The 142,551-nt window shown below is 45.2% G+C and overlaps 7 protein-coding genes and 2 pseudogenes across 13 annotated transcripts in view; 4 read left to right on the top strand and 5 right to left on the bottom strand.

Moving 5' to 3' along the window:
- The first annotated feature begins 28,422 nt into the window (after window positions 1–28,422).
- On the top strand, window positions 28,423–34,970 carry LOC144104099 (leucine-rich repeat-containing protein 57-like). The gene is made up of 5 exons (XM_077636905.1): window positions 28,423–28,651; window positions 28,852–28,987; window positions 30,120–30,388; window positions 30,870–31,055; window positions 32,690–34,970. The coding sequence occupies exons 1-5, from the start codon at window positions 28,487–28,489 to the stop codon at window positions 32,729–32,731; spliced, it is 798 nt and encodes a 265-aa protein (XP_077493031.1). The 5' UTR covers window positions 28,423–28,486; the 3' UTR covers window positions 32,732–34,970.
- Window positions 33,837–77,807, bottom strand: frtz (WD repeat-containing and planar cell polarity effector protein fritz). Of its 2 annotated transcripts, none has more exons than XM_077636903.1 (27): window positions 77,676–77,807; window positions 77,403–77,477; window positions 77,260–77,304; window positions 77,096–77,140; window positions 76,947–77,017; window positions 76,410–76,469; window positions 76,112–76,232; window positions 75,326–75,525; window positions 73,982–74,082; window positions 73,363–73,425; window positions 73,112–73,211; window positions 72,256–72,292; window positions 72,107–72,177; window positions 70,922–70,972; window positions 69,184–69,255; window positions 67,696–67,787; window positions 56,074–56,178; window positions 52,741–52,846; window positions 51,648–51,762; window positions 50,058–50,181; window positions 47,458–47,521; window positions 45,753–45,855; window positions 44,731–44,879; window positions 43,702–44,033; window positions 39,944–40,017; window positions 37,444–37,469; window positions 33,837–35,451 (listed from the first exon to the last, which is right to left on the bottom strand). In XM_077636903.1, exons 2-27 carry the CDS (start codon window positions 77,461–77,463, stop codon window positions 35,410–35,412), a joined length of 2,430 nt encoding a protein of 809 aa, XP_077493029.1. In that variant the 5' UTR covers window positions 77,464–77,477; window positions 77,676–77,807; the 3' UTR covers window positions 33,837–35,409. The 2 variants fall into 2 exon arrangements, with proteins under 2 accessions (XP_077493029.1, XP_077493030.1); XM_077636904.1 differs by having other exon boundaries at window positions 35,024–35,448.
- Window positions 56,381–61,611, top strand: LOC144105117 (uncharacterized; annotated as a pseudogene).
- LOC144104100 (uncharacterized) lies at window positions 63,737–64,640 on the bottom strand. Of its 2 annotated transcripts, none has more exons than XM_077636906.1 (3): window positions 64,467–64,640; window positions 64,238–64,405; window positions 63,737–63,981 (listed from the first exon to the last, which is right to left on the bottom strand). In XM_077636906.1, the coding sequence occupies exons 1-3, from the start codon at window positions 64,499–64,501 to the stop codon at window positions 63,813–63,815; spliced, it is 372 nt and encodes a 123-aa protein (XP_077493032.1). In that variant the 5' UTR covers window positions 64,502–64,640; the 3' UTR covers window positions 63,737–63,812. The 2 variants fall into 2 exon arrangements, with proteins under 2 accessions (XP_077493032.1, XP_077493033.1); XM_077636907.1 differs by lacking the exon at window positions 63,737–63,981 and adding an exon at window positions 63,988–64,140.
- Window positions 77,808–78,035: 228 nt separating the features above from the next.
- On the top strand, window positions 78,036–88,357 carry LOC144104097 (selenoprotein N-like; annotated as a pseudogene). The gene is made up of 7 exons (XR_013308433.1): window positions 78,036–78,540; window positions 80,843–81,183; window positions 81,885–82,036; window positions 82,901–83,091; window positions 84,247–84,456; window positions 86,360–86,535; window positions 87,309–88,357. The product of XR_013308433.1 is annotated as a selenoprotein N-like (transcript).
- Window positions 88,358–94,304: 5,947 nt separating this feature from the next.
- LOC144104095 (UPF0415 protein C7orf25 homolog) lies at window positions 94,305–100,910 on the bottom strand. Of its 2 annotated transcripts, none has more exons than XM_077636898.1 (4): window positions 100,686–100,910; window positions 98,923–99,226; window positions 97,418–97,714; window positions 94,305–96,154 (listed from the first exon to the last, which is right to left on the bottom strand). In XM_077636898.1, the coding sequence occupies exons 2-4, from the start codon at window positions 99,208–99,210 to the stop codon at window positions 95,525–95,527; spliced, it is 1,215 nt and encodes a 404-aa protein (XP_077493024.1). In that variant the 5' UTR covers window positions 99,211–99,226; window positions 100,686–100,910; the 3' UTR covers window positions 94,305–95,524. The 2 variants fall into 2 exon arrangements, with proteins under 2 accessions (XP_077493024.1, XP_077493025.1); XM_077636899.1 differs by having other exon boundaries at window positions 100,649–100,904.
- Window positions 100,911–101,120: 210 nt separating this feature from the next.
- Window positions 101,121–110,785, top strand: LOC144104096 (zinc finger protein-like 1 homolog). Of its 3 annotated transcripts, none has more exons than XM_077636901.1 (6): window positions 101,121–101,408; window positions 101,677–101,788; window positions 103,652–103,863; window positions 106,491–106,695; window positions 107,437–107,563; window positions 109,977–110,785. In XM_077636901.1, the coding sequence occupies exons 1-6, from the start codon at window positions 101,307–101,309 to the stop codon at window positions 110,194–110,196; spliced, it is 978 nt and encodes a 325-aa protein (XP_077493027.1). In that variant the 5' UTR covers window positions 101,121–101,306; the 3' UTR covers window positions 110,197–110,785. The 3 variants fall into 3 exon arrangements, with proteins under 3 accessions (XP_077493027.1, XP_077493028.1, XP_077493026.1); XM_077636902.1 differs by having other exon boundaries at window positions 101,123–101,408; window positions 103,652–103,857; XM_077636900.1 differs by having other exon boundaries at window positions 101,123–101,408; window positions 103,652–103,902.
- Window positions 110,786–113,341: 2,556 nt separating this feature from the next.
- Window positions 113,342–137,842, bottom strand: LOC144104094 (putative E3 ubiquitin-protein ligase UBR7). Its single transcript, XM_077636897.1, has 12 exons — window positions 137,636–137,842; window positions 135,659–135,792; window positions 131,759–131,822; window positions 130,934–131,029; window positions 129,704–129,757; window positions 123,710–123,809; window positions 123,479–123,592; window positions 120,869–120,955; window positions 120,609–120,802; window positions 118,478–118,646; window positions 116,407–116,468; window positions 113,342–113,749 (listed from the first exon to the last, which is right to left on the bottom strand). The coding sequence occupies exons 1-12, from the start codon at window positions 137,828–137,830 to the stop codon at window positions 113,657–113,659; spliced, it is 1,362 nt and encodes a 453-aa protein (XP_077493023.1). The 5' UTR covers window positions 137,831–137,842; the 3' UTR covers window positions 113,342–113,656.
- A 1,322-nt stretch (window positions 137,843–139,164) lies between these two features.
- Window positions 139,165–142,551, bottom strand: part of kud (oligosaccharyltransferase subunit 5 kud) — a 5,276-nt gene continuing 1,889 nt past the window's right edge. Inside the window, exons 3-4 of the mRNA XM_077636896.1 lie at window positions 141,790–141,942; window positions 139,165–139,323 (exon numbers count right to left, since the gene is read on the bottom strand). Of these exons, the coding sequence (XP_077493022.1) occupies window positions 141,816–141,942 (127 nt within the window). The 3' untranslated portion in view covers window positions 139,165–139,323; window positions 141,790–141,815. The remainder of the gene's footprint in view (window positions 139,324–141,789; window positions 141,943–142,551) is intronic.

Genomic DNA, 142,551 nt, shown 5'->3' with positions numbered 1-142,551 from the left:
GACTGCACGTAACATATCTGCGGGGTATGAAAACGAGACCAGGCAGCACTAAAAAAGGTGGAAGGTTGACTAAGAAATATTATACTGGAAGCGTGAAGAGGTGAGTCGCACAATTTTAAAAATGTTTGAACTGTTAAAAGGCGAAACCTAGCTGATAACGATGGCATTCGCGCCTCAAGGTGCAGAACAGCATTGGCGACATATTTTGGAAGCCCAAGACAAAGGCCCAACGCCTCACGCTCCAACAGCACAAGAGGGCGAAGTTTATAGGCAGGAGCTCCCGAGAATAAAACACACCCGAACTCCAAAATTGGGCAGACGTACATTTTATAAATCATCAGAAGTGTATGCCTTCTCATGCCTGAGCTAGCACTACAAAGCCTACGCAGGATACCAATGGCCCGAACTCCTTTTGCAGAAAGTTGCTCAATGTGTGGCCGCCAGGAAAGAGTAGAGTCGTATATTACTCCGAGATACTTCACCGTCTGAACTTGAGGTATTATGTTATTTCTATAGACCAGGCAGATATTTACAGGAACAGAAACTGGAAATACTAACAATGCGCATTTCTTCACATTAAGGGACAGATGAATTCTTCCTAACCAGTTGTCAAGAACATTGAGGTAATTTTTCAGGGTTCGATAAAGAGTGTGAATGTCACCTGCTGTTGCAAAAAATGCAATATCGTCGGCGTACACATAAGTGTTCACATTTTGAATGCATGGAATTGAGCTTAGAAAAATGTTAAAAAGAACAGGTGAGAAAACTGATCCTTGCGGTACACCTCTTGTCTGTGGAAATCTCCTTGAGGAAACACCATTTTGGCAGCAGTAAAATTCTCTATTTTTCAAAAAAGCATAAATCCAGGCTACAAAATAGCATGGGAAGTTCAGTTCCTGTAATCTTAGTAATAAAGTCGAGTGCTCAACGCTGTCGTATGCTTTACTGACATCCAAAGTGACAAGCTCCGCAAACTGTTTTCTATTGCGAGCTAATTTAATACGACTCTCTAGGTCAGTATGAGCACACCAAATTGAACAACCCGGCCTGAAACCAGTTTGACATGGATTCAATACAGCATTTTCTGAAATGAATGACATGACACGGCTGAGAAGGACCCTTTCCACCAATTTCACTAGGTTCGATGTTAACGAAATAGGGCGTATATTGTCTAAAGTTAAGCCCTCCCCTTGCTTTTTAAGCAGTGGAACTATTTCAGCAAGACGGCACTCATGCGGTATCCAAGGACCTTTAATAGAATGGTTAACTAGAGCCAACAGGTCTGCAGGAGATTCATTGAACAAAATTTTGATCATAGATGAAGTGACCTTATCGGGGCCAGGAGCCGCTGGGGATAAGCGCAGAACAATTTGCGAGAGCTCAGGCATAGAGACCTCAGTGAAATCACTTGGGGTGCATGTAAATATAGTAGGAGAAGGTAAGGCAGATGTAAAGCGAAGCTCTAGGCCACACGCAATATCCTCTAAGGCCTTTGCGATGTCAGCAGGGGACTGAACGAGGGATTCAATGTTGGCAGCCGGTGGAATCACCTTGTTGCGCCTCATGAAATTAAACAAAGCTCGTTTATTTCCTGATTGTGAAAGAAAATCGTAATGATTTGTATTATGCTCCTCCTTTGCACGGGCGACGGTGCGCTTAAATGTTGCTGCAACATACTTATAATCCAACCAATTTTTTGGGCATTGATTGATGAGAAGTTTCTTCCAAGCTGCTTTCCGTCGTCTATATGCACGCGTACACTCAGCATTCCACCAACTGTTCGCGATTGCACCCTTTGTTCTCTTAACCAAAAATTCAGACATTTGCCTTCCATGGTCCAGTACTGAACATAGATGTGCAGCCTTGCTTTCGGCACTTGTCGGAACGCAAGTGTCTGAAGTGATTTGGAGGGCTGATTTTAGCGTGTCTTTAAAGCAACTGTAATTTATTAACGTGCCCTGATGTCGCTCAGGAAGAGTTAATTTACACGCCAACTTGAAATTAATCGGTAGATGATCACTGTTTGTTGCATTGTCAACAGGCGCCCAAGACATAACAGAGACTCCTGGGAAGGAAAAAGTTAAATCCAAGGCAGAGCGGTATTGGCTCCGAACATACGTAGGCAATCCGGAATTGTTGCAAATCAAGTTGTTGTCAGAAGCCCAATCAAATAGTCTAGAACCAAAGCTGTCTGTTTTAAACCCCCAAGCCACATGGTGCGAATTGAAGTCTCCAAGTAATAGAACCTGAGATCGGCTACTAGACATGAGTGAGTCAAGGGGCCGAATGTCACGCACACCAGACGGGAAATATGCATTAGCTACCGTAAAGGGCTGGTGACCTGGGACGCTGAGGTCAACCGCAAGGATTTCACATTCATTGTCCGCATATTGGAAAGAAATGCATGCCCTGTGGCAAAACTTTGTAGAGATGAGCACTAACAACCCTCCCCCTCGTGATGACCGGTCAACCCGGAAAGGACGGTAATTCTTGAGATTATAATTGAAATTTGAAGTTAGCCATGTTTCCTGTAAAGCAACTAAATCTGGTAGAAGCTGATTGCATAGGCAATTTAAATCTGTTGAAGCTGAGAATATAGATCGACAATTCCACTGCAGTACACTTAAGAACCCTATCTTGGCGGGAGTGCCGCAGCCACGACTGCCTTTTCTAGAATCCTGGTCTTAGCATTTTGACTTGCGTTACTTTTCTTTGTCTTTGACTGGGGGCAAGATGGGCCTGCAATATTCAGAGGAGACCCACTTCGTTTCTGGGCGCGGAGATCAGACTCCATATCCATACAGTCTATAGAGGATGTCCATAACGCTGGTCGAAGGAGAGGCCTGAGAGGTATTTTGTTGCTCACATTGTTTTGGCCCTGTGGAGCGGAATCGATTACTACAGAAGGAGGGGTAGCTTCCGAAGCCAAAGAAGACAAGAGCGGAGCGGTGGACGCCTGCAGAAGATTGGTCATCTGTGCAGCTATGACCTGCGAAATGCACGCGGACACGGTTTCCATAATGCGATCCATTGCATTTGCCACAGCTTTCTCAACTGCCGCTGTAATAGCCTGGGACCAACTAGAATCCATTATTGGTGGGCACTTGGCGGCCACACTAGAGTAGCCTGAGGCTCTCTCCTTGACTGCGGCAAAAGCCTCTCTCCGCGTGCATCTGCGCTTGTCTATAACCTCGAGCACCTGAACTTCTAGTGCTCGTGCAGGACAGTCAGGTGAATCAGCAGGGTGAGCACCGCTACACAAACAAAATTTCTCTTGCTGTTCGGGACATTCCTCGCTGCAATGACGTTCCCCACAGGCACAGCAGCGTAAGGCCGATTTGCAGGCTTTGCCGCTGTGGCCAAATCGCCAGCAGTTTTGACACTGAACGGGCCGAGAATTAAAGGCATCTACTCGAAAAACCAATGGCCACACCTTAATCTCTGACGGGCAAAATATTCCTGCAAATGTGGCAATGACGGACTCCGTAGGAATTTTTACTCCGTCAACCATCCTGCTGCATCGATGGACAGCAATCACTCCTGCAGGCGAGAGGTTCTCAAGCGTTTCCGCAGGGCTCAATCGAGAGTCGACCCCTCGGACCAAGCCCTTGGAACATGCTAGATGAGGCGGAATGAATGCGCTCACCGGGTGACTGGCGAAGGTCGTACACTTTAGGTCTTCAATACAGTCTTTATCCGGCGACCTGCACAAAATACCACCCCTGCCGAACTGCCGGACATCGGTAATGTGCATAAAGTGCTTCGATGTGGACTGAAGGGCCGCCTGCACTGCCTCGGGGTTGTTCAGTCGGATAGCGCCTCCATCGAAAGGCACTAAAGCGATCGGAATGCTCGAAACACCACTGCGGAAAAAGAGATCAATGGGGAGCTGATCTTGAGGAAGAGATGCCGACCAAGGGGAAAACCCCTGGCCGGGAGAAGAAGTAGGCATTAAGATCTCGTCCCTCGCCCGATCACCCCAGAACAGGAGCAAGCAGGAACAGACAAAAAGAAGGAGAATTTAGGAAGCTAGCGCAACACAGCCAGGTACTTAGCCACTGCCCCGAAGCCTGGGTTGCTGGGCCACGTCACCCAAGGAAAGGGCAGCCATGTAGGAGGAGGGTAGGGGAAGCCCTTCAAGGCTCCTTCGAGTCAAACCTCTTCGTCCTCGCTTCTCCTCACTGCGCGCCTGCCGGCCGCCCGCAGTAGCAGACCCTGCTGTGGAATCCAACCTGCGGTGTCCTCAAGACCGATAACGGAATCAGCAATCCCGTCTAGACTTGGCACTTCGTGCAGCTCACGATGCAATGCACTGTTGTGCTCGCGCTTCCTTCCTGCTGTGGAGTTCGGCAAAGTTGGGCATGGGGAGGATTCCCCGAATACCACCGCGAGGGTGGGTGAGCCCTCTGGGGGAGACGTGGCTGCAGGAATGCCGGAAGCAGCGACGACCATAAGCGTATTCGTTCCGGTCCTCAGACGACGAAGTGCGGTATCAGTGTGGTCCCCTTCGGTCACGCTGGGGTTAAACAATTGTCCGAGTGCCGCACCTTCGACAGAGCTTCCGCGTTCCGGTCGCCAGTACAAGATCTTTCAACCCCTGCTGGGAGACAGCCTGCATTCCTGTGCCATGCAGGCGCCTTCCGGGTCAACATGGGCGCGGTCCGGACACACGTGCGCGCCCACCTGGAGGCCGCGTGGACGACAACGTGACCGGGTCCTGTTCCCTTTCCCTCGACCGAGCTGCGAAGAAGCATCAGGACCGCCCTGCCGTGGGTGGTACCATCAGTGTCATCGTGTGATTGGACATCATTCTTCGAACTGTATTCCCCAGCTAGGGATCTGGGGAATACGAAGAGTATTTAAGGAGCTGCTGGTTTGGTACCAGAAGAGAACCCCCTTCTTGAGAGATACCAGAGACTCCTGACTACTAAGCTCTCTTTACTGTGAAGTACTCTCAGTTGCCCGTACTTGTGCATTATATAAATAGTGCTTGTATAAAGTTTTCCAAGTTTTCATCCTCCGATCGTCCTCGTCTCTTCTCCGGCCCAGTCACGCTACCTGAATGCCAACAACTGGTGGCAGCGGTGGGATGCTGCTACCTGAATTCCAACAGCACCAAATGCGTCGTCAGCAAGACCCCACAGTGCGAGAAGCCGAAACCGCAGCAAACAGGATGGTGCGTGAAGACACTGCGGTCTCGCATCACCGTCAGACCCGCAGAGTGCACGCCACGCCACATGAAGAAAAGGGGGCACCGCTGGCAAATGGAACCCGAGAAATCCACGATCGCGATTCGCAAGAAATTCATGAACATCGCGTTTCCCTTACAAAAAATGTCTATAGACGGTCTATGGACTTCTTACAGACTATATTGCCTTCCTATAGATTTATTTTTGTCCATTCATATTGTATAGACTGTGTATAGAAAAAAGTCTACTAAAAGTGTATGGCCAAAAATCTATAGATTGCCTATGGGATTTGTATAGCCTATATACTGTTCTCTACGGTTTGTTCATAGTCTATAGACTTTATAGACAGAACTCAATGGACAGTCTATAGACTGCGTAAAGAAATTTTTGTGTGTGCTGGTTGCAGTTGCTGCGAGTACGCATGTTCATTTGGGGTTCCACAACGTGCAGACCACGTTAGCATCGGCTTTTCTATCAACGCTGTAAGAGGCATTTCACCTAGCAAACATCACATGTCCCAGTTGTGCACTAAAGGAACTAATTAACGCATTACATTGTCGTAACCACGCCATCAGTTTTATTTACTTAACAATACATTCTGGAGGCATCACAGAAGCATGACGACATTCGTAAGACACCCGGAGAATGAAATGGCATGCATATATCGACTAGGCTCTATATGAAACTCGATTCCTAAAACGTGCAGCTCAAAAATACGCCAAAAGCATATGTTGTTATTTTCAATAAAGTTTCGGCTTTGATGCGGGCTTTGCAAAGTTCCTACAAAATTTCTCTTGATTAATGCAAACAGCCGAGAACACAGATTATGCTCGTTCGTTTAACCACGCACATAGCCACAAACATGGGCTGCACAACTTGCTTTCCAATCTGCAGCGCTGAATTCTGGGCCAGAAAACATAGCCTCGAGGCCACACATAAGGTGCGGTTTCCGTGACTGACATTAAAAAGACTACAGGCAAATCACCTGCGAAACACGAAAATTCTCAATTCCTCACAGAGGTGATTAACTGCCGTTAACTCGGGTAAGGCAGCAATAAAACTTACATTTGAATTCATACTTCGCAGAATTTCAACTCATATGCGTTAGGAGCTGCGCCAATATGTCCGATCGCAGACGTTCGAAGACTGTCCATCACAGAAGGAAAGCTGATTTTAGGCGTCTGCATCTATCGGTCGAATAAAACGGTTATTCTGCAATTAAGCAGAAGTCCAGGCAAAAAGGAATCAAAATACACGGGTGTATCCTTACACACCACCTTGGGAAAAAAGACAAACACTAAAGGAACGTATTATATAGCTGGAGCTGAAAATCCGCAAGTTTCAGGAAAGCCAAAAGTTTTCCACAATAATCACAACAGAACCATCAATGGCATGGGAGGCCTCTCTGAAGATCAGTAAACTGGCCCGGCATTTCTGTGGCGCTAGCGAAGTGCTTCAAGTGGGTGAAAAAGCTGGCATTCAGGACCTGGCACGATTCCCTGAAGTTGTCCATGTCTATGTCGTACAGCAGGGCACAGCGGTTGGTGCTGTTGACCTGGGACGCCATGACGCCATGCGAGAAGATACTGAAGAGGCTCCGGTGGTCGTGGAAAACGTAGAGCGGAGCAGGCGAAGATGGACTGCCCGGAACCGAAAACTTGGCGAGTATCAGGCACGAATCCGACATGGCAGCCACACACCTCCTGCCTCCGCTGCATATCTCCCGCATAGACGTCAAGCCGCTGCGACCGGTGCCCGACAATGACACGTTGGAGAAGCCGTAGATGTACGGAACGAACCCCGCGCGGTGTGCGCCTAGTGCCAGCCAAGGCGCAAGACTGTAGCCAGTGCATATCTTCTGCTCGTAAAGTCCAGCCCGAAAATTCGCGATTAGGCGTAGCACCCGAGTCGCGATATCAGAGCAGATAGTTCTCCTGCTTGCGACCGGCTGCAGGAGGTGCGTTTCCAGAAAAATCCACTCCACTCGGTTTATTAGGTGTCGGACGATGGGTCCGGCAACCGTGGCTTCTGCTGGCAGCATGATGGCGATGTCACCAGTCCTGCCCACGACGCGGTAAGCCTGCCTAATGGCGTCGACCATCGATGACAACGTAGCAGTATCATCAGGGCGTCCACAGCTGGGCCCAGGTTGGGCCCAATGGATGGCGACGCCGTTTAAGCCATGGCCCCAAATGATCCGCATTAGGCTGCTGACGAAGCGCGCCATTGCACCCGGGTCAACGCCGAGCCTGGAGAAATGCGCACTCTCCTGGGGATAGCCGCCGACAGTGGCCAAGACCGGTGTGCGGCTTAGGCCGAGGCTATTTAGCAGTTCCCTCAGGCGGTACAGGCCTATGGTGGTGTCGAAACTTTCGACGCGACTGCGTACCTCCCCGCCAGCGACTCCCACCGACCAGTAGATGATTCCCCCGCAGTAATGCAGGGGCATTTCGAAGGGAGTTAGGTCCGGTCGGTTCGCAAGTCCCAGCCGTGATGAGTTGAAAAGGCAGAAGATCTTGCGTGTCCGCGCAGGGAGGTCGCGCTTGATATAGCCGGAGCTCGGGAGCGTGAAGTTGGTGTTGACGCTTACAGGCCTCAGGCAGTGAGGCGGGACTCCCTGAAACGGGTCAGGGGTGCTTCCACTGGACGTTGGCAAAGGACCAGTGTATAAGGTGCTGGTCGCTGACACTGTCTTGGCGTTTGTGACTTGAGAGAAGTGCGCTCCTCTTGTTCCCATGTAAGATAGAATGAAGAGACCTACAGGTAGTGTGAGCGTCCCCACAGTGACTCCGCAGAGCGCCCACACCTGCAGGAAAGTCACGCTTCCACCTTGTTGATCCCTCGCTTCCTCTTCCTCCTCGCTGTCCGGTCCTGGAGGCGAGAACACTACCGGACTCTGTCCTTGATTCGCTAGAGGGCCTGGTATGCGTGCTGCACGTCCCGGAGAGCGTCTCGGAGAAAAAACGATCACCCCTGGGGCTCCTAGATACCCCGGTACGCCAGGAAAACCAGTGTAGCGCTGGGCCGCTGGAGACCGGGTGTTGGAGGCCGCCATTGGTCTGTTCCCGAGGGTGCTACCGAACTCGCCACCGCCTTGCCTGGTGGGAGGAACCGTCTGAGCTCTAGAAGGCGGCACCTTGTCGGGAATATGTCGGTTCATAGGTTTCTCCGCGTTCTTTCCAGGGCTCTTGTCTGGGGTCCTTCCACTCTCGGCGAAGCCCTCTACTGGACTCACGCGGAGAGTACCGGCGACGCCTTCCTCTGCTCCAGCTGTGGTTGGTCTGCCTCCAGCAGATGGCGCTGGCAGGTTCTTGGTGAGGTGGAACATGGATCTTACGGCTCTAGTCCGGTCCTGGTCCGCGACATCCTCAACCTTGTCCCTTGGCATGGTGCCCGCCAGCGAGTTGTTGTCCGTTGGCGCTGGTTCTTGACGAGTACGAGGCATCTGCGACATCCCAGGCCTTACAGTTGTATGGGTTGTGCCAACAGCGGTCTTTCCTTCTTGTAATTCTCCGTCGCCTCGGAAAATCGTAGGGGTGAGTAGTCGAGATCCAGGTGGGCTCATATTGTCGGCTGGAGACAAGACGGCACTGCGAAAACCTTTAGTAGGTTTTTCAGTTCCCATGACCACACTGAGGGTGAAGGAACCTGGAAGAATGGTTGGCACGTACCGGAGAGTTCCAAGCTGAGACGACAACTCACGAAGGGTTAGCGTAAGGCTGTCTTCGAACGTCTGAACGCAGGAAGGTTGAGAAACTTCTTCCTCTTTGGAACGCGCAGCGCGTGTCCAGGAAGCACTCGAGCTGGGGTAAAACGAAAATAAAAGCAAAAATAAAGGAATAGCAGGCAGACTGGAGAAATGAAATGAAAGGGGCGAGGGGACAGGCAGAAAATATAGAGGGGAGAGAGGTACAATATACAATTACTCTAATCACACTCTAAGATACGTACAGCTCGGGTGCGTGTGATGGGTAGTCAATTCACAATTAGTTAACCTTGATATACAGCCCCCTAGTTTTTAGAACTCGGTACTCTGTGCATCCAGGGTAGTCAATTCGCAATTAGTCAACCCTGGATGACCACACTACCGAGTTCTAAAAACAAGGAGGCTGTATACTCTCACTGAAATCGCAGCTTTTATATGCTCGAAAAGGACAAGTGAAAATGCGGCTGTCACCACAACCGACCGTTTACGAGAGCGAATTGCGATGACAAGAAAACGGTTTCTGCGAGTACATGTCTGGAGTAGGGCCACGCGGTTAGTCACTGGAAAATGGTGATCACTGAGTGTTTTTCATTATATGACGCCATAAGTTTGAATTGAGAGTCGCGGGAAAAAATATTTCCTCCTTAAAAATTTAATCTGCTCAGAAATAAACGCGTCATCAGCTGCCAAACAAACACAAACAAAGCAAAGAAAGACCCAGAAAACGAATTTTAACTGACACCTAAAGTTTAATTTAGTCGACGGCAGTCTCAGTTTAAAGCAAAGAAGAATAGCTTTACAAACGACGACCGCAGACTACGAATGACGGGGAGTGCGCTGTTTACAAGTAACTTCATTAATGGACGCACCCATTTCAGCAAGGATTTTTTTAGGGAAAGTAAATGGCGCATTATCTGTCTCACATATCGGCCTACACCTGAACCACGCCGTAAAGGAAAGGATAAAGGAGGGAGTGAAAGAAGAAAGGAAGAAATAGGTGCCGTAGTGGAAGGCTCCGGAATTATTTCGACCACCTGGGTATCTTTAACCTGCACTGACATCGCACAGCACACAGGCGTCTAGAATTTCGCCTCCATCGAAATTCAACCGCCACGGCCGGGGTCGAAACCGCGTCCTTCGGTCCAGCAGCAAGGCAAGGGATAAAGGACGGAGTGAAAGAGCAAAGGAAGAAAGGGCTGCCGTAGTGGAGGGATCCGGAATAATTTCGACCATCTGGGGATCTATAACCTGCACTGACATCGCGCAGCACACGAGCGCCTTAGCCTTTCGACTCCATCGAAACACAGCCGCCGCGGTCGGGTTCGAACCCGGGAACGCTGGGTCAGTAGCCGAGCGCCCTAAACCCCTCAGCCACCGCGGCTGGGTGCAGCAAGGAGGAACGCACGCGTAACGGAGGCAGTAATAAAATGTTCTTCCACCGTAATGTCTGCTCACTGTCTTATACGCCCGGATTAACTCGTCGTCGAAGAAAGTGGTGCGTTCGTTAATAAAGTTTTTGTGCACTTTAAAGCGAGACAGGTGCATGGAAATTTATAATCATTCCTCTCCTGGGGTGTGCCTCATAGGACGCGCTGTTACTGTGGCATGTAAAATCTACGGGCCACTGAGCAGAACTGACTGATCAGTTTACCATTCATCCACTAACGGCAGAAGTGTCTACAGCGAAAGCTGTAAGTGGCCCAACTTCCGGCACCGTGGTCTGGTGGTCGTCGACGACGTCCGCAGAAAGCAGGAGTGAGAGATAAGGCACTCGTTGGGGACTGGACGCGTGTGGGAGGAGGGTAGGGGAAGGCGATGCCCATAAGCCGGCTCAAGGCTCCTTCGAGTCAAACCTAGCTTCGCCTTTGCTTCGCCTCACTCCGTGCCTGGCGGCCGCCCGCGGTAGCAGGCCCTGCTGTAGAATCCTACCTGCGGTATTCTCAAGACCGATAAAGAAATCGGCAATCCCGTCTAGACTTGGCACTTCATGCAGCGCATGATGCAATGCACCCAATGTGTCGTCACCAAGACCGCGCAGTGCGTGAAGCCGAAACCGCAGCAAAAAGGATGTTGCGTGAAGACACTGTGGTCTCGCATCACCATCAGACCCGCAAAGTGCGCGCCACGCCACCTGAAGAAAAGGGGGCACCGCAGGAAAATGGAAGCCGAAGCATCCCCGATCGCGCTTCGTAATAAATTCATGAGCATCGCGTTTCCCTACAAAAACTGTCTATAGACGGTCTATGGACTTGTTACAGACTCTATTGCCGTCCTATAGATTTATTTTTGTTCATTCATACACTATAGACTGTCTATAGACAAAAGTCTACTGAACGTGTTTGGCCATCAATCTATAGATCGCCTATATGATTTGTATAGCCTATATACCATTATCTAGTGATTGTCCATAGAACGTTTATAGACTTTATAGACAGAAGTCAAAGGACAGTCTATGGACCGCGCAAAGAAATCTGTCTGTGGGTTGGTTGCAGTTGCTGCGATTACGCATATTCATTTGGGGTCTTGCAGCGTGCTGACAGCGTTAGCATCGGCTTTTCTATCAACTCTGTAAGAGGCATTTCACCTTGCAAACTTCACATGTGCCGGTTGTACACTAAAGGAAACTAACGGATTACATGCAGATATTAAGACAAGGTTCTATAAACAGTACGGATTCCCAAACTTGGACCTCAAAAACACGCCAGAAGCATATGTTGTTATTTTCAATAAAGTTTCGGCTTTGATGCGGGCTTTGCAAAGTTCCTACAAAATTTCTCTTGATTCATGCAAACATCCGAGAACACAGATTATGCTCGTTGGCTTAACCACGCACATAGCCACTACCATGGGCTGCACAACTTGCTTTCCAATCTGCAGCGCTAAATTCTGGGCCAGAAAACATAGCCTCGAGGCCACACATCTCTAAAACAACGAACACAAGGCGCCGTTTACGTGACTGACATTAAAAGGACTACAGGCAAATAAGCCTGCGAAAGCACGAAAATTCTCAATTCCTCACAGAGGTGATTAACTGCCGTTCCATCGGGTAAGGCAGCAATAAAACCTACATTTGAATTCATACTTCGCAGAATTACAACCCATGCGTTTGGAGCTGCGCCAAGATGTCCAATCGCAGACGTTCGAAAACTGTCCATCACAGAAGGAAAGCTGATTTTAGGCATCTACAGCTATCGGTCGAATAAAACAGTTATTGTGCAATTAAGCAGAAGTCCAGGCAAAAAGGATTACAGATACGCGGGTGGATCCTTACACACCACCTTGGAAAAAAAAGACAAACACTAAAGGAACGTACTATATAGCTGGAGCTGAAAATCTGCAAATTACAGGAAAGTCAGAAAGTTTTCTGCAATGTTCACAGAAGACCCATCAATGGCATGGCAGGCCGCTCTGAAGATCAGTAAACCGGCCCGGCATTTCTGTGGCTCTAGCGAAGTGCTTCAAATGGGTGAAAAAGCTGGCATTCAGGTCCTGGCACGATTCCCTGAAGTTGTCCATGTCTATGTCGTACAGCAGGGCACAGCGGTTGGTGCTGTTGACCTGGGACGCCAAGAACCATGCGAGAAGATACTGAAGAGGCTCCGGTGGTCGTGGAAAACGTAGAGCGGAGCAGGCGAAGATGGACTGCCCGGAACCGAGAACTTGGCGAGTATCAGGCACGAATCCGACAAGGCAGCCACACACCTCCTGCCTCCGCTGCGTATCTCCCGCATAGACGTCAAGCCGCTGCGACCGGTGCCCGACAATGACACGTTGGAGAAGCCGTAGATGTACGGAACGAACCCCGCGCGGTGCGCGCCTAGTGCCAGCCAAGGCGCAAGACTGTAGCCAGTGCATATCTTCTGCTCGTTACGTCCGGCTCGAAAATCCGCGATTAGGCGTAGCACCCCCCCGCCGCGGTGGCTCAGTGGTTAGGGCGCTCGACTACTGATCCGGAGTTACCGGGTTCGAACCCGACCGCGGCGGCTGCGTTTTTATGGAGGAAAAACGCTAAGGCGCCCGTGTGCTGTGCGATGTCAGTGCACGTTAAAGATCCCCAGGTGGTCGAAATTATTCCGGAGCCCTCCACTACGGACCTATTTGTTTCTCTCTTCTTTCACTCCCTCCTTTATCCCTTCCCTTACGGCGCGGTTCAGGTGTCCAACGATATATGAGACAGATACTGCGCCATTTCCTTTCCCCAAAAACCAATTATTATTATATAGCACCCGAGTCGCGATATCAGAGCAGGCAGTTCTCCTGCTCGCGACCGGCTGCAGGAGGTGCGTTTACAGAAAAATCCACTCCACTCGGTCTATTAGGTGTCGGATAATGGATCCGGCCACTGTGGCTTCTGCCGGCAGCATGATGGTGATGTCACCACTCGCGCTCCTGCCCACGACGCGGTAAGCCTGCCTGATGGCGTCGACCATCGAGGACAGCGTAGCAGTATCACGACGGCGCCCACAGCCGGGATCAGGTTGGACCCAATGGATGGCGAAGCCGTTTAAACCATGGCCCCAAATGATCCGCATTAGGCTGCTGACGAAGCGCGCCATTGCACCCGGGTCTGCGCCGAGCCTGGAGAAATGTGCACTCTCCTGGGGATAGCCGCCGACAGTGACCAAGACCGGTGTGCGGATTAGGCCGAGGCTTTTTAGCAGTTCCTTTAAACGGTACAGGCCGATGGTGGTGTCGAAACTTTCGACGCGACTGCGTACTTCACTGCCAGCCACTCCCACCGACCAGTAGACTATTCCCCTGCAGTAATGCAGGGGCATTTCGTAGGGAGTTAGGTCCGGTCGGTTCGCAAGTCCCAGCCGTGATGAGTTGAAAAGGCAGATCTCGCGTGTCCGCGCAGGGATGTCGCGCTTGATATAGCCGGAGCTCCGGAGCGTGAAGTTGGTGTTGACGCTTACAGGCCTCAGGCAGTGAGACGGGACTCCCTGAAACCGGTCAGGGGTGCTTCCACTTGACGTTGGCAAAGGACCAGTGTATAAGGTGCTGGTCGCTGACACTGTCGGCGTTTGTGACTTGAGAGAAGTGAGCTCCTCTTGTTCCCATGTAAGATAGAATGAAGAGACCTACAGGCAGTGTGAGCGTCGCCACAGTGACTCCGCAGAGCACCCACACCTGCAGGAAAGTCACGCTCCCACCTTGTTGATCCCTCGTTTCCTCTTCTTCCTCGCTGTCCGGTCCTGGAGGCGAGAACACTGCCGGGCTCTGTCCTTGATTCGCTAGAGTGTCTGCTATGCGTGCTGCACGCCCCGGAGAGCGTCTCGGAGAAAACACGATCACCCCTGGCGCTCCTATGTACGCCCGCATGCCAGAAAAACCAGTGTAGCGCTGGGCCGCTGGAGACCGGGTGTTGGAGGCCGCCATTGGTCTGTTCCCGCGTGGGCTACCGAACTCGCCACCGCCTTGCCTTTTGGGAGGAACCGTCTGAGCTCTAGAAGGCGGCACCTTGTCGGGAATATGTCGGTTCGTAAGTTTCTCCGCGTTCTTTCCAGGGCTCTTGTCTGGGGTCCTTCCACTCCCGGCGAAGCCCTCTACTGGACCCACGCGGAGAGTACCGGCGACGCCTTCCTCTGTTCCAGCTGTGGTTGGCCTGCATCCAGCAGATGGCGCTGGCAGGTTCTTGGTCAGGTGGAACATGGATCTTACGGCTCTAGTCCGGTCTTGGTCTGCGACATCCTCAACCTTGTCCCTTGGCATGGTGCCCGCCAGCGAGTTGTTGTCCGTTGGCGCTGGTTCTTGACGAGTACGAGGCATCTGCGACATCCCAGGCCTTACAGTTGTATGGGCTGCGCCAACAGCGGTCTTTCTTCCTCGCAATTCTCCGTCGCCTCGGAAAATCGTAGGGGTGAGTAGTCGGGATCCAGGTGGGCTCATATTGTCGGCTGGAGACAAGACGGCACTGCGAAAACCTTTCGTAAGTTTTTCATTTCCCATGACCACACTGAGGGTGAAGGAACCTGGAAGAATGGTTGGCACGTACTGGAGAGTTCCAATCTGAGACGGCAATTCGCGTAGGGTTAGCGTAAGGCTGTCTTCGAACGTCTGAATGCCGGAAGGTTGAGAAACTTCTTCCTCTTTGGAACGCGCAACGCGTGCCCAGGAAGTCCGTTGCAGAGGGCGCTTGTATCTTTGTATTTATACAAATGTAATCAGGGAGCAAATTACTCATTGGCATCTCCTAAAGCGCAGCCATACGCTACACTCCACGTTCGGGGATTCCCCTAAAACATGTGGCCATATAAACCCGTAATTTATCCTTTTTTTTACCTTTCAGTTTGCTTTATTAGGGCAAAACATCATTTGCGTCCACCCGTCGTAAAAGGTCTGACCACCACATCAACATCGTGATCATTATGTCTCTGAGTGATGTTATCCTTTGTAAGTTGAGCCGGGCGTCGTAAGCCGCCATGCTGGTGGTCTACGAAGCAACGTTAACCCTTTAAAGCATTTTGTACACAGCTTCGTACAATGGAAACTTGCAGCCTTTTCTCGCAGCGTTCTGCACCTAGTAGTTACTCCTTTCGAGCGAATTTAACGTCCTTCTTATCACAGATATACGATGCTTTCTTGGGCCGACTAGCCAACGAAGCATAGGTATGCGGGCCAATATTGGGAATAGACGGCTTCACATTGGCCCTGTGTAGGACCGGTCCTTGCCAATACATTTCCAATATTGGGCTTATTAGCTGTACCCGCCGCGGTGGCTCATTGGTTAGAGCGCTCGGCTACTGATCCGGAGTTCCCGGGTTCGAACCCGACCGCGGCGGCTGCGTTTTTATGGAGGAAAAACGCTGAGGCGCCTGTGTGCTGTGCGATGTCAGTGCACGTTAAAGATCCCCAGGTGGTCGAAATTATTCCGGAGCCCTCCACTACGGCACCTCTTTCTTCTTTCACTCCCTCGCTTATCCCTTCCCTTACGGCGCGGTTCAGGCGTCCAACGATATATGAGACAGATACTGCGCCCTTTCCTTTCCCTCAAAAAAACCATTATTATTATTAGCTGTACTGCTGGCGAATATTTCTCAAAACGATGAGCAGGCACCGTGTCCGCTAATTTTGTGTAGACGCATTTTGCCACAAGTAATAACACGACTTTAAACGCGATAGCGTTAAGGAGCCCGTGTTGCAGAAAAGATCGTGTCGTCGTCGGCGTCCGTTGTCGGCGTTGACGTCACTGGGCGTCAGCGAAAAATTCACACATCCCCAGAGAAATAACTAGGTGGCAGGTGGGCCATCTAGGTTACGTGACCTTGTGACGTCCTCACAACCAGCCCACCATGGTAGGTAGCTGTTAAATTAATTTTTGATCGCTACAGCTCTGCAAGAGCAACCTGGGTATCACAAGCCCTACCGGTGGCAGAACCTGTCTGTCTGTCTGTTGCTGTCAGGAAGAAAGAAAGAAAGCGCACAGGTCTGCCCACTGGCTCAAGCCGAGCCACAATCGCTACCACGTGTAGATAGGAGAGTTGAAAGATGGGATAGAAAGGATAGTAAAGACGCGCTAAAGACAAGGCCCATCCCGGAGGTAGTGCAATACCGGGCCAACCGGGGGCGGGAGTGAAGCATCCTTCAAACTCTCCGCCACATTTCCAAATATAAGTCCAACTTGGACCCGTAACAGATACTCTACGGGTCCGAACAATGGCAGAACCTGCATCGCTTAGCCGCTGCACCACTGCGCCAGGAGTGGTATGAGGACTCCCGGGAATATATGAATGCTAAGTAGAGAATGGCCTATAATGCATATGTGGGTATTAACCCATTACCGCTATCGCGTCATGCCCTTACAGGGCAAGTTAAGAGGTTTTAGAATTTGAGGAGTTTAAAGGGGTCGAATGTGTGAAACTTGCAGGTAAGGCATGCTTAGTAGTTTCGTGCTAGGATTTGAAATGGTGACGTAATCGCACAATAAAGCCGCATCGCCGTTCAGGCTTCTCTGCAGTGCGCTGCGGCGGGCAGAGGCCGCAATGATGACGTCACGTACTGCGTTTCCAGCTAAGAAACTGTTGTTTCAAGCAAGGAAAGCGACGCCGCCGAAGGCGAAGCCCGCGAAGCATTGTTTGGCGCTGTTGTAAAACACGCAGCAGCTAGGAAAAATCCAGTCATTCAGATTTTAGGCATTTTTTATTTACACTTTGTATTAAGTACTCCACACGCCTGTAAGAATAAACCGCTGGTATTTTCCGCTGGGAAACTAACAAATTGTCTTTCTAGGTCTGAATTCACTATGCAGACGGGGACCCTTCGCGGTGGCTCAGTGGTCATGGTGCTCGTCTGCTGACCAGAAAGAGGCGAGTTCGATCACGGCCGTGGCGGTCCCATTTCGATGGAGGCGAAGTACTAGTGGTCCGTGTGTTGTGCATTGTCAGTGCACAAGAACCCCAGGTGGTCGAAACTATCCGGAGCCCTCTACTACGGCGTCCCTCATAGCCTGAGTCGCTTTGGGACGTTAAGCTCCATAAAAGCAAGGAACCAAGCTGTGCAGGCGGAAAAATATGTTTTCAATTAAAACAAACAATGGCCTTCCATGGAGCTAAGTGCTAGATACTAAATAAGGTATCAGCAACGCAGACACAAGATGTGTTTGGCACGGGAGAGCGCCGCTCTTAAACCAGTCTTCCGAATGTCTTGTCTCCTTATTTATTTCCACTCGGCTTTTTAATGCGACACCAATAGAAGCCCCATGGGATCAAAATGCGGCGTCGGTCATAAATTTCGCCCATTGGCCGAAGGAAAGTGACGCCACCGGACTGCAGCACTCCCCATTGGCTGAAGGAAAGTGCCATCGCCAGACTGCAGCGCTCCCATTGGCTGGAGGAAAGTGACGTCACTTATGGTAAAGGCATCAACAGCTGCTAGTGCTGTCGTGCTGCAAACACGTAATGGAATTAGACGTCCAATTTTTTAACGCGATAGCATTACAGTTCTCGTCCCACCTAAATTTCGCTGATATCCGTGATGCTGATACCCCTAATTGGTCTAAATAGTGTTGGCGTCACAGGTATCGTGTGAGCACCAAGGACCAATCACAGCGCTTCGTCAAATTCGAAAATCCATCACCACCGGAGGTGCTGGGAGGCACCACTGCTGGAGAAAGCAAGCGTAGCATGGGTCGTCAGGGTGGCAGGTGGGTGGGTGGCGTAATAAATAAATAAATTGTAAGGCGAGTGTTTATTGAAAGGAGCTCGGAAGACGGGAGCAGCGGCGAAAACAGTCCGATGGCTTCCAGGTCGGGCACAGACATTCGTGGCGATAGCAATACGGCTGAAGCGCAGAGCTATCTTCTTCTTTGTCATGGGTCATCTGCTTTGTCTTAGCAATCTTCTTCTTCACAAAATAAATAAAACATTTAACAGCCGCGGGTGGGATCTGAACCACTGTACAAGAATGGCTACTCAGTATAGCTCTACGCCATCGCCGCAGCCGAACATCCGGCGTGTTTAACTGCTAGGGTGTCGCGCTGTGGCCTAGATATCGTCGTCTTCATCATCTTCCATCCGTACGCAAGTCAGTCCAAAACCAAGGGCACGTGGGAACCTGCACGAGCAAGCCAAAGTTCGAACGCGTGGCCGCATTGGACGGTACAATAGCAAAGGCGCCGTGGCCGCCCGCGTCAGTTGTTACCGCTCATGGTTGAATATGGACTTGCGTCCGAGAGCTCCAGCCACAAGTGCTTGAAATGGATCCAGAACACCCCTCTATCACATTGCACTCTTAATGTTACTTAAGCATCCCCATAATGTTTTGTCCTCTGTTCATGAAATGATACCAACAAATGTGCGTGCGCCACCGCCCTGACTATATACATGCAAAGAATTTGCCATCACATTGTTAAAGGTCAGATTAACTTCGAGGCTGAAAGCTGTCAGTGCATTATTTCATCGCCTAAGCCCTCATCGGGCCACTGGAGATAGCTCTGCAAAATCCTCAAGTCGGAATTTTAGAGACAGGTGAGACGTTTGAAGGGCAGGCTGCAATCCAGCGCTTGTTCGTGTGAACCACATCTTGTTTTATGTTCAGGAGTAGCTTCTGCAGTGTAGCTGAATCTGCGGGATGGAAGTTTTTCAGGGTGTTGTTCCCTAGTTGCTTCTCTTTTTTCGGGCATTGGGTTTGGAATGGGAGTATTTTATACAGAAGATATATTCTAAAGGAGAATATGAAGCAGTTGCATCAGGCTGGAGTGCCGTCACTGATCTCACGTCCAGCATACTTAGAGCAAGCGCCGTTGACACGTGTTCTGACTATGAAGAAACTGTACATCACCTATACCTATAGAGCCTATACATCAACGACATTGCCTTGATAAACCCATGGACACAACAAAATTTGTAATATACGCCGATGACACTATCGTCTTTGTCACTGCATCCACTACTCAACAGGTGTCCGAAGATGCTAACTTCATATTAAAAAAAGTTGCATGAATGGAGCATAAACAACCCATTAATGATAAATGCAGAGAAGAAAAAACCAATTCTGTTTAGGACTAAAACTAAGGCTGTACAATCTGTACCAGAATTGTTTCTAGGTAACACAAACATACCCTACGTAAATGATATCAAATCTCTCGAAGTAACCTTAAATGAATACCTTTCCTGAGACACTCATATCCATCAACTAAAAGTCAAGCTCTCTAAAGCATGCGGAGTTCTAAACAAGTTAGACACGTCTTGCCTCAGAATGTAAAACTAATAATATATAACTCAATTTTAACTAGTCATGTAACCTACGCTCATTTGGCATGGGAACCACAACAGATGTGAATATCAATAACATACAAATGCTGCAAAAGAAAGTCCTTCGAATTATAACTAACCTTTCATATGACTCGCATGCTACACATCTATGCGCTGAACTCAAAATTGTGCCAGCGAAACGGATGTATGAATACATGCTCGTGCTTCAGTATATAAAAGAAAGACACACACCACAATGCTACAAGGCATTGCAACCCTGAGACCTAATACAAAAACAAAACCGCTTCGCCACATCCCCCCCCCCCTCGTACATTCCGCCCAGCCGTACGTATTATGGACAGCAAAGGATCGAACAACAGCTACCGTATATTCTGAACAAAACGCTCTCCTTAAACATCCCCATTTCCTTACAACTACAAAATGTAAGCTGCAGTGCCTCGCATAACTTTTCCTTTTGATGTCAAATTAATTTCATGCAGTTGGTTGTGTTTTTCCTTAACTCTTGTATTTTTGTGACTACAGCTTTTCTTGCAGTTTGTGCTTCTGCATGCCACTTCACATCAAAAAAATTTTTCCGTTAGAAAACGAGTGTTTAAAGGTGACTGGCTACATGCTCTGTATAGCTATATGATAAAATTCCTTGTTCATTCTGTATGTCTTTAACTGTTTTTTTTTCTCTCGAATTGGTGAGTTTCTGTTCAGTGTAACAAAATGCGGCACCGCTGTCGCCGCCATTGTCTGTAACGGGGGCGCGGTTCCCGTCAAGCCGACGATTTTTGTTGGCTTTTTGCCGCGCTCCTAGCACTATGATGTGGTGCTGAATTAATTGAATTGAAATTGAATTTAAATCGAAATTGTATAACGCTGGAACGCCGTCACTTACCACACGTCAAGCAATCTCTCAGTTCACAGTAAATGCATTAACCACGCCGTGAGGGAAGAAATGAAAAGAGACTGAAAGAAGAGAGAGGCAGCTAGAGGTGCCGTGCTGGAAGGCTCCAAATGATGATGGTTATGGTGGCGATGTAAACTTACTTATTGACTTCAGAGCGCTTTGAGTGTGATGCCGCTAGTCCGGGACTCCATTGGTCATCGCTGAGCATGTTAGCCCCGTACTGCTCTAGAGGAGGGTTTGGAATAGTGTCTAAGATTGGGTTGAATTGGCATGACCACACCACAAGGTAATGGTTAGCTGCCTCCCCTCTTAATAACACTCGGGAGGGAGGGGGGGATAGTTTTGCTCGATACTACTGGTCTAATCAAGCTGGGGATTTGAACGTGTTAGTCTGTACCATGGACCAACCAGTCAACAGCGCCTCAATCAAAGCCTTGAAACCCACTAACGCAGAAGAGGCCGCCATCGCCCTGGCAGTTGCTACCAATCCCCAAGTAGTCATTCTCAAAGACTCTCAATGACTCTCAATATGCCTGCAGCAGGTGCTCATCCGGGGTCCAATCTTTCCCCGTGGCCACGCGCTTCTTAGGAAGCATCCACCCGAACAAACCACTGTTAGCCGGTTCCTGGGTCTCCAGGAAATATCTGCAGGTAATGGTGCCGCTCATAACCAACTGAACGCTTTTCCCCCGGGCGACCACACCGACCACAAACTCTGGCGACCTTGTCATGTGCCCCATGAAATCATACTCCGAAGGCCCCGGAATAATTTCGACAACCTGAATGCCTTTAATGCGCAACGACATCGGATAGTACACGCGCGCCTTGCCTTTCACCTTTTTTTTCTTTTTTTAAGTAGTTTTTCATCTGCCTCCTCCCATCATCATCGTCCCCCATCGTGACCTTCTTTTATCTCCTCTTCCCGTCCCCCAGAGCAGAGTAGCAGGCCAGATATTTATTTTTCAGGCCAACCTCTCTGCCTTTCTTATCAATAAACCCTCTCTCTCTTGCCTTTCACCGGCAAAGTCGGTAGGTATCCCTAAGAACTCTTGTCTGATCCCTCTAAAGAAGCTTGGGATAAGCTAAGGTCCAGCGATGAGCCTGACATTCAGTCCAAGGCCGTCGAAAAGACCGGAGTCGCCAAAGGTCTCCACTGCCTGCTGCAAGCTATAGCTAACTTGTCTTAATCCCCTACGCTTATGTGCAATAAAGTTTTGTCAGCCTCAGCCTGCACTGAAATGCGGCCGCTACGCCCGTGCTTAAACCCGCGTCCCAGTCTCAGCAGCCGAACCACCGAGCCACCGCGGCGGGTTACGTCCGTAGAGAGAAGTGCCAGGAAAGGCAGTCGTTGGGGAGAGGGCGCTTATAAGAGGAGGGGAAGACTACGCCCATGCGTCGGCGTAAGGCTCCTGCGATCGCAAATCGCTTCGTCTTTCCAATCGGCTCTGCACTCTGTAACGCGTCTTCCATCCCACTGCACACTGTGTCATCTTTCCGATGACTAGAAGTAATCTTGGCAAGATGTCGAGCCCGTCTTTAAGACGCCCTAAGTGAATCTTCAGACAATTTATAAAAGTTTAGAAACTGTCTTGGCAAGACATCTAATAAATGGCTTGCAAGATATTTCTAGACACCTTTCAGACCTTCTGTAAATGTCCTCTAGCGCAGCTAATGCTCCACCTATTTGAGCTGCAAGATGTTTTTAGAGGACGTTTCGTAGCTGAATCAAGATAACTTCTAGACACCCGCAAAAGTTCGTCAGTCTTTTTGTAACCGTCTCGATAAACAGTCTTACAGACATGTCAGCTGGCCTCTGTGTTAGTTACTAAACGTTTATAAAATGTTTTGATATCTTGTCAGCTGCTTGCAAAACAATTTTTAAACATCTTGATACATCTTGCAGCTATCTTCTAGCTCAGCTAGTGCTTCAACAAAATATATCGTCTCAACAGGCCAAGTTTTCCTATGTACTGCTTAATAAAGGCCTCCACAGTCATCCTTGCAAGCACACGTAATATCAAAGAATACAAACCCTGCACTCACTTTATACAACCAGGAAACCTTCGCTCGTCCTTCTAAACCGCAATTTAATGCGCTCTGCAATGTCCATGGGGAGAACCGCCGATCTACAATGTTACTGAAGGTATTTTCGTGTCAATTTATTCTTGGTGCATTAGTCTGGTTTAAGGGTGACGTTCTGTTAGTTGCAAGCCTTGGTTCATACCAGAGAAAAATAATAAACTCAGAAATGAAAGCTATTTTATGTGCACGCACACGCATTCTACATAAACACCGTCAAGTAGAAACGTCTTGTAGATGTCTGAAAGATGTCTCAGTGTTTACTAAAAAATCCCTCTTATATCTTTGTGCCTTTGGGACTTACCGTGTACAGTGAGCGACCAGGCAGTATGCTTTCGGGGACAGCCCAAAGTGGGTTGTTGAGACTTCCGGTTGTCATACATGTTTCCTGTTGTAGACTCTCGTTTAAGCCCCTGTAGACCTCTAGAATTTGTCTCATACATATACAAGACGTCTTGCAAAAAGTCTTGTAGCTCAAAAAGCGGGAGCATTAGCTTAGCTAACAGGTGTCTACAAAATGTTTGAGATGTCTAGAAATGCCTTGTAATCATCTGCAAGATGTCTTGCACATCTTGTCAAGACGTCTTGTAAACATTCAATAACTATTGCCAGGGTCAGTTGAGACGCCTTAAGACGGCTCTGTCATCTTGGCAAGACGCATTATATCTGTCAAGTAGATGTATTGGTGCTTTGTGGGTAGGGAGTTTGTTGTCACGCATATAGCACAGGAATCTGAATAGCATGTCCGGGGCAATAAAATACTCCTGCCCTAGACACCTATGCATGCATATACATGTTGGTAACATGTGAACTTTTTCTGTTATTCTTCTGATGTCCATGCTTCTCTCTAGGCATTTCCTGTTTAAACGTAAATATTGCACTGCAGTTGCATATAGCTCAAGCCGTAAACCGTGTTGTGAGGAAGCCCTACAGTCGTCTGAAGCAGAATGCCTTGAAAACAACTTTCTTAAGCGTATTAGTAAGCGTCTTGCGCAGCTGCTGAAGGCGTAAAAATCCTTCCTAAGACAGCTTCCAGACATCTTGGCTAGATGTCTTTTAGACAAGTATCTAACAGTGTCTCGTAGATATCTTTTGTAGTGCAAGATATCTGTGACCATTACAGACGTTCCAATACATCTGCAAAATAGTCTGTGCTCAGTGGACATGGCGAAAGGTGGCTCCTGATCCACGCTTTGGGGCGTGCCCAAGACCTCTTTGTGCTCCACAGGATGCTATGCCGACAGGCGTCGGAATCAAGACCCCGCAATGCGTGAAGCCGAAACCCCACCAAGGAAGATGCGGCTTGATGACAATGCGGTCTCGCCTCCGAGTCAAAACCGCAAAGTGCGTGTCACACGGTCCGAAGCAAGGGGGCGTCGTAGGCAAATGGAAGCCAAATAAGCCACGAACGCGTTTCATAAGAAATTCCTGGACAGCCCGTTAGGTTACACTTGCTCTTCTTCAAACCACTCACCAACTCTTGAAAAAAAGCACTCTGTAAAACGAGAAAAAAATATATTTCTGAGAGTTTTGCTTACGTGTGTTTCTATGGGTCGCGATCCCGTTCCGTCCCCCAGCCGGAAGTCACTTCCATGCGTAGGCGTTTTGAAAATACACCTCCTCCGAAATGACGCTTCATACTTTCAGAACCTGTTCTAGGTTGAATTTGGTAGTTCTTGAGGAAGAGACGACATCATAGATGCACACTGAAATCAGAAAACTGCCTTGAAAACTTATGCTTCCGCGTATTACTGCGGGCACTATATATACCTACTTTTCACCCCAGTCGGATCCGCCTGCCGCGAACCCCCCACTTCGTTTCTAAACACGGTGTTGGTCTATACCGGAGAGATTAGAAATTTCACCAGGCACACTTAAAGAGCATCAGAATGATCTGGAGAAAGCCCACACAACGTCAAATGATATTTTTTTTTTTTGAAAATGGTACCAAAATTGTGTGGAGGAAAAACGCTAAGGCGCCCGTGTGCTGTGCGATGTCAGTGCACGTTAAAGATCCCCAGGTGGTCGAAATTATTCCGGAGCCCTCCACTACGGCACCTCTTCTTCCTTTCTTCTTTCACTCCCTCCTTTATCCCTTCCCTTACGGCGCGGTTCAGGTGTCCAACGATATATGAGACAGATACTGCGCCATTTCCTTTCCACCTAAAAAGCAATTAAAAACCAATTACCAAAATTGTCGTTTAGTGCTGGTGTTGCCATCTGTCGGAAAACCAAAAAAGCTGGACTCATCATGAGCCCAAAATGATAGTCTGCTGATGACGAGCCTGGCTTGTCCAAGTCCGCTAGGTGGTTAACCAAATTTACTTCAGATCACTGCGACAAACTGTGAAGGCTATAAAAGCCGCCTTTGCCCAAAATGGTTTATTGTGAACAAGGGGACCGTGCTGAACCCGACAGCCAATAGTTTGACTTCGGTCAATGAGCGTTATATGACTTTTTCTTCAAAACAGTGTTTTGCGTACAAGCGTACAAGTCCAATCGAAAAAAAAAATCAAGCTTCGTGGCCGTATCCTTCCACACTGGCTCGAAAAACAAAGAGGTCAGCGCTACAGGTACGTATGATCGCTGCAGCAAACGACCACGCGAATTAGAAAATAAGACAGTAAATATTCTCCAGCGTTCACTGCAGTGAAACGTTATATTCGTATCAGCAGACCTATTAACGGCATCGCGGGCCTTTCGAAAGATAACTGGCCCAGCCGGGCCTTTCCGTGGCGTCAGCGAAATGCGTCAAGTGGGCGAAAAGGCTAGCGTTCAAGACCGGGCATGGTGTCCTGAAGTTGTCCATGTCTATGTCGTACAGCAGGGCACATCGGTTGGTGCTGTTGACCTGGGACGCCGGGAGGCCATGAGAGAAGATTCTGAACAGGGTCCCTTGGTCGTGGAAAATATAGAGCGGAGCCGGAGCAGATGGAGAGCCAGGAGAAGACACCTTGGCCAGTATCAGGCACAAGCTCGACGTGGCCACGACACACGTCCTGCCTCCGCTGCACACCTCCCGCATAGACGTCAAGCCGCTGCGACCGGCGTCCGGCGATGTCACGTTGCGAAAGATGTAGGGAACGTTTCCCCCTCTATACGTCCCGATCGCGTGCCACGGGGCGAGACTGTAGCCAGTGCATATCTTGCGCTCGTTGGGCCCGGCGTGGAGACGAGCGATTAGGCCTACCATCCGGCTCGCGGCTTCAGAGCAGGCAGTCGTGGCACCCAAGAACGGCTGCATAAAGTGCGTCTCCAGAAAAAACCACTCCACTCGGTTTGCTAGGAGTCCGACAACGGGTGCAGCGACAGTGTCTTCTGCCGGCAGCATAATGGCGATGTCACCACTCGCGCTCCTGCCCACGACGCGGTAAGCCTGCCTAATGGCGTCCACCATCGAGGACAACGTAGCAGTATCACCAGGGCGTCCACAGCCGGGCTCAGGTTGGACCCAATGGATGGCGACGCCGTTTAAACCATGGCCCCAAATGATACGCATTAGGCTGCTGACGAAGCGCGCCATTGCACCCGGGTCAGCGCCGAGCCTGGAGAAATGCGCACTCTCCTGGGGATAGCCGCCGACAGTGACCAGGACTGGTATGCGGATTAGGCCGAGGCTTTTTAGCAGTTGCTTTAGACGGTACAGGCCGACGGTGGTGTCCAAACTTTCGACGCGACTGCGTACCTCCCCGCCAGCCACTCCCACTGACCAGTAGACGATTCCCCCGCAGTAATGCAGGGGCATTTCGTAGGGAGTTAGGTCCGGTCGGTTCGCAAGTCCCAGCCGTGACGAGTTGAAAAGGCAGAAGATCTTGCGTGTCCGCGCAGGGAGGTCGCGCTTGATATAGCCGGAGCTCGGGAGCGTGAAGTTGGTGTTGACGCTTACAGGCCTTAGGCAGTGAGACGGGACACCCTGAAACGGGTCAAGAGTGCTTCCAGTTGACGTTGGTAAAGAACCAGTGTATAAGGTGCTGGTCGCTGACACTGTTTTGGTGTTTGTGACTGGGGAGAAGTGCGCTCCGCTTGTTCCCACGTAAGATAGAATGAAGAGACCTACGGGCAGCGTAAGCGTCGCCACAGTGACGCCGCACAGCGCCCACACCTGCTCGAAGGTCACCCTGTCACCCTGCTGCTGGTTCCTCGCGTTCTCTTCCTCATCGCTGTCCGGTCCTGGAGGCGAAAATACTGCCGTGCTCTGCTCTTGATTTGGTAGAGGTGCCGGTATGCGTGCTGCACGTCCCGGAGAGCGTCTCGGAGAAAAAACGATCACCCCTGGGGCTCCTATGTACGCCCGCACGCCAGGAAATCCAGTGTAGCGCTGGGCCGCTGGAGACCGGGTGTTGGAGGCCGCCATAGGTCTGTTCCCGGGGAGATCGCCGAACCCGCCACTACTTTGCCGGGCGAGACGGACCGCCTGAAGTCGAGAAGGCAGCACCTCGTTGGGAATAATCCGGTCGGTAGGAGTGTATGCATGCTTTCCTGGACTCTTCCATGAACTTCTCGAACTCCTTTCAGGAACCTGCCCTGGGCTCCTTCCGCTTTTGTCACGGCTCTCAACTGGACTCACGCGGGGTGTACCGGCAACTCCTTTGTTTGCTCCTGCGATGGCAGGGCGTCCTCGAGGTAACGGCGTTAACAGGTTCTTGCGCGGATGCACCGTAGATCTTTCGTCTCTACCCTGGTCGTATTCCGGGACATCCTTAGCCTCGACCAGCGGTTCGGTTCCCGATGGTGAGTGTTGTTCCGTTCGCGCTGGTTCTTGACGAGGACGAGGTGGCACCTGCAGTATCACAGGCCTTTTTGCTTTCTGGGCGGTGTGATCACCGGCCTCTTCCTCGGGTGAGTTCTCGTCGCCTCGGAAAATCGTCGGAGTGAGCAGTAGAGAGCTAGGTGTGCTTGATTCGTCAGCCGGAGACAAGGCGACACTGCGAAACCGTCTCGTTGGTCTTTCACTTGCCATGATCGCACTATGCGTGAGAAGACCTGGACGAATGGTTAGCACGCAAGGGGGTTTCAAAGCAGCGGTGACAACTGGCGTAGAGTTGACGTACGCGGCTGTCTTCGAACGTCTGAGCGCTCGCAGGATCTTGATCTTCTTCTTTAGAACGCGCGATGCGTGGCCAGGTCGTTGTCACTGCAGAGGGCGCTTGCAGCTTTGTACTTTAACGAAGCTGTAATTTAACTTTTCTTGATTTCAATTTTTGGTTCTGGTTAACATCCCTGCCTTTCCCTCCTCCTCTTTATCTATCACTTTTTTTTTGCTTTATTAGGCCTAAACGTTGTTTGCGTCCACTCGTAAAAAATGTGACCACAACCACATAAAATTGATTGAACCGAGCGTCATAGGCTGGTCATGCTGGAAGTCTGCGCAACATTGGTAACTCTTGCCAACGTTGGTGCTTTAATTCTGGTATCCTGAAGAAGGCACCACCGAACATATCGACGCAGGTACAGAAGACAGTTGACATGAACGAGCGCTGCGTCATGTTGCTGATGTCTCGTCGTCTCATCATTTATTCCCACCACGCGTTTTCCACAAAAGCGTTACAACACAGCACAACTATAAGACATGTAGCAATCATGCACTTACTTGATTTGTGTTGTTACTCTGGGCTGATACTTAATAACGTGCATCAATACAACCTCGGATCTTGACAGCTATGAAATCTTCCTTATCTTTTTGACACGCAAAAGATAGGAGAGGCTCGGTAAGCGCAGCGATGTTCACCTGCAATTATTACTATTCCTGAACAAAACGCAGTGTATGCGAAACTGAAACTGAAATTTTCTTGCTTTACGGCTTCGCTTGTCTTCTGGTTGGCTTTCTGGCTTCTCGCAGCTCGCAGCGCTCCGGTAGCTCCGGGGAGCGCTAAGCGCGCAGTCGACACGGTGCGCTTACAAACTTATGTTTAGCTTTATTGTATCTCAAATTAATCGCTCCACCCAACTCCACAGGAACGGGCAAATTTTCGCCCTCGCGTATAATCAAATGGGCAACTCGATAAAGCCCCACATTCAAAATGCTGGCAAGACGGGCGTTTGTACGCTTTCCAACAGCAATCTCAAAGAGGTGAGCGACATCCTGCTACGTTTTACCAGCACGGCAGTAGTAGTAGTAGCCCCGTTTACTCGCACCAGTAAACGCCGTGTTCGATCGTGTTTTGGTTAGCCGACTTCTTAGTTTTTAGACTTTTAAGACCCACACATGCAGCGTTACTTGATGAAAAAACGTACCGTTGTTCAACTGGTTGTCCCTCTCCTGTCATCCAGTTTCCGAAGGAGCTGTCCGTGATCGAAGGCGTACTTCGAACGCTAGACCTCTCGGGGAACAAGCTAACATCGCTTCCAGCGTCCATAAGCAGGTTTGAGCAGCTGAAGCACCTGACGCTCGCAAACAACCGCATCGGTAAGTGCAACGGCTCGAGACTACACCTTCACGTCTGGGTGTGTCATCCGTTCCACAGGGCCATGGAATTGCAGCCTGGCGTGATACTCGCAGTAAAAAAAGCATTAAATGGCAAGGGTTGAAAGGTGCGGTGCCATGGGCCAGTTAAACGATACGTCATGCGCGAAAGCCGTTCCGAAGTCGGGACCTGTACGCCTTGGGGAATTTGTGAAACCAAGCCAAGCTTGCTTATCATACAAACCGGATAGTTTTTTCTGCATCGCTGTTTTGACGCCCGGTAAATTAGAAACCATCCTTACGTCACCGTCATATATCTGTCGGAACTATTGGTGGCCGGAACGGTAGCTTCACGTAGGCGTGGCAGGGATGCTTAATCCCACCATGTCATAATTATGTTGTGCATCAAGGGACTGCTTGCCTTGATCGGCCTCGTGAACTCCAGCAGTGGTGTTGCGCAGTGAAGAGCCGTGCATGCAGTGTATTTCATAACTGGTTGAGCAGATGCACGAGGTAGCATTTCATGAGGCATGGTTTCTTGAAGGCAAGAATCACCAGTGCGACTTTCTGTGAAGACGCGCTGTGGTTTTAGATCACCTGGGATTCACAGCATGCTTGTGCCCAACATAAAGGAGATTGCTTTGGTTCTCATTACTGTGCTATATTCCGCGTTCCAAATCTGAAAAGGCGCCGAGCAGGAAGCCAGTGGTTCAGGGTTTATGCGCTAGGACATCCAACATGTCTGTACTCCTCTGTAGCGAAAGCAGGGAAGCATGCCACATGTGAAGTTAGCCACTCACAGGGTTCCTCGTCACATATTGAATGCCTCTGGTATGGAAAGCAGAGGCTGTTTACCTTGGAAAAATGGTGTGGTCTGGCACCAAAATCACTTCCTTACTCGAACAGGAACAAACTGGACAGAGCAAGAGCCATACTGCAGCGTAGAACGCTGCCATCTTGCACAGGTGTTGTTCTATGGGGAGCCAGTCTACTTTTTTTTTGAATGATTGAATGAACTTTATTTCCTCGTCATAGCGAGTGGAGACTGGGACTAAAGGTACTATACTAAAGGTACTTGACATATTTACCAGTCTACCGAGAGTAAGACTCGTTTTTGCAATTTTTTTTCTTGCAGCCTTCCTTCCAGACTCCCTTTGCAAGCTGAAGAAGCTTGAAACACTGAACCTGGCAAGCAACAACCTTGCACGGCTTCCGGACACACTGTGCCAGTTGAGCAACCTTCGCAATATCAACCTTAGTGACAACCGGATCTCCACGTTCCCACAATGCTTCTGTGGCCTGAAGCACGTGGATGTGCTTGACCTCTCGCGCAACCGGATATCGGAGGTGCCGGATTATGTTGGTGAACTGCACGCCACAGAGCTTAACCTGAACCAGAACCAGGTGCGTGTGCAGCATTACTTGTGCAAGTTGAAAAATCCTTGTCACGATGATGATGAAAATATTCATTGTAGTACATAAAGGGTGAGGAAGAGCGGGGTGGTGTCCTTAGTCCAATACTCCATTGGTGTAAGCTGCTGCCCTTTCTCTTTCGATAAGCCGATGTTGACATCCTTCGTCCGAGCCAGACTGTGCCGCCTCCTACCACTCCTGCATTGACCGAGTTATAATATCAATGACTTGGTATTTTTTGCAAACCCATACCGTATGGTACAGGTCTACCTTCTCTCTACAAAATTTGCATTTTGATTCGATGGAATCTGGGTTTATGGCACGTATTACGTAAGGCCTGTTTAACGTCTCACTCTGTAGTCCAGGTCCACCTGGTCTGTAGTCCTGGTAACCTCGAACCAGACAAGCTTGAACAGTTGCATTTGGTTCAACGATTTCGCCGCATACCAATCAAGTTCTTCTATCTATGCAGATCTCGATGGTCTCTGAAAGCCTGGCCAACTGCCCCCGGCTCAAGGTCTTGCGGCTCGAAGAGAACTGCCTGCAAATCAACTCCATTCCTGCACAGCTGCTCAGGCACTCCAATGTCTCCTTGCTGGCGGTTGAGGGCAACCTCTTCGAGCTGAAGGACTTGCAGGAGAAGGAAGGCTATGACGCAGTGCGTTGCTTTTCCTTCAACTTCATCAGAACACTGCCACTCGTGTTGTGCTGACTTGCTCTTCCTTTTGCTGCAGATGTGCAGCAGTGCAGAATGCTTCATTTTGGTTTTATTATATAATGCACACAGACATACAGTAGAGCGCATTAACGGGACAGCGTTAGCGAGCTCATGTCGCAGAAAATCTGGCGTTCGGCATCTTTGATTGTGAGCGAAAAATCCCCAGAGAAGCAACCTACAAGGGAGGTGTGGGCCAGTTAGGTCACGTGACCTTGCGGCATCATCACAAGCGACCCACCGGATTGTGAACAAACTGTCCACCGTGGCAGATGGCAGTTATTAAGCATTTGCCATCGTAGGGCAGTGACACATCGCTTAACCGCTGCACCAGGAGTGGTATTAGGACTCCCAGGTATCCATGAATGTTAAGTAGAGAACGGCCAATTCTGCATATATGGGCATTAACCCATTAGCTATCACTTGATACTTTTAATGCGGAGCATAAATGTCCCCTCCGATTTTTTTTTGCAGTGAACATACTAGAAGCATTTTACATCTGAGCCATAGCATACGCCATTTTGAGGTTGTAGTATGTACGTCTTTTGGACACACAAGAAGATTTTTTCGCCCACACGGAAATGCGCTTTGAAAGCCCAGCCCCTCGCTACGGGGTGAATTTGTCACTGCTGCATTTTTCAGCACGTTACTGGGCTTTTATCTTGCCAGTAACTAAATGGATGGACAATAGATTTGCTCTATTTTTATTTCATTGAATATTCTGCAGCTCCCAGGCCTAAGAGATATGCCGGTTTGCTGGAAAATACAGTTCATGCTGTAAGAACTGGATGGTGCCACTACGGCTGGAGTTGTCACGTGTGTATTTGGATAAGGTGACCTAGAAGTGCTGGCATGGTATACGTATACCATCCTGCAGAATACTCACACTTAGTGTACATAAGTCAGCATACCCTATTCTAAAAGCCCTCGATTTGTTCCAAGAACTTTATGGACTGAATAATGAATGTTGCATAACCTTTTGTGCTAAGTGGCCAGTAATACAGCTGTGTAACAGTAATTGTTGCCTTTATTGTGACAATTAGGACTGTATGGAGAATAGATATGCAGTTCGAACAAGTTGAGATTGCGTGAATGAGGGCACAAAGGTTAGAGGCATTGCATCTAATACTCAAAGCTGGCAATGACAGTTAAGCTTTACACACATTCAAAGAAAGCCTCGAAAGGACTTCGACATGCAAGGACAAGGTCATTGAAATGGTTGCCACGAAAGAGCTAGACAACATTTTGAAGCATGTATTGGGTCATTTGAACTTGTGAAAAACAGTGACGCGAGTACACTGCACGTAGTTGCTAAGGGAACAGAGATCAAATGCTGAACTCATTATCTAATAGTATTCTTATATAATAATTGTATGTAATCTAATCTTATTACCACAGGTCTGGTAATGTAAGTAATAATCTAATATTATGATCTAGCAGAATCTACTTTTCATTGACTTTTCAGAAAATTTCAGGCAAGGGTTTTCAAAAAATTCACCTTAGTAACTAGAGTGCCAAATAGGGAGAGTTTTTTCACCGCAGCATTCTCACAGCAGCTTATGCTTCCTTTCTTTCAGTACATGGAACGGTATACAGCTACCAAGAAGAAGATGTTCTGAACTACCGAGAGCCCCCCAAGCTTCACTTTTGCCCAAAGGACGAGCATCTGATCAATTCTGCTGCGCCTTCGTCAAGGAAGGCATTGCTGGGATGGGATGCAGTGTAAAGAAAATTTATGTTGCTTCATGGTATGGTATTCATTCCAGATAGGCGAAAGAGAAATGTGTACCCAAGAACTAAGAAGTGCGAAGCAGTGTATAGTCTAAAATCAAAACACAGCTCAGCATTGTGTAGGCACTGTCACGGCCTTGAAAAACTAATCGCCTTATAAGCTCGTGTTGAGTCCATATTTATTAAGTGCTCGTTATTGTATATACTATGGTATAGTATGTAAATACTACTATGGCATCTCGATGGTGAATCGCTTTAAGCACTTTTCGGATGGTCTAGTTGAAGATTTCAAGAGATCGTTGTCAACCCGAGATAATGGCGGTCTCTTTTTGTCTGCCGCTACTGAGACTTTTACACTTTCTGAGCTTCTGTGCCATTGCCACCAGTCACTATAAAGAGCGAGTAACGCACAACTACAGCACATGTTCTCTGGCATAAACGCAGTGTAGCACCAGTGCAGTTTGTCACCTATTGTATGTGTATGTGAGGCATATATCAGCGCTGTGCAGAGCTACTTCACAAGAATCGACAGACTCTCCTTCTGTGCCTCTTTCTGAACCTCTTTATTCATATTTTCATGCCTGCCTGAAACAGATTTACGACCATATAAAAAAAGTACTTATTCATTAGTGTCAAGTGTATGCTAATGGGCAATTACTTATATTGCAACCTTCTCCACCCTGGGAGATTCCCCTATATAGAATCAATTGTGATGATCATGCGTCAGACTTAACCTCTGAATATATATTGTTGGAGATGCTAAATTTCTACCTTAGCAGTGATGTTCCGTGCCCTAGCCGAAAATTCTCTCTGACCCGAACATCCCTAATTCAGGTCCTTTTTTCCCTGCAGAAACTTGAAAACTCCGGCAATTTGGTAAAAGTCAGACAATTTCGGTTCATGAAATTCCCTGAATGAAACGATGTAAAAATTTTTTTTACACCAAATTTTACCCCTTAAATCCCATGAAAAAAAAAAAAAGGAAACCTCCCCAAATAGAACATCACTGTGCTTTAGACAGCACCGCTCTGGTTTGGCAGTCTGAATAAATCATCTGTTGGTGGCTTCCTAACTGCATGTACTAGCTTCCCTACTCGGTGGATGACAGTTAAGCTGAACATGCCATATTTTCTCTCCTCCTCTGACAGAAGAGAATTCGGTTGCTGCCAAGTGGTTTGCAGAAAAAAAAAAAAAAGACAGACTTCAAAGAGATTTTGCCCGGTCAAGAGTAACTTGCTCGCTCAGGGTCATTCTACACATAGTAGATGAATGTTCGTAAGCAGCCATCGTTGCCAAGCAATTGCATTTCAAACACTGTAAACATAAGCACTCCATGCACAGTTGCAAGACTCTGTAGAGCACATTTCAGCACATGTGAAAGTTTTGTTTCTCGGAGTCAGTTGTGTGAAGGATATTCTCTAGGGTGTTGTAATGAAGTCAGCATGCAGTGTGCAAGATGAATTATAGGTCTCACCGTTCAAAAAGCAACAAGGTTCGCCACATTTACACTTTTGGCCTTAAGCTTGTACTAATTTTACTTCCCCTGCTAAACTAGACTTGGCAGTCCCAGAAACTCTACGGCTTGCTGTCTGCAGGCAGTGCACATGCCTTTGCTGCATCAAGTGCAAAGTGTTTATTTTCCTCGCAAAAGTCCCGTGATAATTGCAGTTATGGAACAATGCCTTTGTGGTGTCCGCTCAGGAAAAGATGTGTGCTGTGCAATGTCTGGGCGCATTAAAGAACTCCAGGTGGCTGAAATTATTAATCCCCACAAAACAAATCACAATTTTCGCATTAAGACCCGCTCTCCAAGCAACAGCTTACTTAACACGTTCATTGAGGCAAGGAATTTCAAAGCCCTACACACTGTGCATCATGGCATGGCCACCCTTAAATTTTCTTGGGTGCAGCATGACCAACCTAATGAGCCACTGGCAAAACCAACTTCTTCGAGCCACCAACAGATGACATAGTGACCTCGCAAGTTCTTGAAAACTTGGACCTACACAACGGCTTCATTGCGTGAATCAGTAGCATGGCCGCACAGCTTACATACATGGCGTCACCCACTGGTGACCCATGGTACGGCGAACGTGTCAGCCTGCAGTGGTTTTCGTCAAAAAGATACGATCAGCGAATTTCGCCAAAGCTACATCTCATCCCAAAGGCACAGCACGGTCGAGGACTCCTAAATACAGGGTGTTCCAAATGATCTTTATATAACTTTGATCACGTATTCAGAAATGGGGACATGTAGGAAGTACACAATTGTTCTTTGCATTCTGCCTCTACCAATATGTGACCCTTATGGCAGGCTAGCCTCAGCAGCATAATGCCACAGCCACTGAGCCATTTGCAGCAAGTAGCAGTTCTTATCGGCGAACAACCAAACAGCTGCCTCCTGTACCCGTGTGACACCTCTGGCAATGATGACACTCTGCAACTCCCGGTGTACATTTTGGGCGCACATCGCCTGGTCGAGAATAAATATGCATATTTCCACAGAAAGCCTGCTTCTGCGTTAGTTCTTTGGCTGGCGTTGTCGGGTGTCTCATTTTGCCTGCCCTCAGACAACTCCGAAGTGGATGCACTGGATGGCCTGACCCTGCTGAAAAGTAGCAGAGACATTGCACAGCAGTGAAGACATTCGCATTCACGGCATCTCACCAACATGCAGCACTGTTTGAAGCACAAATAAAGGGCGGCAAGTCACCACATTGAAACATTAACCGTTCCTGATGGTGTTCGCCACTGTCCATGCAGACCTAAATAAGTTAGTTTCACGCTGCATAATAGCAATTAAGGGAGAAATTGCTCATTAGCATCAACCTAAGCAAATCCATACAAAGAAAAAGCTGTACAGATTTCTCGGAAATTTCGCAGGTCAAGAAAAGTTTGCCCCTGTCCACGATTATTTTTCTTCAACCGCAAAGCTTCTGAGAAAGCTGTACTATAATTTTCATCTGCAGCTATATGGCTGCACTCGGGTGATGCGTAATAACATTTATAACTGAAATCTACTGTGCCTTGGGGCATTCCCGTAAGTACAAGGGAATAACACCAACTGCTAATTTTCTGCGGGCATGTACACAATTGTGCAAAGCACAACAGCTGAAAGCTAAAAATCTACAATAGTTATTTCAAATAAGCAAGCACTGAAAAGACAAGTTTCTTTTGGAAGATGAATGGGACTCTAGAAACCCCATATAAAATATTTTGTGTCATAATATCTATAAGCACGAATATGGAGAGGGATATGCTGCTAAGCTGTTTTCAGAACTGCTATTTGCAGAATTGGCTAGCGAAAAAAAAATGGCTGGCGTTCAACGTGGCTTGAACTTAGTTATACAAGCAAAAGCTCTTTTAAGCATGGTCTTCACTGTCCCAAATCAAATGTCAAGGTCAGGTACCCAATGGTCAGTCATATGATCATGGGGTTGTACTACCATAGCTTGGGCCATACCATCACACAGTTCGGTTTGACCTTGTGAGGCATTGAAGGTCATTGTCGATGAGGTGCCCACTGTCACAGATCAAATGTCAAGGTCAGGTACCCACTCGTAATATAACCACATGGCCACACTACCATAGCTTGGGCCATACCACCATGCAGTTAAGTTCGGTTTGACCTTGTAAGGCATTGAAGGTCATTGTCGATGTGGTGCCCACTGTCTCAAATCAAATGTCAAGGTCAGGTAACCAATGGTCATAGTCATATGATCACGTGGTCATACTAACATAGCTTAGGCCACACCACCATGCAGTTAAGTTCGGTTTGACTTTGTGAGGCATTGAAGGTCATTGTCTCATCCACATCAAAACCTGAAGTTGTACCCTGAGGAGTAGAGCTCTAACTCTAAAAAAAATGAAGCGTTGCAGCTGTTACATTAAGAGTGCTGAATTCACATGAAGCAAAGAAATCGCTGCTAGGTGCAGCACGCCACCGAAAAAAAAAACTGCAAGCTTTCTGTGCGCACAACATGGAGTCCAACGGTTAAGGGGACACTGCAAAAACTCCGTGCAATTATTGTTTGCGGCAAAAAGTTATTTGCTGGCTCTTCATCGGTATGGTGACATTTGTCCGACAGCAATTTACGCATTTATTAACGCGAAAGCATTAAAGGCCTCGTTACGCAGAAAATCCAGCGTCAGTATTGTGAGCAATAAATAGGGTGCCGTAAGGTGGCCCAGGCAGTTACCTTCGGAGCTATGCATAGCATAGCCTCTGAGATCCATGCCCAAAGATCACTGTTGATGGATGCAGTTTACTTGTGAAATTGGCCAGTGATGACAACAGCTGTATTTCATTTTTTTGGTTCTTTTCTAGCTTATAAGGTCTCCGTTTTTTGGTAAGAGTGGCCTCTTTGTGATTAGAACTCAGTACTCTGCTGATACAGGCCAACCCTAAAATATCCTCAGTGTTGCTTTAGTACATCCAACATGTCATAGACTTGCTTCATGCAATTACATTTGGAAGCTGCTGGATGAAGGCTGGATGGATTCAATAAAATCTTTGTGGAATAAACATTCCTGTGCAAGGCTTCAATACAGGTCTGAAACGAGTCTGAATTTCTTAACACTAGATGGTAAAAGCACTTACCAGCAGCTCTTCAGCAGACCCATCTCCTGAAAAGATTGCACACGTGCGTCAGAAAACGAAAACATCAAAGGTGACGAAATACTGCAGCATTAATCCAACCCAATTGTTTCCCGTTTGCTAACTCAAATTCATTTCCTGCTGTCATTACTGCAGTTACTCATGCAGTGAGCACACTTTTCCATCAAAATGGTTCGTGCTAAATTAGGATGTGTATTTACTGCACAGGGAACGTGCTGACTAAGACGATCCCACTGACTTTTTGTATTCATTGCATGTGCACATTTCTTATGAAGGTTTGCATATTTATTTGTTTTATTTCTAGATTATATTTTCATTGCAGATCTTGTAAATATTGAAAATTTGTGTGTGTGAGTCAGACGCTATGAATAATTTATTCTGTGTGTGTTTCGTTTTGCTTACTGTCGCCTTGTAAGAGGGGGCCACGGGCTTCGGTCGAGGAGCCGTTTCTTCGGGCAGCTTTTACCCACAGTCCCCTCCATCTCTTTGACGAAAATAAACTATTTGATTTCATTTAATTTGATTATGCAAGTGGGCTTGTTAGTGAGTAAATACAGCATGCATGCAACAGCCATTTCAATTGATTGCGAAGTTTGTCGACTTAGATTCTAAGTTGGGCAGCTCAAACATTCACTACGCAAAGTTATGCATTTAAGCCAAGGCAGAACACTTTCAAAACAGCATGCCGTTTTTGTGATCCCCCTGGCAGGAAGTGTCTGTTGATACCCTGGCAGCTCCAGTTGTTTCAAGAGTTCAAATCTCCCATTTCCCTCGACTTGTATATCCAGGAGACAAGCAAACTAGATGCCAACCATCACCTTGGCTCAATACAGGCCGTACCTCAACACTCAACCAGAATTAAGCAAAGTATGACAACAGCCATGACACGCAATTAAGGCCCCTAATTTTCTGAAGCGATAACTTTAAATTCTGCAGGAATAGAGAACAAAGGAGCTGCAATATTCTGCGGGAAGCCTCCCACACTTTAACGCATTCTGCCTCTCGAGCAGGAGCAGCTGCCATGCCACAGCTTCTTGCCTCGCAGCTTCAGAGTTTCATGTTTCACAGTACTGTGCTCATTCACCCTTTTCTTAGTGCACTAGGACTAAATCCTCCAATCTCAGATTTCGCCGATGTTTATCTGTCTGAAGTCTCTGCCACGGTGGGCAGGTTGCCACCTGCCAGTAGGCTTTATGACTAACTGAGCACAATACTTTATGGCAAAACACTCTACGGCCGCGAGTGAGTTTCGAACCCACAGTGGCACGAACAGATCAGCGTCACTGGTCACTGCATTAGACCACTACACCATGGCAGCGCAGCCAAACATCCCACGTGTTTAACTGCCAGTTTCTCAAGCTGTGCTTTGGATCTCATCACCTTCGTTGACTTCCATCCGTGTGAAATGAAAACAGGACACACTTTCTTAAACCGAGCCTTGAACCAAAACCGCAGTGAAAACTGAAGTGCGATCGCACCTAATTTACATTTGACCTAACATGCTTAATCGTCCGTTATTTTTTTTTCCCTACTTCTCACAGCTCTTTCACTGCCTTGCATTTGCCCGAACTGCCTTCTTGCCACGTCTCTATCTCGCCAGTGAGAGCCACGCACTTCACCTCGATGGCAAGGATCATCGAGAAGTTTGTTTTTCCTCGCATCTCACAAGCGCTGTGGGTAAACTAGCGTCAGTATCTCAACGCAGAGTGAAAAAACATTCTCACTATATTCGTAGTTTGGCTCCAAATATAATGCGAGCTGTTTTCAAAACAAAATAATTTATGAAAAAAAAAACGCACCTTCGCTATTACGGTAATACTGCTTTCGATGGGCGCCAGTATCATGTCCTCGCCCCATAGAAGCGTGCAGCCATACTGTTGTCAAGAGCCGCAACTTTTGAAGCACTAGCTTGCTTGAGCGAATCAGAGAGCAAGCATATCAGGACATTGGCAGAGATTCATCCTCTACCAGGTTGTACGTTCCAAGAGAATTCAGACGATAAAATTAAGCACACTCCCTTCACTCCTGCTGATGTCCACGAACACAAAATAATAAAAAAAGAATGTGGCTACTAACACACAATTCCGTGAAGAGTGCTAAAATCCGCGATTTTTCTCAAAATCACGAAAGCTAGGGCCTTTGCACAAGGTACATTAATAAATTTTTCATATAATAAAATAGAAGAAAAGCACAGTCAATTCAATAACCTAACTCGAAGGGTTCAAAAGTTTGTTCAAATTATGCAAAGTTTAAATTAAGGCAAGCCATTTAAGTGCACTTGATGTCGTGGCCTGAAATGCCACTTCGAATAAACTAGCGACTGGAATGTATCGACGACTTCACTGCAGCAGTCACTGTAAAGTGTTTCCCTGCATGCAGTTAGCCAAAAGCTAAGATTCAAATGCGAAGTATACACTGCAAGTCTGTTAACCAATGAGAGTACAATTTCTTATGGTGCATTTAGCACATTGTTCGTACATACCATCATATGAAGACTGGCTAGCAGCAGCCACAGGTGCGCCTCCTGTTGGCGACTGGGGCACGGCTCTGTGAAGGCTGTTTATAAAACAAGAATGGGGGGGGGGGGGGGGGGGGGGACAGACCTAGAGTATCCAGTTACTCTAGCGGCACCACGTGCTTTGCTGCATACCACGATCACAGACATGAATCAATCTGAAGCATTTAAACGGTCACTGAGGACTGCTCTGTCGAATATTTGTTCTCAGCAATATTTGACAGTTAGGCTTTTTGTGGCTCTGTTGACGTTTTTTCAATGCAAAAAATGCATTTACTGGTGAGAAAACTTTAGAGTCAAAGTTGAAAATTGGCTTTTGGGGAAAGGAAATGGCACAATCTCTGTCTCACATCTCAGCACACCTGAACTGTGCCCTGCCCTATTAGAGAAGGGATAAAGGAGGGACTGAGAAAAGAAAGGAGAAAGAGGTGCCATAGTGGAGGGCTCCGGAATAATTTTGACCACCTGGGGATCTTTAACCTGTACTGACATCATCACAAAGCACATGGGCGCCTTTGCGTTTCCCCTCCATGAAAATGCGGCCGTCGGGTTCGAACCCGTGTACTCTGGATCAGTAGCCCGGTGCCCTAACCACCTAGCCACCGCGGCGGGTATTGATTCAAAGTAGCAAAAAAAAAAATTGAGTCAAAGTTGCAACATTATTTTTTACATCCGCTCTGATTCAAACTTGTGATGTTAAAGATGCCATCAACACCGCAGGGGACTCCTGGATCTCTTGACGGGAATAGCTGAGTTGTATAGTTTAGCCTCAAAAATCCACAAACAAAAAAGTGCTTGATATCATTAAAATATGGTTGTGAAAGCAGTCTGTGGCAGCGACAGCTATAGTTAATTTTTCGTCATTTTCCAGCTTATAAAGGCTGCGTTTTCAGTTAATGTAGCATATAGGCCGACTTCATTTGTTCCATTATATTAAAACAGTGTGAAAAAAAGTAGACGTAAACAATAAAAGTGCTGTCTACTTTTGTACTTTATGCCTTTGTTTTTTTCATGCAGTTTAGTAATGCAACCAAACCAACTTGCCAAACTTCTTGTTCTGAATTCTAAATCAAGGGCATATGAGCTTGCGACGAAGCTCTAGTGACGTTTCTTTCTATTCATTGTTCTTTCCAGATGTGAGCTTTGCAAACCTAGCTGCAATTCTTTCCATCACCAAAGACAATATCCAATGCCAATGTATTCCAACGAAGCCGAACGTCTACAGAAAAAAAAACCCCCAAGAGTCACTACAACTTATGCATTCAATTCCAGAACTACATTTCCTTCAAATGAGATTACTTTAGACGTTTATAACAGTATGGTTGTTTGTAAGGCAAGTAAGCATCTACCTTTCGGCCCTCAATCATTTCACAAACCTTAGTTGTGAGTTTTTACTGCGAAAAGCAACTATGGCCAAGAAGAGAAAGAGTGAAAGGAGAGAACACGAAACAGAAAACAGAGATTGCAGTTTATTTGCAAAAAGACAGAGAAGATGACGAAGCAAGTGCAGGACAGCACATACATTGACAGACCAAGTGCAATGAACAGAAAACACAAAAAAAGAAAAAAGAAATCAAGGAGGGACATTTGGCAACATCATAAATCATGAAAGACTACGCATAACACCACATTTACTCGCGTATGGGTCGAAGAGTTTTTCTTTTTCTTTTTTTCAGAATTGTGCCTTCCAAACTTGGGGGTCGACCATTACATTAATCACAGCCAGGGCGAGGTGTCAACTTAGCTACAAACTCAGAACAAAAAAGAAGGGAGAACTACCCAATGACATAATGCCGAAAGCCTTGAATTCTGGCCACCTTCAAGCTTTAACAAGTTATTGGTGTTGTTGCCGCCTTAACTGCACAACAGTTTCATGTACACTTTCTTTTTCAAAAGAGCCAAGCAAAAGATTCTGAGATGAGACCAATAAGAAGATAAGAACGACTGCGCCATCATCACGGCGACCACATGCTCTATAGAGGGATCATCGTAAAACCGAAACTTCTCTCAATTGCTCAGCCATGTTGCAAGTCAGGTCTCTCGAAAATGGACTACTGTTCTCAGCAGCATTTAAGAGAGACCCCATCTTATGCCTGAAGGCATCACAAAATATAGGGAGAGCGCACAAGTTTTGATGTCACCAGAAAGTGCGTCAGATATTGGCAAAAGCAGCGCTAGAAATTCTCTGGCTATGAGTTTGTCATCGCACCATCTCAGCTGCTTTAAATGATGCACTGTCCTGGTCTCTTTAATTGCATAATGGCAGCTCAGAGCTTCCATTAGTCGATCAATACGACATTCAAACTATTTTTCTTTCACAGTTCCCGATGTCAGGGGGCCAATTTATAGGGCCTGTCGACCAATACGCCAGTAAATACAGTAGGAAGAAGGCATTGAAAGAGGAAAGCAAGAAGAAAAAGAAAACAAAATGTCAGAACAAAGAGCCAAGGAAAGAGCACAGGAAAGCAGAATAAGTTTACAGAATAATAAATTCATAACTTTTTGTTGCGATATCTACATTACGGTAGCATTCAGAGCCTTTGACGTGGCGGCGCCGTGGCGATGGCGGCGCCGCCACCCTGTGGCTGCGCCGCCACGCTGTCACGTGGTTGGTCACGTGATGCGGAGTAGCTGCCGGCGGCGCGGCGCCGTGGCTGATCATGTGGTTGTTCACGTGACCAAGTTCCACTCGGCCAGCTGTAGGTATCGCGTCACTCCAGGTTCAACCAGAGCTAAACCATCGCCAATTTGTTTGAAACAGCTTGCAAAAAGCCTTTGTGACCCTTGCTACAAATGACGACCCTTACAATTTCTTATGCAGCAGTTTTTAGTTTTTAAATGCATTCTTCAACCTTAATGGCGCCTTCAGCAGCAGGTAGGGCTAGCTAATTTTCACTTATGTACCGGGACAAGTTCACTCAAATGATCCAACTCCCATGTTAATCAAATGCAGGCATTTTTGGACTTAGAGATGGACTTCACAATCTCCGTACAGTTCCTACAATGGTTCTCAAGTATGCGTAAAATGTTTGCAATGCAATAGCATTTAGATATCTATATATATCAGCAGGTATCTCTCGGCAAAATCAATTGATGTGGACAGCTGTCCTCCCTGGCCTCCAGCATCACATATTTTGTCCACAGCAGCACACAAGATAGGAATATATCACTGAGTGTGTGCCTGCAAAGTGACTAGTAGTCAATGGCGATAAATGTGTCACATCGTTAAAAACCAAATCCGTAAACTCCGCATATGTTTGTTGTAAATGCAAAATGCTATGTAAGGTTGCAAATATGTCTTTGAAATGATAAAAATTGCACAGGCTGTAAGAAAGCCTCTAAATGCTTCACAAATACACTATAAAACTGATAAATGACTGTCACAACTCTGAAGAGCCCTGTCACACTCAAGTCTTTAGTCCAATTTTTTTTATCATGCAGTCATGAAGGCAGATCCAGTATGATGCTTGCATACAACTACAGCCATAATAGACTAGCACTCTCATGCTGGATGACCACAACACCCAACCAACAACAGAATGAAGTTACATCCAAGCAACTTTGCCGATTTGGCCAACCATGGAAACTGGACACATTACCCCATTGCATCATGCCCATATAAAAATGGCTAAACTGTCACTCTCGTCATGAGGCTACACATCCTCTGATGCTTCCTACGCCGATACATTGCTGCAAAGAACACCGCCACTGCAGAAGCTACCCACTTGAAAGCCTCAGCTCCGACGGAATTCAGGTCCACCGGTGCTCTCCTTGGATCTGCTGGCTGGATCCTCGGAATGGGCCGAATCACAGATTGCTGCATCGTAGCTGATGCCAATGTCTGTGGGACCAATGGGTTGACAATGGGCACCGTAACCCGCACACCTTCCGACGTGCACTCGTAATCATCACTCAGGTCAATGAGATCTTCTTCTGCACCCGGAATTACAGGTACTGCTCGTGGAGGCGGCCACTGGTAGCCGCTGGTGCTGGCACCGCTGGTTATGGAGCCACCTGGCATGGGTGTTCGCAGATTTGCTGCCTGGCCTTGCGGAGGCTGAAGAATGAAGTGGCGTTAAAGAAGAAATGGTTAACGGACAATGAATTGTAACGTCGCAAAGAAACACCGTGGCTTTTGAACCATGCCGTAGAACAAGACTCCAGTTTAATTTCATATGCCTAGCTTTCTTTAACTGATTGATAACTGCTATTGCATTTAATAGTTAGGAAGCTTCTTTCACAGAGCTCTTTCTATAAGGTACAAACGGTCAAACGTTAAAATACAGTTACCACTGCCACAGGCTGTTTTCACAGATAAACTGCCATCATCAGGAACTTTTTCCGTACATGGACCTCCGAGGCTAGACCATGCTGCCATTCAATTCAAGCCGAGGATCACAGAGTCCCGAATACTCCTGCATCACCGCCATCATCATGAGTTAGAAGTGAGTGGAGAGGAACAATATTGTACATTCAGCAGAAAATTTCTCGCCAAAAGAATTTCATCAAAGCCATAAAAAGTGAAAAAGATGAATTTTGTAAAGACCACAGATTGACGGAGTTGCCTCCAGTGCCTTAAACATGTAGCAAAATTTCAGTACTTCAGTGCATGCACGCTCCATCAAAATGCAGCAGCCGCAGCTGGAATTAAATGCATGATCGCACCCAACACCACTGTGCTATCAGAGTGGGTGTTGTCGAAACAAAAAAAAAGTTCTCCCATCAAATAACCCCATGCCTGCATGTGCACATACCAATCTGAAGCAGCCTGGTTCAGAACTGCCAGCTGCGCCTGAAGTGGGCTTTGCAGATGTAGCCGAGGCTGCCAGGTGACATCGAGCTCCATCATCACTCGAGCAACAGTCATCGGTCAGTTCACTCGATGAATCGAAGTCATTTGAATCTACAAAAAGCGACAAAAAGTGATCAACAGCTGCTCTGAAAAGGTCGCTCCACTGCCTTAACCAACCATTATCGAGTGGCAATGACAACTCCCAGCATTTATATACCCAGGTGGTACAGAGTCATTTACACTGCTCAAGTCACATGCGAGACATACTACAAACCTCACGGAAAACTGCTCATACACCTACTGCTGTTCAGTGACAAGAATATGTCACAAATGGCCACAATAACTATGCAGCTCAGGCTAAAAGATAATGTTTCAATTGCACGATCTATTACATGAAAAGCTGAGACAAAAAGTATAAAATAAGGCCTCAATTACCCAAATTGAAAAAGGTCTCAAGTTCTTGTGATGTGCATGTCACCAACAGTCACAATGTTGCATGCTTTTATGGAGCAAAGTAAAAGCACTAAAATCTCAGTAAAACTACACACAGTTTCAAACTTTCAGTCTTTATGGGCAAAAATAATACTCTGCCACGATATATCTGCTTCCAAAAACCCAAATAAGCTATCCCCTTAACAGGCAGTTAAAACTGGTAACTATTTCATTCAGTGTTTCTGTCTCCCCAGATTAAAACAACTGACTAACCTCTCACTTTTTGTTGCCACAAGCCCAAGTAAACTCAAACCATGGCCTAAACTGAATTCTTATAAAAATGCAGCCCACATAGATGGAGGACAAAGAAAGAAACGGACTGCTTCTGCTTCTTCCTTTGTGGCCCGCCTGTTCTGCTTTTCTAAACACAATACCAACTAGCTCAACTATCCATACTACTAAGCTGACCTCAACATAGAGAAGCAAAAGAGATCCTATACCTAAACAACAAAATACTAACAAACAGAAGAAAACCAATTTCACAGCACGTACCACAATCTGACAGCACCCGGTTTGGTTTCAGGGCATTGGCTCGTCGCAGGGCTACTTCCACAAGACCTGTTTCCCCTTTCTTCTTGGCAATGTTGTGCAGATCCTGAGAGATATCACTGAGAGAGTTAAAACAATGCAGAGGCACCTTCAAGTGCGAAATAAACGTACTATACATGCTTCATGGGAACTCTACAGAAGCAGCTTGCTGACATACATTCCCGGAAACAGCGTTTTTCCAGCAGCCATGTCGCACGTGTGCAGTCTTGGTGCAAAGTTTGGCCCGCACAAGTTTCCTGATTCACCTTTTTTTTACACTTCTTACATTTTTTTATGCCACACCACAAGAAGCGTATTAAGATGCTCTACTGTACTTTACCTAACTGCTTAAAAACCAGTACAAAGAAAAAAACAAAGGCTAGAAAATTGGTGACAATTGTATGTATGATTAAACATGCCTATTGCATTAGGTAAGCGCACCATTTAACTTCTAGCGTTTGGTGCAAGGCCTTCACCTTTTGCACGCACTTGGGGTCTCTTAATTAATTGAGCCATTCCACAACAGGCAGCATATGCTCGAACCTGCCATTAAACACCATAAAATCCCCTCTGATTTTTCGTATTTGCTTTTGCTGCTTCATAAGGACTCTGATGGATAGCATTATGCTGCCATGATTCTATTGCTCTGAATTCTCTACTTTGATACTGGTCCGGTGCATCGGACAAAAAAACTAATCATAAACATATGTAGCATCTACATGGCATTAGAACACTTGTCATCCTCCTGATAACATTAGTTTGCAGTCTGCCCCTGCTGGAGCATCCGTATTAGAGCCAGATTAGCACTAGACTCGAAACACGAATAGACTTATATGGGATTAAAACCCGAGTCCTCTAACACTCCCTTTTTTACTTCTTTCTATTTAGAATGCAAACTGCACATCGGGAGACTTTGGCAATGTGCGGGCCGGGCACCGCAGCTCAGTGCACATGGTGCATAACACGCGATTAGCGATCGCGACTTTGGTGATGCGCAGGTTGCGCTTAGTGCATGAGGGCGCGATCGCGGCTCGCACATTCGTATCATCCGTAGAGGCGAGGAAGGGAGTTCGGAACATCCGAAATTCCACACACCGTACACAATGCACTCTGGCCGGGGAATTTTGCTCATTCGTATCAACCGTGGTCGTATCCTCGAGATTCTACTGTATTTTGGCTCTAATATGAAATACCACCTAGCCCCAGTCTTTGCTCTTTTGACTTGAATGCCCATAACTGCATTCTTTTATGGCTTACAAACTATCTGAGTTTAGAGTTAACAGGCCACCTGTTTAGCACCATAGCTTTGTAACTTCATTAGTGTGTCTTCAGTTTCATTACATATTTGCTTAAGATATGAAAGCATCTAAGCATTCCTAATTAGGATATGAGTTCACATTAGTTATCTACACAAGTTCTCCTGTATATCATTCTGTAAAAATTGCCAACACATGTATAAAATATATTATGATATTGAAGCCACACAGGAAAAGTAGTTTGGCAACACCAACACCTGACAACCGGGGACAACTGGCAGTGACATTGCTATTCAAGTTGCCTGTGTGCCAGCAGAAATGTGTATAAAAACAGACGTTTTAGGCACATTGTATAGAAGATCATGCACACAGATATATACAAAGAACACATAACAGTAGGCAAAATGTCTTACCATGAAGAGATCCCAGTATCCTAAGTCGACAGCCAGGAGAAAGGCCTTTTCCAAACGATCATACCTGACACAGTGACAGACGGTTTAGTTTGAAAGACAAAACCTTAGGCAGCATAAGATTGCTGGTGGGACTAATAGTAAGAAAGCATTAAGCAAGGAAGAGGGCAGGGGGTTGTATACTCAAGACTGCAGTCCATCACGGTGTCACATGTATCTGGGCCATAAATGATGGCTACAATCAGACTGAACAACGTTTAAGGAAAGAAAGAACAGACAAAACTACCCTCAGGGACATTAACAAGAGACCAACATAGTTTGAAAAAAAAAAAAGTTAGCAGCCTGGCTACTTGAAAGCAAATAGCTTTTATGTGTAGCCATTCAACTACCCTCTGGAGAAAATCTGTCGCAATGGATTCCCCATAGCAGACATATTGTTCCTCGAGGAATTGCATGAAAACATCATATTAACACTTTAAACAACAGACTGCTCTGCTATGTGAAGCGACAGTTTTCATGCAGCCAGCGACACAGCTCACCCATTAAGTGAACGATACTGATCTCATCAAAGAAGTAAGACATACACAAGTAAAAGTAAACACAATTTTCAGCATGCTCAGCCTCTAGGATGCCATGCTGTATTAATGGGTGACACATGCTGAGAGCATATGCAAGTGCAATACACGTAGAATAGTGATTTCCACGCAGGTGTTGATCTTTTGCATGAAACGTACTGGAATCCTATCACACTGTCATGAGAAACGAAGGACCTTCTTGCTTGGTAAAAACATTCGAACTTGCTTAATTCATACAATCAATTCATTAGGGCTAACGATCTGATTCCATCAAAATCAGCTGCATTTCAAAATGTTCCCATTAATTAAGAATCAGCATAATTCAAACGATTTTGGGTCCGCTCAAGTTCAGATCAATGAGAATCGACTGTACTATCATTGTCATAATGCTGTGGTTTTCCCACCGCCCCAGTGCAAAGGTTACATCAGCCACGAAATATTATTATTATTAAATAATGGTTCTGAACTAGTATTTTGACCGAACAAACTGCTCTAATGTCGCCGCTACTACTATGCCCTTGCAATTCCTTGATATGTGGCAATATGTGCCTACAGGAAACTAAAAAGTTTCTGCTACAACTCTCTACCAGCACTGTAAGGCAGGCATCAATAGCACTTAATCCAGAAAAAATTTGTAGTGCTGCACAAGCACAGTCATACTTTTTAGCGACAGTGCTGAATGAACAGAGTGAAAGGCAGAGCATATAGTAACCAGTGACCGACAGGTCGCTGTCATGCCGAATTCAGCTGGTCTGGAAATGCACACACAGTAAGTCATGCAAGTGAGAAAGAAGACGAGGCATGCTTCTGAAGAAGACGTGCAATCATACCCAGTAGAGGTTAGAATGACGCCAGCCCAAAAGACCACAACGCGGATCACTGTGAGTCAAAGTAGAAGAAGAGGCAACTTAGTGCCGCATGCCTGAGCAGACACGACAGATTACATGCCATCTTAACTCTCGGAAAAGGCGCGATCACATCATGAACAGCGTGCCTCCTCGAAACCGCTCTGCCAGGTGCAAAACTGAGAAGCTGCCTCCTGTTACCTTCCGAGTGATTAATTAATCTAGCTGAGGATAACCTAGTCTAGAAAAGTATTTACATACAAAACAGAGAACGATACGACTGAATACACTTCACTCTATTCATTGATCCTTGCCTACGAAACTCCTCACACAGGCTGCAGAAAAACTGAGGTAAACAGCATCTTGGTCCCCAAACTTGTGCCATTCCAATTATATACGAATGAGATTGCAGTACTGGACCCACATTTACAAGCATGCAGTTAGGTACAAATGTTTACAGAACATGGGAGCTGTGAAGAAACTAAATTGTCTGAGCGATAGGGCATATTGTAATGGAGAAAATTTCAGTAGTCTGAGGTTCTTAATGAGCAATGAGCACCAAATTCTCAGCATGCGGGTGTTTTACCATTCCGTATCCCTCGAAATGCAGTCGCCACAGCCAGTATCAAATCTGTAACCCAGTGCTCAGTGGCCAATCACCAAAGATATTGGGCCACTGTGGCAGGTAAACTTCAGCTTGAAACCTGAAGAGAGTTGCACTCACAGCACTAAAATTAGTAACCACAGACCCCACCACTCGATACTAGGCTGTATTACCCATTTCCTGCTCTTCACAACGCTCATGTTGCATTATTTTCTGTGGTCAGCTGTACATCCACTGACAATGGCAAGCTGTCCCACGTACACGTGCACCATTTGTATGCTAAGAGCCACTTAGACAAACACTTTCCATATTTCCAAAAAAATGAAAAAGGCAAACAAGAATTGACGGGCGCTGCTCATTTTTTTTTTTTCACACCGCACTCCTTTTGCACAGCGAAGCAGAATTTTTAAGCCTGGTTCACGTTTCATCCTAGTGCCGAAATTCTCGCTGAAGTGCTTTCCCAGATCATCAAAACCGCAACCACGCACAAAGCGAGGCATGGCAGTGCTTGACGCAGAGAAAAACGCATGCAGATGCTTAAAGACAATAACCAAAAAGGGATAACGCCATGCACCATACCTCAGGAGATGATGAAAGAAGCGCCTAGCGAGATGGCTGACGCGTATCCCGTATTCCGCCACCACAGAATCTGGTATTGGCTGGGCAGGACCGTAGAAGCTCCCCAATGCGCTCTCCAGCTGGCCTACAAAAGACAGTTGACCAATTTAAGCGCATTGCACAGACAGAGTAAAAAAAAAGTGCTCTGTTAAAGATGACTGAGAAAGGATGTAAGCTGAGAAAGGATGTGTCTGCGACCCACTTCTAGAGGAACTGCACATGCCTTTGAAGTATGCTTAACAAAGCAAAAGCACCAGTGTCATGGTGGATTTCACCCGAGTGTAGACTCCCAGACGTTACCACCAAAAATCAGTAAATAATCTAGTATCTAACTACATCAAATGCCATTGTTAAAAGACAGCAACCAGAGTTAGTTAAGACATTCTGCTATCCACAGTGCTCTATGTGTTTTAAGTACTTCTTTGTTGGTCATCGCCATCATGCTGCTCAATTTAAAAATCATGATTCATATACTACTGCAAATAATATTCCATGATTAGCCACACGTTCAATAACGTACTTGCAAAGAGAATGCATTATTGACAATAATAGCTTTGCTTGGCCCGTTTTTTTTTTAGATTTAATGCGACAGCATTAAAGTTTTCGTCACACCAACGCCCCGCCATGTCCGAGACGAACTTCGCTGACTGGTTGAGAGAGGTCCCGTGACTTTGTTAACCTTGTTAAATTAACTTAACGATTGGTCAAGAGAGGTCACGTGAACTTGTGAAATCATCACCACCTGCCCACTGGGTTGCGAGCAACCTGTATAAAAAAATTAAATAAAAAATCCAAAAAATGTAATATATGCAAATGTCGGCACCATCACACCATACCGGACACCTGCTACTGGAGCTAGCAGTATTAAAATTGTAAAGAAACTGACACAAGCACACATGGATGCAACAAATGTGAGATCTGAGACTATCGCATTCCACTCTTGAGGTAACTTAAGCATCGTCATAGTTTTTATGGATACCAGTATACAATCTTTTCTCTCATTTTTTTTTCTTTCCTTGCCATTATTTACAAATACAAATACCTTTATTTCAACATCAGGGATGTTAGGGGTGCACCCAAAAAGCCTATGACTGGCTTGGCAGAGGGATGCACCTCCATACACAAAAACCGGTAGCAACAGAACACGGACAGAACAATAAAAAAAAGACTACAGTGCATAGGTAAACATCATATTTATTAAAAAATTAGTGAACATCCTCTTGCAATAATAAATAAGTGAAGTCGGCAGAATTAACACGATCGTCATTTTTCACAATACACTTTCTCACCCTTGCAAGATGTCCGTCACTGGCAACATTTGGATGCCAAAACAAATTTTCTACCTTTTTCACACAGCAGCAAACCATCACTGACGTTATGTCATTCCTTAATTTCTTTTTCCTTCTCTTCCAGTTCCATCTTCACAGTAATCAGTCGTTCTTGTGGCAGATGTTTGTTTGTTTCTTTCCTTAAGCCCATCTTTCGTGCTTGAAACACGTATCAACCAATAAATGACGCAAGCTGAGCCACAGTTGAGTAAAACGCACGGACCTTCGCGCTTGGAGTCCAGAGGCTGGCGAAGCAGGTAGTTAACGATTTTTCCAAGACAGAGGAAGGTCTGCTCCGCCACACGACCCCAGTCCAGGCTGAGGAGGAGGCAGATGGCCTGCGACGCCAGAGTGAGCAGAGTGAATGGAAGCACACACTGGGGGCCGTAGGTCGTATTTTGTAACAATAATTTTCGTTATTCTTTCCAACGCTTTCTTGCCACTGGCCAGGCCAGCCCAGCCTTCAATATAACAGCCAGCAAATGACGCTGCTGTCAGCTATGGCGCTACAGTATGCAATTAGCATTGGTAAGAGATAATAAGTATGAATAGGGAAAAGGATCATTGCTAAGCATTACATCCCCAGGCCCGGGACTGCCCAAACAAGCTCCCAGGATACGATAGGAGACATAGATGCTATCAGGGACAAAAGTCTCCAGGATTCGCAATAACGGGCATGCATAGCTTTGTCATCTGCTGGTGGCTCAAGGCCATACTTGTGAAGGTGATTGGTGAAGTCGCATTCTCCGATGTGCGCAAGTTGAATGAGGCGTCCTTTAGCACACGTTGCACCTGCATGCGTGAACCACTGATCAAACATCCTCGAGACATTTGTCCCCGATAGTTCATGTCGCAAAAGACCGCGTCTCATAACCTGCTGGCTTGTGGACTGTGCATCCGTGTAGCAGCAGATCGCGCAAACAGATCATCAAAGGAGGTACACTTCTCAATCACTTAGCTCACATCCATTCACCCACGCTACATCAGAGGAAATCCATGCGGCCTAATGAATCCCTAGCAGTCTAGATAGAAAGAATTCACTGTGTTCCACTCAGAATATTGGCGGCACGTGCTGGGATGCAGGTAATTTCGATGCATGAGGGAGTGTGCCATAGAGCTGTCTCCTTTTTCAACCTGGTGAAAAGTTTTGTAATATAGTTTCGTTTTCCTCAACATTTCATGCACAGTCGTTTTCCTCTGTATGCTTTAATGCTTAATGTAAACATGTCACAAGCAGCGACTTTCATTAAAGAAAGGTCACCATTCAGTTGGTGTCTGTCAAGACAACAACCACACCAGGAGAAGCTACAACACACCTCGTCAACTTGAAAGTGCTTCAGGTATTGCGACACAAGCTCGAGTGGCCCCAGCTGCCCCCTGGTGAGCAAACCAAGTGGCAATTTGAGGATGGCCAGTGGCCCGCTGCATTGAAAGAAAAAGATGCCACATCTTAGGCCTCCCTTAATCATCAAACAAGAGTTAATGAGCACATCATTACCTTCCACAGCAATACCTAAACCATATGTGCATTGGCAAAAACAAAGCTTTTACCAAAATACTGATCAATTTCATCTGTGGAAAAATTAAACTTATGATATGTTTAGAGTGTACACAAATTTTATAGAATTAATACTTTTTTTTTTGGTGTGTTGGTTCATTTCTAATAAGGTACAGTCTTTGTCAAAAGTATACAGACCAAGGGGTCTGTTTCTTAACCCTGCAGCGTGGCTCCTCAAGCATACTCAGGGACCTTAATCTCACGAAGGCGGGAGGAACTTAAGTCCTCAACCCTCTCAAGCTTAGGACTGTGAAATGTGCTTAAGAGCCCCGCTACGCGGCTTGGAAGCAAACCGCTTGGGCTGTATATTTTTGACAAAGACTGTACACACTTGCACAAAGGCAGGACACAATGAAAAAACACATACGACATGTACAGAGTGCCATGTACAAGTGCGCTCTGTACATGTCGTATGTGCTTCTTCATTGTGTCCTGTCTTCTTTGCGCAAGTATGTACCTTATTATAAGTTTTAGGGACAAATGCAGAACTTATTACACTTAGCTATAATTTATGAACAACTAGATGGTGCCCTGAACACCCAATATGCAAGGAAAGTCATAGAGCAAAACGGTCACCCATTATGGATGCCCCGAAAGCATATGACATCATACACGAGTGGACACATGAAAAAGGGGGCGGCCTTCCGTTCTCCATTTTTTTCCTTCATCTTTTCACGTGCGCCAGAGGATATGAGCCCAATAAGCTATCCGGATGCCGCCACCTTGGCAACCAGTGGTGGGTGTAAGCATTGGCAAACATCGGTACAGGCAAGTATTGGTAGGATGCAGCACGAATCCTGCTTCTGCATGCTGGAGTAGAGATCCATGTGGCAGCATGGACAATGAGCTAGACAGGCCTTGACTAGTCTCCCAAGCGACCTCTCCAACTCAGAAGCCACAGGGAGTCAAACCTCTTATGCCATCGGGCAGCATTCCATGGGCCACTATAAGTAAGATATGCTCATTGTTAAGTCTCAAGACTCATTGTTAAGTCTCATGACCTCCTTCTATGGTCTACCCAGCTTTGGAAACAAGCTGATCAGCCTTAGCCATCCTTTTTTTATAATCGGTTGCCCTCATAATTACAGTAGGCCTGGTGACATCCATTTTCCACCCTCACGCCTGTTTTTAGCAGTACATTTGGTGCTAGATAATCCTAGCATCTCCCTGTGTGAGTTTACCTTTATTACACTGTACCTTCATTTCCTGTTTCACACCTTAGCCTCTTATTTATTAACTTTGTATTGGCTATTGCCTTTCTTGTTCTACAGCTGGCAATGACTGCCATATGCCATATGCTCTCTCAATTTTTACCTCTGCTCTTTTTTTATCATGCCCCTTCAAATCTGCAACCCAACCGTTCACCCAAGTACAAGGCAGAAAAAAGGCACTTTCAGCTGGTTAATTCTTTCGCCTTTCCTTCTTCACACTTTCTCTCCCTCTTCCAATCTGTGCTATGTCAGTGCACGTTAAAGAACCCCAGTTGGTTGAAATTTCCGGAGCCCTTCACTACGGCGTCTCTCACAGACTGAGTCTCTTTGGGACGTTAAACCCCCACAAACCATAAATCTCCCATGGACCAACAGAGGCTGCACGCAGTATGGGTGAATGAAATGAATAAATCTTGATTTAAGAAAGGGTGACCATTAAATTCAATTAAAAAATCTTCATTCAGTAGATGGCTCAAGGCTGCAGAGGACTAGGGGTGGGGGATCTACAGTGACCAGCTATGGCCCCCTTGCATAAGAAATGTTACAACACACCCAGTGTCTCTCTACGCCACCTGCACGGTCGGCTATCTCACCTCGTTTACAAGAGGGGGGTCATGGTAAGGAGAGCTCGTTTACGTCCGGTGACCAATGCCGGATGAATGCACAAGCATGCACAAAGCAACCAGCAACTACCTGGACCATGCAAGCCAAATATGTGCAAATAAATAAAGCGACTGCTAAAGCACTTTACCACTAGACAACTAAGCCTGCTTCCATCAGTCGTCGGATGCCTGCTTCCATCAGTCGTTGGATGACTGAACCTGCAACAAAGCCTAACACGTGCATGATAGGCTTCGCATTTCTACAGACCACTGGTGCCCGGTTGCGAGGAAATAAAGCCAATTTCCACACGTGCTCATAAGTGCTTTTGCAACTTCAGACATAACTGTTGCTGCTCTAGTATCCCTTAATTTTTTTTTTAAGAATGTATTGGAACACCATTATCTTCCAGTACGTATAAGACTAACAGCTGTTTTCCTGTCGTAAACAATTTCATTCAAGCTGTGCTGATATTTATAGCCACTGCTTTTAAGAACTAGTCAGAATCATATCTTCGGATCTGACATATTGACATTCTAACTCAGACAAAGGCAGGCCAGAGCTGTGATGTGGCATAAATTGAGCATACTTCAAGTATGTGCTAGAAACGGGCTCTTGGATAATAGCCATCAAGCAGGCAGCCTTTAAGCAACAAGTTAAGTCAGCCGTCACTACTATACTGAGCACTAAGGCAGTGAAAATTAAAACTAAAGACACATGTGAACTGTTAACAAGTAATTTAAAGAAACTTTGCATGCTTTAGACATCCCTTTGGTGGTCTCGAGATTGATTTCAACCAACCGCTATTCTTTAGTGTACACTAACGCCTCAGTGCACAGGCATTAGAATGCCTGCACCTATTAGAATGCAGCTATCACAGCCAGTAATCAAACCATAACCTTGGGCTTACTATCCAGACACCGTTGCAATGAAGCTCCAAAAGAGACTCCTACCCCAAGTCCACTCGAAGCCACAGAATTCACAAGCAAGTCAAAGACCCCATGTTCCAGTGATACACGAGTGTAACATGTGAAGTCCAAAGTCCAAACATCTGATTCTTCTATGTGTGCCAGCCTCTGTAGCGATATACAGAAAGGTACACCATGCCCCGGATACCACATTGTACACTACGAACACACTGCGGATAAGACTGATCTGTACTTGTCCTGAAATATAAATGAAAGCCAACGTCCCGAAAGATGCCGGTTCAGAAAGCAGAGAGTATGAGTATAAGCCCATGCTGTATGCTCAGGCAGCTCAACACCCTCACACAAACATACCCTTCAAACAGCAGAGCGGCACAGCTGGAAGCTGCCGCAGTCGGGCAGCGCAAAAGCGCGTCGCCACTTGACTGCCACATCAGCCGATGCAAGGATGGGTTGTGGCTGTGAAAAAGAGAAAAAAGAAGAGAAGAAAAAGATAAAAGAAGATCGATAAAAGAAAAAGAAAATGGAAAAAGGAATGAAAGAAAGGAGAGCCAGTCAAACAACGTCTACTACAACACAGACTGCAGGGAAACAATTTCAAAAGAATGCTGCCAATGGCTAGCTACTAGCATTAGTGCTATAACTGTGTAGCAGTGTTAATATGGATTGCTACCAGCGTTTCTTTGTACAGGTGAGGCCGCGAGCCTGTCTTGTAAATAAGGAGGCTAGTAAACGGTGTCATTATCAGCATCACCACCGCTATTCAGGACCTCAACAGCTGTAGAAAAACAGCTTTAAGCAAGGAATGGGACAGCCAGCCGACGGATATGACATGGCACTTGAGCGATTTGAAATACTGGCGTGCTCAATAATGATTCTCTGTGGAAATTACTAGCTACTATGAACTACAGCCCAAAACATATGCAGTGTTTAGTTTCAATCAAAACAGGAAAGGAGATAAGATACTTTAGTGCCACTTAAGAAGAACAAATATAAATTTGCAAAAGCATTCATTTATACGTAGCTGCTAAAGAAGAGAACAGTGGTAGTAATAATAATAATAATAATAATACTGCCTGCCCTGTGAGCGCCTGTGGAGGCACCATGCGTAAATAAATAAAGAAAATATGTAGTACTGGTTTGGTTTATGGGGGTTTAACGTCCCAAAGCGACTCAGGCTATGAGAGACGCCGTAGTGAAGGGCTCCGGAAATTTCGACCGCCTGGGGTTCTTTAACGTGCAGTGACATCGCACAGCACACGGGCCTCTAGAATTTCGCCATCGAAATTCGACCGCCGCAGCCGGGATCGCACCCGCGTCTTTCGGGCCAGCAGCCGAGCGCCATAACCACTCAGCCACCGCGGCGTCTAAATATGTAGTATTGTGTGATGATATAAACTGCAGCCACAAACAAAAAGTGCCTGAACGAATCAACCAAAAGGTGTGGTTTGTCCTGATGGCACCGAGACATCTGTCCTGACGGCACTGAGAAATAGTGAAAGCCTTTGCATGCACTCACATGAGCACCCTAACCGGCAATCTGCAAACCTCAAGCCAAAGAATTTTTTTAAAAATGACACCAAGAACAAGTAGGGTCATTTGATGGTAATAAAACCTCTGCTAACACAAGCATTCCCTTTCTGGCACCAGCCATCAAAAAGAAGCCACATTCCATAAGTCAATGTTAGAACATTCTCACAGCCGATCTCCTCTACGGCGCGGTGGCGACGGAGGTGAAAACCACGGCAGCAACGGAGCGGCGCAGTGTTTGAATCGAAAGAGGCATCAGACACAGGCAAACCAGTTTGGGCGGGCGCTCGCTTCTCCCATGCGACTCTACGTCAGTGCTTTTTTTTCTCCCGCGTGAAAAACAAAAACGGCGGCGGCGGAGTCCAAAGGACATGCCGAAGGAGCAGTGAAAGTCGTCTGTCGTCTGCTTGCGCGTTGCTTTGCTTGACTCTTATCGCAGAAAAAAACAATGCGATCTCGCAAGCAGTGGCAAAAGTTTGAAGTTAGTTTAATAACTTTACGCAACGCCACAGTTTTTACAGCGAAACACCACGCGTACAGCACCGAAACAAATTTATACGAATATATCAAGCTACTATTAAAGCGCTGTGCGCAGTGCAGGCACATTATTCTGGCCAATATGCACGAAATCGAACATATGTAGGGGGGTAATGAACTCTATTATCAATACAAGAATGGTTTGCCAGGGCTTGCTAGATTGGTCTTTACAATACCATTCGAGAATTAAACTAGCAAAACAGTTTGGAGAATATTTTACCAGTATCGGCTAATTGAAACGAGGTCTCAAAAGCTAGCAACAAGTGAACGAGGTTCCATCGCAGCTTTCATCGTAAGAAGTGGCAAAAAGTCGTCAGCTCGGCGGGTTGGCCTTCTTCCAATATTATTCCTTTAATACGCTTTTTCATTATTTCGTTGTCTTCTCCTCTTCCCTGTTATGTTTTCTTGCTCCTCTTTTCTGTCTTTGTTTTCTTTTTTTATTTGAGTGTTTTTCTGCTCTTTATCTTATCTCCCCCATCACCTCTCTCGCCCCTTTTTCTCTTCTTCACCGGGACAGTTGTTCTTTTCATCAGCCATCCCCTTCTCTTGGGTTTAAACCTGGTAGCAGGCTTTCCGTCCCCCACTTCGTTACCGTCCCAAACTCCCTCTGTTCGCCATAGCCCACGGGCTGTGTTTTTTTCTTTTTAAGGTTTTGTCTACTTTATTGCTCTTCTCTGAATTGTTGAGTCACATGTTCATTGTTTCAACTCCCCAAGCAGGTGTTCCTGGTTTGGAGCGTCTGAGTCTTGCGAGCTTCTTGTAGTATGCAAGCGGAGTGCTGTTTGTGAACAAGCAGGCTTTTCCTTCTGGGCTAAATGTGGACGAGGGCGTTGACCCAGCTTCCCTTTTCCTGTATTTCTCTGTGCGTGGAGTAAACCTCAGTATTTAGCCACCCCTCATGTTGTGCCATTCATTCTGCGTTTTCCGCGCCGTCCTCCAATTGCAATATTGTACCAGATAGTCCAGCTCCAAACAGTCGTGCGGTGTGCTTATTTCATTTCATGTGACAATGACAAGCCACCAAGATAGCGGGTTCGCCATTTGTGCTGCTGGGTGGGCTTCTGCTGTTTTTTCTCCTTCGGAAGCGCAGACAACAAAATGCAAGGAGTACTCGATGGCGGAGAAGTGTGTGAATGCACAGCATGTGCAGGCATCGGAACTTCAGCCACTACGGGCTGCTCATCCCGTTGCTGCGGCAATCGGACTCGCAATACTTCTTCGAGTAACTGAAGTTTCAGCGTTTGTAGCGAGTTAAAGTAATATATGTTTACCTGTATCTCAGTTACATGAGGATGCTTCCGGAAACTTTCGAGAGAATTTTGGCATTGCTTGGACCCTTAACCGAGCAACAAGACACCAACTGGAGGCAGGCAATATCCACAAGGACCCGCTTGGAAATCACACTTCGGTACAGTTATCTTTCTTTGTAGTCACACTTTCTTCAGTTTGCATTGTTGTGGCTACAGCGCGAGTGTGTTGTGTTTACATATTTTGTCTCTTTTGCAGATTTCTTGCCAGCGGCGACAGTCAGCGCAGCCTGTCATTTGCATACATGATGGGGAGGTCCATCGTTTGCGCCGTAATATCAAAGACCTCGCAAGCAATCTAGGATGCACTGAAACACCAATATGTCAGGTGTCCCTTAACACCTGAAGAATTGCTCGATGTAGCTTGAGGGTTCTTGCAGCGGTGGGACGTTCCAAACTGCATTAGTAAGTCATATTCTAAAATATTGATCTTTGTATCGTGCATGCTCACTTCAAACTGCTCCAATCCATGAAGTATATGTTAGTGTGCACACTTGTCATAACTTAAGAACTTGCTAGTTAGAGATTCAAAACTGTTTGTGAAATGCAGTTCTGCTATTATATATGTTGCAGTGCCATGGGAAATTGCCATGGGAAATTTGTGGGTGTTGAGGTATGCATGTAAGCATTTGTGCATCTATTAAGATATGACAAATATAATGTGACGAGATCTCAGCTATACAGTCATTTTCAAGCATCCGAGAAGAAAACGCTATATATTGCTTTTTAGATACGATGGGCGAAGAATAATAAATCTCCATTATTCTTTACAGATAGCATCAACGGGAAGCACATTATCGTGGAGGCTCCTAGTAATTCCGGGTCAGAAAACTTGAATTACAAGGGGACCTCCAGCAAGATTGTTCTAGCAATATGCTATTCTGCATATAGATTTTGGTATGTTTTTGTCAGCCAGTGTGGAGGAGAGAGCGACGGTGGTGTATTTTGAAGGTCACAGCTATCCTGAGCCCTTGAATCAGGGCTCCTGGGTGTTCCTGAGCCTGCCACACTTCCGGGGGGTAGTGTTACACCATACGTTATTCTTGGAGACGAGGCGTTCCCTTTGAAGCCGTATTTAATGCGGCCTTATGCAAAACGGTGTTTGAAAACCGACGAAAAAAGAATTTTTAACTACCGGCTTTCGCGAGAAAGACGCTTCATTTAAAATGCCTTTGGCATTCTTACAAGCCGATGGCACATCTTGCGAAGAAGGTTTAAAGCTAGCGATGAAAATGTGAACGGATATGTCCTTGTGAGCACTGCATTGCACAATTTTCTAATCAGCCGAAATGAGGATCAGCAGTACTACTGCCCACCGACTCTAGTGGATGCGGAAACTTTGAACGGAAACGCAGTTGAAGAAAAATGACTCAACGAAGGTAGCAATGTGCCAGTTTTTGCAGAGGCCACAAAGCTGGGTTCCAACAGATCCTTCCGTGATGCTCAACGTATCCACGAAACTTTAGAAACTTATTTTCTGAGGGCAGGGCAGATAGACCGGCAATTGGGCTATATACACAGAAATGCTCCCAAGTGAAACCGTTCTAAACATAATTTACCAGGAATTGAACTGTTTTGACTGATTTGTGTAAGTGCCAGCTAATATCATATCACACAGCTTTCTGTAGGTTGATTGTGTCCTTTATCCAGACATTAGAAATACATCAGATCGGTTAATTCTGAATGATACTATCTAAAAAATCACTGCCTAGTGTAACGCCTGGCAGATGCATGTCTAATAATTTCCAAAAAATAGTTTTCGTCCAAATATCTTGGAAGAAAAACCGCCTTACATTGCAGTATTGGTTTGAAAATGAGACTGTCAAAAGTTTCAAACTACAGGCATTTATTGGACCGAACACACTGATCATGTAAAAAGTGCATTAAAAATCTTCGTTTCCCATGTTTTCATGCCTCGGTAGTCTATTAGCAAACAGCATAATCAAATGAAAGAAAACTAATGCCATGATCATCATATTGCGCTAGAATTGTAAAACACGTGATTAGTTATTTGCCGTGGTGCTGCCTCCTGGTAGCGTACTCTTGTGTTAAAGTGTTCTGTCCTGCTACAACCACTGCAATGGATGCTGGGGCTCGTTAGGCTGTCTTGAGAAGCTTTTTCCAATTTATCCTCACAACCTTGTGTAACCTTGTTTGTGGAAATAAAGAAAATCACATCAAATCAATCAATTATGTTATTTGCCGTAGCTCTCATCGTTCATTAATTAGCTTTATGATGCTCTAAATTGTTGATTTCAATCTTTTCTTGAACTCATTATATTACCGACCTGATGCCTTGCATATTTTAATGAAAATTTTACATGGGCCATTGTTTGTTGTACAGCCTTTGCCGAGTCCATTCTTATGCGTCAAGTTTCTTCTCTGTGCTTAGGCGTATTTACATAGACGCAATGCCATACAGAGTGGCTTTCATCTACGTGGCTCACGAGTGTGACACATGGTTAAGGCTCTCCTGGCAGAAATGGACCTCTCACCCGAAACGCCGGCCAAGTGTTGATGGCCACACCACTTGGGTTTGGCCTACAGGAGGTATTCAAAATTCCATGAGTGCGCTTTCCTGCATAGCAATGTTGCCCAAGACAGGATGGCTGACCATGCGTTTCCAGCTGAAACAAAGCAAGAAGGACTATTTTTTGTTTGATTCTTCCAAAATAAAATACGTTTCTTACATTCTATCCACACCCTTAGTGCCTGTCCTGTAGCCCACGCAGCTTTTTTTATACAGAAGTCGGCCATCTTGTCTTCGGCAACATAGTTATGGGGGAAACCGCACTTGCGGAATTTTGAATATCCCCTCCTATTGCCACATTAATTTTCAATGATGGCAGTACAGGCACTTAACGATATTAGCCTGTACATCCGTCATGAACGATAAGACTGTGTCAGTATTTTCTATTTTATTCAGCACTGGAGTACTGTATCTCAACAGAGCGTCGTGACATTTCTTCATCAGGATGTCATGCTGATGGATCATCTTGGTTTTTGCCGTTTCCAACATGAAATAAAAAAAAAAGATCGCAGCGGTGGGGCCTTTCTCTTTGGGCCAATGCGTGCACTGCGTTCATAAACACACCAGTGACCCTTGTAATGTCGTCTTCATTAGACATGTCGGGAACTTTCCGTCTGAAAAAAAAAAGAAGAGAAATTAATGCGCATTTTAAAGCTAACTCACAACCAAGAATGAAATGTTAGCATATTACAGCGGGAAGTTGTCAATAAACCCCAATAAGAAAGTAGTAGATCAACTTGAAAAACAGCCGACCACCACGGGTGCTGAGTAGTTATGGTGCTCAATTGCTGACACGAAAGACTAGGGTTCGACCCCAGCCGCGGCGGTTGCATTTCGATGGAGGTGAAATACTTGAGGGCCCGTGTACTGTGCGAAGTCAGTGCATGTTAAAGAACCCCAAGTGATTGAAATTAACCGTAGCCCTCCACTGCAGCGTCCCTCATAGCCTAATTCGCTTTGGGACGTTAAACCCTACAAACCAAACCCTGGAAAACAGCTGGCTGAAATGTTTAAGTCAAAAGAGCTACAACTGGGGCTAGTTGGAAATGCATCCTTGAAGGTATTGGTGAGCGCTACCAAAATACGGAAAGGGACGAACACACAAGACAAGCGCTTCCCTATCCGTATTTTGGTAGCGCTCACCAATACCTTCAAGGCTGAAATGTTTGTAACAGGTATACCCTTTGAATGTCTTTTTTTACTGTCCACAAGACAGTGTGCGCAAAAATCAGAATCTACCACTTTACTGTAAATCTACTTAAGTGCCAGGGGAAAAAATCCGTGGATTCCTGGAACACTGCGTCCGGGAGGGCATTTTGCTTACACTGGGAGCGGGATGGGAGATGTCGTTTTTTCTCTTTTGAGTTAGCATCTTGCGTGCTCAAGTAGCGCCACTAACCTGTGATACAGTTTGAATTCCGCGCGCTCTCTTTCTTGGGCGATAAATAAGGCTGCGTACACAATATCTGTAATAAGGGAGTAATTACTCATTGGCATCCACCCGAACACAGCCATACGGTTAGAGCAGTCACTCTACCAATTGAACTAACTGGGATGGCAAGCTTAAGGTAGGGCGAGAGCGAATTGATCAATAACTTGAAGTGGAAACAGTGTTGGTCAAATGTTTTAGGGGAAACCCCACAAGCAGAGTAAATTTGTAATAATGGAGTAATCGCTCATTGGCATCCACCCGACAATATCAATATCTAGCTGCAAACATTTCAGCCGGCTGGTTTTCATCATGACCTACAACTTTCTTATTCAGACTTTTTTTCCGAAGCTTAAGTGACTGGTAACACGACTCTCAACAACACTGAGTTGGTTTCACCAGCCTAGGACACTTGATTTTTTTAGCATTTAGCTGGAACACCTGTATATAGCTACTTTGAAGGTTATTGTTATTTCATAACATTTAGCTAATGCATCTGAGGCAAGTGTGACCTACTTGTTCGGTTTCAGAGGGCATCGCGGAGCTTTGTTTTGCATCCACGGTGTCTGGGGGGCAACCTCTTCAGAGCATTCATTTTGGCTGCCATTAGCATCCACAGGGATGCAGCTGAAAATAAAGCATCGAATTCACTAAGTGCACAGAACCGCCAAATAAAACTATTTGCCCATACCTTATGCGACCTTCCTGCTATCTCGATCGAAAGCCCTTTAAAAATAAGTTGAAAAGAGCTATTGAAATTTCACATGCACTCACACTTTTTACAGCGCATGCAGAGAGTTAGTAGGTAGAGTCCGTTCAGATTTATAGCTACTCTACCATGACAAACATGCGCAGGAATATCGCTAAACCAGACGTACCAGGAGGTGCTGCCAGGCATCGCGCAACTGCCATACGATGAAGCATCCCATCTGCAAATTAATTTCATTCACCATCATGTACGTTATATTATTTGTACTAACTGCTTCAAATGTAATCCCAATGCCATGGGTTCTATGAAATTTAATGCGGATAATTACTCTTCTGTGTCATTACAGTGCAGTTCTGGCAGCACCAAATTCGATTCAACCCTGAAACAAAAAGTGACACTTATCTGTACCAAAGCTGCGAATAATGTATGTGCAGTCCACCTGTCGCGGCACCCCTGACCTCCCCTGTTCCACTTACATGCCAAGACACTCCTTCACCATCAGGCTTTCCATTATGCCGAAGTACCTCCATGTAATACCGGGGACGTCGGACACCCCAGCACCTGACTTCTTGAAAGCATCTTTCAGATTCTTTCGCCGCCGCCAGTGGTCCTTTATATTCATAAATATTTTGCCGTGGCTTCGCCTGAAATGATTTCACGATCACTTATTGTGCTCAGCGAAAATACGCAAGAAAGTGGACTCACCTGTTATGCACATCTCTTTCCCGATCAAAGCCCATCTATTTTATTTCATCTGGGTATCTTCAAAATGCAGCCGCCAATTGTCATAAAGGAATCAATGGGGCCTCACGAGCTCGATCAAAAGTTCGGGGTCGAAACGTGGTTCCACCACTGGTCTTGTAGCCATGCTGTCGGAGGTTGGTGGCTTTCTGAAAACACTGCACGAACATATGTCGGAACTCGTTTTTTGGAAGTGGCTTGGTCATGGTCACGTGACAGCAGTAGTGACGTTCAGTCTTTCCTGCCTTGTTCATGCCTTTTCTTGCATTTGTTCATTTCTTGTTTTGTCATTTCTTTGTAAATTTTTTTACTCGGTAGTGCACTTGTTGACGCTTTTTGCCAAGTGTGTGCCCACGGCTTAAGTAGAGTGTTCTTTCATGCCATGAGGAGTTTTTCAATCACTCTGCTTAAACCTTCCTTCTTTCCCTCATTTCTTCTTCCCCACCTTTCCCCGGCTCTCCTGTTTCTCGCCCTACCTTGCTTTCAGGCTTTCAATCACGGCAAAGTCGTGCACATTTCTGTTCATATTCCTTCTGGTAACTTCTCCCCAGGTTTCTCTTGCCATTTCTTCTCCTACCTTGTTTTTTCCCTTTTATGTCACCGACACGCATCCCTTTTTGTGCTCCCTTGCCTGCTTCTCTACCTCCCATACCCCCAACCTTCATTCCTGCCCCATGCTTTGACATGGCTGCCTACGCGTAGTTAGTGTTTAGCCTCATTCATTTCCATTAAGACGTTCTTAAAGCAGGACGCAGCTGGACCTTTCCAAACTCTACCAGTGGATCACTTCCTTTTGGTACACGCGCCGGGCCCAAATTGGCGGCACTTCTCGACAAGCGAGCAAGGCCTGCGGACTGGCAGCAGGCCCCAGCTATTGTTATTGACCTTCGTACTCCTTTTGCTTAACACTAGCGGTATTCAGGCAGAAAGACACGGCAAGGTCATTTCGCGTCTAGGAAAAATGATTGCTTTTCAAAAAAAACATGGATGTCGGGAAGTTCTAAGGCAGGCCTAGGAAGAATTTTGTGGTGCTGTCTTTTCATTGTTTCCTGACTCGGCATGTGGTTATACTGAAGGACAGTGTAGCTGCGCTTTCATTGTGAAAGCATTATCGAATGATAAGGAAGATAATCAGTTTATAAGCGGGTTTTATGGAGGAATAAGAGTAATTCAGTGAGCGTGGAAATGTGCAGCATGCATGCATTCCCGAAGCTTTAGAACCAGTCGTTTTTTTTTTTGTAAAAATGAGGGTTTTGGAATTACACATGCCAATTTTAAGGTATTTCTCAATAGCAGAACTCGATGAGTGTCTGAAAGGGATAACTCCGTCATGATAGTAACATTCCATACCATATCGTTTTGCTGACATTCCTGTCTGTTTTTAATGCATTTTATTCTGATATGCATCTGTGTATACAACCACGTCTGTCACAATTGCTTGTATTTTACAGCTGTGTATTCACTGTATGTGCTCGAACTAGCTAATGCTTTGTTGAGGAGCGAGATAAATTTTTGCCCTACATTTTCCTCTCTCCATATAAATAGACCAGGTGTCCAGCTAAATGTAACCATGCTTTTAACAAATGAAAGAGTGTCCAAGGAGCATGAAATGGGCTCAGTACTGTTGAGGGTCGTGTGGCCTACTCTGCAGTATTAGAGTGATAGCTCTCTACTCAATGCAAAATTTGAGCTTCAGTCCGGTGTGCGTATATGACATTGAAGTGACCTTCGCACTTAGCGATTTCACAGCAACAGCCTTAAGTCAGATGCCGAGCATACTTTGACTATGGCCAATGCGATGCTGTCTCCAAATTAGAGCCGCGTCGTTTCTGAAATGTTGCCCATTCCACGCCCCAAATTTGGCCCATCCCGCCCCTGAAATTTGACCTTCATTGATTTTGACCAAAATCGATGTACAGGCTAATTTCAATGTGCTCGATATGATGGTAGTCTCTAAATTTAACCCGGGACACCCCAGAAAAATTTGACCTCAGCCGATTTGGACCAACCATAACTGAACGCGCTACCATAAATGAGTGCGCCCGACGCGATGGTGACCTCCAAATTTGTTCCGGGCCACTGCCAAATGCTAGCGCCCGACGTTTGGTGTTACCATGGTTAAGCCCTGCTTAACTTTCTTTTCGCACTGCACAGTCGATTAATTAGTTTAGACTGACTAGCTAGCTATTTAAATATTGACTTCTTGTTCGCAACAAGGTACCGTTCGAGTAATTTTTTCTTAAAGCTCTAAAAGATAGCTCGAGAAATCCAAATAGATAACAGTGGTGCTACTTGAGCACCCCAATAAAAACTCGCTAATCGTATATCCCGTGCCCAGTGCAAACACAATGCTCAGTCAGAGACTCGTTTAGGTGGAACATCTGGTATATTGCCATATGAAATAAAACTGTCATTCGCTCGCTGCTCCTTGGCAGCCGGCGCTTTTCGGGGCGCAAGACACGTGCATCTCCCGACGGAGAAAAAAAAAGGGGGGGGGGGGGCCTTTTTTTTCGTGCCCACACACCCACGCATTGCCGCCGCCAACGCTCGCAAGAGCCATCGCTCGCTCGCAAGCAAGCCGGGGGTCACGTGAGGCGAACTCACACTGTGACTAGCATGTTCTCCGTGGGGCGGGGCACCGTCGCCCCCGCTCGACGAAAACATAGAGCAGGGCCCAGCGGCGCGGCCGCCCAGTTTCGGACAGTAGCGGGTAAACATCCCCCTCCGTCAACTGCAGACACGACAGAGCCGACGGAGCAAAGGAAAGACCGGCTGTGAGAATCAGGCCTTACCTTTGGACTCAATAGAACAAAATAGGCTGCCGCGGTGGCTCACTGGTTATGGCGCTCTGCTGCTGACCCGAAAGGCGCAGGTTCGACCCCCGCTGCGCTAGTCGAATTTCAATGAAGGTGAAATACTAGAGGCCCATGTACATACTGTGCAATGTTAGTGCACGTTAAGGAACCCTAGGTGGTCGAAATTCCTGGAGCCCTTTACTACGGCATCCCTCATAGCCCGAGTCGCTTTGGGACATTAAACTCCTATAAACTATAAAATATAATAGAACAAAATACCTGCGCAATAACAGATTTGCTGCAGAGAAATATGTGCAAGACTGCATGAAGCAAGTTTCATCTTCCCTGTATTTAAGCAGCCCCCCACCCCCCCACTTCTAACTTTGCCTCAAACATACCTCAGGTAGGAGCCAATGTTCAATGTAGATGCAGCACTGGCCGACTCATCATTCAGCCTCAGTTGGATTGTGGACAGAGCGGTATCGAAACACTGCATCAAAAAGAAACAAAAACATTTGGTACTGTACACTGTTTCAGTCTGTACACAGCCTAAACTGAAGTTTACTCAATTAACTGGTTTTGAATGACCATTTTCTTTTATTTATTTTTTTCAACTTTCAAACTAATGCCTCTGCTTGCGTGAGATACTCTCCTCCTTACATTTTATAGGACTGCCCAGAATAAAATATTAACTGGCAAAATTATGGCACAGTCCAATCAGCAGTCTGGAGCAGCTGAATGAATCTGCGAAGAGCAAGATCTCTAGGTAGTCTAGGGATCACACTGTTGCAGCCCGATCAAAATTCAGGATCTGAATCCAAATCGTTCATTAAAACACGGTCCTCGGTCTCGAGGCAGAAAAATTTGCTCCGGATCGCCAATCAGCATTAGCCATTAGAAAAATAAAATCTCCCCCTTTTTAGACCAGTGTGGCAGACTCTAGCTACACATATGTGCGGCTAGAGTGTGAATGTGTCGTGCATGCACATACAAACACACACACACAGATGTAGATGGGTTTTACGGAGTTTGACTCTACTAAAACAAAGCAAGAAGTGAAACTATACTAAGACTAAAAGTGTTTAGGACCAAGACACTGGACTTAGGGTCTCTCATAACACCTCTACCATCACATACATAAAGCACATTTCTTTTCCGCATTACCATGTTGGCTCAGTGGTTATGGCGCTCGGCTACTGACCCGAAAGATGTGGGTTCGATCCTAGCTGCGGCTGCTGAATTTTGATGGAGCCAAAATTCTAGAGGCCCATGTACTGTGCGATGTCAGCGCAAGTTAAAGAACACCAGGTGGTCGAAATTTCGGGAGCCCTTCACTATGGCGTCCCTCATAGCTCGAGTCGCTTTGGGACATTAACCCCCCTAAACTAAACTAAACTAAGAGTTTCTTTTCCACCTTCCTCTAGTAGTGCACTGAGTTATCATCTTTGCAGCACTCAAACCTATAAGCTAAAGAAATGAAGACACGAAAAAAGAGAAGCCAACCAAAGCAAGAAAAAGTTATTTTCTGGTAATTTCAAGATCCACTATAACAGCTTGAAACATTCACCTTAATGTCAGCAAGTGCTTTATCTCAAATGTAGAAATGACAATGCAATCCACCTTTCTCAAAATAATAAGGCGAAAATTTGTCTGCTACCGGATGAAAATAAACGCGCATGGTAGACGCAGGGGCATGACATCTACTATGCCTGTAAAGTGGAAGGCATGTGCTTGACAACTGCCACCATCTGTCGCATGCATCTGTATCCAGCATGCTCAGTGGGAGCTGGCAGTTTTTTCAGCCAGTGGAGCTGGAGGACAAGAGATGTGCACAAGGAGACCGGCCGTGTGAAACAGGCGGATTGAGTAAAGAGGATGAGCCCCACCTGAAGCTGCCCTTCTTCAGAAGCGAAGAACATGACAGTGCCACTCGGGTGCCAGGTGACTTTCGTACCAACCTGGAAGCAACCAAGTTTTGGGGCATATATATGGAAAGCTTGTCATGCTTTAAATTTATTTGGTTCGCAAATAGCTTTATTTTCAAACAAATTTTTTTTAATCTTTATTTGCATGCAGCATTTCAAATGAATTTCGAAAAGCATTAGTTCAAAAGACACTTTCAGTTAACTTGAAATTTTGGACATCATAGAACTCAAAAGACAGGACTCCCGCAAAAAAATATAAAGGAAGAAAGAAAAGCTTTACGCTAACATTTATACAATAAATAACCCCGGCCAAGTAGTGTACAGATTTCAAGGTCTAAAAGCATTATACACCACTATGCGCCATACACACTACATGCCTACCCTTCAATACCGTATACACCTAAACAGGCCTCCATACCTCAGTGAGCCCTACAATATCCTTTTTAATGCCCAACAGCCCCTCAAATGCACAACTAGGCTAATCTCACTCAAGCTTCTTGCATTTTAACATCCATGTCCAGTTTCCAATGTCAGCCTGTCCTGATCCAAAGGCTCTTAGCACTCTCCACCACATCGCACGTCTGACTGCCAATTGCCACCTCGGTCAGTTGCCCCAGGGCTGCTGGGATCTGAGGGCCTTGGGTTGATCGCAGTACTCGTGCAAGAGGTTGGTGACCACCTGCTACATCCTAGTGACCAACTTCTGTTAGAGTAAGGGGACTCATTTTTTTTTTTTTTCTGTTCACTTCGTAAGCCTTCCCACTGTAAATGCAACTTGGCTAGCACAGCCTCACATGTCCCTGAAGTCATTAAGATCGGGCAGTACCCCAGGCCTGGCTAGTTCTGTTAATACATATTTTTTTTAACCAGTGGTTAACTATGGAGACAATGAAACAAGATCACAGCACCACCCACACAAGAAGCTATCCAGAAAGGAAAACAGTAGCGCCGAAAAAGCACAGACACAGTAGAAGAACGACGTAGAACGAGCGCTAACTTCATCTGACTTTATTCCTTGAAAGGCGAGCAAATATACAGAAAAATCTTGGCATGCGCAGACAGAAATCAGACGTGCGATCAACAAAACCGTTCAAGATATACAATCTCAGCTTTAGCAAGGTTCACAGACGTATATCTTGAACGGTTTTGTTGATAGCACGTCAGATTTCTGTCTGCGCATGCTAAGATTTTTCTGTATATTTGCTCGCCTTTCAAGGAATAATGTCAGATGAAGTTAGCGCTCGTCCTAAGTCGTTATTCTACTGTGTCTGTGTTTTTTCGGCGCTACTGTTTTCCTTTCTAGATCGAAATGAACCATCTAGCCCAAATAGAAGTTCTTTTAAACTACACAAAAAGGCTGTTGCTTAACCACTATAACATTGGTACAGTCAACCGTTTTGTCTAAATGAGGCAAATAGCTGGGGTCTGTGTTAAGTGCGCTATGGCACTGTGGCCCAAATGACCTGACCCAAGCAAAAAGTTAGCCAGATTTAAATTACGATAAATATTAGAAGATCCTATTTGTGGGTGGCTCTCCAGGTATTAGCAATAAATGTGCCAGCTAAATTTACCTAGTAATGGTAGTAAATGAATGTGAAAACCTCTAAAAGGTCGAAGCTTCCAGTCAAAACAATCATAACTAGACAAGGCAGCATGCACTGCAAGAAAAACTGTTCAGAATTAGCAGACAAGGCCTCACAAAGGACGTTGTCGTGAAGTGTGTTGTCTGGCGCACAGCATCATAGAGAACCTGGAAGAAGCAAGTAAGGAAAGCCTTGTGTCAATGCACACAAAAACTTCATGCCAGAAACAGCCTCAAGTCTACAAGCATCACAGTCATCATTGTCTGTTATTATATACATGGTACCACTTCAGCCTTTCATCTTTGAAACCGATCCTGTGTTTTTCTTGTACCCTGCACAGCCATTACAAAAACCACTCTGTCATAAAACACCCATATGTGAAAATGACACAGAATACAGTCAACTGCCAATAATAAGGACTTGAAAGGAAGCAAACATATGTTCAAATCATGCTAAGTTGAAAGTAAGGGGAGCCTTTTTAATACACTTGCTGTCAACAGGACCAAACTGTCATTTCAAGAAGTTTGAAAACGAAGTGGCTTTTCCCCATCAAAGGACCCCACCCAGCCAGTGGCGTTGACCGATTCTCATGACCCTGCTTGCATGACAATGCAGGGAGAGGACTGTTCCGGACCATGGAAGGAGGACTATCCCCTTTCATTTGCCACCCCTTGCATTGTCATGATAGCAGGGTCATAAGAATCGGCCAACGCCACTGGCTGGAACGCGGTTCTTTGACAGGGGAAAGCCGCTTCGCTCTTGAGTTGTATCCGACTATAGTTCTGATAAACAAGAATGCATCATGGATTCAAAACAGAGCTGCATTTGTAGGACAAAAGAAAAAAACTGGCAGTGGCGTAGCTCGACTATGCCAGGATATACGTAGCGAAAACTAAGGCATAGCTTTGTTAGCCTTGGTTAATCTTGATTGCAAGTCCAGGTTAGTCTGGTTGTCTGGCTAGTTGTTGTCACGTGGTTCGTCACGCGGTTGGTCACGTGACCAGTCAAGTGGCTGGTCACGTGGTGCGGTGCGACCACGGAGGGAATGCGAGTTCGTGGCCAATGTAGCTTTCACTACAAAAGTCACTGGTAGTGTAATGCACAACGACCGGATGATGCCAGGTAACCTACTTCAGAGTGCTGCCCATATTCTGTTGACTAATCTTGTGCTCTTGCACGATACAATAAGGCAGTCTGAAAACTGAATCGTGGCCTTCTCTTGGCTCCTACCTCTCGCAACGTGGTCACGCTGCACGCACATATGGCGCCAACAAAAACAAGCAAGCTGTAGAATGACTTACTAAAGAAGCGTCGTCGCAGAGTAGGACTAGCTTGTCCTCCGCATTATTCCACTGGGACGTGACTACATGACCTGCAGAAAGGGCCGCAGAAGAAAGTGAGTGCCTTTTTGGCTACGCAAGTTCCAAGCCGCCAAAGCATCTCACTGTACCTTGTAGGGAGATGGATATCATGGAAACCCTCTCAAACTGGAAAATAAATGAAAAGAACAGTAATAAGTACCAACAAATCCATGATTTTCTCTGCCCAACTCTGAGAATGAGACATAAATTACTGCAAAAAAAAGGCGGGGGGAGGGGGGGGGGGGGGTCAGCATTTGTTCCTGCAAGTTGCGTGATTAGGCAGTTATTAATAGAAACTGACATTAGGCTGACGTCCAAGCAGTGACAATAAAAGTGTCACAAAATCAAACCATTGTCCACGCCACAATGTTGCTGTCGTGCTACTGCCCAAACCATAACTAGCTTCAAAACAGTGCAGTAGGAGCACCATCAAACGGTCACCAGGACTAAGAACAGCCATCACTACAAATGCCAGAAATCTGTACATTACATGGCTATGTAATCTAGGATCATTTGTTCTCTTATCATTAAATTACTGTAGCACAACCATTTTCATACTAGCTAGCCAATATAGATACATTGTTTCATTTTTATCTAAAGGCTGCAGATAATAAGGTGGACGAATAAGGTAGGAAAGTTCACAGGAAAACAAATAGTGGCCATGGCTGGTATTGGGCAGGGGTATATGGAGGGCATTGGGACATATATTTGCCTTGCAGCGGATGCAACTTAGCTGCTGCTGCTGACGATGCAATAAAAGCTCCAGAGTGTATTTTCAGACAAGAGAGCTACTATTTTACATCCAAGTATGTATGCAAAACGTTGCCAAAGCAATGCAACTTGCAACCGAATATAATGCTCAGAGCACAAGGAGTCAAAAAAGCAACGAGTTTATTGCATGCAGCTGGTAACACGCCATCTACTAGTTGAAAAACGTCTACTTACTTTCCCTCGGCCCAGTTCATACACACAGACGTCAACTGCAACACTGCCACCGCGGGAGGCATCCTCTTCAACAATCAAGAGCTTGTTCGACTGATACTGACTAGATTGCAAAAGCAAAAAAAGATGCACAAAACATGGAGTTGCTGCAGAATGTCTCGCACTGAAATATTACACAGCCAAAGAATTCTGGCATTACACACAGCTGAGCGATAAGGTAGAGAACCAAACAGGGAGCATGGAGAACGACATACCTGAACGACACCAAAACCGGGATTTTGTCAATGCGTCCATAGGTTAGCAATTCCGCATTAGGCCTGCAAGCCGAATGGACGATATTGTCCGGACAGAAAATGTAGCAATGCAAAAACTTTTTACGGCACAATGTTTGAAAATATTTGAAGTCACATGTCCCTAACACTGACTTGACAATTACTTTCAACTGTATAAAGACAAAATTATTTTATCACTAAGAGCGAAAGTTAGAAGGCTATAAAAATGCAAAACTTTTTTGCAACATAGGATTGAAAATATTTAAAGGCACATGTTTTAAACATTGACCCTTAACGATTACTTTCAACTGTATGAATACTTAGTTTATCATTGCAAAGGTTAGAAGGCCATAAATAGAACTTTTGTGTAGTGTTCTATGTATTCCTTTCAAATGTCAATTTCATATTTACCCATTTTACACCTTTTTACACAGCAGACATTATACTTTCTGCTCTGCATTCTTTTTTCTTCCCTAGCACACCGACAAGTTTCTCCACACTTAACACAGCAAAAAGTGCCCCCCAAAAAATTTAAGTGTGAATATATATTCGCCTGACTATATAACTGCTTGTCCAAAAAAAAAATTAATTTGTGCCTTACCCATTGAGTGCATAGACCACCATATTCGACCGTTCACGGTTTGATGTTGATGGCATCCATGGCCACACTTCACCATCCCCAACTGACCACCAATTCAACACCTGCACATTGCAGAGTAGCATAGTTTCCACATTCAGTAAAGTTTTGAAAAATGCAAACATTTATTTTCCTTCACTGTCCCAACATGAAAATAGGAAAATGTTGAAACTGACAGCCAAAACAGCAGCTTTCATGTCGGTTTTTATGCACTAATCAACCCTCACCTCATCTAATTAGTGCAGTTACACTGCACAATCTTTCACACAAATTAATGTACCAAAAACAAAAATTTCCCCTACTCTTCAAGCAATGCCATCAAATGAGAAAATCTCCCAAAATTAGAACAACTAGAGAGAGAACTTCACATCCTGCATAAAATATTGGCCTTGGAATTCCTATTATAATTCCTTTAGTATACATTAAAACAGCACACTAAGGATGGCAGCAAGTTACACCCAGGGAATATATACCAATAGAACGCTTAATCGCAGCTACCAATGCAGTTTTTCAAACAGATGGGTCTCGTTAAAGCCCTTAATTTGAATGCACATTGTATCACAGAATGCAGTCACAGGCTTGTTGGCAACACATTCTGAAACGGCCAAGAACAGCCTGACAGACTCTGATGAGAGAAACACGACACACAAAGAGCTATCAATTGCAGTGCACATGTCATAGCCTGGAGCAAGAAGTACTACATCCTTTCAGGAAAAAAAAAAAACATTCATAGTTTGGTCATCGACCAACCGTCTCCATTTTTTTCCTCATGAAAGCAGCAAGGAAAGAGACATAACGTGACTGGATGCAGAGTGAGCAGCCCCTCTCCTGTCCTTTCTATTTTCTTACTTCTTTCACTGGAAAGGGTGCTCAAATTCACAATAAAAGGACTACAAGTGGCAACACTGAGCACATCATGACCACTGTCTAATTCACAATTATCTGGCTGTTCGGCAGTTTTAGAACATACTGCTCATCACGTAGTTATCATCTTGGTGCATTACACAGGTCTAATCCAAGAGTAGCATGTTAAGTTATAGTCCTTGTCATGGTAAGAAATGCAATTTTTCAACAAGATGTTTTCTTTAATTTCATGAAATTTTATAGTGTGGCATGCATTGTACATGTAAAACAATAAATTGATGCTCTAAAGCTATTGATGCATGTATAAATTTACATAAATGGGCATTTTGCAAACAAAAATTTATACAAATGTATTATTAATTTGTGTAAGCCAATAAATAATGTCAGTAACCGCTACTAAAAAAAAAAATTTTCACACTTGTGCAATTAAAGCATTTGTCTTACCCAGTCTTTCAATGAATTTAGGCTCAATTTCCGCTCCAGACGCCGCCCTGCCAAGCCCAGGATGTCAAAAGTCACAACCTTGGCGTCAACGGATGACAGCTTGCGAACACCGTCCGTTCCAACCAGTGGCTTCCCAAAACAGGCATACGTCATCTTTGGCTCATAGTAGGAGACCAGTAGGCTGTGGTTTTCCAGAATAGCTGAGAAAAGAAAAAAAAAACAATCACACTGGTATGATTGCATAGATGTACAGCTTGATGAATGTTCCACCAAAAATCCACAACCATAATTTATCATTTTCAGTACCTTATCATGGTACAAGGCAATTTAGTTATGGCATTCTATATCAAGCCTTGCAATATGGTTTAAATTTTTGTAGTTTATTCTTGTTCATTGGATTCTTGATTGAATAAGCTGTTTAATTCTTGGTGGTTAGATTGGTGAGCTCACACACGGTGGTCACCCTCGGCTAAACCACTAGGCCAGTTACCCATCACACTATCCCTGTCATTAAGCTTAACATTACAACGTCGCTGGCCTAATGCTTTATTTGTGTGCGATATCAATGCATGCAAGCAGTCAAAAAGAAATCTATAGCCCTGCTCCATTTTCTTTTTTACATGTTGATAACTGCAGATTTTGTCTGGCAATAATAGCGATAACAATAATGATCGGTACTTGCACATAATAACCACTTTCCTGGAAGGTGACTTACAGTTGTTTTTCTGCAGCAGTGTACAAACACTACAATATTTTTTTTGACAAGCACGCCCAGAAATGACCTACCATCTGTAATGTGCTCTGATGCAAGCCTGCCGATCAGGTATCTGTCAACACTCACTCTTCGTAGCTTGCACGAATCAGGATCAACTTGGACAAAGACACACACACCGCTTTGAAAGAAAAACTGTAAAAAAAAAAAGAGGAAAATAAGAGGCATTGCACACATGACCAAACGTGCAAGATCAGTGAACAGCATGCATACAAGCCTAGACACAAATATACACTGTGTAAAATAATCTCGTAAAAGCAATAACAAAAAAAGTAACATGTGATGGTGCAAGGCTACAAAATGAAAACTTACCTGCAACAATCCAGATGTAATCCACCTTGCACTAATGCACTTCTGTGCATTCAAAATGTCCTGCATGAATTAAAAATCTTTGAGTTAATGCTGCAAAATGCTTGGAATTATCCAGTTACAAAGTCGCTGGTCGAGTGCTTTATTTGTGTATGACACCAATTTAAAGGTCATGCAGTTATCACTACTGTTCTGCTTGAACAACAGATAATTTCTGGCAGTCAAAATGGCTTATTAAATCATTCTTTTTTGCTCCGCAACACAGGAACACACAGTTCGACAAATTAACATGTACACTATCATGAACTGTGCCCCATATACAAGACAAAAGCACAAAAAGAAATGCAAAATGAGAAAGTGAAGCATTTGACTCAACCTCACGTCCCCCTTGTTACACTTGGCCATGATACATTAGTTTTTGTAGCACTTTGTGCAAAACTTCCAGAATTGCAAGCATGATCATAACCTGGCAGTATATGGGCAAGAAGCCATCATGCACAGTCCATACTTTATGACAGAGCACGAATGGTTCTGCATTACCTCAAACTCCCATATGCATTCCCGTAGTTTTTCCGGTCGCTTGTTGGATGGAGTCCACATAATGTCTTTGGCTGCCAAAAAAAAAAAAAAAAACACGCTCTCGAAAATAAACCAAATGAACCAAAAGTAGAGCCAAGTACGTCACATACCTTTTGCGTACGCCTCCTTTGCATCGAGATACAACTCCTCAGGATCTGCAAAAAAAAAAAAAAAACCTGATACGTGAGTGGCATGCCGTTGTTACTGTTATGCAAGACTCCTATGACACTCACACTAGGGATCATACCCGAAACAGCAGCAACAACTTAATTACCTTCATCACCTTTGTCGTAGAGTTTGAAGCAGCCCAGGTCATTACCTAAACCAGGTGTATAAAGAGCATCATCACTGAGTGCAAAATGAAAATATCAACGCACAGTAGTAGTGCGTTGGGCCGTTTTAAAATACGCGGATTACCTTTGACCTCGACGTCATCCTTCATAGTCCAGAACTGGAGCTCACACAGTAACGAAACCATTTTGGAGTGCGTCTCTGTCAGAAATAGAAGGATTTTTGCGTGCTAAATTCATTTTTTGAAGAAAACAACCCCCATTTACAATTCGGACACCCAATGACAGGCACCCGGCAACAGGTAACAACTGTCATTATTCCAATGAATAACACCACCTATCATAACACAGTGCACACGATGAAAGGACCCGTTCGCTGAAACACAAAAGCGTGGCTTACCGCTGTGGCAAGGAAAGTTGCTCAGAACACAAAGAATGCTGTCACATTTGAAGTTTCTGATCTGCCCAGCCACAACAAACTTTATGCGCAGCCTAGTGAAATAAAGTTCCGCAGTCTACTACTACTCTTTTTATTAACGTTTTTGAAAACCGCCACAACAACTGTGGCGCTGCAATCGTATACGCATATTTACGAGCTTTTGTTAGTAATAATATTCAAGTTCCTTTACTTAATTTATATGTTATAAATTTTTAAAAATTTGTGGTCATTAACTTATTTTTAAATTTTAAACTCAAATTTACACTCTTCATGCGCGCCACTCCCGCGTAGCGGCTCGAAACTGAAGAGCGCGCAGCGCGCGACTACACACAGCTGATCGAGTTGATGCGAGCAATGGAGAGTTGTAGGAAGCGTAAACTCAGCGACATGCAATGCTAGCGATCGCAAATTCCTGTGCGTCTGTGGGCGCTGAGCGATACGTAAATCCTTACAGCGTCTGTCGGCCCTCAAAAACACGGTGAACCCACGGTATGACAAAGCTCAGAGGGCTATGACGATTTCATGGCAGTTCGGCCCAGCCGCTGTCATCGGCTCCGCTCTTCTGGCTATCGCGGCAGTAATCTTCTCGCTGTCGTGCCTGAGTAACGAACCTCGGAATTATGGCTTACAAGACTACCTTTTTCTTGGCCGCTTGATTACGCCCGATTTCTATTACGTGTATGCGAGTGTCGGCCCCTTGCTCGCCTCGGTAGGTTTCGGTCAAGATTCGAGAAATCTCGAAAGCCGAAATGTCACAGTTCGATGTCTTTTCCACGGCATAGACGCGAAGTCACTGTCCAAAAACGTCGCCGAAGAACTGTTGTCGGTGAGTTCGACTGATGTTATACAGATATTCGAACACGTCCAAATATTTTATACTGGCTGTAAGAATATGGAAAAAAAAAACTTTGTTTCTCTGTGGTCAGAGAACTGTGCGCAGGAGACATATTGTGACGCTAGGGTAATTTAACCGTCTCCCATGGTGTCCACAATCAAGAGACATATATAGTTTAGCTTTGCTTGTCAGAATTTGCTTATATTTTTATAAGCGATCTCAGAGCTTAAAATGACAAATTACAAACGCCTTTTTGCACCCCGCGCCAAATCTCATTGCTGCCTTGACCATATGATCAATGGGATATATGCTTCTCTGTTACTGATGCGGCATAATGTTTACACATTCAACTTCAAAATTCTGTTTTTGAGTTGTTCGGTCTTGGAGCATCACATAAACAAAAATGTAAACACATATCACACGTAAACCGCACCACATAAACAGAAATATCTAGCCGCTGATCCTATATCTCTTTCCGAGTGTTTTGCAGGTAGAAAACCCTGTAAAAATGTTTGGCTAGCTTTGCTACTTCGCAAAGCTGCATGCACTGTATTGACGGAATTCTAGAAAGTTTGACTGCATGCTGTCCTCATGTGTATTAGTTCATACGAAGCATGTGCAGAGAGAGAGAAGCTATTTAATTAAAGACAGAGAAATTAGAGAATTCATGTGAGGTACCATAGATCAAAAAGCAGGGACACCACAGAGCACAAGCGCTACCCACTGCCCTGTGCGCTACCCACCATACTATCGAACACTAGCCGACTATTGCCCACTATAACCCAATTACCCAATAGCCCGAACAGTCACCCTTCTAAGAGAATTCGTGCAGCACATCTCAATGACCCTCTGTGCGCATTCCCCTCCCCCACCCATGAAAAAATACTCAGGAACTGGCTTATCCTGATTCCTACATATGGACAGCACACTCCAGTGTATGGAGATTCAGGTCATGTAGGCAGTCAAACATGACACTCCTGCTCAAAGTTCATGCTTTATCTCATTACAAGGTATTTGGGAGGTCACGTAATATAGCAGTAAAGGTTTGCAGCTCAGATCGTTAACGTGATTTGTTTTTATGCTTTGTTTGTAACAAAATTTTCAAGGTTGACAATTGCTATCAGTTCTCTGCATCACATGCCCTGCCTATGTCCATATCCTCTTCTTGATTTCAGCTGGGATATTGTGAGCTCGTTTTTATTCCATAACCCACTCGGTTCTCTCTCCATCTCTAAACCTTACCCCTATAATTTTAATTTGCATAGCTCGCTGCATTTTCTGCAATTTCATGTCGAGCCCTTAGGGCAACGGACTGGAGGTAGGCAGATAAGTTGAGAATAGACACTGATCTTGGACCTATTCTCCTTACTTTTATCCTAACGAAACTAATTCACCTTGCGTTGTTTTTATGTTGATTGCAAATCTGAAATTTCTTTTTGGTGTAAATTAGTACCTAAAATAATTTTAATTAGCCATTGATTAGTACCTCAATACAAACAAAATGGCTTAGTAAGAAATCATTTTTATTTGCAAGGCTACATAGTCTAATGAGCAAAGAGTGCCATAATCAAAGCGGTTTCTTAATTTTGTCCTTATCAGTAATTGTACAACACTTGGAATATCGACATTCAAGGTGGGCCTATCGGGCATTGGTAAACTTTACAAGGTCATAAATTTGTGAAGCATGACTAAACAATTGTGTTTTGATTATCGAAATCACTGCACCTTCAGCTTCCCTTGGCAAACAAAATGACATCTCTGTTTGCCATAGATGCCAATATTTAGACATATACTAAAACAGCAAGGTGTCCAAATTTCCATGCTGTTTATTGTCCGCTCCTGCGCAAATTCAGTCCACATAGTGGTCTAGATTTAATATTATCGTCAAAATACTGATTTCCAACAGAAACAAAATTTGCATACTAGGAAAATAACATGTAAACATAAAAATAACATGCCTTCGTCCTGCTGTGGGTATAGTAGGCTGATGATGAACATGATTGCAAGCTGCTTTCTTGAAGCACTTATTCAGCTTGAGTCAAACAATAACCCGAATTTCCACTTGTGGCTAACGAAAAACATTTACACCCGAAGATTATGTGACTTTTTACACATAACCGGACTTCATGCCTTTTTGTAACATATTGTTACAAGTGGACGTATAACGTTTGTTAATGACATCACATTTTATGCCGTGCGGCACATTCAGTGTCCCAAATAAATAAATAAATATTCAGCTATGTTGAGATGGAAGGCAGTGGTTATTCCATCGGAATTGGTTTGTACTTTGCAGGATCCCGAAAGTAACCTCCACGCTCTCCTGTCATGGAACGAGCCCTATCAGGGAACGAAGATATTACCGTTGTCCAAGTTTTCAGCTTTCCTGCCACCTCGCAGTAGTGTCTACGGGGACCCATGGTGGCTGCTGGAAGGAAAAGGCTCGCCACACACTGATGGACATGTTGAAGGCAGTGTCTACACGCCGCCACTATACAACGCATCAGCTGAAGCACTCTTTGGCGAGCTCTTTGGAATGTTTCATCGAAACATCTTCCTCACCACGAGGGCTTCTCCTGCTGGAACAGCTGCCATAGTGGCAAGGAGTGGAAATGGCACTCTAGACATTGTGTTCAGGTTGGTGTGGCCTTTTATTAAGTAATAGGTGCATAACGGTTTCAAAACGGGTAATTTTAGAGATGAGAGGGTTAACAAGCATTGCGTATACACGGCACGGCCTGTCTGACTGGCTTGTGCAGACTTTCTCTAGAAAGAAACAGTTTGTTAAAAGCTTAGGCATGAAGCTACTTTATTTCAATTATGCAAGCTTTTCTTGTTCATGTATATACATATTTTTTTTCAGTCACAATTCTGTTTCTATGGGCTAGTAGTCTTTGGCATTGTTTATTTTAAACGCACATTTGTAGTTTTTTTTTTTTTCATGAAAGTCTGTATTCGTTTGGCATTAAAGTTATTAGCTGTCTAGCAGTTATAGCTATGTTGGCATATGTTTTGTTGATAGTGATATTTGTAGTTTCCTTTCCATGTCAACAATAGCAGTCTGTTATTCAGGTGCCAAACATTGGAAGATATGCTGTCGCAGCTACTCATAAATGTTTGACAAGTTTGGCTTGCGATCACTAAAACAAGTAAATGGAAACCTTACACATCTGGTAAAAGCAGGTAGCTTATGTCGATTCACTGATTTGCTTATTACTAAATTTGATCTCTTGTAATTTGCCAGTTCTCGTGCAGGTCTCTATTGATGCAAAAGCATTTATATTGAAACAGAGCCAGCGTGTGACATCTTGCGGCTCACTTTCTCTTCATCCCAACAGATCTCACGTCGAGTTCCAGATAAGCAGCCCACCACAGAGGCCTCTGTGGTTCACGCCATCGCAGTTTAGAGGCCGTGTGGTCATTAGCGAGGATGGCTCCACGTTGCATTACTTTGAAGCTTACGTGCCTGCTGATCGGCAGCTAAATGTTGGTTTGTATAGCCTTGTTCAATTGCTTCACAGTTCATGTCAGCGAGCATGGAGAGAACCCAGAATAGCTTGTGCCTGAGCTTGTTGGTTAGCTTGCAACTGCTCGGACTGTCTTGAATGGTTGGACGTGGACAGCGAAGAAAGGAACTCGGGACACATTACAGAACTGTCAGCTACAGAGTATATTTTACTTTGCTGGGAAGAGATGCCTACCAAAGCACAGCCATTGTAGCCTCAACAGAAGAAAATTTTTACATCAAAAAGTATTACATAGTGGATCCCTTTCGTAAATTGTTAATTTGGCTTTCTCACAGTGCACGTTGCCCTAATCATGGCGTCGTTGTCCATCAGTAAAATGAGGATAAAAAGGTAAACTTTCGTCTTATTGCTTCACAGATCTTGTAGTGTTGTCACGGTAACCATGTGGACATATTCCACTGCATAAAACACATGAATTATAGCTATAATATCTAGTTTTAAACATTTGTTGTTCCGCTATTAGTAGGGCTTGCAGCATTGAGGTGAAGCCAGCTTGACCTTTATAAGAGGTGTCCACTGTGAAACAAAAGCACTACACAGACACAAACACAAAGAAAGCAGCAGGACAAAGTACTAGCAAACAAGAAAGTTCAGCAAGTTGGCACACATTTTTCTTCAAGAAACAGTAGGGCTACACAGACACAAAGAAGGCGATATGACAAAGCACACCTTGAACCATGAATGTGCTCGCTTAACTTTCTGCCTCAATGCTGCATAAGCTCCATCTAGATTAATTTGCCTCAAGCATAAAAAGACATATCCAATTGAGATTTCTCAGTTTTCACACTTATTCTGCAAGCATGTCTTCTTTCTTTTACCGTTTTCAGATCTGGAGTGGCTGGCACAACGACACAAAGACAACACCCACACCACAGAAGTGGACATCGGAAGAGTTGCAGAGATGTGCCTTAGTTTGGACACTGCTCATGGGTGCCTTTCAAGAAAACAGTGGACATCAGAAGGTTCCACTGCAGAGGCATTTAGGAAGTTGGATGAAATGTTCTTCCCCTTCCTGAAAGTGAGTGACAGCTTAAATTCTGCATGTTATTTCCATTTTCTAAGCCTGCCCTGATTGCTCTCTTATAATTAGTTTAAGGCCTTTGTGGGATTTGGTCAGCTTCAGGTTCCTTCTGTATCACATCTTGCTTTGTCTAACCACTTTTGCACAGAATCAAAGTTGTTTTGTTACAGTAGTCTCGGTAATATGAACACGATTGGTATGAATTTTGCAGTGGTACAAATTCTTAAAAATGCATTGTGTATAATGTTCAGAATTTCAGATATTCCAACTCTCTTCCATTCCACTGCTGATGATACAAATGCGCGAGCTGCAACCGCACTCTAAAGCACTAAACGCTACCTGGACATTGTCCACGTCACGATTGCTAATCGTGTGGTACACACCACGAGCAGTGTGCAGCGTTTCGCAACTCGCACATTGCTGGCATCGCAATTGCCAGTCATGCTGTGTATATACTGCAAGTAGTGAGCTGGGGCCACTCTGCCGTGAATAAAACCAGTCAGCTTTAACATGCAGATCTGCATGAATGTATTTTTCATGCTTCTCTGCGAATTTTGTTTGATTGGGTGGTACAAAATTTCGCATGATACAAATTTTTTCGCGACCCCGTGAGGGTCGTATCATCGAGGTTCTACTGTACTGTAAAGAATGTTCAGATTTTTTGCCATCCAACAGGGCAGAAAACAGACAAGTAGTATGTCTATATTGCTCTCCGCATTATTTACCACCCCAGGGCAATATCTGTGCCAAAGAGCCTGTTTTACTGGCCTGGTCGGTATTTACCTTAGAAGAAAAGAAACCAGCAAGACGGGAGCATATGCATGAGGCTTGTCCTCCACAAGGGTGACTGACCATTTGGAAAAAATGCGGGACACCCGTACACACTTAAAAATGTGCAAGAACAACAAACAAGTGCCTTTGTGTTTCCAGGCATAATCTGTTTTTTGGGAGCATTTTATTTTTTTTCCTTCAACTGACTGAACTCAGTTAAACCCTACATCATTCCTCTGCAGGTCTTTTCTAGTTTATGCCGTTATTTCACATTGGTTTCTTCTCTTTAAAATTATTGTACTGCAATCTAAGGCCTGCCTTCTCACATTCTGTATCTGTAGAACGTCTGGCCGATTGCCCATCTCCTCGACATATTTGCAGGTTCCATACTACAACCTGAGTGCCACTGTCGTAGAAGCCAGGAGGCAGCAGAAGCTGGTGCACTCCGTCATCACCTGGGGTCCGCTGGACGACCAGTCTTGCTGAGGCAGCGCCCGGACCCTGAGACAGGGTCCGCTGGCATCCCCAACCATTCAGAAACTTCTGCAGGCTCACTTTGTGAGCTCCTGGAGTCTTACGGCCCAACTTAAAGTGAGTGTGTAGTTGTTATGCAGGATGTGCTCGAAAGAGTGGAATGAACATCCACAATGCATGGAACACCCCACACTGCATTTGACGTCCAAATGACATCCGCTAGTCACCATAGTTTGGATGATCAAACCTTCGAGCAACCCGACTTTTAACCTCCGATCCCCCAGACGTCTGAAAATGGACATTTTTTGGACCTTTTTGTGGCAGCTGCTAAACAAATGAGGTTGAAAGTACTAATTGCTTGGCATTGTCTGAACACCCAAGGAACAATTAACATGCATAAAACTGGTGCAATCCTGCAGGCTGGCAGGCCCCAGAAATCTTGAGAGCAGAATACTCTTAATTATCAGTTAACAGCTCTTATTAATTTAACAAGAGCTCTGCAAGGCACAAAGAGGGCTGCAATAGAGCATTACATTATAGCACAACTAGTACGCACGACTCACACCTAGCCTTTGAGGTCATCGTGGTGGCTCAGTGGTTATGGTGCTTGGCTGCTGACCCAAAAGGCGCAGGTTCGATGCTGGCCGCTGCGGTCGAATTTCGATAGAGGTGAAATTCTAGAGGCCCATGTACTGTGAAATGTCAGTGCACTTTAAGGAACCCTAGGTGGTCGATATTTCCGGAGCTTTTCGCTACGGCGTCCCTCATAGCGAGCCGCTTTGGGGCGCTAATCCCCATAAATTATAAACTAACCTTTGAACTCATGGAAAAAAATCAAAAGGAAATGAGCATAAGTTAGAGAACATACACAAGCAGGATTATTAACTCAAGTTAAAAAACATAATTAAAGACGGCCAGTGCACGTTATATGTAGAACTGGCAATCGACAGTTTATTAAAGAGTCAGGGTAGATGCCAAGCAACTCAGATTTAGATAGAATGACAAGATTTTTGCAAGAATGACATGGCCACAGCAGATGTGAAACAGAAATCACAATCACAGACTGCTTTTCAGCCGCTGACAATTCAGACGTGATTAGGAAAGTTTCATGGAACTGCCCGTAACACCATGCAGTTATCAGTGGGGTCTGTTTTTTCCAACAGCTTGACTAATCGGATTTATTTTCCTGCCCCCTCCAAGTCTGAAAAATCAGTCAGCAACAGTATTGGAGGCTATTGGTAGAGGTCTTTGTTTTGTAGTAAATTCAGCTCGGCTTATGGTGATGATGACGACAGTACGTCATGATGTTTCCATAGCAAGAATTCTCCATAGGTATGTAAGCTTTGATCAATAAGGGTGTGGTAAATCGAAGGTTAGGTATGTGGCGCAAAGATGTAATAGTAGTATATTCTTAATTTGGATGAGGAGAAAGGCCGAGCTCTCTATCTCACGTAATTTTGTTCTGACTATATGACTTGCAAAAATAACTTTGAGATGACAGTTTGAAGTTCTCCCCGACACCCTAAGGGAAGTTTGCTGGTTCTATGAAAACAGCATTAGAATGTGTTTAGTTAGCGCTTTAGGTAAATAGCCAAACTATGACTGCATGTCAGAATTAGGCCGAATTTTGTAAACGGATGTGAGTTGTTCACATTCATTTCTGAAAACGAAACTGCACAGTGTGCATTCTAGTTTTCTGCAAGGAGTGAAGGTTGTTTTATGGTAAACATTGGTAACGTTGGTTCAAAAGCTTGCCCAAAAATCACATTGCATGGATAATGACATGGTATTTCAGTGAGTTAAGGCCCTAGTACGTTTTAAACTGTGCAGAGTGTAAGAAGGCAGTGATAATAGCAGTGACTTTTTTGGGCAAATAATTAACCCCTTATTAGCAGCTTAATAGGGAATGACCAGTTAATTTTTATAAAGGCCCAACAGGATGACTGTGCAAGAAATATTCTCCCTTAATATACCTGCTACAAAATAGCTTTTTATTTAATTTCTTTTCTTTATTTTCCAGGAATATGTTGCCTCAGAAGCTGACGAAGCGACTGTGAAAATGGCTGCTGCATGTCTCAATGAGTACAAATTCCCAGTTCAGATCGTGTGCCTCCTGCCAGATGCAACGGTTGTTGACAGCCTCTGTGCAAACGACCTTCTCGCTGTAGACGATATTGATGAGACGCAGCTCGAAGGGTAAGTTCCATCTTGTAATTGCGTCCGACTAAATTCAGTTGCTGATGAGCAGATGATACCATAACATTATTCCCCACTGTGTAGTCATTGTTCAACACTGAACAGTTCTGCACATGCCAAGATGCGGTATCTGTATTGATGCAGCCATATAACCTGGTTGACAGAGGATGTTTTTCTATGTTTGAATGGCTTACAGTGAAATTTCACTAAATCAGTTTTTACAATGTTTGTTTTGCCGGTGGTTTAAGATATTTACTATTGTAACAATTTTTTAGTCATCATCATTGAGAGCATTTTAGGTTTCAGAGCCCCAAGCACAAAAATGTGTGAATCAAATTTAATTGAAAAAAATTTTCCACACTTCTTGTAATCCTCTGGATGAGTAATCTTATTCTTTATGAGTGTCTTGTTCCTAGGCTCACATAATCTTGTCACTGTGCAAAAGCTTACTTGAGAACAAGTTTCGACAACATGTGAGCAGATCTTGCCCATTATGCTTTCATTTGTATGAAACACTGGTGCAGTCTAAACCGTAAAGTCTAGAGTAAGTGAAGCATCCTTCTTTTTTTTTTCTCTGCAGGGGAGTTGGTTTAGGCAGAAAAGAAAGCTTCACGTAGCCACAAATACAAGGTTAAGCATTACATGCTTCACTTATGCTAAATACTATACATCTCTTAACGGTATTTTTAAGTACTTTGTTTTTTAAGGCCATGTTCAGCGTGTAGTATTCATATTTGTGAATGTAATCGTTGTGTTCTTTCTTTTGCATCTAGGTTCAATGACCCCATTGAATTGGCCTACCACCATTTTCTCAAGTCCTGCGTCGCAAAGGCTCACTCAGAACATGACTTCAGCAATGGCAAGGCAGACTAGGTCATTGTGTGCTGTAGCATACACGTGGCAATCAAAACTTGTTCACAGGTGCCTATCTTTTACGGCGGTGGTAGCTGTATAGAATGCAATCAAAACTCTATTCACATTTCCGCTTGATCTGGTAGCCATTAAAGTGGCGCACACAAAATGCATGGTATTCGAAGCCAGGCACAGATAGTTCATAGCCTCAGCATCCCATTAAGTTCAGGCATGACAGCTGTGTTATGAATACATTCATCAATTAAAGGTCGACAGATTGTTATTCTACACACAACTGTTAACACACTTGGGCCATCATTTGTGCAGAAAAAAATGTGTCTATTTTTCAGCTAAGGGCCACAAGTTTTATCCACATCTATCTGACCAGTTTGAGATGCAGTTTAACATGAATGCAAAATCGTATCGTATTACCTCAGACTTGTAGTCGCTTTTTTTCTTCGCTGTGATAAACTCTTCCCTGTGATTTCCTAGCACATCGACCAATTGCAACAGTGTTTTCTTTTATCTGTTTGTAGCATAGTCATTGTAGAGTGCCTCCAAAGCACTCATCAGTGAAGCGAGCTATGTACTTTTGTAGCTTCTCTGGTTGTTGAAACTTTGATGATATGAAGTGGGTCCACCGAATTTCTTGTGATAACACAACACATAAATGCCTTTCACCGATTCCGCACTTTAGGCCAAAAGGTGTAGGCTTTGTCAAAAGTCTGCAGGCCATGTGATTTGCTTTCGAGCCAAGATGGAAGCCACATATGGCATCCCTGATGACCATAAAGTCCCAGAAGGTGAGGACAAAGGCTCTTCTCACCTTGACGGAGACTTATACCTGTCACACGGACACCACAAAGGCCTTAGAGAATCGGGTCTTTTCGTTCAGAGGTGCACGGTGCGCGCCTGCACGGTATAAGTGTTATGCCTTTGTAACAAAGGGCCTGGGAGACGAAGGCGGCCATCCGAGAAGCTGAAATCGCTGCGTGATCCAGCGTCAAAAACTGTAAGCAAAGAAGAGGAAATCTGAGCAGCTAAAAATCTTTCACAACATATTGCAAGTATAAGAAAAATCTGTGCAGATCTAGTTTTTGTATGTATCTTTATATTTTGCTGCTATCTGAATACAATAAAAATATAGCAGTGACATTGAATGCTCGTGGTGGCCAGGACGATAAAACTTGCTACTGCTGATGAGAGAAGCTATCAGTAGTTCTTTTGGGAAGGAAGTATGATAAAATAAATTTCTAAGCTCAAAAAATGAATAGAATACTCGTTTTGAAGCTTTCATTTCTGCCTCTTTGTGCTGTGCTTGGGGTGCTAAAGTCCAACGATTGTACCACCTTTGAGCTGCTCCATGTAGCAGCGTCGCTACGCCTTTCAGGTCTTCCTCCTTCAATAAAAGAGGCGCCTTTGCTGGAAAGGCCTTTGAGGACTGCCATGTGATAAGGCTATTCAAGCTTGTGAGATGCTATAAGTGCTCCACTAATCGGCTGAAAGGCAAACCGTGTGGCCAGAGGACTTTTGAGCAAGACTTTACTACTAGTTATACAACAGCAGCTTCCCGGTCACAATCAAGGGTTTCCCAACGATGCAAATCAAGGGTTTCCCAGCGATGAACCTGGAAACGGGTTCTTTTGCTCACAGAAACCGAGCTGTACAATACGCAGAGCAGTGCCTTAGATTTTCTACAAATGTTGATTTAAAGCAGCGCCATCTGTAGGAACGATATGTACTCCACTTTGCCACTTTTCGTTGTTGCTTTTCATCTCGTATCACTACGAGTCACCGAATTTTCGCGCTTTGTCCTGTTGCACCGTAAACACAGTGGTTGTGATGAAATTCAAAATATTGTGCCTTTGTCATAGCTCACACTGAAGTGATGTGATTTCAGCTTTTGAGCACATTTACACATTTTTAGCTGGCGCGCCTAGGCCCAACTGGAGAAGGCTCTGTGTGTATAATGAAGGGGCTTTGTCTGCAGCCTGCTATATTGTTATAGCTGTTCACTTAAGAGTTGGTTAACCAGCCAATGAGCACGTGCCTTTGCCCGATGTCAAGCTGCTCCTAGCTGGAATTGCAAATTTCCAGCACATGTGGTGTTTGCGCTAGGCCTTGTTTTTGTTACTGAAGTGGCTTACAGCCTATGGCGTTATTGGCTGATGGTAGCTGCTTGACCACAGCTTGACTAGCAACTAATCAATAGCATAATGAGGTGCTTGTTAAAGAGCTTGGGAGCAATTAATAAGCAGCTGTTGAAATCAAAACAGCATTTTAGGCACTTGATTGTAGCCCCGACATAATTCCGTCCTCATGAAGCCTCTCATTAAATAGTTATGGAGTACACTGCACTAAATAAGCAGAAATGAGTTAAATCAAAAACATGATGATGGCTGTGCTTCTGTTAAAAGCATACAGCTGTAGTCACTTTCAGTAGTCGACAGATGACGGAAATCGCATAGAAATGCCAGACGTACAACTTTGGTCATTGCAATTGGTGATCAAGCAGTCTGATCACCACTAAAGTTGCTTTAATGTGCTAAGCAGGCATTGTCAGTGCTTGTAAGAAAAAAAAAGCACTTCCTGCCACCTATCGAATCTTCTAGTTTATACTTTTCTCTATGGCTGTGTTCAACAAATGCCAAGATTACTCTGTCTGCACAGTAGACTGTTTTCTGGCATAACACCATTAGTGCTATGATGTGTATTTCAGCAATACAAGCACGTTTTTTTTTTTTTTTGCTTGGTTTGCCAACGTCTTAGACGTTTGTTTTTGTTATTTACAAGTACTAGTCCTGTGCGTTCTGAAAAAAAAAACTGCTCAAATGCATCTGCCTTATGAAGTTGCCTTTCGAAACCATCTCTGCAATGGTGAGAGGTGACGGATGTTTTACGCAGGCTGCTTATTTGCAGTTTCAATAAAGATTGTTACTTTCAGTAGAGAAGTGTGTTTTCTGTCATTGCGGGAAAAGCTTTTGCATGAAGATCTGTTGCCTTACTACATGGTAGAGAAGTGTTTGGTAGCTGTACCATACCTTGCTACTCCATGAGAACAGCCTGCGAGACTTGCCTGGATTGTATGTTCACAAGCCAGCTGGTTAAGAGAGGGGTTGTAGATTTTCATTTGACAAAACCAATGAACAGCGTAAACTCCCCTATATAGTTGTTGCCATAAAATTTCTATTCTATGCCTTGTGTCCACTTTCCATGACACCTGTGCCCCTGCAAAAGGCATGAGATGCAGCAAAATGCTACGGCAGTAGTAGTAGTAGGTGCCCCAAACCTGGCCGAGTGATGTCATGTGCAGTTATCCAAATCTAAAGGCAGATTTGGCAGTGGAGGGAGGGGGTGGGGTATGAGCAGGTGGCCAAAATGTGTGTACACCTCTGGAAAATGGCCGAGAGTTAAAAAAAAACAGCGTAGTTTATATGTAGTTGCCTTACTCCTCACTAAGCATTAGTAAGAAAACTCGAAACGTTAGCTGATGCGTTAGGTTGCATGTACAGTGCTTTGCCAATTTCAGAGGAGCTGGAACCACAAAAATGCATTACCTGCACACAATCAGTAGCATGCATTTGCAAATGCTTGCCAGAGTTTGCCAATGCTTGCTCAAAAACAAATTTGCACACACAAAAAAATCTGATGCAGAGGTTTAAGGCTTCCATTCTCGCTTCCAAGGCAAAGGTCGGCAATGAGAGCCAGTAATGTAACGCTACGAACGTTGAAAGGAGCTAGCAGTCAGCCACTGCAGCTACAACACAATTAGCAATCTTTGCTTTCCGAGTAGATGACCAATAAGGTTGCTGCAAAATGGCTTTAAATGTTAGTAGTCTGTAACATTTCTAAAATAGCCAGCATGTGTGTTGTTGAGGAAACTGGGCATAAGAGTGAAGTGCCTACAGCTGACACGTTGGCACAGTCTCGTGTTGTGCAAAGAAACCTTGATATTACTAAAACTAGTCCTGCAGGAATCTCCAAGCGAGCCTAATGAAAAAAAAAAAATCTTTTTTCCTGGCCGTATGGTTACAATAAATTGAAAGGCAAATTTTACATCGACATTAGGGGTGACCGTTCTGACATCGCCACTTGCAGCCACCTTTCGGATGTATTTGATACACCCAGAACTGAAAATAATTAAGAATTTTGTTGCAAAACCTTCTCAAATTTTTTGTTGAAAGGTGCAGGATGCTGCTGCCATGCATATGGTACTTGTTGCTGACAAAACCCAGGCTGAATGAACGCCAAAACGGTTGAACAATTTGAAGTGATGTAAAGTGTTTGAAGATGAATTTCAGAGACTGTCACTACCCTCCTGGCAAGCTTGGCTCTGCAAAAACAACTTTCACCCCATGTTAAAATTTTCAAACTGAAACTACCCAGGTTGCATTTAAAGAGAATGAATGTGAAAACAAAACATTTACCACTGCCATAGCATATTTAAAAAAAAACTGCAGTGGTCTCAATCACGTCTTGTCTGAAAATTATTTGCAAGTTACTTTATATATAGTACCCCTTTACCTGATCATTTAATCTGATCCAAAATTGAAATGTCTCTCTTCATTCATTCATAAACATCATGTTCATTATGACGCAAAAGAAGCTACATTTCCCAGGTGCTCCAAGGTCGCCTAAGGCCGCTTGGTAGCTGACGAATAGATAGTCCAGTATTATAAACTGTGTAAATGCAGCCTTCATGCCTCGGCCTTGCTGCGATTGTGAAGTGGCAATTTTCATGCTTTGCCAATAGCTTAACCGGCTTGTAGCACTCCTTCTGGAAGCTTCGTAATAATGATCCAAGGCTGGTGGCAGGAGCAGCAGACATGCAGTTCATACTAGTCGACCTTCCACCTCTCCAATGTGCCCAGTCTGGACACTGCTCCAGTTTGGATACCGGACGCTCTTGTCGGGTTTGTGAGCTCATTCACAACCTCATTTTTATTCACTGGCCAACAGCTACGCACACCTCCTGAGCAGCACATGTGCTTGCACAATGCATACGGGCTCTTTACCATTTTAAATTCTAATCCTTCCCTTAAACAGCCACAACAAACACATTGGAGAATGTGTACAAAACTGTATAATGTCCACACGACCCTGCAGCATCCTAGAGGCACTGAGAATTCTAAAATAAATAAAAATAACTGCTCGGCACTTGTAAAACCAACCTTCTGCACTTTCCTGATAAACGTCCATTTCCTGATATCTATTTTGGCCCTGATGGAGAGGAGGTGACCTTTGTCAGGAGGGGACAGAAGGTGTGGAGCTTAAGCTAATACGAACAGCGGTGAGGGGTGAGCTTCAAGAAAGGCGAGCTGAGACAAGGGCAACAAAATGCATGGAGAGCGGAGACTCTTCACCTAGGTGAGAAAGGGAAGCAAGCCATAAGCGAGGAGGGGGACTACTGGGTGCACGCTGCTGCTCGGAGGCTGTGGCATTTGAGGTGGCACTTTCTTGCGCACTGCACACTCAGCACCAACGTGGAGCAGGTGCACTACGCTCAAGTCCCTACAGTTTGCCTCGTAGGTATAGCTTCTAGAGCAGGGGTTCTCAAACAGGGTTCCACGGAACCCTGATGTTCCGTGCAGAGTTTTATGGGGTTCCCCGAGCACCTAAATTCATGCATACCTCAACCGTCACCTTTCCTTTTACCCAATCTGACGGATTAATCACACTGAAATTATTCATTGCAGACTGTTTCATCCGGTCATTAATAATTGAATCTCGGCATCTCTTGAGCTGCCATGTGTCTGGATGTTCCTTCTTGCGTGCATATCAGGCAGGAAGACATGGAAGCCAAAACATGCGGGGTTCCTCAGCACATTTTGAAAGCTACTGAAGCTCCCCGAGAAACAAAGATACAGAACTTCTGTTCTAGAGGCCCTATAAATATTAAGCATCTTGCCTGGCTTTGAGGGAGACACCAATGAGAGAGTCAGTTTCTTTCTAGAGCATCCCGATATCTCATAGTCATCTGCATGAAATGATGCTATTTTATATAGTTTATGGGGTTTAACATTCCAAAGTGACTCGGGCTATGAGGGATAGGTAATTTTGACCACCTGGGGTTCTTAAAACATGCACTGATAGTGCACGGTACACGGGCCCCTAGCATTCCGCCTCCATTGAAATGCGACCGCCACGGCCGGGATTGAACCCACGTCTTTCAGGCCAGCAGCCAAGCACCATAACCACCGAGCCACTGCAAGCTAATGTTATTTTATAGTAAGATCACATGACCCAACACCATCATTCACATGATCAATGGGTCACATAGCCCAAATGAATGGGTCACATGACAGTCAGTCAGAGGACCCATTCAAATGCCATAGTCACAGTTAAACTTGAAACTGAAGCCCCAAAAAGATTCTCTTGTCACAGTCTTCCATCCATATCCCTCTTAAGAATACAGCTGATGCTGAGACTCAAGCCACATGATGTGACCACTCCTCAATTTTTAAAACTTGATTTTAACTAGATCTTACTAGGACAGCGGTGCTACCACATTACTGCCTGAAGCATGCATGCCTGTGGCACCCACAGAGTACTGCATCGTGACAGTGAAACTGACAATAACTCTCAGTACGCTCTATAGAGGGCACCACGAGAGCACACACTTGGCCACAAAGCATGATGTGAGGCTTTCTAAGGAAGTAGCCCAAATTTTGCATGTTAACAGGTCAGCTTATTACAGCGACCGATATACCTACATCACTTCTTATGGAAAGAGTCTGAACAGCAAGCAAAGATGTAAGCATCATGGAACACATAACACTTGCCATTGTTTGCAGGTCCATTTCAAGGACTAACGGAACAAATTTCTAAAGGTCTCGCTAAGAGCCTCATAAAGTTCCCGCAGTGCTGCTGGTAGATACAAAAAGCATGCAATGTTTAGAAGAAGAACGAAAGAAGCATAGAGAGCAGCAATTCATTTCTATATTGCACAATGAAAAGAAAAATAAGAGTTTCGGGCAAAGTGCTCGACCACACCACCAGTTCGCTTGACATATATGCCAGTCTCAAAGCAGGCACTTATCTGAAAGCAAACAGCGACCGAAACTGCCTTGAGATATCTCGTATAAATCATTGTAAAGTCAGGCATGATTAATAGTTACCAGCAACAAGGCACAGGTCATTCAAGCTAAGTGCTAACAGTGAGGAGAAGTTTTTTTAGAGGAGCTTTCAAATAGAAGCAATGATGAGACGTGTCAGAAGTCACGAGAGACACAAAGGCAAGTGGGTAAACAAGATACCTAAAGTAAGGCAGGCATTATTTAAGTAAAACTAGAGTGAAAAACTACATGAAATCCTGATCATTAAAACCTATCAATCATAACTATCGTTATCGCAATACAGTGCTCATAGCATCGATTGAACGACGTTAAATGTAAGGGGCGACAAATAAGTCCCCAAGTTTCCGATGCTTGAAGAATATCCCAAGGCAATTAGATTAGCTCGTAACCTAAAATTTCAAAGCGCAAAACATTGGCATATTTAAAAACCGACTAATGATCACATTTTCATTAAATTTCCATGGATCACCAAAAGGTTTTGCGAAACCCGATGAGTGCCATTTTCAGAAAAAAAAAAAAAAACAGATCAATATTAATGGAGACTAGAGACTATATGAAGCTGCTGCATGAAGACTAGACTGGCCCAAGTCCACACAGCAGCCAAATTACTCACTACATACCATTACCCCAGAGAAATCAATTACAAGCATTGTTGGTTGTTGGAAAAAAAACTATTCAAAGATGAGACTAGCGGAATTTCACTCCACATGCTTTACAGCTGCCAACCACAGCGAAGGGACTGGCATTTAAATTGGCTAGTGCACAAAATAAAAGCACTGTAAACTGAAAAGTGGATTACAAGGCAACACTGTATTCCACTTTCACAGTTGAAGCATGTCTTAATGTGAATAGTAAGCTCACATTAGCCATTTGAGAGCATATGTGGTTGTTTTCAAATACGACGATCATAACTAGTGTAAAGGCATCTCTACCTTCTTAGACGTGCAGTATTACTGCACATCTAAAACGCACAAAAGACAAACACACGATATTGTGGAAAGACTGAGCATGCAAGCACCGGAGAGAGAGAGAGAGGTTTCCTTTAAATTCGGAAAAGTGTCCTAAATTGGCGTAGCATTCACTTCTTTTGCCTCTGTCAGCGCACGCGACTCATGGACATACGCCACGAAGTCGACACTCTGCGCCTTCGCCGCCCTCAGGAATCCGCTGTTTGCAGTCACTGTCACCGCTTTCAGCCGGTCACCAGTCCCAAAGATGACCTTCGACCTCTTCCTGATCTTCCCTCGCAACGCAAGTGCCGTGGCCCGTTCAGACGGGGAATCGGGAACGACTTCCAACCGCTCGAACAATCTCTGTGCAGCCTCCGACTCACACGGACCAGCCATCACTTTCACGATGGTCGAGAAGTCGTCAAACGCTGACTGGCAGCAGACGAGCTTGCGGCTCGAGAAAAGTTCATCAAGGGCCGGCCGGACGGGGTTTCGGCGCTCGTTCTCGGCCTGCTCGGTCAGAACGTTCTCGCGGAAGCGGAAATGGCAGCGCCCGTTGGTCAGCGCGGAGGCATATGCAATCATGGAGGACACATCGAGATTTAGCACAGCGTCTGCCGGCACTTCGTGCAGCTTGAGAGCCGTAAAGTTCTCCGTGCACTCATCAACTCCCACCCCTTCATCATCTACGGCCTCGGTTGCTTCATCACTTACAGCCAGCACGTCCTCTTGATTTAAGACCTGCGCAGCAAGGAGAGAAATCAACAATTCTCAATATACCACTACTTGAAAAGCGTAGTTGAATATTATAATCAGACGATCTTGTCTCCAACAAAGAACAGAGAAACAAACCCAATGCCACTGCGCTACGAAGCATTCCGCACATTCATTCATGTAAGCAGCTTTGACTAACCCCATTTTTCTAATGTTCCGTTAAAATACAGGTGCACCCCACAGTTCTACCGCTTGTGCCAAATAAATGTGTCCAACTAATTACAGAGCCATTCAATCAGCATAAGTCATCATTCCTACCATTCACTCTGCGACTGCAATAAGAACTAAGGTAATCAACCATGCAACTCTAAAAGCAGCCTGAACAGACATGTCTGATGAGAGCGCAAACACAAAAATGAGAAAGCCATAACAAGAACAAATGCTCTCATTTCCTGCAACAATAAGTTTGTGTTGTGTGCATCTCTTGTGATCAATTTCCATTACTTTCAATGTTGGTTAGTTCACCTTTTTGCTTAGTTTCTGTAATTTTAAAACGTTTTAAAAGATGCGCAGGCTTTTTTCTGCGAAGCAAAAAAAATGCTTGTTACTTTTAGCTCACAATGCCAACTGTTGCATAATTTTCGAACTGCAACAAATCACCGAAAGGCAAGTTCAAAGTGTAACTTGTTAATGCCAAGAGTGCAAGTGATACCAGCTTCATCACATGCACCCCTAGTTGAAGCCACCACTACCACATGCCACATGAAACTGAATTCCCTGTTCCCATCTTACTTTTTCTCTCCCTGGTTAAGGGGGTGGGGAAGGGCACTTACAGCATTCCCTCACTGTCTACTGTAAGTGCCCTCTTATGGCGTGGGAAAGAAAAAAGATTACAGAAGGCACTTAAGGAACTTACGTGGAACTAATGCGGAAGCACTGCAATACTATTTCAATCTGATTCTAACTCTATTCCAATTCTGTTTCAATCAAATTCCAATTCTGTTCTATTCCTTTGTAGTTGGTGCAGTTGCAAGTACTAGCACTGAATATGACAGGCTAACACTTCGTATTTTTCCACCTTTGATGATATTACACTGTTTCCGCCAATCGTGAGTTTAGTAACGCCATCACTTTTTGGCTGATGCCGGGTTTTCGCATCAATATGAAGAGGGTGAGGCAAGGCTTCCACAGTGTCAGTAAAAGAAGCAACACTGCACATGTAACAGCGCAGTTTTCATATTATATGTACTACAGCATAAACCTTGGTCAGTTTTTTTTTTTTCCACCCACCTCTGCACCAACGGTCTGTATGATCTCACGCAGTGGCTTGCAGACAGGCAGCACTGTCCACACCTTCACCTCAGGAGCCTTGTATAGGTGCGGGTGGCACCTGGCGCATTCCACCATGTCCTGGAGCTGGTCGAGGATGGTACGCCGGCCGTACTCCCCATCACCCAGCGATGATGTCAGCAGGGCATTGGGGTTCCGCGCCACCACCTTGATCCACGTGGCCCCATGGTGGGCCACCACATCCACAATGGTCCGGTCTGCACAACGCCTGTGCCTCTCCAAGTCGGCACCGCTACCCTGCAAATTCATTGCCCAAGAACTATGTTTCTCCAAGGGCCTCCCTGAAGGACGTTTTCACAAAGTTGCAAAATGTCTGCTTTCTTCTACACAAAGCGATGCTGCCTGAAGAACCTCCTGCCCTTGAGAATAATGTGACAGTTGTTAGTAGCTCTGTCAACATCTGCACCCCGCCTACAGTTATTCTTAGTGCCTTTACCCTTTGCATTCTCACAAGTATCAGCAGATCTTGATTAAGTATGCTATAAGAAGGCCACGGAACAATCATGATGGATAGACCATGACGAACAAACCATGGTGCAGCCCCTTTGAAAGTGATGACAAGTTCTAGGATGCAAATGGTGACAGTCACCAAAATATGCCAAAGTTGACAGAAGAAACAACAAAGAAGCATGAGCATCCTAATTTGACATCATAACCACCACTACGATGCACTTCAGAAACTGCAAAGTACTGTTCGCTGCAATGTAAAACAAATACACTGGTGCCCTCTGTGTGGCACACCCATGAATGTCTTGGATTATCTACTGAGCATAATTCTTGTTGGGTGAGCTACATGCATAACAAGTGGTGCAGTTAGTCCATACCATCTGTACAGCCCACGTTCACTTCATGATCATTCAATACTGATGACTGTGCAGCAATGCATGCAGCTCTCGCTTTCATACACATCGCGCGATAACATTTGGTTTGTATGGTTTGTAGGGTTTAACGTCCCAAAGCGACTCAGGCTATGAGGGACGCCGTAGTGAAGGGCTCCGGAAATTTGGACCACCTGGAGTTCTTTAACGTGCACCGACATCGCACAGTACACGGGCCTCTAGAATTTCGGCTCCATCGAAATTCGACCACCGTGGCCGGGATCGAACCCGCACCTTTCGGGTCAGCAGCCGAGCGCCATAACCACTGAGACACCGCGGTGGCCCGATAACATTTAGTGCCTCATCTATTTCATTAGTAATTCTTTGTCAGAGTTATCTGCAGACTGGCTATAATGAACTTGAATAGGACAAATTGCCGGGCTAGTTGGTAATGATCCATTCTTGTTGACAGCGCGTTAAAGCACAGGGACAGAAGAAACACAGAGGACGACGTCACAGGCGCTGACGACGTCCTCTGTGTTTCTTCTGTCCCTGTGCTTTAACGCGCTGTCAACAAGAATGGCTATAATACCCAGTGTTGTAAGAAAGATAAAACAGAGATCTCGCCTCGAGCAGGGAGAAAGGCTTCAGTACGTCAACAAGCCCCGTGACAGCCAGTGAGCAAGTGACGACTGCAGACAGGTAGGCCAGGTTCGTGCATCGGAGGTGCTCCTCCTTGATGGCCTCAGGTGCTTTCCAGAGCTTGCGGAGGAACTTGATTTCAGCCTGAATCTTACGCTGCAGCTTGCTCTTGCCTGGGCACACGCACAGGGAGTCACATTGGGCCAGCAGCTTCTCGGCCTCGTCAATCTTCTCCAGGACCTTCTCCCTAGCGCTGTCTTGCTCGAGCACCATGTCCCTGCCAGAAGTTCTGGACAGCGTATGAGAGCAACATATAAATTAGTGTGGCTAGAAAAAAAAGAAAAATAATGAAATTGCCCAACCCACGCCGCGTAGAACACAACGAGCTATGAAAGCAACACAGTGCGAAGCAGTCAGCACATAAAAACTACAACACATTAGTACTATCTTATTCATGGTTAGCGGGAACGCGGGAGCACGTGGCTGGATGGATGGATGGAAGGGGAAGGTAGGAGCGTCCCCTTTGAAACGGGGCAGTGGTAGTTGCCACCATGCTATTTTTTTTCCTTTATTTTTGTTTAACCATGCTGTAAGTTATTAATAAAATTCGCCATTTTCTTTAAAATACGTCTTCCAACACTTTAAAACTTATGTCACCTCTCTGCTTTTGAGCCACCAATCCTCCAATCGCTTTTTGCTAATTTCCACCGCAGATTTATTTACATGACAATTGTTATCCCTAAACCCTAAGGCCTCAGGAAGAGTGACTGTGCCTGCATCGACATGGGGATGGATACCATCACATTTTAGAATGAGGTGTTCTATTGTTTCTACAGATTTACCACACACAGCACATGTCATCTTTTTCGTTAAATTTTTTGTCTGTAGCTGCGCGTTCTAAGACACCCTGACCTAGCTTCAAAGAGGAGGGCACTGCCTCTTGAATTATCATAAAACGTTTCCTTCCTGATCTGCCTTTTCCAGCATCGATATAGTTCTACACTATGCTTCTATGGCATCGCGTACCATCAACGCATTCTAATGGGACCGCGGGGAACCAATACCGTGATTAACCGTTCCGGGGTTGGCTGGTTCATTAATGCTTTAAAGCAAAGAAATATAGCGGTAAAACTGGCGTGCGAACGCCGGCAGAGCCAGTCTAGTCATGGTGGTTCTGTGTTCGGCCTTCCTAGCGCTGTATTTACTTGCTATAATACTTCACAGTTCTTCAAGCGTACTCAAAAGGCGTGTAAACACACTGAAAAACTTCTACTCCAAAAAGCGAACACCAGGTTTAGGGAGAAAATAAGCTGTTCTAGTGTTCACGTTCGAGCACCCACAGAATGGCTTTTGCCCGAAATAAGTATGGTGCTGGCCATAAACAAGCCGTTTTAACGGGTACGTTTTCATGCAAAGCTGCACAAGCACTTGACTAGCTGTGCAAAATGGAAGCTTTCACATGTTATCCTCTTGAGCACAGACTTGCTGCTTCAACAGATGTATGCGCCTTAAGATACTAAATGTGTGATACTACATGCAAAACTCCAAACACTTTAGAACGAAGGTTTGGGTACCAACACAGTACCGCACTCTCGACGATTTCTTTCACGAACAGCCTATGGCGACAAAACAAAAATACTGCTACAACCGCTCGCCTTGGCCACAAAGAACAACAAATAATATTATCAGAACGCCGTAGAAAAGCACCAACCGACAGCCTTGAGGCAAAGAGCCAATGGATTAATTACCAAGCGGGCGCACTCGACTGTGTTCTCGTCGTAAAATCAGCGCCGGATTCCCATAAAGCAGCGCGATCCGACTAGCGACAGGTCGCAGGAAGCGTCAACAGTACCGACGCAAACTGACAACCTGATACACTGGGAAAAACCACAGTGAAAGAAAAATTTCTTCGCGCAAGCTGCACAGAAACAGATCGCTGGAATCCCACCTGTTTACAAAACAGAAACAAAATCGAGTCGATGAATGCCAGACGCACTGCCGTATTTATGTTTGGTTTACCTTTTTTAACTAAGTTGAGCACTATGATATCCCCAATTTAAAAATTAAATCACTCGACTTTACGGTATGTTGACTTTAGCAGGTTTTTGTGACGTTTTTACGAAAGACATAAGTTCAAACTTAAATACTCAACTGTGGCTGGCTAACGAAATGCAACCGAAACCGCACGATCGCATCTAGCGCAAGTCGTGGCAGAAACTGCAGGCTATGACAGCGACTGTTTCCGGCTTTCTCGCAACGTACTACGTTTAAAAAAAAGAGGAAATCACCGCCCTGACCGAATATCCATGAGTTTCTACTCGTAATCTGTCATTCCGGAGAGCCGCTCAAGCGCGGGAGACAACGGCACCATGGGTTTGTGCAAGTGCCCCCGAAAGAAAGTGACCAACCAGTTTTGCTACGAACATCGTGTTAACGTGTGCGAACACTGCATGGTTGCCCAGCACCCCACGGTGAGTAGATCATCTTCCGCGGTTAACGATGTTTCTTTTCCCAGTCGGTAAAGGTAGTGTCAGACATCAATCGGTCGGTAGCTAGTATTGTTTCTGAGCTCGATCACTGTGCCAGATCATACCTCCCGTGGCGTCGTGTCGCTTAGAAACTGGTGTGTTTTAAATTTAAACTTCAAAGGTGGCATGTGACGAAAATTGTGCCGCATCTCCACTTAGACAAAAGATAATAGCCGTGCATTGAGCGAGTTTCGTTGAAATCTTTTTGCAGTGCATTGTCCAGAGCTATCTCCAATGGCTGCAAGACAGTGACTACGACCCCATCTGCCAGATCTGCCGAAAGGACTTGGGAACCGGCACGTGTACACGACTTTTGTGCTATCGTAAGTCGAATGTTCATCTTGTGCTGTCGAGCACAACATGCATGAAAGATATGCACCGTGCAATCTTACTTGTCAGGAGCCACGCCCACGTATGATTATTGATGCTTACGTTATCGATGACGTTATGGCGCTTGCATCCAATGGCAAAACGAAGCAGGTCACGTGGCTGCATGTAGTCTTCTCAAAGACTGAGAACGAGCAGCACCTGTTAGCTTTTTAATTTCCTTATAAGCGCTCGCAGCTCAAACAAGAACAAAAGAGCGGAAAATATCACGGAATAATTTTATATTAACATGCTCAATTAAAGGATATGACACCGAAGAGACCAACATGGTACAAGCATGCGAAAAGAGTTACAGAACAATGAAGTAGCCATGTATAGGAACGTTGGTGTAACCTGGTATACGTCGCAAAATACAGGTTATATTCTTTAGGTTAGTTGACCATATCGCCAGTTCGGTATGCAAACAAATATAGAAAGCTTTAACTTGAGGCAGAATGGGCGTGTTGGCTGGTAGAACATGTACAAGTCCTGTTAGACCACTCTGGGAAAGAACGGGAAGGGCAGAAAAAGAGGCTTAATGAAGATAGGGGACCTATGATGCCACGATGAATGGTACGACCGATGCAGTGAACTGCATCATAAATGAGTGCTCATCACCTTTTCCCCTTAGGTGTCACTGCACCACTAAAACCCAAAGACAACTGCTGTACTGAGCTGTTTTCAAGCCCAGGTGAAAAAGTTTTTTTTTTTTTTTTGACGCTCTAATGGCCACCAATCCTTTCGTGATGGGGGAATTCCTGTGCCAAAAAGACAAGGCCTCAGGCCCCCGATTAGATTAGGGACAGCAAGCTTCTATGGTATGAGTAGTGGTGCCTTTTTGCCACCTGTACATGCTTGGGTCACTGGAAAAGAAGGCAGAATTAGGTATTATTGTTATTATTAATGATGGTTGCCTGAGGGAGCAAGACTGCTCCACGAGAACTGCATTTCTGCCATCAAATTTTTTCATTACCCCACGGGCACTTTGATAGTCCCATACTATATCTTTAACATCAAGGTTTAGTTTAAATTGACCAGGATTTGGTGGGAGGGTATTACCTGCGTTGATAAGTATCTGTCGGTTGCCTTTCTGGTACTTCCACAGGAGCAAGATTGGCTTTTTACATCAGTTTGCTACCTTTAGATAATTAATATAGCCATACCCTGAAGGCTTGTGAGCACGTCTCTGTGCTTCAAAGTGCTTTACCTAGTTCTTTAATTTATGAGCGTAACTTGACGATCATCCTGTCCCTTGTGTCTTGTTTCCTCTGTTCACGTTTTCTTTGTATGCACTTGTTAAAAGCATGCCCTCATGTGCGGCTTTGACAGGCTCACAAAACTGCAGACGATGAAGGTTGAAAGACTAAAGACATTTGCACACAGCATCCTTAAAGGGATCCTGAAATAATTTCGATGGTCATATTCTAAGCAACAGATGTGTAGAGGTAGTCTTTGTGAGTGTTTGAGTCAAATTTGCAAGCTCTGTGTGGACCCTATAATTTACAAATGATTTTTAAAAATTGCCGCCTGCGACCAGTTAGGACTCCCACCCTGTCGGATGTAGAGTGGAGAACCTGGACGAGACTTCTTATTGAACGTGCCGAAGCAGCGTGGGCAGGTTGGGGTGCGGCGGGGTTCATACCCGACCTGTTCTCTTTTTTAATCGCCCATATCTTTGGTGTTAATGAAGCTAGCTGTAAAATTCTGAGGTGCACTTTTCCTAACTCATTAAATATTGTTTCGTGGTTTCTTTAAGTATGCAACCTTCCCTTTTCTGGCACCTCATCTTTGTACTAAATTTGTCTGATCTCGCATCCCAGATGTCTTCCACTGGGCCTGCCTGGATGACCACTGCAAACGAATGCCCAAGACGACTGCGCCAGCAGGTTATGGCTGTCCGACCTGTGGCTCAGCGATTGTGCCAGCCAGTAATATTGACTCCCCAGTCGCAGATGCCCTCAACATTCTCCTCAAGTCTGCTTCCTGGGCCAGCGATGGACCTTCCTTACCCGAGATCCCGCTACCAGTAAAAGCACGTAGTGAAACTCTGAACATGCTATCTGAGAAGCTGGTGGGTGATTATGCTGAGCCAGAAAGCTTGATGAAATTTTATCCAGCCAGGTTTATAGAACTAATTGACACTGTCTGCTCTACGCGTTCAGTAACTCAGATCTAATGGAACATTTCAAAGCGCTTTAATTATTTTGTTAGCACCATATAAGCAAACATTTAATTTCCTTGAAGATATTAGCAGCCTTGAAATATATTTAAATGGACACTGAGGATAACTCCATTCAGTTATTAACGCAATAACGTTAAGGCTCCCCTTCGGCAGAAAATCCGGTGGTGGCGTCACCAGGGGCGGTGGCAGCATTGTGAGCAAAAAATTCCAGGAGAAGCAGCCTAGGTGGGCCACCTAGGTCACGTGACCTTTAGGCATCATCACAACCTGCCCACTAGATTGTGAGCAAACTGACCATCTTAGCAGTTGGCAGTTAAATTAATGGTTGGTCACGAGAGGTTGAGAGCAACCTCCCGAGCAGCCTGGATCGCACAAGACCCATCGGTGGCAGCACCTGCCATCGCAAGACAGTGGCACATCGCTTAACCACTGCAACACTGCACCAGGAGTGGGATGAGGACTCCCAGGGATGTATGAATGTAAAGTCAAGAACGACCAATTACATATATATGGGCATTAACTGACTAACACGATCACGTCATACCCTTAAGGCGGAACTCAAGTGTCCTCTCCAAATTTTTTTCTCGATAAAAATTGGTTCTCTGGCTCTCTCTGGCTGTGTTGACGTTTGTCTGGAATACAAGATGAATTTATCGCTGAGAAAATAGGGATTTAGAAGTCTCTCCGCCATTTGATTCAGACTCGTGATTACCTTACCAAAAAGAACTGGTTACCACCTTTATGAATTAAGTGGCAGTTTAGCGTAGCATCTGGGATTTCCGCACATAAAAAAAAATTATTGGTGTACACATTTCACTTGCAAAATCAGCCAGTGAAGGCGACTTTTTTTTGCATTCTTTTCTAGCTTATAAAAGCTTCGTTTTCCTTAAGAGTGGCCTGAGCGACATCATCTTGTGTTTGGCACATTATGGCCAAAATTTCTGCTGTGGCATTAATCATGCGCTACTAATTATATTAGTTCTGGATAATTAAGACTTTGGTCGCAATAGGATTTGGCTGTTACAGATAAGCAGACAGGTGCATTTTTTTTTATCGAGTTCGTGCATTGTTATCAATTTTCAGCAGTCGTGTTGCATGCCTTTTCATGCACGCAACTTCAAGGGGATTCTGGGAGTTTGTGTGGCCAACATTATTAATGCTGCGATTTCTGGCAGGGCTCTCTGAAATGCGTTATATAGCTTGGTGCCTTTGAAGTTTCAAGTTACTGGCGAATGCTCATTGGCGCTTAATTATAGAGATCTATAGGCTGTGATTTTCATTTGCTGGGACTGTGCTGGGCCTCCAAATGGCCTTCAGTTTTAGATCATTATGAGCTCAACAGCGTGCACTGCAGTGGAGAGAGATCTTTCCCATTGACCTCCAGACCTGTACCTGCTATGGTTACTTTATCTCAGTAAACTTCCTAATCTTGTCCAACCACATGACTCTGCCACTGCCTGCTGTGCTTGCATCCACTCTGCTACCCGTAACGATCGTCAGTTTTCTGCTGCCTACATTACATGCCTTGCCCATTTCCGTTTGTACTGATCTTATTTATGATGTCACTAATTCGTGTTCGTTCCCTGGCTCACTCTGCTCTTTTCCTGTCCCTTAGGACCAAATTTGAGAATGCTCATTGAGGTTGCCTTAAGAGTGGCTTGCCTTCCTTCTGTCAGTTTTTAAATATGCCTTACTCCTTTTCTTGTGGTAGGCACAACGCTACCTTCATGCTTCCTTACCTCGCTCCTTGACCTGTAGGCATGCTTCACTGCACAACCACTCTTTCTGCGCTTGCGCTGTAGGGCGTCTCTGATGGCTGCGGTTACATTGCGCTGAGTTAACAATGGCAGAGCAAACGTTCGCTGCACTGTAAACAATGGTGCACCCTTTGTGAAAAGTCTTAAGGCCAGAGGATTTGCTTCTAACCTGTATAAGTTGGGCTCCTGTAATATTTGTGGAAGTCCTATCCGTCCGAGGTAGCAGGACAAGAGATCTTACCCTCAGGACATATTGACCACTAAGGATGCATTACAAGCCACACGGTGTTGCTCAGAAGTGAACCCCTCTGGGCTCTAAGCCTTTGACAAAGGTTGTACGTTGTCAGACCGACTAGCCTGCCAAGCCATCTAGAGCATTGATACAATGTGCTTAAAATGCAAAACAAGCACACACAGGCATCCATATTTCAAAACAAATACAAGGCTGTAGATGTATTGTTGCTTTTTTTCTCAATTTAGACATATATTTCTATTATTAGACATATTCTTGAGACCAGACACGTACAAGTGGCTCCTCATCACTCTGAGTGCCTCTTACCGGAGCTAAGTACTGCTCATTTGAGGTAGGGAAACCGTGTAAGCTAAGGAGCCGTTGATGTTACCCCTTTCAATTTCCTTTACATCGCTCATAGATCACTACAGAGCGTCAAGGAAGCACCCTTTCACAGCACTTATTTGTATTAATGACTGTATTCGCAGAAACAGGCTCAGGGACAACAAGGCAGCCTGCCACCGCCCAGTGGAAGCCCATCAAGACCTCCACCCCAGTCCGTGCCTCCACCCCAGTCAGTGCCTCCTCCGCAACAACCATGGCGTCCTCAGAACACCACACCCAGCATCGTACCACCTCTGCACTCAAGCATCGCGCCTGAAAACAGCGTCAACTATGGCTCCACCACCAACAGTAAGTGGCTGTCGCCAGTTCCGAAATGCACTCACCTTCACGGAACTCACTGGAGTAGCTCAACAGCTGTGGCAATCTGCTATCGAGCACCAGGTCATGGCAGCTGCATTTCAATGCCTGTCCGCTTAGATTTTAGTGCATGTAAGGGCATCTTCGATAAACTTGCACTGAAGTTGCCCTGAAAAACATTGTGGTGTACAGGCGCCCGAACTATAGTGGAGCCCTATGTGCACTGGTGCATTTCTCAAAGATAAAATAGTGTACCGGTGCACACCAGTGCGCACCAGTGTCGCTTATTGAAGATAGTTTAAAAAACCTTAGCCATTTGAAATCATTTCTCATATATCCTGTATGGCATGCCTCGTTCCTGTTGTAAGGTTAGCACTTCTAGGTGCATTGTATTAACTTGGTATGAAAGTTGTCATCACCTTTTTTTTTTTCTACAATGCGCCCAGCATGTTCACTCATTTCTAACTGTACTGGAGGGTTCTGCATGCTTTCAGAAAGCTGCACCACTTGACTTGCCAGGTACTGTGAATGCCTATCACTTGCACCACCACCAAATCTCTTTCCCTTAGAGCCAAGTTTATGTGAGGGCTAGTTCAGGCTAATGCTGCATTGTCAAGTCCTTTGTGGTTCCACCTCGAAGTGTGCCATCTCCAGCATGTGGCTAGGCGAATTCATTTATACAACGGTTTATGAAAAGAACACTTCTAATGTGCTGTGCTGTTTGCGATGCAGGCAATGTGACATCATCACGGAAGATATTCACAGCAACCCAAGGTAACTTCGTCACATCAGCTCCAGACTACGATGAAGACAAGTATAAGCGGCGGTCCGGTTTTGAACTTCTGTCCCGTTGGATCAAGTAGGTGTTCCACTCAATTTTTTGTTCTCTTGAACGGGGGACGAGATTAAATTAAATCCAGCATCCTTGTCTTGAACACATGGCAGTGTAAAGAAATTTATTGCAGTTTATGCGTGGTAAGGTGATTGAAATGAAATGCGTTACATTTAAGCCATAACTGGATTGTTCTGAGGCAGCAGCCTTTTGTGCTAGCCCGCTAGTTTGAACGAAGACAAACCGCAAAATTCGATGTCTTAAAGCTTTCATTTTGTGCTATGACAGCAGCCAGCATTGATTTGAAAGTTCCGTGCCTTGTCTGATTTTGTTTGTTAATTTCCTCCCTGCTTGTGCATTGTACCTTGTGCTGTATGCTACAACTATAAATAAACAAATTGGTCAGCATATAGTCAGGCCTTTATCCTCAATTTCATTACTAACTTAGAATACAACTGCACTTCGGTGACTTAATATGTGCACCTGGGTAAAATTAACACATCTTAAATAGCAGCTTAGCAGTTCATATAGCCTGTCTGTTTAGCTGTTACCATGATCAAGAAAAAAAGGTCAGGCCTTAGCAATACAATTTTCTGAGAAATATCAAATGCAAATATTTGTGCTGGAATATTTGTTGTTTTTGGCATGAACGCTGCCATTTCTGCATTGATTTGCTAAAAGAAAGTCCCATCTAGAAGTGTGATGTAATGCGTTTTCTTTTCTCCCGGCCCGTCACAGTCTTTCGAAGTGCAAGCTTCCCTGTTGTTGGTCTATTACTCTTAACACAACTTCTGTGGTCTGGAATGTATTCTGGAACAATTGCTTCTGGCACTACTTTCACCCGACGCAATAGTACCTGGTGATATGCGGGTTGTGGCAAAGGCCATCGTCTAACGTCATTACATTCCTTGTCAGATTCCATCAAATACAGCGTGACCAACTTTTCCAACTCCAAGCCACAAAAGTGATAACAGGGTACTTCTTTTGTGCATGTTAAATTCACTGCAATGACATCTAAACCATTGTCATTGCCGACAAGGCCAATAAACAAGCGTTGCTTGTGTCACAAGAAACTTTCTGGAAATTTACTATAGTTACAAGAAAGTTCAGGCAACTTAATGATGTCATATTTGAAATCAAATGCTAATACACCTGCTCGCAAATTGCCTTTTGGCGTTACCAGTGCTGCTACTCTGGCAATCCGTAATATTAGGTACATTTAGCATACCGTGTACCATGTTACCGTTACCCTTACCGGAGTGCCGGGAGCCCGCCCACCGCCGCCGAGCACGCACTGATTGGCCCTGATGCTGCAGGTGCACACGCAGCTGCCAGGTACCTAGCGCCATCTGGCACTGTCAAGGCTATTTGTGCATGCGTATTGGCTGTGCGTGGGCTCCCAGTACTCTGGTACCAGTAAACAAGGTATGCTAAAGATGTCTATTGTCAAAGGAGCAGAATGCAAAGCGGCGGCCAGTGGTCCGGGGCAGAGAGCTTTCACTAGGCCTACCGGCCATTAAATCATTCCTTCATGTTCAGCCATGTTGTCATGTTCCTCAGCTTGCCGCCTCTTTATATTTTAATGGAGGTGCTGGGTTTATTTAGTCTTCATTCTGCCCCAGAGCTTCAGAGACATCCGCTCATGCGTCCCGTGGAGTTCTTCTGGTATGCAATGCTCAGCTCAGCCTCAGCCAGACCTCTTCTGACCTCGCCACTCACCCTCGCTCCATCTCCAGCCTTGGCTAAACAACACAATGACCTGCCAACAACCAAATGCTGAGCAGATCACAGCCGATGATGACCTGACGCCGGCCAGATGAGACAGAATCAGACAACGCGATGGCGACCCCCAGCCCTGCTGCTCAGCACATTCAAGGGCCTTAAGCTAAAGAACATGAAAATATGGCTGCTGGCGAAGGAATGATTTGATGGCTGGTGAGCCTAGTGTAAGCATTCCACCTCAGACCACTGCCATGGCCCGTTTCATCTTCTCCTGTGACAATATTTGCCACCAGTATTATAGCAGAAAGTTGATTGAACAAATGAATAAATAAATGAATTAATGAAATGAATTGTTGAAGCAACGATGAGTTTTGAGGCATGCTGTGGAGGAGAGCTCTGGGTTAGAGAGATGTAACTCCAGAAAAGATCCATTCAATTCGCAGTCTCACAGAACGTAGGCCACTTTGTATGCCTCTATTATGTCATGGTGCTGAGCAGAAGACCACGAGCTCGTTTAGCAACCATGACAGCTGCATTTCAGTTGAAGCAAAACACAGAAATGCTTTTTGTGGACCTAGATTAGATTAGAGCATGCATCAAATACACCCTACAGTCCTCCACTATGGCTGCCTTTTTGGCAGAGTGTAGTTTTGATTCATGACAGCATACCCCCCCCCCCCCCCCCCCCCCCCCCCCCTTTTTTTCTATTTGTCCACAGGTCACGGACAATCATGGCCGGCAGCCGCAGACGAGACCCCCACACCTTCCTAAAGCGCTGGGTCGTCTTATCCATCCTCATCGTCCTGGGGCTGTTCACCGTCGTCTATTTCCTCCTGCACTGGGGCAGGGCAGCTGCTGAATCTGATCCACTACTAGATCCCAGGCTCAACCCAGACATAAGGGTCAATGATGAACCTCACGGCGTGGAGCCACGTTAAAACGAGAAGGGGAAAAGGTGGGGGGGGGGGGGGGGGGGGGGGGGGGGCGTCAACAGCATATCGCTCAGTGGTGGGGAAATAAACCAGTCAGGCTGTAGGCTTTGATACTCCTTGCATTTTGTCCAGTGTGCAGAGTGGCCATTTTAGGCCTAGCTAAGCCTAATTGATGTTCGGCTTCAGTTTCACAGTGGGTTTGGCATGTCTGTAAATAAACTCCTTACTGTCTCTACTTGGTGTGCACACAGATGGGGCCAGACAGAAAATGCAAGTCTATTCCATGCCTGAAAAAGTTCAGCCAAGGAAGATGGGAGCTTACTTTTTGTCAAGAATATGCATTGGGCCTAGTTAGGCCTAACCATGGTTTCAGGAGTGAGCAGTGCCTGCAGTAAATGTACTTACAGCTAGCTGTGACATAAGCCAGGAGAAAGCAAAGTTGTGCAGCCAAGAAAATACGACTAGGTAAATTTGACAAAAACCACGCTACGAAGCTGTCTCCGTGACACGGCAAACTCGTTCACCACCTTTCCATTTGCGGATGTACTTTTGTCTTCAGTAAATTGTGGGAACAAATTACACCAGCTCCTGTTCAGCATGGTGCAGCGAAGCTTCAAGCGTGTTTTATTTTTGCAATGTGCTTGCAAATTCTTGAATCTCTTGCCCATAAGAGAGCTGCATTTAGGCTTGGCAGTGAATGTGCGAGAGAAGAGCATTTACAAGCTTTTGGGTGCTTACCTCGCTCATGGATAGAAGCATGCACCAACCTCCTAAAGCTGCACAATCTCTACCTTGCCCTATATTATTGGCAGAAGTGCAAACTAACAATATTTCTACGTGCTTCTGATCAAGTGTCTATTAGAGTATAATATATTTTTCAGGCAGCTCGATTTTAAACCTGCAACAGCACCCAGTTTACTTAAATATAGGCAAAACCAGCCATGTGCACCATTTACTCCAGTTCTTGACCAAGCTACTTGTTTTTCTCAACTTTGTCACAGTTGCCAAAAAAAAAGTTGCCACTTGATGGTGTGTTTCTTTTTGTCTTATTACTATGCTGAACACCAGCTTTAGACACATCGAAAAACTGGCCAACTCTGGCATGTTCCTAAGGCACACAAATATACCGGCCAATTGCGTAGTCTTTAGATTTTCTTCTAAAAGCAGATATATGTTGGTGCAGTCTGCATATGTAAATTGTACAGCAGGGCACAAGTGATAGAAAACAGCCTTTTTATTTTTGGTTTTTAGGGTGCACGATTATGTGGCACAATTCCAGGCTGTCAGCATTAAAAGCAGTTTTTTAATGTTTATTGTTATTCGAAATATCTGAGATGAAAAATGCACCTTTGAAAGCCCAAGTTGGCTTTTGAAATTGCACAGGAATAAAAAAGACTGGAGGAGACAATTAAGCTCTTCGTTAAAGGTATGATGGGATAGCATTAATGGGCTAATTCCCATATATGCAAAATTGGCAATCCTGGACTTTGCATTCATATATCGGTTATACAGCAGTTAAGCGGTGTGCCACTGTCCCGCGATGGCAGGTGCGACCCAGGTTGCTATTCCCAAGCAAGCAACCAGTCATTAATTTAACTGTCACCTTGGTGGCCACAGTACCCCGGCTCATTTTTTACGCACGACGCCACCAGATTTTTTACAGAACAGGAACCTTAATGCTGTCGCATTAATAAGATGCCGCTCACATTTCTACTGCAGCAGACGGACAGCTTGTGTATTTTACGATAAAGTTAACGTGAGTTTGGCAACGCCATTTTAAAATGCATTGCTGGGAAGACCAACTGAAAGTTTTTGAAGCCATATTTTTTATTCGCAATAATTGAAACCACAATGCAGTTCAGGAAATTTGAAGCTGGGCTTGTCATCAATGTTGACTGCCTTCAATTTTGCAATACTAGCTTGCACCCAAAAACCAGAAATTATAAAGTTTAGTTCATTTGAATTGATGATTGATCTTTTAATTGAATTCTATCACTACATGATGTCTGCCTTAGAGTTCAATTTACATGCACAAACCGCATCGACAGATCTGGACAGTTCATAAAAATCTGCAGTGATTAAAAACAACCACCCGGTAGTGCTTAGCAGCCAAATGCCCTAGTTACTGTTTCAGCCAAGCAACTATTTCAACAATTTTTATCGGAAAATGAGCTATCCAAGCTGGTCTGTTTCAATAACAAGGATGGTCGTGCAAAAAGCATGGGTACCCAGTGCCATAAATTAACAGCATACCAGTGTTGGCCCAAATTATGGTGGTAGCTCCAATATCGAAATGTAGACGCATTAGCTCTCTTATGTGCTGAATAATCTTGCGTAAGGGCCACACCCTTTTTTTTATTTGTGTATAGGCCCCGTGCCTTCAAAATTCAGACTTAAAAAAAAAAGTACGGCCCTTCGACAAGTTTTCATGCCATTGTAATTGCCTTTTCCTCTGGTAGCCCCATTATATAGTCCCATTATTTTGACAACAAGGGGCGAAATGTGCCCCTCACCCCCATACATGTTTTTGAGAGCCTCGTTATGAATGCAGCCAAAACGTGTACGTAGTTAGTTGCTCAGCCATTACACAGTAACTCCTGTAGCAGCACTCTGAAAAAATTTGGAGGACGCTTTGGAAATTCTAAAATGCGTTCGGCGAAAGCCTGTGGCCACTCCACTGCCTATTTCCATGGCACCCACAGTTTGGTGCTGGGAGGAATCCGCCTTCCTGCGCTTGTCCGGACCGCTTGGTGCAGAATCACTGGGCCACTTGGGAGCCATCAGACTCACTCACTCGACTGCAACGCCACGTAGCACCGTCGCAGCGCGTACTTGCTCCGCCTGCCGGTGCAGGTGACGTCATTGTTGCTATGCACAGCTGTGCATGCGCTTTGGCGCCGCCACCTGTCGCCGAGAAGCGACGAGGGTGTGCACGGTGCGGGGCAGGGTCACAGCTGGCACTGTTCCGGGCTTTGGATGGAACGGACTAACGGTCACCGCGAGCATGAAGCATTAAAGGCTTCCGCCTTAAAAAAACAACTATTCTAATCCTTGTTTACAAATTTATAACCTTTCCTAGCGCACACTAGGGAGCAATAAAGGAAAAAAATTTGTGGTAGCACTCCTCCAGGAAAAGCCAACAATCACTCTCTGCATTGCATACACAACATTTTTATTTCTATAACACGCACTCGCCAACAAGTTTGGGCAAATGTACAAACATGCGCGTCAAATTGGCTACATCACATCGCATACACAAAAACAATAACTTGCACTGCAATCTCCTGCAGAAATGGCAGGTTTCATACAGTGCCTTGGATAAAACACATGTACATGAACATTCCTTGATGTCACGAAAAACAAGAAAAGAGGGGTTTAGGGGAAGGAGGCAACTGCGACATTCGCCGGTGTCAAAAAGTGGACAAAGGAGGACGAGAACAGAGCAGTGTCGCGGATGGTTCCGCTGCTACCGGCAGAAATATGGCACAGCAGACGTTTTCTGCCTCTTCCTGGCTTGCATTTTATTGAAGAATTCCTTGACGTCCTCTTCTCTCACAACCTAGACCCATGGCAAAAAAAGACCCAGCTGATTTGAAACATCTTGAAAAACGCGAAATGACATGCAAGTTGCTCATTCTGAGTTACATTTGCATGTCTGCAATGTGATGCATTCGCATCACGTCCTTTCTCCCTCTTCTCTTAAACCGTGTGAACATGCAGAATTAACGAAATACTTTGTTCCTCTGAACTCGCTTCCAAGCATAGCGGAGTTTTCAAATGATGCTCCCTAGTTAACATAACAGTGCCTTGCACTTGTCAGTTCAATTACTCCTTCGCGGAACAGACAACCAGCACACGGCAAAAGTGTGTGTTTGGTAACTCTAGGCACTGCATAAAGCCAATGCACTGACAGCCATTCTGAAAACAACGTGCAGCACTTCATGGCGTCGTGCCACAGCACAGTCTGAATGGCTATGAACATGCCGGTGAAGACAGCGAAATGGCGCCGTTGTTTTATTGTTTTCGACCACTGCATAAAAGGTGCAGCGCAAAACAGAAACGGGGCTTGTGGAGGAACCCGCCGCGGTGGCCCAGTGATTAGGGCGCTCGGCTACTGATCCGGAGTTCCCGGGTTCGAACCCGACCACGGCGGCTGCGTTTTTATGGAGGAAAAACGCTAAGGTGCCCGTGTGCTGTGCGATGTCAGTGCACGTTAAAGATCCCCAGGTGGTCGAAATTATTCCAGAGCCCCCCACTATGGCACCTCCCTCTTTCTTCTTTCACTCCCTCCTTTATTCCTTCCCTTTACGGCGCAGTTCAAGTGTCCAAGGATATATGTGAGAGATACTGCGCCATTTCCTTTCCCCCAAAACCAATTATTATTATTATTATTACTTGTGGAGGATGCCAGAACAGGAGAGGCCGCGGCATAGGTGTGTTCCTGCGGTGGTTTCGTGGCGAATGCTTTCATCTCGCACAATTTCAATCAATTCGAATCTATAAACTGCGCATTTAAGGCCAGCGGCATTAGAAGAAAAGAAAATGCGGAAGACGAAAAATAACTCTCTGTGGCACCTAATGCAATAATGGCACTTTGCAGCACAGTTTCATTTTCAAGCCTTTGGTTTGCGACAGCGTTTGTGCCCTTTGTGGGGCACACAGAGCAGCGAAATCAATACTAGTGTGCTAAGCAGGCCACAATTCACTAAGAATCCTGCATTCATATCTGCCACTCATCTTCAGGTCCCTGCAATGGGAGCACAGGGGTGTCGCTAGTTACTCCAGGTTCTGCAAGCCGTATGTATTGTTGCGCTTTGAAAGTACCGTAATGCAGCACGGAGTGTTCATCCAATGGCCACTAATGACGTCGGTCCACCAGTAATAAAACATCCAGTCGCCTCGCAATGCTTCATGACAACATTCAGTAAGCTCCTTTGTCATGTATGCTTAAAGCCTGTCAATCCTGAACTCTTCTGACTGAACAAAATCATATTTGAAGCACGGTGCCCAAATTATAATTCTAGAAAATAAAATCTCGTGACTACTCTTAACACCCCTTACTTAATGCCCAGTGGTCCTTATGGGTACAATAAATGAAATAATTTTTTTTTTGCAGTGCATCTGTTTCTTTTCATAGTTTTGTTTTGTCAAAAGGCATTCCTTATTTAGACAACCATCTGATACCGTTCATGACGAATTTTTATTATTCATACCTTTGCAACCAAAAAGTTTGGTGTTAACCCCTGTGCTGATGACCTTTTATGGCAGCAACAAGTCAAAAGAAACACAACTGAGACCCTGCAAGCAGTGCTGAGTCACAACGTAGGCATAAGGGCCCCATCATAATATTGTATAATTCATCATGTCGGAAAAGTGAAATTTTTTTTCCTGCGTGGTCTTGACATGCTTCCTTACATAAACTGGTTACGTGAACAGTTTGGAAACTCCTCCCACAACTAGATAATGACTGAGAGGGTTAATGCACCTAACACTCGCAGGACTGAAAGGCCCTCTGAAAACGGGTGTTTGAGATTGGCTACAAAACGGTTTAAGCAGAACACAGGCCACCAAGCCTTCATACCGTGTACAACACCTCAAAAGTGAGTGAATAATTTACAATACATTTATAAAAATAACCGCTTTCAGACCTCGCGGTGACCAGTGGCGACGAGCTTTCGAACGAAACCTGGCACACGTCATGTTGTGCAAGAGATGTCGGCAGCGGAGGGCTATCACTGGCTCGCCGCGCCAGCTCTTTCAGATGCTACGCAGCTACCATGGCCACTCCGGTGGGTCAGGAAGCTCCGCCTCCGAAGAATTCCGGCGCACGTCGGCAACCGGCGATGATAGCGGAGGCACCGAGTGGGTGGGGGTCGGCAGAGGAGCGCCACCATTTCAGCGGTCAAAAAATGGCGAGGAGAAAGGCGCAAAGACGCAGAAATTCAAATTTTGACTGTAGATAACTCAGCTTCCACAAAGCGCATTAAAAAAATTCTCGGTGGAGGATATTTGTGAAGCAGCGTCTTTTAACATCCTAGGCATACCACAACTTTACTGAGAGCACATTTCAGTGCCTTCTGCAGCACTGGTTCGAATAAAACGGCTGGCTGCCTGAATTGATAGAGTTGAAATAAATAAGATTCCACAGTAATGGCAAGAAAAGGCGTAGCATCTGCACACTTGTCAATGCACTACATCTCTGGTCTGCCGACTCACCTTCCGGTTGTCGGCAAACTTTTTCAGGAAGTCAACCAGCTCGGTCTTGAGATTGTTGTAGCCTGCAGCAAAAAGGCAAAACCTCAGCAAAAGCACCAAACAGAAAGTGACGGGAGAAAGAGCCTAAATCTATAATCCCATATATGGCGAGCCTGCGTCAAATTTGAGCTTTAGGCCGCAGACTGCATGCATAATCGAAAATGGAAGATGTTAAGAGCAGAAATAGAGCCATGGTTTATTACATGAATCGGGCGCACAAAAAGCTACTTCTATCTGAAGTGGCTTGTTTTCAACCACCTGGAACTGCTGAGAGCACGTTTGATGTCATAATGGAATGGTTTTACGCTCTCTCGTTTACCTATCGCATAGGACATCCTGTGTTTAGCAGACTATAGCCTGCTAGACATATGGTGTCCTATACGTTCCCTGCTGAAGAGAAGCCTGCCTTGGTTCAATTAAAAACCCACATTTGAACTCTCAAAAGAAATACACTTGATGCTGCAGCTTCTGAGGCTTGATATATATTTTGCTTAACATTACGTGATACTGACTAGTCATGGATGTAATAATCACAGCAGCTGTTTATTCCACATCTTAAAATTATTTCTTCTGACTAAGCATCAAACCTGACCAAATGCATATACAGACAAACCTTGTTATAGCGAACGGGCCAAAAACCGCTAAATGTACTTTGCTACACCAAAATTCATAATATCAAATTTAATCAGAAACACGCGGAAGAGCAGCGCAATTTAATGAAGGGATGGGGATGGAAACTAGGGTGGCTCTTACTAGACAGCAAGGAAAGACCTCTTAAGCTTTAACACCACTTTGAAGGCGTTCGCGTCAATCCTGGAGGCCACAAAAAACAGAGCAATAAGCACAAGTTAAGATTGGCTCCCTCCTTCCCAATAACACCAACAGCACACAGACCAAACACCAGAAGGGGTAGCTTTCCTGCATTACAGCAGTGTCACGTGAAAAAATGTTACACGAGAATGAAAGCTACCGGTGCTTTCACCTCCTCTGTGTCGGCCAACTCGAGCTGGACAGACACACTGGTTACTGCAAGGCCGCAACCATCTGCAGCAACCTATGGGTAAAATGTCCATGATACGAACCCCACGGTGCCGCGAAAAATATTCGTATCATCCAAAACAAAGTCTGTATGCAGAAGCACTGAAAAATGCATTTATGCAGATCTGTTTTTGAACGCCGAGATTTATCTACGTGAGCCACCGCTCACTCGCGGCAACCGCGTTGTCAAGGTCGCACACAGCAGCTGCCTCCTTGCAGTGCGTACCACGCGACTGGCGAATGCAGCGTCTGTGATGTGCGCTACCGCTTGCTGCTCACGGTGTGTACCACGCGACACTGGCAATCCCGGCTACAGCAATGTACAGGTAGCAAGCACGTTGTGCTCGAAGATGCGGTCATGCCAGCGCATTCACATTATCTGCAACAGGATGAGAGTGCTCGGAACAATGCACTCTGGCCAGGGAAATTTATAAGTTTGTATCGTCACGAAATTCGTATAAACTGGCATCATACCCATCAACGTTCTACTGTATCTGCTGTGGCGTTGTTGGCCCGTTCGAGACAGCACAAGATAAAGGTGCAAACACTTGCTGCACTACCATCAGCCATAAAGCCAGATGCCTGCCATTGGACATCGGAGCAGATGGCGCCTGGCATTTGGAGGTTCAATATATGCCTGTTATATATCTGACCGTGTTCGGTAAAGTAAAAATTGCATGTTTGGTGAAAAAAATTTTAGAATAGTTAGATACGGCCCATAATTTGCTACATCGATGTTCAACATGAATATTTGGCTATGTATGCATTCTAACACTATGCAAATACATATATCAGGCCACTTTCGACTACAAAAAACTCTGATTCCCTAAAGATCAGCTGCGCTCACAAGCAATGTGCTTGAATTTTCGATTAAATGGAACCCTATTTGACGTCCAACACTTTTGAGATGTTCAGATGATGTTGGAGTTTAACCCAAAACATCAACTATCCCAGTGCAAGTTACTGCAAGCCGACGTGTGCACACTTTCCGCACCATGGATGGCCTCGATCTGCTGAACACGCCCCAACGTCCCCAAGGCCGACATGAGAGGGTCAGCAGCCGGGCCAGCCTGGGCACGGGCAGCCTTCCCTTTCTCCTCGTACGACTGGACCGTGTCCTCTTCATCCAGGAGGTATAAGCAGTGCTGCTCATTGTACATCGCCTGCAAAAAGAGAAACGTTGAGGCGGTGTTCACATAATGTCACACGAGTTTCAGCCCCAACTGCATGTGTAAAAGGAATGCAGAAGATGCAATGTGAGAGAATGTGTTCGGGGGTTCAACCAACGTCTCCTTTAGTTCAACGCCAATCCGTTGCAGTGGCCCAGTGGCTTTGGCACTTGGCTGCCGATACCCAAGCGACAGGATCAGATCGAAATCCAGCCAGGGCAGCCGCATTTCGATAGAGGCAAAATGCTATGGGATACCGAAGTTCTGTCTGATGTCAGTGCATGTTAAAAGAACCCAAGGTGGTTGAAATCAATGTCAAGCCCTCCACTACGGTGCCCCTCATAGCCTACGTGCAGCTTCGAGACACTAAACCTCATATATTAGCGCATACCGCATATCAGTTCAATGACAGCCACATTGCACGCTTTGCAATAGGACCCCTCGAACACCTCTGTTGTTTTATTCGTCACGATGGAGTACCACTAATTGGAAATGATGGCTCACTCCCGTTCAGTGCAAGTTCAGAGCAAACAAAATGGACGATGAATGGGAGAGTGCTGATTTTCCAAAATCGTACGATTTGGCTTTGAAACTGCGGACTTTGGATCAACTACGAGTTAAGTTGATCATAACAGCCATCTGTAATGTGACCTTGCTTCAAGACAATGTCACTTCATGCAGGTGATGACCACGAGATTAGGGAAGGGATGGTTCAGCAAAAAAAATGAATTGGCCCTTACCACTATTACGAGCAAGAGGTGACCTCCACTCAGGCAGTCCAACATTATCAAACTAAGCAGCAGTTGATCCAAAATCATGCTGAATATATGCGATATATTTGGCAGGAATGAGCACATAAAAATGCTCACAGGCAAATCTGCAACCAGGCCAATAAAAAGGCATTCATGCTTAAGCTACACTATGGTGCCTCAACCCACCGTGAAACCTGCTCCAAATTATAAACGTGCTCATCCTGACATTTCATCTTGGGTGGCATTAGCAAGCAAGACAGTGTGTTCAGTAGCAAAGCAGGGCATGCGTGCTGCACACATCTGCATGCTTGACAATTCACAAATTTAGATGTAAATAGTGAAAAATGCACAAATAAAAACCTGATGATTTGTCCTCAAAATGCAGCACCAGCTCTCTAATTTCCGAAAGTGAGGCATGACCAGTTTTCTTCAAACTGTCCTATGATTTCATACACCGGGGCTCATATTGAAGGGCATGGAAGGCAGGCTGGAGTTAGCTGATGTCAACCGGTCATTGCATTCTTTTCATAAAGGCGCTATTTTCACCATTACACGCTGTTTCCACAAGCGAGCAGTCACGTCATTAACACCGTTTCTTGTGCTTCTGATCTCTGCGGGTAAACTGAACTGCCATCCACTTCCTGCTGTTGATCGTGTTCTTTTGATCACTGTCATTACAAGTTTGAATTGTTAGGCATTGAGAGGTACCCGCAAAAAAAAAAAAAAGCGTCGTTTTTCAACTCCAATTATTTTAGCAAAAATTTATCTTTTGCTGCCGGAAGAATGTCGACAGTCTTCTTAGAAAAGAAAAGCCAAAGGTTTTGATTTTTACCGAGAAAAAATATTCAACAAGGAGTTGTCTTGAAAGTCTCTTTTATGAGCTCCACACTGCCATGCTGGGTGAACAGCCAGTTGTTAAATCAGTTTCAGTTCTGGTTTGTGTTTACCAAAGGCTTTGCATACTTAGCTATGTGTGAGTACTTGTGTATTGGCTATTTCCTGTCCACGTGACCCGAACCTGTAAATTCTCGTGCCCAACCCAACAAAGCGGCACTATCGTCGCCGCCAGCCCTGAGTATCGGCTCCCTTCACTCGGCCACCGCGGCCAATACCACAACAACACTCAATATTTCTCAGCACTGATTTCAACAGCCACGTCACTCGCAGACCACACAAACTGCTGCATCAGATCGACTGCACTCACCAGGCACTGAATGCAGCGGCACAGGCGCGATCGCCAGCCCAAAGGCCAGTAGGCACAATCGTTTCGAGGTTCATCCTTCAAACTGTCGCTACTTCCACTCCGCAAGCGTTGCAGAATGCACTCCGTAGCCGAAGACGATGAAGACAGGCCGTTCTCTTCCGCTTGCTTCTCGACCTTCACCATGTTGGAGCCCACTGAATTGAAAGCAGTGGGGTTGCGATCAAGGTTAATGCCACCGAGACTTCCACCGTTATGCTGACCTGGATGCACGGCGTTTAGCTCCATTGATTCAATGTCAACCTGGATGCCGCTTTCTTGGGAAGCTGTCAAGTCGTCCTCCGTGGTGCCTGCAACCAACAAGTCAGTCAATACTGAATAAAAAGTAATAATCTAGAAAAGAATCATGCACAATGGCAATACTCCAGCTGTCAGACACTATACCTCTGACCTTCAGATTCATTTCAACCACCTGCACTTGTATAATGTGCTTCGAATGAAATCCAAGTAATCAAGCATACGACAGGTGTCCCAGCTAAATGTAACCAAGCTTTTAAAAAACATGGAATGCCCTATCTGCATGAAACCAACTTTGTATTTTTCGTTCTTCAAAGTTGCATAATTAGTTAAGCCTAATTAGGTACTTTTTTTAATTTTTGACCTGAGAAGCAAAGTGTCAATGGAAAAGTTGTAGATTACTTTGAAGAACAGCTGACTGATATGTTTGCACCAAAGTACCACTTACATAAAGTAGTTTCTTTTACGTGTCTTAAACTATAACTCGCACAATGTAAAAAAGAAGCTTCAACGTGAAAACAATGCAACTTCAACATCCCAAGACGTGTCTTAAAGAACAAAATTCGGTTTTTCATGAGGTGCTCTCCCTGATGAGCCTTTACGTGGACATTGGGGCAGAGATGTGAGCCAGCAGCTGGTCACGTGATACATTTCTTTTAAGGCCAGTAAATAAGGTTACATAAGGAAACAGTGCTGCTAGCGGTTTTTCAAGACGATCGAATACTTTTCTATTGACACTTTTTTCCTCAAGTCAATAATTATAAAGTTAGCTAATTAGGATTAACTAATTAACTTTGAAGAGCAAGAGAAATACTGCAGACTAGGCCACGTGACTCTGAACAGCCCATAGTTGGTTTAACAGGGCTAGGACACTTCTGTCTTTTGTAAAAGCTTGGTCACATTTCACTACAACACCCGATATATATATATATATATATATATATATATATTGATTTTTTGTGTGTGTGTGTGTGTGTGTGTGTGTGCGCGCGCGCGTGCGTATTCACAGCAAAACTACCATGCCGCCTACTGAAATAAAAAAAATGCTGCTGTCTACATTACGCAAGTTTGAATGCCTTTGTTGAATGCATGACAATCAACTTGCTGAGCTCCCTGACATGGGCATCAACATCACTGCATGGACATGTCACATAATCCGAGAGGTTCCCTGATGAACACATCTTCATGCGCACATATCGCGACTGCCATGATATTGCAGTGCGTACGCATTATCTTAGCTTTCTTTCAACATGCATGCCTATTTTGTACTTTCTGCCACTATATATGTCTGCACGTTTCCCACAAAATCTGTAACAATAAAAAATAAATTAAACAGGAGCCATGGCACACATGGCAGTTTCTTGCAACATGTTTGATTTAGGGTTTATGGGAGTTTAAGGTCCCAAAGCGACTCAGGCTACGAGGGACACCATAGTGAAGGTCTCCAGAAATTTCAACCACCTGGGGCTCTTTAATGTGCACTGACATCGCACAGTAGACGGGTCCCTGGAATTTCACCTCCATCGAAATGCGACCGCTGCGGCCAGGATCGAACCCGCGTCTTCCGGGTAAGCAGCCGAGTGCCTTAACTACTGAGCAACCCAACGGCAAAACGTTAACTATTAGGTTTTCGTTAATTACTGTACTGTTAATATGGTTCATGATAGCATGATGTTAATAGAAAAATCACAAATTCAACGGGAGCCATGGCACACGTGGCAACCTCTTGCGACATGTCTGAAAATGCTGGAGCTGTTGCTGAAACGTGCAGCCATTCTTGACAGCAAGTGGACAGAAACAACTGCAATGTGATAGCAGTGGAGCCTTTGCAGCAGGACATATCAGCATAAAGCCACCACACAGTGTGCGGACAATTCTGTGGAAACCTTCCATGTTTTAGAATGAACACAAAGCAATGGTGATAAGCTCCCGTCAGGCCTAGACTGTCTGACAGTGCAAGCCCCGTGAGAGCTCAATGCTGCTGTAAACCTAACTGATCACTACACATGTAGGCCCAATGACTGCATTCAGCATGATGCAGACAAGCAGTCCACTAAGAAGAGAGCAAAAATGAGAACACCCCAGCTTGTGATTGTGTTCTCTTAACTTCTAGTGTTATCAGCTTTATTCTAATAGAATCACAACACGAGACTTTTCCTACTTAATTCTTCACCCACAACGTTCCCACCCCATGCACACATATTACTTAACTCAGCGGTTCTCAGAGGATTCTCTGGAAACCTTGAGGTCCTTGCCATTTCTGTTCCTCGAGCACACGAACTCATGCATGCCTCAACTACATCTTCCCTTTACCCGCTTCATTTCGGGACCGACCTTAAAGTAATTAACTTACAGCAGCCTATTTCATTCAACAGCAAGTCATTAATACTTGAATGAGAACACTTTCTTAGGAACTGCGCATCTGCATGGCATTTGCTGAACACATGCTAGGCAAGAAAAGACAAAAGCCATAACATGCCGGGTTCATCAGCATATTCTGAACGTCGCTGGGGCTCCCCAAGGTTCAAGAGGCAACAACCTGACAACTGCACCCCCTTCACCCCATGCACACGCACCTTCTGCCTTAATCCCATTCTTCTCGGCAGCTGCAGCTGAAAAGCTGTCCTCGGCATCCTTCTTTGCTGTGCTGTCCTCACCGAAGCTTTTGTCCTTTTCACAGAGAGAAACTTCTGCGGGAAAAGCAAAGCACATCAGTATAGCCGCTTTATGCTCACACTATCTGCACAAAGATCAAGACAGAGAGAGAGAGAGGAGAAAAAAGAAAGAAAAAAGAAAAACAAACTAACCGTGTGCAAAATACTGCCAGAGAAAGGAGTGCCGGTTCATGCATCCAGTGCACACCACCTCGTAGTAATCCCGGTTGGCTGGCATGTCGCCACCAATGTGCTAAGGACAAAAAGAATAAAAAAAATTAACTTGGCCAACAGAAAAATACAAGTGCAGTGAATGTTTCTATTACAGATGTAGTCGGATATGGCTCGAGTGTAAAGCAGTGAATGCACCTCAAAGGCAGCCTTCTAACAACTCTCTCACTCTTGCTGACATCAGGCACAGCATCACGAAATGCAACTCGTGAAAACATTAAGCTGCTTGGCCTATACAGTTGATCCCAAATATAACGTACCCGGATATATCGAATTGTTGTATATATCAAACAGTCAGAACATCCCCATGAAAACCCCAATCAAAAGTTTAGCTCTGTTGTTCGCGTTTAACTCCTGTTTACAAGAACATTTGACATATCAAACAGTGCTGCCCCCTGCAAAGTGTTGCATGGTCTTCCCGTGATAACTTTTTGTGCATAGAGACGGGTCAGCTGCGCAGCTTAGTGCCCTTGTTGGCTAAGCATTGCATTGTGCAACCTCGTGAAGAGGTGTAAGTGGGTGCGTGAGGGTAGCCTTCGGTCTCTCGTACTTATTTTCCACGCGACACCGCTGTCATGCGGCAGAAGCAGCTTTCAGTGCACAGCTTGTCATGCGATGAAGCCAACCTGACAGAAGCCTACTGGCGGCCCTCCCTTGGTGTGCTTCACTCCCTTCGCTGCCGAAGGCATTGCAGAAGCTGGCTGCACTTTGATTTTAGTGAGAAACTGTTCTGTTCATAGTGTACTAGTAACAGTATTAAACCTCTTCTACTAGGCAGCGAATAGTACCAAGTGTCATCCACAGCGGTTTTTATGCGAGCATGCCAGGCCTAGCGATGCATTGCGAGCAGTGAGCTGTCAGCATCTTAGCAGGCATGTTGCTGCAAGAATCGCACCACTAGCACGGATGCTGTGTATTATTGCTTCTAGTTTACAAATAAGTTTACCTACTGCCATGTTTTATATATGGGCATGTTCAGATAAGAACGGTAATCGAGGTCCCATGACCATTTTTTGTTTTCAATTAAATTTTTATATGTGATGGGTAAATGTGTCCACACAAAGGAATGAACCTTAGTTTTGCAAGGAACTTCATGGTTTTCTCGGAAAAAAATTGTATGTCACAAGAGGTGGAGTATGTCGTTTTTGCCACTTCGCAAAGTTGCAAGTTTGGAGCATCACTGCATGCACAATAAGTTGTTTTCGCGCATAAGTATTTTTTCAGCACTTTATTACAACTTGCACTATACGATTAATATAAAAAACGTTTTCTTGCTGTGTCTTCTGAGTAAAAAATCGCAAACTTCGCTTCCGGAGCTGTGCGGTGCCAAAAAGGCACTTTTCAGGGCAGCCTTAGGGCAAGATGCGTAAAGATCTCCCGACTGAATCTTTTTCTCTGTATTTTTCAGCTACTTTTAATCACTTCAGGCAAGTTTTGTAGCTGTACACTTGACCTATATTTTTCAATATGGCCTCAAAATTGGCAGAAGTTCAAAAACTTCAAAAAAGTGACAACTTTGACTTGAATTTAAAAAAAAAACGTCATCATCGAATTTTATTAAAAAAATGCCCTAATAATACTCAATACTCGATAATTTTAAAACACCAAAAAAGTGTTGCATTATTTTGTTTTAAAGTATAAAAATAAATGCAAAACTGAGTTCATGTTTTTGTTACCTAGAATTGCGTATTACTGCCTCTTAGAAATAGTAACTGTCAGAAATTTGATTTAGCACTCACTGAACGTGGTTACATTTCAATTACCACAATATGCGAACCATCCTGAATGTTTGTACAGCTTCTACTCGCTTGTTAGCGGCGTTCTTAATGCGTCAAAATGGGAATAAATTCGTTATTTCACCTGATGAACTGACTGCTGGCGGTCAAACGTTTTTTTTTTGTATTCTCTAATTTATCATCGTAAGGTACATTGGTATGTAATCGATTTTTTAAAAATATTAGATAATTTGTGGGTTCCTAGAAAAAATTTTATATATAAAAATTTATATTAATGTATTTCTGAAGCCAACGTTTCCGTACCTGCATCTGTTTACCTCTGTGTTCAAAGGTTCTACAGGGCAATGTCAGGAGACAGAACGTCGTCTTCTGAGAGGAGCAATTTATCTGCGAGATTTTTAATCAGGAGGTTTTAATAGGAACGCAATTTACAAATGGGATGCCGCTTTATATGCAGATTGCAATTCAGAAAATCGTAACAAGAAATTAACGGCAGCAGTTGAAGTCAGTATGCGCACAGTATATTGTCCAGCACGAAGCACAAACCAGATCACAGTCTCTTCCATTCCGAAGCAGCGGTGGAGGCCACGTAGGATGCACTGCCTTCATTTGTTTGAATGTACTTCCACATATGGAGCGTCTGAACTCCAGGCACTTTCTTTGCCATTTTCCATTCTTCCTTCTTCGTTTCGCGAAAGTCTGCAAGCTCCCTCTGTGGGAGCTCCAGAATGGTGATGTTCTTTAGCGTTCCTTTAATTGCGTCTACGAAGCCGCTGGCTGTTTGTATGGACTCACTTGCAGGCTTCCGCAAGTTGTGGTGTGATGCTCGATGTTTGACAAGCCCACCAACGCCGTCGCAAGCATTTTTGCCGTGTCCAGTGGCCGAAAACATCCATTTCGTCTCTCGACATTCACTGCGTTGTAGCTCATGAAACTGATTTTATTCTTGAAGTGAGCGGGAGCCCCGTCGCTCACATATGTTATCTTGGTGTAGATTGGCGCGTTGTCTTCGAGGTGTGCTTTGATTTTTGACAGAGCCAAGCATGCATGAGCTGAATCATGAGACATATCGTCGGAAATTACGGCGTAGTTCCGAGTCGATTTTCTTGACGTGACAACGCAGGTAAACACGGTCACCTGCTTTTTCTGCCAATGGTAAGCTTGTACTGCGTCTGGAAGCACAACTGTCCAGTTTTCGGCGAAATCAAAATGCAAAACAATTGCACCTCTCTTGCAGCTGTGTTTTTCTTCATGTATTGCTCTTGCTTGCACAGATCTAATATAGTTGTGGGGAATCCATTTCATGGTCATTCTTAGACATTCTCTCATAAACGATGAAGCGGTCAGAGTCTTTTTAACGAGCTCACCGTATTCCCATGAAGCAATCAACACCCCGTCCTCGCTGCTCATTTCAAAATTTTCCGAAGTGAAAATGCCATCTTGTGGACAGTGCTCACAATTCCTAAGGAAACACGACGCAGTAGGTTCCTGGCATACGCAGAGGCTCTGCATATCTTCGGGAGAAAGCGACCTTCCTGGCGCGTTCTGCAGTCCCACGAGGCACAACTGAAAGTTTGCACAGCACACACAAACACACACTTGCCACTGTGGCGAGCATTTCACCCACTTAGGACGCAAGGATATGAATTTTGTGAGGCCAACCAGGGAGGCAGGGTGAGCTTGCTTGTAGAGGCGGAATGCTTCTCGCAAGGACCGCGTCATGAAGCGTTTAGGTATCCATTCTTTGTCTCCTTCCTTCTCGATTCTCACAACATCCTTTTTGTTCGGAGTCTGTCTAGAGCAATCGAGTTCATCCATGGTGTAATATTCTAAAACGGTGGTAATGTCTTCCTGTTGTAGTTTACATCTTGTATATCTCTCCTGTGTTGACCATACGCCTTCCTCATCCACCATCTTCTTCGATTTTTGGATAACGTACCTCATTGCCTCTGGAATAACTTCCTGCACATATTTCACAGTTAGGTTGCGTGGTAGCAGTGTCAGCAGCTGGCAACGCTCTTGAAAGGACGTGCACCTATTGTAGGCAGCATGTAGGTTGTCCTCCCAACTGCTGCATTGCGCACACTTTTCTTCTGACGCACGCGAAGTCTCTGGGACATTATATGCTGCCTGTATCCCCGATCGTATTTTCGTCACCATAGCTCTTGCCACCTCTTCCTGCTTTCGCTTTGCATAGGAAAGTCTGAGGCGTTTTTTTAGAGCGCTCGGTGGCTTTAGGGGCGAGATTTCGGAGGTAGGGCTGACACTTGAATTTAAATTTTCTACGATTTCTTCCCCAGGGCGGAATTCTTCTAATGTTTCGGTTGACTCTGCCTGCATATTATCTATGTCTTCCTTGAACCGACGGTAACAATTCTGACAGATGAAGTCACTTTCTCGTACTCGGAGAGCTTCTTCGGGAAGTAGGACTTTTTTGAGAGCAGCGACATTGAGTGTCTTTACACTGAGAAAATTACGTCCTTTTTCAATTCTCTGTTTGTGCCTTTTTGAGTAGTCGGCATAAAACGTTCGCCGCGGAAATCTCTTCATGAATGCAAAAGCTCACCGCTTCCGGAGATTATCGCGAGACAGAAGAGCAGGTGACGGATGCAGGGCCCAGAGCTGCTTTTCCAAAAAGAGGAGATGGACAGATGAATGGATTTTTAACACAGGCTGCCCACCGTCGACACTGATGTTCTTTCGGTCTGGCGTACGAGCTGAGACTGATATACCAAGTATGCCTGTCGAGGGAGCGCTCCAGCGCAGAGAAAACACGTGAGTACAGAAAACGACCCCACCGGGTCTACCAGGCCTGGAAAACGACACACAAAATTCGAGATCCGAACAACATCCGCTCACATTATCGAGTATTGAGTATTATTAGGGCATTTTTTAATAAAATTCGATGATGACGTTTTTTTTTAAATTCAAGTCAAAGTTGTCACTTTTTTGACGTTTTTGAACTTCTGCCAATTTTGAGGCCATATTGAAAAACATAGGTCAAGTGTAGAGCTACAAAACTTGCCTGAAGTGATTAAAAGTAGCTGAAAAATACAGAGAAAAAGATTCAGCCGGGAGATCTTTACGCATCTTGCCCTAAGGCTGCCCTGAAAAGTGCCTTTTTGGCACCGCACAGCTCCAGAAGCGAAATTTGCGATTTTTTACTCAGAAGATTGACAGAGAAAGAAAACGTTTTTTTATTTCTTCGTATAGTACAAGTTGTAATAAAGTACTGAAAAAATAATTATGCGCGAAAACAACTTATTGTGCATGCAGTGATGCTCCAAACTTGCAACTTTGAGAAGTGGCAAAAACGACGTTCTCCACCTCTTGTGACATACGATTTTTTTCCGAGAAAACTACAAAGTTCCTTGCAAAACTAAGGTTCATTCCTTTGTGTGGACACATTTACCCATCACATATAAAAATATAATTGAAAACAAAAAATGGTCATGGGACCTTGATTACCGCTCTTATCTGAACATGCCCATATAAAATTATCGATATATCGAGCTGTTTCGTGATACCCTTCAAGTTCAATGTATCCAGAATCAACTGTATATAAATAACACGAAAGTGCAGAGAAACTGCTGAAACCAAAGCATCAGTGCTGGGTGACATATTTGGGCTACAGAGTTTGCGTAAACAACAGGATACAGCACATTTGCCCATAGTGGGGAGTATGCAGCACGCTCGTCACCGTCACCAGTCTCAGGTCACGCCTACTACAGTAAAAGGGGCCCTCTCAGTTAACACCAATTAACTAACCCTGTCCTGTGCCGACTGCACCCACTCTATCACCGTAAACTTCCTAACCTAACTTTCTGCAACCCCCTGCTACACTTGCCTTCTCTTGGAATCCACTCAGTTACCTTGACCGACCACTGGCTGTCTTTGCATTACACGCATTGCCCATGCCAACTTCTTGATTTCATCTAGGACAATGTTAACTCGCGTTTGTTCCCAACCCTTTTTGCTCGCTTCCTGTCTCTTAATGTTACACAGTCTTCTTTTTCACAGTTCGCTGTGCTCTTCCTCAATATAACTTCATGTCCTTTTACACAGCGACTACAACATTCCCATCAGGCTATAGCATTTAAAATCAAAACAATGCGTAAATAAATGGCCAATTTTAACCTAGCAAGAGAACAATCACAAAAATCAAAGAAGATGTGCATACCCGCCCATGATACCAGTCTTCGCACATGATGCACTGCAACATCTCATCGTCCACCTGGCAGCAAGAAAAGCAGAAATGTGGCAAACGCTGCAGACAACTTTTTTCACCGCAATTCATGACGTGCAAAAAAGCTTTATTTATCAGCAGACGTAGCAACAAATCAAAGGAGCTATGAAGCACTCTCATCAGCTCAGCTCTTTCCAGTTTCCATTCTTCATCTGAGATATCAGGAAGGCCCAAGAAAAGCTGTATGGAACATCAGTGTTCAGCTCAAATGGAAAAATGTGCATGACCCTCATTTTATGTCATAAGTCTTGGTGTAAGCTTGATATGTGGCAGTTAACTAGACCTAACCTTGAGTTGGAGTTTGATTACCAATAGTGAAAATCTCTTGTTACGCAAGTCCCTACTCCTCTTGAAAAATATTGCAAAGAAATATACTGCTACAAACCACGGTGGTCAAGCTGTAACCATGATAAAAGTAGGCGTGACTACAGAAAGTCCACCAAGCAGCAGCAGTGAACCACCCCCCCACCCACTTACTTTCCATTGGACAAAACTACAACTTAAGTCCTTTTTAGGTCACAGCTAACTTTATTCCACTTCTCTTTGGAGAAGGCTAGAAGCGACAAGCACATGCTCACCACACCAAAGTGAGATTTACATCCAACCCCAAGAAAAAAAGAAAGGCTAGTTACCTTAAAATAAAGTACGGCTTAAGGTGTTATGATAGACCTTGTATCCAGGGTCATTATGCCATGGTTTTTAAGCTTTGCTGTTGCTGCAATGCTTGTTTTATAATACTTAACTTTTTTTATCATCCACATAAGCCCTAACTAAGTGGGTTTGCCCATGTTCACACTTAACTTACAATCAAATAAGCATGGTACCAATAAAGCTCCAGCATAGTCGATGCCTCCTTCGAATACTCATTTTCTTCTCAAGAAAATATGCTAGACGAACAGACTGGCAAATAAAGAATTTTGCTAAATTCCGTCGACATTCTTTAGTTCCCACTTCAACAGCTACTTTGACACTTATGCACATTTCAATTCTTTTTTTGTTGTTGATGTGATCTCATCAGCTGGAAATGTTTGCAAATTTATTTTTGATCTGCCGTCTGGCACCAGTGTAAAAACAAAGCAAAGTCATTGAAAACAGGCAAAAATGAACATGTTAAATTATTTTCAATAAATTCTATGCGGAGAGCAAGAACAGCAGGGCACGTACATCATCCTCGGGGTCTGGGTACGGCCTCTGGCAGGTGCAGTAGCGGCCTTGAAAGTTGTGGTTGTACTTGTTCTCAGCGTTGCGAATATCCTTTCTCTGTGAAAACCGAAAATAAAAGTGACTAACCCAACCTCACTTCACAGCGTCACCTGACAAAGGGCATAATAAATTATGATAAATAGTGATGACATTCATACAGTTATGACAGAAAAAATTGAAAAGCACACGTTCTCTGCCAAAATTGCGTTCATACAAAGCGGATGATAAAAACAACCAAGTGTTTGCTTAGAACAGGTGTCGCTTTTGGCCAACTCACATCTTTAAATATCATGTCAAATTTTCATTCACCGAGTCATAACTGCGACACACTGAGAAAATGCGAGCATTTCCCCATACCAGCAGCCATACGCATTTTTCGTACTAATAAGGAAGTTGCAGCACCAAATTTTAAGGGTACAAATTGCTTTGCGAATGCTTTTTGAACATACAAGAAGGAGGTTCAGCATGACACAAGTGGTGTTTAGAAACATTCGTTTACCGCCCAGCATACATGTGACCAGATAAGCAAAGCATTTGGCTTCTGAAAGCGTGAAACATGCCTCTTCACATGCAGAGGAGGGGCAGAGGCATTGATGTGTTTTCCCTATCTGTGCCATGCTTCCAAGACCCCAACAAACAAACAAAGCAAAACTATGTACTACATAGTAGTCAAGCTCAACTAGAATTAAATTATTTAATGTGCAAATGCAAATATTAATACATGATGCTGCAAAGTTTCTGATGCTGTATGCAATGTTTACAGAAAGGAAAAAAAAATCCACTCACTGGACACAAGCGGCAAGGGTTGCTTGCAGGAAAGGACTCATTGCCACAGTCACATCGGAAGTTCCTGAAATCAACCGAAATATTCATTAAGCAGTTCACAACTATAAGCAAGTACAGTAGCTTTTAAGGGCAAACGTCACAAAATGGGTCAAATGTCCAGCCGTGTTTTTGTTATCAACACAGCCAATGCAATGCTATCATAATCATAAAGAAATGCAAATTTTCCAGATATGCACGTATTGCTTCATTAGGCTTCCTTAAAAAGTGCATTCAGTTTCAGAAGCCACAAGTTCAGTGCTCAATGCAAAGCCATAACAAATTCCAAAGCACATATAAGAAGGCAGCGGCACCTGTGTGGTACATGACACATCATACAGTAAGCATTATGGAGTGAACTGCTCAATGCATGTCGAATTAATCATTTACCATACAAACAATGTCAATTTAAATGTTTCATATCGACCACATAAAAATATCCAACACCCTTAGTACCATGCAAATCAGATCTCAATGCATTTCTCAAAGCAGAGTAGCAGTATCAGCTACCACAGGAGAATAAGGTAAAATGCAAGTGTGATGGGCTGCAAAAGTTGCCCCTGCCAAAAAAACTAAAGAACTAAATTTGACTGCCCACACTGATAAATCAACAGGAGACTAAACAATCTAAAAAACTGCAGCCCTGAGTTGCGGGCTTTGCAGAAAAATGCTGTAAAACTCGCAACTTTCACCAGACATTTTAATGATCTAAGCAATACAGGTTTAATGATGCTGCTCCAGAAAACAATGACACCCCACTGCAAGTTTCTGTAATGGACTGTACGTGTACCAACATCTGCTGCTGTGAAACAAGGCAGGTGAGCACTCTATTTTGTGGGGACCTGCCCTGCAGCCCCCTGAGTTTGCTTTCCCGCGAGGCACCGTGCAGCAGCAGTCGTACCCCGAGGATGAGCGCGTTCCCTTGCCAGTTACATTAACTGGCAAGAGAGGGCGCCAGCGTCGCTGCGGGGGAGACTGCTGAAGCCTGCCCGCGGGAGATGGGCTCTCTTCGGCCGGGATAATCGCCGCGATCGGACGCGTCGCTCGCGGCTCCGCTCTTCGCCGGCGGGGCGAAGAAGCGACGGGGAGACAGGCTCCCGTACTCGTCCCATCCGGCCTGCGGAGTTTATATCCCTTGCCCTAGCGCGGGCGAACATTCGCTCGGAACCTTGCTGGTGAGTCGGACGCCCTCGATTCATTAGCGTACCTTGTTGCTAGCTGGCGTTATTGTTTCTGTAGCAATAAATGCCTGTTTGTGTCAGCCAATGTGTCGTTCCTTTGTTCCCCCAGAGCAAGGCCCGCCGTGGTCGGCGAGCGCTCGGTAGCGTACGCGATCACGGGGTGGGGTCCGGGCGGCTTTGAACCGTGTCAGCCGCGATTGAGTGGGGAGAAAGTACTTATCTCCCCAATTCAACCCCACATCTGGCAGCCCAACGTGGGGCCTGCTCTTGGAACATTGGACGACTGTCGGTTCGGTTCGAGGAACGCTCTTTGTCCGGACTTGACAAGTGCTAGGCCTAGAGTGAATTTTGATCGCTAGGACCTGCGGCATGCTTTCTTGAGTGCGAGGTGTATTGCGCTGCAGCATGTTTGAACTTTTCGACATGCTCAGCACATTTTTTTTTCCCTGGAGTTTCTTCGTGAGAATGACTTGGTCCGCATCGAGGGAGTTCGAGGCCTAGCGCCCGCGGAGTCGCCGAGCCCGAAGCGAGTGAGTACGGAAGCCGCGTGGGTGGTCCGAGTTTCTGTATATATTTTCTCTACTATCTCTTTTTCGACTCTGGGAGTCGCGGCTCCGGGAGCCGGGTGGCCTGGGGCCACGGGTGCCGCTACGAGCTCGCTGGTATTGCAGCTCGGCACCGGGCGCTCCGACACCGTCCGATACGGTGGGCGCCGACCGCTCAGAAGCTGCTTTGTGCAGTGAGCGGGGTAGGACCACCCCACAAAGCTGATGTCTCCTCGCGGCTGCGCGCACAAAACCCGTTTCGGGTCTTTGGTGTGGTCACGGTCGTTGTCGGAGTGGTCGTTAGGCCTGAGGCTTTTCGGAGCTGCCTGCACCACATTAAAAGAGACATGACCACCGGACCGTGACGTTGAGAGGGGGCGCACTTTGCTGCCCGTCCGTTTTTTTTTTTTGTAACCTCGCACGAACTGAGCAGTCTCGTTCAACTCAAGAAAGGGCTTTGTTCACTCGAACTTTGCGTTTGCACAGCCGCCGACACGTTTTGCTAGCGAGTTAGGCATTGTGCCACGAGGCCCTTGCGGATGCCGTTTCCCCTCCCGTGACCTACGTTAAAGGCACGCCGAGAGCGTTTCGACAATTTTGCAGATCCGGTGGAGCCACCCAGGCTTGCTGACCGGTGCACATCGTCTCGCTGCCACCTGCTGCGACGGAGCGGCCTGTATCCTGTTCGCCGCATCCATCCGGGGCAGCTGTGGCGAGACCAGTCAGCAGTCACCTCCGGCTGCTGCTGCCCTGGCGACTACTGCAGGATCCTGGCCTGCAGTTTTCCCACCGGCCTTCGATTCGCGGGCCTGCGGACACGGTAGTCCGCGGGCCATACGAGTCATCCCAGCGGAGACCGTCACGCCGCCTTCGGAATACCGCGGAAGTCTGCGTGGACGCTGTCGGCGTGACCTCCGCGGCAAGACGTGCCTCAAAGACATGAAGACCAGGAGACTCCTCCATAGCATGTACTTTCAGGCGCGTGGGTCTATTTAAGGTTGGGGGGATGTGGGGACCTGCCCTGCAGCCCCCTGAGTTTGCTTTCCCGCGAGGCACCGTGCAGCAGCAGTCGTACCCCGAGGATGAGCGCGTTCCCTTGCCAGTTACATTAACTGGCAAGAGAGGGCGCCAGCGTCGCTGCGGGGGAGACTGCTGAAGCCTGCCCGCGGGAGATGGGCTCTCTTCGGCCGGGATAATCGCCGCGATCGGACGCGTCGCTCGCGGCTCCGCTCTTCGCCGGCGGGGCGAAGAAGCGACGGGGAGACAGGCTCCCGTACTCGTCCCATCCGGCCTGCGGAGTTTATATCCCTTGCCCTAGCGCGGGCGAACATTCGCTCGGAACCTTGCTGGTGAGTCGGACGCCCTCGATTCATTAGCGTACCTTGTTGCTAGCTGGCGTTATTGTTTCTGTAGCAATAAATGCCTGTTTGTGTCAGCCAATGTGTCGTTCCTTTGTTCCCCCAGAGCAAGGCCCGCCGTGGTCGGCGAGCGCTCGGTAGCGTACGCGATCACGGGGTGGGGTCCGGGCGGCTTTGAACCGTGTCAGCCGCGATTGAGTGGGGAGAAAGTACTTATCTCCCCAATTCAACCCCACAATTTATAGAGCCATCGAGCTTTGTCTAGAAAGCTTCAAGCTCGCAGAAAATGCTGCACAGACTGCAGTAACCAGAAGGCTGGCATGCACCCCAATAAACAGGCTGGCGTAAGTGAAAATGTGCACAGACACTAATGTGTTCACACTTTTTCACGAAAACTATGGCGCACTGCTTTAGGTCCGAGAAGTCAGAAATCCCACTTTGGAAGAAAAGCCACTGCTCACATCCAAAAATCATTAGACACAACTTTCTACAGCAGAAGTACACAAGGGATAACAAGATCAACAGAGAGACACTGCAAGTTAGCAAGCAGTAGTGCTTATACTGCGTGTTCTATTTCATTCCTTGAGCATTTTTGGTACAGAATGTCACAGATATCTAACTAGACTGCAAAAGTACAGTCAATGATTAATTTTCAAATGAACAGTGATTAATTGCTTATTTGATTCTTCACACTATAAGGGGAAAGTATACACATTACTATGAAGACAACACCACTAAATTGAGTGTGCTTTCCACCTCGAGCAAGGACTGACAACTCACCTCTTGGTGTAGAGCTCGTATAAGTTGTGTCCCTCGTGACACGCGTAGCTGCATGCAAGACAGACACCCGCCGGCTGGGCGTCAGGTCCCGTACAGGTGCCGCATGCATACAGGGCCTGACGCTTGACGTAGCCCTGCAGTGCCAATAAAGAGATAGCAGAGATGTACTCTGATGATGCAAGGTTTCACGAACCTCATTGGCTGAGAGGAAGCTAAGGGTTGCATTTAAAGGTCCCCCCTCACAGGACTCTTTTCATCAATGCTGCTGCCTCTTTAGAGACTGTGAGACTTTTTTGTATCCTCACAGCAGTGTTAGTGCACAGTGAGGAAGCACACTTAGAGAATGCTTGAAAGAATGCTACAGATGAAACAAGAGGAAGGCACACCACGAGCGCTGCAACCCGCATTTGTTCAAGCACGTGCATACACCAACAAGCCAAGCTTACTATACTTAAGCACAGGCAATACTATAGATGACTTACACTGTGGCCTTCACACTTTTATAGACCTTGTCAGGTCTATAAAAGACTTCAAGAAAGCTTGAAACCTTGCATTTTCTTTATAGTCTCTGATGTCTCACGATTTTCACTGTGCTTTTATGACCAGCTCCAATAAACATGCTCAACAATTCACCCAAATGAAAGCACAATGTTATTAAGAATTTGCATGTATGAGCTCCGGTATCCACCTATATCCACGGGTGCTACCTTCCCCAGTTTCCATTACATCACATTTTCTTCCTTTATTCTTTTAATCCTATTCCAGGTTTTTTTCTTTTTCATTCTAATCTATTTTCTATGTTCTAAGCTATATTATTTTTATTTCTGTGATGGTTTGTGCAATTTTTTTCCACTCTATTTGTTCATTTTGCTTTCACTATCCCTAAAACCCAGAGATTCTGGGCAGCTCACCACGTCCTCTAGCCTTGAAGTCTACCAGAACGTGTTTTTTGTTTTCCAACACAGCTCCCTCATACTGCACAAGTATTATATCCCTGTTCACATTTTCTCTATATTGCTTGGTTCTAAGGCCTGACTTATAGGCTCAAAAAAACAAAGGGCACTGCCTCCTTATTTATAATACAGCATTTCTTTTCTTCCGGATTCTGCTCTTTCTGGCTCTGTAGTCACTAATTCTTTCCTTCTTATTTTCGGTTTCCCTTTTTCATGGCTAATGACGAGGGCGCCTCTGGTGGGTGGCGTAGTGCGGATACCTCATACAACGAAATAATCACTATTACGAAAACAAACAGCACGCAGCTGAATACTGTACCTTATAATTTCGTGAACGAAAAAAAAAAGACCCTGCGCTTAACATTCAGCGGCTTCAGCCATTGCTCCAAGGTGACGGCTTCAAGTTCGATCGCACTTCATAATCTAAATTAATAAACGAAGGTATCGCGTGTGCCTCTGGCGCGCTTTGTTTACAAGCTCAAAAACTACTGCGCACTTTGAAAACGACCACGTATGTCCCAATCTTCCCCTTTTCCAGCCTTCGCAGCGACATGCAGTTTTGTGTAGGTGGAAACGGAGACGAAGTGGCATCTCAACACCATTTACAGCTTAAGTTCGCGGCCTTCAACGAGAACAAAAATCGGCCGTGTATACAAGGCAGCGGCAGCGTCACACAGCCGCTCCTGCCTAAATACTCATCAGTTATTGTTTGCACTCGGTAAGCAGTTGAAAGCAAGCTAGAGCTGCATGTTGCTTTCGGCATCAAGCCGATGCGACGAAACGCACTCGAGCAGCAAATCAGCAGTTGCGACGTCTGGTTACGCCAATTCGTGGCAATATCAGCACCACGACACTCGACATGAACGGATGTTGGACGCGATATCAAGCTGTCAGGAACTTGTGGATGCAGCTGTGATAACCACAAGTACCAGCGAGTAGAAGAGATGGCCGCGGCTGCAACACTTCGGCAGCCGAGGCCATTCACAGAGCAAGACGACCTAGGCCTACAAGACACACTATTTACCTGGTCGTAGGTACAGTTCTTGTCGTCGCTGCCGCCTAGAACGGCGTCGGCGTCGTCCTCTAGCTCTTGCTCTTCATCGAGGAGGTCCTGCAACGTGACGCTGTCTTCGTCGTGTAGGTCAATCGACGTCGAAGGCGCACTTGCCGAAATTTTCCCTTCGTCCGCCATAACTCCCGCCATAGACGCTCCCGCCATAAAATGAATGGATAGATGCACCCTGTCGGACAAGTAGGAACACTTTCTCTGAATCAAGTAGTAACGAGCGCCAAAAAAATTTAAGGAATTTTTTTGGTTTGGTTTTTCTCCTAAATTGAATATTGGTTTGGGGGGGTAAGGAAATAACGCAGTATATGCATCACATCTCGGTGGACACTGTGCTGAACTGCGCCGTAAAGGAAGGGATAAAGGACGGACTGAGGGAAGAATGCAAAAAAGAAGAACTGCGCAACAAGAACACGAACGAAAGGGAGGCAGACACACACTAACGCAGACGCACACTAACGCAAGTCTGTGTGTGTCTGCCTCCCTTTCGTCCGTGTTCTTGTTGCGCAGTTCGTCTTTTTTGCATTATGATCAACCAACTAGCCCGACAAGTCCTGTTGAGGGAAGAAGTGGCCATAATGGAGGGCTCCGGGATAATTTCCACCGCCTCCATCGAAACGGCCGCGTTTCGATGGCGTTTCGATGGAGGCGAAACGCTAAGGCGCTCGTGTGCTGTGCGATGTCAGTGCACGTTAAAAATCCGCAGGTGGCCGAAATTATTCCGGGGCCTTCCATTACGACCACCTCTTTCTTCCTTCAGTCCGTCCTCCATCCCTTCCCTTACGGCGCAGTTCAGGTGTCCACCGAGATGCGAGACAGATACTGCGCCATATATCCTTTCCTCAAAAAAGAAAAACCAAACCAAGAGAATTCCTTACATTTTTCTGTGCCACATCTTGGCGGATACCTTAACAGCTCAGTAAGGAAAGGGATAATGAAGGAGGAGAGAAGGAAGAAAGAGACGCCGTAGTGGAGGGTTCCCAAATAATTTCCACCACTTGAGGATCATTAATGTGCATGCACTGACACCCCACAGCACAGGGCGCCTTTGCCAATATCCTCTTTTGGCTGGCATTATCACTTTTCAACGAAAAAAAATGAATTCGAAGAACCAGGTAGATTTACTAGTCGGAAAAAAAAAAGAGGGCTTTGGACAGGCGGCCGCACTAACCGCATCACTTATCATGGAGACAATCACTGTGGCATGAAATTTTGGAATAATGTTTGTACAAATTTGAAAATACCTAATTGTAGGCCTGGCAGCAAAGCACATGAGTGATGCTAACTCAACTGTGGTCTTCACTAGTACATTAAGGTCGATACCAGGAAATTACTGCGACCTTTTGAAATAGGCGTTATATATGTTCTTTGGGAGCACAGCAAATTCTGCAAAGCAGAACTACTATGGAACCAGGAAAATTTTTATGTGATAAGCGCAGTGAATGAGGACTGTCTATTTGAGGACATGCATGGAGAGACAAACCATGTAAAACAGACTCCATTTATTTATTTGAATTAACCTGAAATGTACAACAATCAGAAAATAATAGGGAAAAGGGAAAGGAGTGGAACTGATGAGATGCCTTGTGGAACATGGTGAGTAAACCAATGCCATCCATTCACTCTAACGGAGCCCAAAGGCACACCTGCAAAGCAGAAAAAGACAAATGTGTTTATTACTGCTAGTAGAGCACACCTGTAAGATGGCCATTAAAACAATGCACTGAAATACCTCAAAGCTGCTTCTAAGAGGTGCCACCACTACAGAGGGAAGTAGCTAAAGATGGAGCTGGCCAGGGTTAACTGCAAGCTCAATGAGATAGGCATTAGTCCTGCAGTGCATGTAGAATTGGAGGTGATGACCTAGACATTCAAGCACATTGCTGTCGCTACATTACTTCCATGTCATCATTCTTAGACAGCAAAAATTTCCAGTAAAATAAGTTGGACGTACGTAAAGTTTCATTATTCTTAGTTAGTATGAATCATAGAATAGTGCAGCCTTTAGGCAAAAGTTTGCTTGTAATGCTGTTTTTATAAGCTCAAATTACTCCAGCTGTGGTTTGCACTTTCAAGTAAAACCATTATAATCTATCTTTGGACATGTTTCATGGCACCTCATTGAGAGTTGCAGCAAATATAAGTGTACTAAGAGCTAACTTCAAATGATACCAACGTGCTTTGCAGAGCATACATGGCATACATTTCTTTGGAAAGCATTCAAATTACGCTGCAACTTCAATGATGGACTTTCTTCTGTTTCAGCCAAGCTTTATACTAGCTTACTGTGCCATGCAGTATTCACCGCATTCATTCACACATAGGTCTAAGCAGACTGAACAGCATAGCCAAAGCTGTCTGGCTGCCAGCAAATCTACTTAGAGAACACAGCTCACACACCTCTGCCACTAAGGGGAGACTTTTGAACAGACAAAACCATTTGGTTTACTGGACTTTGGCAACTGGAACAAGCTGTTTCAGTACTACACTAGAACGATTTGTCCACAGCAGGGCATTGTTAATTTTAAAAACTGCTAATCCCTCGCATTCCTGATTATCAACGTCAGCATACATCTCAGCACCATCTGGCGCTGAACTAGAAGATCTGTGACGACAAAATCCTACCAACACTGCCATACAGTCAATCCCAATTACAACAAATATTTGGTTAGCACAAATAAGGACCATGCTGGGATCAAAATCAGACAGCACTGCTTCACTCACACTCAGCTGAAAAGTACAACACATTTAAAGGGGCCCTGAAGCATTTTCTGAACATGGTACACAAACAAGCCCAATCACATCACGCACATCGGGACATTTGAGACAGGTGCAACTGTTCTCCACATGGCACAGGGCCTACAATCTCACTTCTACAATAGTTCTTAATTGCCACAGTTGGCAGATAAACTTTTCAAGTGTCAAAAACAGCACGCGCCGACAGAAGCAAACCAGCAAGCTATGCCTCTTAGCTAACAGGTTTCACCTTGTGAAAAGTACTATTAAAATGCAATATAAATGTTGAAAAGGCAATAACAAAGTGCGAGTCACTGGACTGGATGTAGCGGAGACAGCTTTCCATGGTGCTGACACAAACACTCAACTTAAGCAGAAGACGAAACGCAGGCACACAGGGACAATGTTTGATCATTAATACCTCAAGCTATACAAATCGACCACGAAAAATTTGAGCTGAATGCAGTATCACAAAAAGGGCTCCTTCAGAATAAGATTTTTCAGCTTTGACAAACGGCGCATGGGCCCCTTTAAAAAGACTTGAGTGCCCTTTTGAAAGAGCTACACAAGCATGGGGGGCTTAAAGGAACTGAACGCTGACCAAAATGTGTCAAGAGTTTATGGTGGAAATGAAAAAAAATTGTGCCTCACAGTGTAAAAATTGAGCACTGCAATATCGAAGAAATGAGGATCTATAGTTTTAATTCAGCATTGAAAATATGAAACAAACTCAAGCGCCATCTTGTGGTGAAGCCCTACCATTATCGGTGTGGCGTACCACGTGACCACATCTCGATAAAATGTCACTGATTTGTTTTAAATGCATAATTTTTTTTTTTTTCAGAAGCGTTCCTCATGTTAAGTTTATGCTCTGTCCAGTGTGCCCTTCGATGAAAACTACACACCCTTTGCATCGCTGAAGGTGTGCTTTTAGCCTTTGTCACAAAATGGTGCCATTGTGTTTTGCAATTCTTGAATAAAGTGGCAAACATGGTCTCTTAAAATTTTCATCGACAGGCTGTATGCTACTGTGCCGTAACAGCTTTGGGTGTGGAAACTGACAGACTTTACTCTATTAAAAATGCCTAACTAGTGTCGAGGGGGAGGGGGAGATTTATATTAGTCTTTGGCACATCATTTCTGCCAACATACAATTACCATCGCTTTCACTGATCATGGTTTCCAGCACTGGGATACGTAAAACTAGGCACACGCACTGCCTGAAACATTCTCGGCGAAAATTGTCTACAGCATTTCTACCAAACCCACTGCAAAAATACCTTAGACAGCAAGCTTTCAGTTCAGCAAAAAAAAAAAATTGGGTGCTTAAAATTCAGAGTTCTTTGATAGACCTTCTGCATAGTGTAACACCTTACCCATGAAGCCTGCTGCTGCCACCCTGCTAGACATATATGCCGACCCAGAGAAGCAGAAAGAGGATGCCAAAGCCCAGGAACACTGCAGCGACTAGAGAGATGATGAGCTCCTTGAAGAGGTCTCGCGTGAACTTTGTTGAGGTCACCTCGTATCTAAATGCGCCCAAGTCAAGGATGCACTCGAGAGTTGCACCAGTGTACATCAGCATGACAAACAAAAAACTTGCATGTTGCAAGCCCTTACATCAACAAAGACACAGATGCGTTACCTTGCAAGTAAGCGTCAGTAAAGTGCTTTTAAGCTAGTGCATTAACATGTGAAATGAGGTTACTTATAAGTTAATTTTAGACACAGAACCCATTGATATTATATCTGAACTACCAACTTGTAGCCTGCAAATGCTGCACATTTCATTAATGCATGTGCAAAGGTGTGCATAGCACAATTTATTGTTGCAAAGAAATAGCACTAATAGCTGACAGTGTGCAATGATCATAGAGCACTACAAGTGCAGCTATCAAGTGCCATTTGATTTTAAAATGACTGTAGCAATATCAATAACAGCACAGCATGAACAGCCAATTAAGTGGCTTATATTGGTTTATAGAGTTTAATGTCCCAAAGCGACTGGGGCTATGAGGGACGCCATAGTGAAGGGCTCCGGATAATTCCGACCCCACCCCCTAGGGTTCTTTATCATGCACCGACATTGCACAGTACATGGATCTCTAGCAATTTGCCTCCATCGAAACGTGACCGCA

The sequence above is a fragment of the Amblyomma americanum genome, chromosome 9 (assembly GCF_052857255.1).
Source record: "Amblyomma americanum isolate KBUSLIRL-KWMA chromosome 9, ASM5285725v1, whole genome shotgun sequence".
Classification (NCBI taxonomy): Eukaryota; Metazoa; Arthropoda; class Arachnida; order Ixodida; family Ixodidae; genus Amblyomma; species Amblyomma americanum.
This window is presented reverse-complemented; position numbering and strand designations above follow the sequence as displayed.

Bases quoted from the DNA above. Each gene is read 5' to 3' on its own strand.
- LOC144104100 (XM_077636906.1), bottom strand. From the start codon at position 64,501: ATGGGCTTTGATCGGGAAAGAGATGTGCATAACAG. The intron at 64,406-64,466 runs GTGAGTCCACTT...AAATCATTTCAG, and splicing joins GAAAGAGATGTGCATAACAG to GCGAAGCCACGGCAAAATAT. The intron at 63,982-64,237 runs GTAAGTGGAACA...ATTAATTTGCAG, and splicing joins GTGAAGGAGTGTCTTGGCAT to ATGGGATGCTTCATCGTATG.
- LOC144104096 (XM_077636900.1), top strand. From the start codon at position 101,307: ATGGGTTTGTGCAAGTGCCCCCGAAAGAAAGTGACCAACCAGTTTTGC. The intron at 101,409-101,676 runs GTGAGTAGATCA...ATCTTTTTGCAG, and splicing joins TGGTTGCCCAGCACCCCACG to TGCATTGTCCAGAGCTATCT. The intron at 103,903-106,490 runs GTGGGTGATTAT...CTGTATTCGCAG, and splicing joins ACATGCTATCTGAGAAGCTG to AAACAGGCTCAGGGACAACA.
- LOC144104094 (XM_077636897.1), bottom strand. From the start codon at position 137,830: ATGGCGGGAGCGTCTATGGCGGGAGTTATGGCGGACGAAGGGAAAATT. The intron at 123,810-129,703 runs GTATGCACATCT...TTTTGTCCTTAG, and splicing joins AAGACTGGTATCATGGGCGG to CACATTGGTGGCGACATGCC. The intron at 116,469-118,477 runs GTGCGGAAAGTG...TTTTTGCTGCAG, and splicing joins GCAGATCGAGGCCATCCATG to GCTACAACAATCTCAAGACC.
- frtz (XM_077636903.1), bottom strand. From the start codon at position 77,463: ATGGTTTCGTTACTGTGTGAGCTCCAGTTCTGGACTATGAAGGATGAC. The intron at 69,256-70,921 runs GTGAGGCCTTGT...GGTTGCTTCCAG, and splicing joins ACTTCACGACAACGTCCTTT to GTTGGTACGAAAGTCACCTG. The intron at 50,182-51,647 runs GTCCGTGCGTTT...TGTCTTTTGTAG, and splicing joins TCTGGACTCCAAGCGCGAAG to GCCAGCTGGAGAGCGCATTG.
- LOC144104099 (XM_077636905.1), top strand. From the start codon at position 28,487: ATGTTTAGCTTTATTGTATCTCAAATTAATCGCTCCACCCAACTCCAC. The intron at 28,652-28,851 runs GTGAGCGACATC...CCTGTCATCCAG, and splicing joins CCAACAGCAATCTCAAAGAG to TTTCCGAAGGAGCTGTCCGT. The intron at 31,056-32,689 runs GTGCGTTGCTTT...CCTTTCTTTCAG, and splicing joins AGAAGGAAGGCTATGACGCA to TACATGGAACGGTATACAGC.
- LOC144104095 (XM_077636898.1), bottom strand. From the start codon at position 99,210: ATGGTGCTCGAGCAAGACAGCGCTAGGGAGAAGGTCCTGGAGAAGATT. The intron at 97,715-98,922 runs GCGAGATCTCTG...ATGAATTTGCAG, and splicing joins AGCCTTTCTCCCTGCTCGAG to GGTAGCGGTGCCGACTTGGA. The intron at 96,155-97,417 runs GTGGGTGGAAAA...CTTGCTGCGCAG, and splicing joins TACAGACCGTTGGTGCAGAG to GTCTTAAATCAAGAGGACGT.